The sequence below is a fragment of the Idiotropiscis lumnitzeri genome, chromosome 15 (genome assembly GCF_059441095.1).
Source record: "Idiotropiscis lumnitzeri isolate Australia: NSW breed Sydney's pygmy pipehorse chromosome 15, RoL_Ilum_1.0, whole genome shotgun sequence".
Taxonomy (NCBI): Eukaryota; Metazoa; Chordata; class Actinopteri; order Syngnathiformes; family Syngnathidae; genus Idiotropiscis; species Idiotropiscis lumnitzeri.
In genome coordinates, this window is record NC_142405.1 from 5,466,241 (window position 1) to 5,608,416 (window position 142,176).

General features: G+C 45.4%; 7 protein-coding genes and 1 long non-coding RNA gene across 9 annotated transcripts in view; 2 read left to right on the forward strand and 6 right to left on the reverse strand.

Moving 5' to 3' along the window:
• Positions 1-7,872: 7,872 nt before the first annotated feature.
• Positions 7,873-24,133, reverse strand: tbc1d16 (TBC1 domain family, member 16). Its single transcript, XM_088316592.1, has 13 exons — positions 23,940-24,133; positions 20,668-20,880; positions 20,000-20,162; positions 19,456-19,770; positions 16,222-16,398; positions 15,978-16,125; positions 15,674-15,838; positions 14,170-14,318; positions 12,406-12,540; positions 10,783-10,969; positions 10,523-10,702; positions 9,559-9,705; positions 7,873-8,692 (listed from the first exon to the last, which is right to left on the reverse strand). The coding sequence occupies exons 2-13, from the start codon at positions 20,846-20,848 to the stop codon at positions 8,429-8,431; spliced, it is 2,211 nt and encodes a 736-aa protein (XP_088172718.1). The 5' UTR covers positions 20,849-20,880; positions 23,940-24,133; the 3' UTR covers positions 7,873-8,428.
• A 347-nt stretch (positions 24,134-24,480) lies between these two features.
• On the forward strand, positions 24,481-27,279 carry LOC148322448 (galactocerebrosidase-like). The gene has a single exon (XM_088316594.1). The coding sequence runs from the start codon at positions 24,496-24,498 to the stop codon at positions 26,563-26,565; it is 2,070 nt and encodes a 689-aa protein (XP_088172720.1). The 5' UTR covers positions 24,481-24,495; the 3' UTR covers positions 26,566-27,279.
• On the reverse strand, positions 27,127-33,920 carry gaa (alpha glucosidase). Its single transcript, XM_088316579.1, has 19 exons — positions 33,321-33,920; positions 33,101-33,252; positions 32,351-32,516; positions 32,018-32,114; positions 31,820-31,939; positions 31,622-31,740; positions 31,120-31,251; positions 30,916-31,026; positions 30,727-30,840; positions 30,515-30,599; positions 30,235-30,352; positions 29,929-30,065; positions 29,672-29,823; positions 29,452-29,600; positions 28,989-29,130; positions 28,809-28,907; positions 28,056-28,220; positions 27,842-27,994; positions 27,127-27,771 (listed from the first exon to the last, which is right to left on the reverse strand). Exons 1-19 carry the CDS (start codon positions 33,792-33,794, stop codon positions 27,706-27,708), a joined length of 2,751 nt encoding a protein of 916 aa, XP_088172705.1. The 5' UTR covers positions 33,795-33,920; the 3' UTR covers positions 27,127-27,705.
• A 1,077-nt stretch (positions 33,921-34,997) lies between these two features.
• On the reverse strand, positions 34,998-47,758 carry ern1 (endoplasmic reticulum to nucleus signaling 1). Its single transcript, XM_088316578.1, has 22 exons — positions 47,528-47,758; positions 44,047-44,167; positions 41,983-42,016; positions 41,788-41,860; positions 41,592-41,664; positions 41,303-41,425; positions 40,683-40,784; positions 40,354-40,615; positions 40,161-40,239; positions 39,840-39,993; positions 39,646-39,761; positions 39,340-39,534; positions 38,736-39,000; positions 38,570-38,660; positions 38,302-38,491; positions 38,123-38,222; positions 37,829-38,028; positions 37,132-37,279; positions 36,915-37,042; positions 36,723-36,846; positions 35,949-36,016; positions 34,998-35,877 (listed from the first exon to the last, which is right to left on the reverse strand). Exons 1-22 carry the CDS (start codon positions 47,600-47,602, stop codon positions 35,443-35,445), a joined length of 3,156 nt encoding a protein of 1,051 aa, XP_088172704.1. The 5' UTR covers positions 47,603-47,758; the 3' UTR covers positions 34,998-35,442.
• An 84-nt stretch (positions 47,759-47,842) lies between these two features.
• On the forward strand, positions 47,843-48,681 carry LOC148322451 (uncharacterized). Its single transcript, XR_015846617.1, has 4 exons — positions 47,843-48,150; positions 48,234-48,328; positions 48,504-48,533; positions 48,602-48,681. It is a non-coding gene; the product is annotated as an uncharacterized LOC148322451 (long non-coding RNA).
• A 323-nt stretch (positions 48,682-49,004) lies between these two features.
• Positions 49,005-88,451, reverse strand: tex2 (testis expressed 2). Of its 2 annotated transcripts, none has more exons than XM_088316576.1 (14): positions 88,416-88,451; positions 62,747-63,207; positions 61,835-61,906; positions 57,668-59,336; positions 57,104-57,304; positions 56,203-56,548; positions 55,111-55,370; positions 54,793-54,936; positions 54,226-54,325; positions 53,609-53,729; positions 52,540-52,662; positions 52,108-52,317; positions 51,479-51,599; positions 49,005-50,564 (listed from the first exon to the last, which is right to left on the reverse strand). In XM_088316576.1, exons 4-14 carry the CDS (start codon positions 59,309-59,311, stop codon positions 50,415-50,417), a joined length of 3,420 nt encoding a protein of 1,139 aa, XP_088172702.1. In that variant the 5' UTR covers positions 59,312-59,336; positions 61,835-61,906; positions 62,747-63,207; positions 88,416-88,451; the 3' UTR covers positions 49,005-50,414. The 2 variants fall into 2 exon arrangements, with proteins under 2 accessions (XP_088172702.1, XP_088172703.1); XM_088316577.1 differs by lacking the exon at positions 88,416-88,451 and adding an exon at positions 71,353-71,402.
• A 2,389-nt stretch (positions 88,452-90,840) lies between these two features.
• axin2 (axin 2 (conductin, axil)) lies at positions 90,841-104,800 on the reverse strand. The gene is made up of 10 exons (XM_088316455.1): positions 103,992-104,800; positions 101,988-102,113; positions 99,231-99,333; positions 97,429-97,569; positions 96,848-97,338; positions 96,554-96,727; positions 96,229-96,453; positions 95,906-96,037; positions 95,223-95,390; positions 90,841-92,006 (listed from the first exon to the last, which is right to left on the reverse strand). Exons 1-10 carry the CDS (start codon positions 104,798-104,800, stop codon positions 91,880-91,882), a joined length of 2,496 nt encoding a protein of 831 aa, XP_088172581.1. The 3' UTR covers positions 90,841-91,879.
• Positions 104,797-142,176, reverse strand: part of cep112 (centrosomal protein 112) — an 88,586-nt gene continuing 51,206 nt past the window's right edge. Inside the window, exons 22-27 of the mRNA XM_088316460.1 lie at positions 136,393-136,455; positions 133,230-133,367; positions 120,253-120,342; positions 115,909-116,010; positions 115,015-115,079; positions 104,797-104,938 (exon numbers count right to left, since the gene is read on the reverse strand). Of these exons, the coding sequence (XP_088172586.1) occupies positions 104,902-104,938; positions 115,015-115,079; positions 115,909-116,010; positions 120,253-120,342; positions 133,230-133,367; positions 136,393-136,455 (495 nt within the window). The 3' untranslated portion in view covers positions 104,797-104,901. The remainder of the gene's footprint in view (positions 104,939-115,014; positions 115,080-115,908; positions 116,011-120,252; positions 120,343-133,229; positions 133,368-136,392; positions 136,456-142,176) is intronic.

The window sequence follows — 142,176 nt, forward strand, 5'->3', positions numbered from 1 at the left end:
AGTGGTTTCAATTATGAGCAACAAAGACCAAATTAGGCACCTGGCACTTCCAATATGGCCGCTTTGTCTGCGTCAAGTAGAGGATGTGGTTGACGTTCTGTATGACGCACCGGACAAAACATTAGGTACACCTGATGGAACTAATATTGCGCCTTCTGCACAGCGTCAGCTGGAAGGGCAAAATATGTAAATATTTCAAATTAAATTAACGGGGGGATTACGAAGTAATTCCGGTAAACAGGACGAAGTGGATGTAGATTGGATGTAGATGAAAAAAAAAAAAATAAAAAAACTTTCCCACAATATATTGAGAAAACAAAGGACAGAATTCAGACATTGCAGCTCGGCAGCAGGCCGCCATTGATCGGCACGCGGCCGCTTTGAGCGCCATCGACTACTTTGCGATCAATACTCGCTGATTACTGCTTGAACTAAGCAGCGAGCCTGAGTGATGTTCTTGGCAACAAAGATCTTCCAAATGCAAGCGGTTTGACTCGCTCCCCCTTTTTGCTCTCACAAGAGCCCGCCCAGGCTATAATGTACAAATGCATTAGCCCGGCGTGTAGATGGCCCCTCTAATGAGGGCTGGCAGTTTGCAGCTGCACGCTCGCACCCCCAGAGGCATTTGTCACTTATGTTGCTTTTCCACTGCACAGTAGCGGCTCCTTGGGGCGTACTGTTGTCCGCTTGGAAAACTAGTACCTGGGGAAAGTGGCCAATCCACGACGCAGTGAACGCATCAGTGGAAACGAGAAGGCAACAGTGGCGGGGAATGAGTCTTCTGTATTTACTTGTCAGCATGCGGCTGCGTAAATTATCCAAAGAGGACACTTAGGACGGATAGAAAACGGGCTGTTTTCAATAAATAAATAACAAATAATATTACAAATATAAAAATAAATATATTAAAAAATATAAAAATAAATATATATAAAAATATAAATATATATAAAATATATAAACAAATAGAAATAAATAAAAAAATAAATATATAAATAAATAAATACCAAAAAATATATCTAGTACATAACATCCATACAAACGCGGCTCACCTTTCCCACTTATGAGGACATTACAGTTGACAAAACATAAAATATTGCGACTGAAGAGGCGACCATCATGTCTTAGTGCACGTCTCAAAGCAAAAACATCATCCGGCCACGCAGCGCGAGTGAGCACTCAACCCTTTTTCTGCGTGTCCATATTTGGCACGCAGAGGCTCGGCAACCCTCACTGGAGGCCGAGGGGAAAAAAAGGCCGGCCTCTAATCCACTCAACCGCTCAGCAAAAACGTGCTGACTTTGCCCATTTTCCAATCGACTATACCCCCCCCACCCTTTCTTAATCCAGCCGGCAGCAGGTCTGGGGAAATAATCCTGGATTAGGAGGTCCTCCCCACAGCGCGGCCTTTACGTATGGGGGGCCCCCCGCCACAGCCGACCGACGGTGCCTGAGGCGGCGCGTTATTCATACGTTGAGAGAACACAAGGGCTCGTCCAAAAAGTGGCAAACGATGCGTGATTAGGCTTGAATTGCTTGTGAGCGCGTCTTGTCGCCCTGAGGGGAGCTGTGGAGGGACATAATGCTAAAGAGGGATAATACTCGGCGACCCGGCTGATATTACACGTGCTTTTTAGAGGCGCTCCTCCAGAGAAACACTTTGTTAGCGCGCGGCATACAGTACTCTAATTGGCGGAGCATTACTATTGTTTTCATCGGAATCTTCAAACGTGTGCGTGTGTGTTCCCACCTAAAAACAAAAACAATTGTTGGCGTCACTTCAAAATATACGCAACGTTTGAATTTGTGTTTTGCACGCACATGAAAGCACTAATCAATATGATCTCATGAATAATTTTACACGGCATGTATTTTTTAAGGAGTGCCTGGAATAGCTGATGAAATTCTACTCAACAACACAAAACATGACGTCACTACATTTAGAAAGCAGAATATTAAACATACTCTCGATTAAATTCAATGCGTCATATAACCACCAAACACAATTCGAAAAATATGGCGAAATTTAAGAATGAAATCACTTACAACTGGTTGTCAATAACCTGTACGAGTGTTTCAAAACGATACGATGGAAGACTTGATCACACACACACACACACGCATGTTTTTTTTACCTTGCTGGCCACGGGGGAGTCGCAGTTGCGTCAGAGCTCAATGTCCCAGAGTTGTGCGAAGGCCCAGCGGGGTGGAGTGGGGAGGTGGGGGGGGACTTTATGTGTCAACGCATCATTGGCGACATCACCGACGCTTGTCGTGGTGACTCACAACCTAAGAAAAATGGCTTTTGCAACAATATACACAACGACAAACACACGCACAAAATGCCGTGGAGCCATTGCAGCTCCACATTGTGCTCCTTTTTGTGTGCCTGCCCTGGCCACCAGGGGGCAGTGCATACAGACAGAGGCGTACAATGTTGACGGTCACAATTGACTAAGCTACAGCTGTGTTTAGTTTATTTTTTATTTATTTTTACAGAGGATAAAGAATATATGCCAAGGAGTATTTTTTTTATTCGGTCCATGTTTGAGTTCAAATCTCCATTACTTAAAGGGGTAGAGCACAACTAGCACTGCTAATTTTGGAATTTTGCATGGTTTGTTAGCATTAAGCTAGCTGACTTTCCTAAGCCAAAATAAGCAGGTTGTTTGCAATACACAACATGCAATTCTATTTATTTCATTTTCCCCCAAAATGTTAATTTATGCCAAATTGCTATCTTCCTCACCAGCAGGTGGCGTAGTATCGGTCTGATAAAATGGGATTGAACATCATTTAAAATCCCTTTGCTTGATAAAACTGCAATATTGTAATAAAGTGTAATAACACATTTCAGGTCGTTTGCAGTCATGACGTTACGGATGTATTGGTAAAGACTATATTCATTATATATATTTTTTTAATGTGACTTGCCATTAAGATACGATATTAAACACACAGAGACACGCTCAATGATGTTAGTGCTGCTTATGCGGCTGATTTCAAGTCATTAAAATGTACTTATAGTTAGTCATTATTGCTAATGGCAGCACCATTACAGACCACGTAAAGTGGAACCACTCCTTCGCCATTTACGTCAATTCATTCATTCATGTCGCGTCCTAATTAGATTTACAGCTAACTTTGAGCAAACTCAACAACTCGTAATTCACGCCGAAGGATAATTTGGACCGGAGTGAAACTCACTTTGTTGATGGAATGTGGGAGGAAGCGGGAGTACCTGGAGGAGCGAGCGAGCCGTGCTTTTATCTCCAGTAGACTTCGGACTGGAGAGCATCAAACAGCCGCAGCTCGGCTTCTCACCCGAACTAACAAATCGGAACATATTGCTCCAGTCCTTAAGGCTTCACGGTGGCTCCAGCTCAGCTGTAGAATAGATTTGAAAATGATGCTACCGGTCTACAAATCACTGAATGGCTGAACGTCCAGACTCACAAAGATGATGTCTTCCACACACACTTGCACATGCTCATTCGCTCACACGCACGCACGCACGCATGCACACACACGCATGTTCCCTCCCGTGCACAATACTGCAAAGTTAATGTGGCACATAACACCTGGAGATGTGTTGAGAGCTAAGACAACCCGTGGGCCTTGACACACACCCCCACACCCCCACACACACACACAGAAAAAACACACGTCTTCACACAGGACCCAACCCCCCCTTGCCTGGAGTTGAGATCCTGATTTCCATTTGCATGACTTGATGATGTAGCGCGTACGGGGATCCCAAAGCGTCTGCAAGCTATTGTCATGATAAAAGGCCAAGTCAATCTATTTGCGTCAGACGTCTATTTTACGGCTCACATTTTTTCTTTTCTGTGGATGCATGCGCCCGGCGTGTCTCCCGCCATACGTGATGATCACTTTGCATGGAGAGAGGTCTGCCGGCAAAAAAAAAAAAAAAAAAAAAGGACAAATGAGCTCGAGATTGGGGGGAGGAATTGATGTGACGGTTGCATGATGGCCTCAAGATCAATTTTGAAACAACATGGGACGGATTGATTTTTTATGCAGTCATATTATTATGATCACGTGCCCGTGTGGGATTAAAAAAGAATTTCCAGCTCATTTTAGCAAGTGAAAATAAAAAGGCCGCCTATATGATCATTCATTGGATTTTGAACGTGATACAATACAATTTTATTAAGTCAACAATTATATAATTTTTTCAATAAATATCCATAAATGTTTTTTCACCCCCGTTTTGGGGTTTTTAACATGGCAAAAAAATGTGGATCATTTAAAATGCTTATGAACCCTAGCAGCATTTTAGTGTGAATTAATTGTATCAAATCTAGTGCTGTGGTCTTTTCTTTGCATTTTAAAAACACAAGGCTGCAATGAGCATGCCAGGCCAGATGGTGGCGATGTCATGCACAAAACGCGCTTTTAACATGAAGCTTTTGTTTCCAGGTGATTTTACAGCTTAAAATTAGTCAGCTCCTGCATATTCATAGTTCAGAACCTGTGGATTTGCATTTTCCTATTTTAAGGGACCAATCAGAGTGTCGCCACGGGCCGCATGCCACCGGTTGCCCATCCCTGGATTAAATCTATTTGTACTACAAATGAAGCCCAAGTGGAGCATCAGACCTGCAATGCTTTAAAGGCCCATTACACCTCTGGAGGCTGCACAGAGAGAGAGAGAGAAGGAAGAAGATAAGCCCACCCCCCACCCGCCCCTCCTTTCACCCGCCTCTATAAAGAGCCCAGCCGGACATCCATCCTAATGGACCCGAGCTCATTCGCAGCCTGACCGGCTGCAGGTGGAGAAACCGAAGCGCGTAATTGCTCATTAGAGGTCGACAGGCCCGGGCTGTTGCGCACGCTGACCTCCTGACGGCAGAGGGAGGGAGGGAGAGCGTGACATTTGGTCGGTGGCGGCACGCAATTGAGAGAATTGAGGGTGGTGGGAGAGGCGGGGCATGGGGTGAGGCCACAATATTAGAAAGGATCAGCACAGCTTTTGGGTAGAAGATAAAGAATGACACGTTGGAAGTAGGATACGTTTAGACTTTTTTTTTTTTTTTTTTTAAATCAGTGTCAAAAACTCATTGAGGGACACAAAACTCCGGGTAAAATATGCTGTTGCATGTCGGAAAAAGGAAAGAAGAGGTCAAAAGCAATACTTGATTTCTCATGAGACTTTAAGCAAGTGCAGATGTGTTTCATGTCGCAGACTTTACGAGAGTGTTTTTGCTAATGCAAAGACGGCAAAAAAAAAAAACAAAAACAAAAAAAAAACCGGCGTCACAGATATGATGTCATAATAGGTGGCGTGTTCTTCATTTGCATCCATACTGTCATTTTGTCTTTATCTCATTCTGCCGCGCGTTAGTCCTCAGAGGGCCTATCAATCGTGGGGCTAATGGCTCGTAATTGCATGCAGACGGCTGCAAACATCACAAGCGGGGGGGGGGGATGGGGGGGGGGGACTGCACGGGTCTCAGCGTAACACAATAATGACACGTACAGTAGAAAATTGCTTAGGATAGATGAAGCCACCCCCAGGGCGACGTCGGGGTGCGGGTTCAACTCATTTTGCTCTCGGAAAGCTTTTTTGGGGCGACGCCATGCATGCATTAACGTCATTTCCACGTAGACGAGTTCAAGCGGAGAGAAAGAAAGAAAAAAAAAATGATTCTGAGATGCTCCTCTTCTAGTTTCAAATCATTCAATCGTACCTTGTTGGAGCATGTGATTGATTCTGCTTTTTGAGCGAACAAAATATGTAATAAAGATGTTTATATTTTGCATTTGGGACACATTCCCTGGTCATCCTACACAAATTGGTTCAATAAAAGTCCAGAGATGACTTGAAGGCAGAGTTTTATTTATTTGTTTTCGACGAAGACCAAGGAAAGGCTCATTGAATGACGAGTGATGTCATCCAACAACATGTTGTAGAGTGAAAGAGCAACTGTGTGCATTCAGTGACGACTTGTTTGGACTTCAGCCCGTTGCAATACAGCTCGGCTTTCAGAGACACGCACTCACGCCTAATTTGATGGAGCCATCAAACGCAGCGAGGCCAAATATTTCAAAGTGGATTTAAGATGCAGCACGTGAGAATTCCCCTCCGTATTTTGGATTGTATTTGTATGATTGTGCTACCGACATGAAACGACAATCCCTGAAGCGTCGGACAGATTAGGTAATAGATGGCTAATGATTAACGTTTCAACTTGATCGTTTTTTTTTTTTTTCCTCAAAATAAAAACGCTCTACTTAAACTAACGTGGAATAGCCCTAAAAAAAAAGGCAAATCAGGTAACTGAGAGGACACGGCAGTGACCTCAATTGTGAAGAAATGACGTGTTTTACTTCAAAGTCGGAATTTTCAAGAGATTCTGATGATTGAATGTGTTTTTTTTTTTGTTTTTTTTAAATCTTACACACCCCTGCAGGACGCTGGTGCCTCACGCCCCCCGTTTGAGGATCTCGGCTCTCAAGCTTTTGGTTTTCTTCAGCTCCATCTTCACGATGAATGCGGTAATTACAGAGTCGGAGCCAGGGGGGCTGTGGGTGGTGGTGGTAGTGGGAGGAGAGGGGGGGGCACGTGGGGGGGGCTTCTATGCTCCACTTATTACCAGATGTTTTAAAAGGTCACTCCAGTTTACACACACAGACAGAAAATAAAGTGCGGGCGAAGCAAACAAATATTTGAACGGAATGGGAGTAACCACGCCGACTGTCGCTTCAAGGTGAAAGTGAGGGGAAAGCTTCTTTTTTTTTTTTTTTTTGGCATAAATGACTGTTCATGATTTGACAAACTCCGCCGGCGACACGGCTGAGTGCACAACATGACTGACAATTTCTCGCTTGGCACATGATTTATTTTTGACCTCATAGCACCGTTTCCACCGAGCGGTATGGAGATTTCCATTGTCAGATAAAGATTTTTTTTTTTTTTTTTTAAGGGGAGGGGGGCAGACAGCATCAAAACATCAGCGTTGCTTTCATCAACAATGACAAATTTCAGTTATTGGCACATTTGCTTGTTGCTTGGATTGCTTGTTTATTGTTGCTGGCATTTCAGAACGGAATTTACATTTATTTTTTTTTGTCCATCTTTAAAACTGCATTTGGTCGAGCTACTCTCGACTTGACCCACGGAGGCAAATGTCTTGTTTAACACTGCGCAAAACCAAGCCAATATATATATATATATTTTTTTTTTTTCGGGCGTTGACCACAAATGTCACGTAATAAAGGGGTGAATGAAAATCACAAGGTTATTAAGCCATGGTATTTTTATTTTAATAGTTGAGGCTATTTTATGTTCTATTTTTTGAACATGGTACAATTTTGTCAAAATGACGTATTATTAACTTAAAAAAAATCTGAACGATTATTTTTGATTAATTAAATGTTAATAAAACCTTTTTTTTTTTAATTATCATGGCACAAAACACGACTGAAACGTGACTACGACAAACAAGCACCCCAAAATTAAAATGGCAGCCAAAAAAAACATTCAGATGGTCTCATGATATTATGATGAATTAAACTTTTCCAAAAGCCAAACCAACCGCTTGGTGGAAACGCACTTTGTGGCATCAACTGGACTAAACGGGGGTACTTGAACGCATCGTGACAGAACAAGAAAGTTCAGCAGACGCGTAGTAAACCCTTTCCTCTGCTTTTTGGATTTGTCCGTCAAAGATAGTCAGGCATAGTTGTGTGCACACATGCAAAGATATATAATATCGCTAAATGACATTTATCGTATGTGCAGCAAGTGGTGCGCATGTCCGCCTCACACTTTGAAGGTTCCTGGTGCAAATCAGAACTTCCTGTGATGAATTTGCATACCAACCAACCCATCCATCTATTTTCTTGGAGCGCTTGTTGCTTCAGATTTTTAGTCAACTCAAACTTTTGCCCAATGAAGCTCCAGCTCACTCTATTGAGCGCAAGTGGTACAGAAAACGGATGGATGAATTTGTATCAACCGAGAGAAAATGAAATCAACCCTAGAAGGCGGAAGAGGGGTTCGTGTTAAAAAATATTTCTCTTCTAATAAAGATATGCACATATAACCCAAGACAAACGCGTCTTTGTGAGTGCGCGAGCACGTTTAAAAGTTCACTTGCTCTGAATGAATTCCCAGTGTACAGTTTTGACCCGCATCGGTTAGAGTCTGCGGGAATCTTCGGCGGTTCGCCTCCGACCCCGCCGCAACCCCGCGCGACCCACATAAAGCCCGTGGAAGACTGCCAAGCCGGAGGCGCGCCGCAACATGAGGTCACGGCGGGCCGCCAGAATGGCCGCTGATTGTCCGCTGCGCTTCAAAAGGGGAAAGAGAGGCTTCGCTGACCTCGGGTGTCGCGTGACGCCGCGCCACATGAAAGGCTCGGGTGACAAACGTCCTCAGCGAGATGGTGACGGCTCCTCCTCAGGACTGTTTCCTGAAAGTGAAAATATCCCGGGATTTGGCGCCTCTCGAGGGCGAGGGCGTGCACGACGGGGCGGGCGAGGAGGGCAGCGGCGTGGACGTGCCCCCGTAAGGGCAGCTCTGCGAGTCCGGGTGCTCGCCTGAACACTCCACGGCGGGGATGTAGCGGCTATCCCACATGCCCGGCCCGCACAGTTTACACAGGTCATGGAGGCTGCAAGGAATTCTGGGTAGGAGGCGGAATTGGTAGAGGAGGCTGCGCGCCTGGAGGGATGAAAGGGGGCGGGAGGGGCAAGATCAACTCTGATAGTTTCGAAGCAGTGGATGCAAAACAGATTGTTGCGCATTTTCATAACACACGGCTTTTAATGTAATCAACGACCTTGAGGTGAAAAAAAAAAACCTTCAAGGTCATTCTGCTTGTCAGCTACGGAGAAGAAAAAAAAAAAAGTGATGCAAATGCGAGATAAACAAAAGCGGAACACGGAGCGCATGCTAATGCGATGGCTGCCGCATCCATAAACATGAGGATGCAGGCGGCGCCACACACGCTCATCATGAATGCTCGCTGCTCGCCTCGCCCAGCGAGCACCTCGCAGCCTGTGCGGGCATCTTGGGAAGCGCTGCAGAAATGCGCCACAATGCAACACTTCAGACAACAACGTTGAACAAATTGACCTTAAATGAGCGGCTTTAAAATCATCCAGAAGGCAAAGTGGCTTGGAATTAGGCGTACAGTGCTTTGGATGTTGCCATGGCAACGCCAGAGCACTGCTTTTCGTAGTATGTGAGCCGGGAAACCTCATGTTTCTGTTTTTTTCTAAGTTAAACCGATGATGTCAACGATTTTTTTTTTTTTTCCAATTCGCTGTCACTTCACGGCCTCGCAGACAGTCGGAATGTGTGAAACTTTCAAAACCGATTTACCACGTTTCCTAAATGTTGAAAATGATTATTTTCCCCACTGTGAATTAATATCAGGTCAGTTTTGTGACAGCTTGCAAGTCTTTCGTGGGAGCAAAATCGCCATTTCTACTTTTGCTTTGGCGAATCGGCAACGCAAACGAGCGAGGAGTGACGCATTGAGGCGATTAACGAAAGGAAAGGAAGGGCGGTGTGTGTTGCTTCACCTTGCGTAGCACCAGCTCTCCGTTCATGTGCATCGATAGGTTGCTGAAATGCAGCAGCATTTGGTCGGTGGCCAGCTGCTGATCCGTCACATCCTCACCGTACAGGACGATGATGGCCACACACAGGAACAAGTGGAAGTAATCCGTCTGCAAAAAAATTTAAAAAAAATAAATAAAATGGGGATTTTAGCTTTTCATTTCTGGAAAGACTTGCAGGTTCTCGGAGAGCCTCGTAAGTTGGTGTCATTGTGGCTCCGTTTTGAAGGAAGTCATCAGAAAAGTCTTGATTTTATGAAGAAAAAAAGTAAACAAGACCATACAGGATGCTTTTTTTTTTTTTTTTTAATTTAACGCTTGAGACCTGCGGCTGCAAAAAACACATCAGGCTATCAAATTGTTCTATTTAATGTCATTGTTTAGTGTTCATGTTACTTATTAATTTTACGAGATAAAAAAATTAGTGAGTCCTTTTTCCCACTTTGATGCAATTGTATAAATCATAAATTTAAAAAAAAAAGTATATTTTATAATAAAATCTTTAAAAAGTTGGCAATTTCAACAAAAATTTTGTTCAAAACTGTACTTAAAATTTTACTAAATAGTTTATCTAGCTAAGATGTCTTCTGTTTGTGCCAATATTCCAAATATTAATTGATTAAAAAAGTTTTGGTTTTTTTTGCCTTTTGAGTTAATTTTTCATTCATTCCAATTATAAAGATCAACTAAAATATGATTTTTTTTAATGGATTATAAATAGATATTAATTACCATCAATATGTAATAACATCATTATAACCCATGTATAATAATGACATTTGATGGGCATTCATCAGGAATATTATCCCGCAGTCTGCGGTCAAGCTTTGAAGTAGACAGCTTTGCGCTCTCGGCTCCCTCAAACAAATCACGGCGAAACACGATACGCCTACACTGGCGCGTTTCTCCAGAGACTTTTGACTGTGACCTGGTAGTGAGCCCAGCAGGCCTCCCACATGCGCAGAGCGTCCGTGTCGGGGAACTCGCGCTTAAAGCAGAGGAGGATCCAGCGATGGCAGAAGAGCAGCTGCAGGCCGTCCTCGCCCAGCGCCGTCAAGTGCTGGTGGAAGTCAGGCAGCATGAGGCGCAGCAGCTCCCGCAGGTACATCTGCGCACACGCGCACCTTCTTACAACGAGCTTCGAAAAAAAAAAAAGAGATGCACCTTCACAGATGGCTGAGACGCTACCAGCTGCCTCTCCATGTCGTCATCGCGCGGCGAGCTGATGAAGATGGTGTTCTCCATGAGGCCCACGAAGCACCAGAAGGTGTCGCTTTCGTCTTGGATCTCGGTCAGGAGCGGCGCCACCAGGTCCGACATGCCCTGGCAGTAGCCCATGTCGGGGTTGAACACGGCGTAGTTGAGCAGGATACGCCTAAGGGAACGTCCAAAATATTAACCAGTAACCAGCAACCTTTTCCGCCAGCGGCGGAATTTATTAATGGTCTCGTCAAAAGCAAACCCGTCAGGAAAAAAGAAAATTGCTCATCACAAAACGATTCACTCGTTTGACTTGGCGGGACGTTGACACATGCAAACCTGCTGCGTTTTGAACTTGTGATATAATTAAGGATGACATGGAGCGACGCCGCTCCCTTCCGATAGCTTTCCAACACGCCACGCCGACTGACTTTGACGTGCCTGTCGGCAACTTGGGTCAAATAATTCCAGATGATGCTGCGCGCATCTGGAGGGTCAGCAGGAGCGCCAGATTTAAACCACGTCGCTTTGTATTTCTTCATCTTCTACCCACGCTGAAAAAGACTGTGCGCATATTTTTATTTAATTTTATTTATTTTTACATTGGTACCAGTACTTGACTTACAGTCAGGCTACTTTTATTTTCATTTCAGAATGACAGCAAATTTTTAGTTTTTAAATTTATGATTTATTTTTAATTATGAATTTATTGAATTTATTTTTCCATGTATGAGCTTGGCGGTTTATGCAGGTGATAAAATGTGGATTCAAATATTTGCTGTAGCGTAAATAAATGAAAATGATCACCTGTGAGATATTTGTCTTTACGTTGCAACAACATTTGCCGCGTGAACAGCACATGCAAGCGTGACGACGTAAACATGACGACGTCTTTTATGGACATGTCCCTGACCACACTGCGGAGGAGCACCATCCCGCCCAGACGTACGGAACGTTCAAACATGTGGTTCATTGTAAAAAAAAAAACAACCCCCCCTCAAAAAAAAAACCCCACACAACAAGCTCTACTTTAAGTGGTTGCCATGCCAACGCCGATGGTAACTAGGGAGCTATTTAATAATCTTTCTTGCGTGTGCGCGCGCATGTGTTGTTTTTTTATTTTTTTTATGGATAGCACTTTAAAGTGTCTCTGGTAGCACTCATGCATAATTAAGTTGTCTCAAAAACAGAAAAGGAAAAGCCCTGAGGACATTTTTGTTCATGTCACAATATGAAAAGAGCGTCAAGAAAGGGAAACGCAAACCAGCCTCGGAGAGGACTGAGGGGCTGCAGCCTCTGCAGTGGTTTGGATGATTAAAAATGCAATGATAAGCTTGGCAGCTATTTTTTTTATTTTCGAATTCAAATGATGCAGTCGAAGGGCGGGGGTGGATTTTCTGCACCACAGATGAGCGAGACAACTGCAAAAATATCTGATCTGCCTTTTAAATCCTTTTTGCTCCTTTCCCTGTTTGGACATCCATTAGCTTTGAGCACACGCATGCTAAAGTGCTTTGCTTAGTCAAAGCCAATAAAAGCATGAAACTCATTTGTGGCTCCCGACGGGCTGACAGGGGGGGGGGGGGTTGGGGGGGGCAACCTCTCTCTCACCTCATCATCTCCACATTGGGGTTGTTGTCGCCTCTGAAGAACTGGTTGCTGCGGTCTGTCCTCACCACATCCTTGTCCACGGTGAACTGGACTTTCCTCCAGAAGTCACTGTGCTGCTCGGGGCTCATGGACAACCTGGCGGGGAGCGGGGGCGGCGGTGGGGGCAGACACAGTAACGTAAATTGGGAGATTTGCTTGGAAATACTTGATGGAAGAAAATTGAAGGCAAAGAGCGAGAACTAAGTTGCGGTGTCCACCGTAGAGCGCCTCTTTGTTGCGGCATGAAAAAGCGGCGATATGATTTGGTGTCGCTGTAATTTCACAACTCAAACATGTGAAAAACATCCTTGCAGAGCACAACAATTTGCACTGTGCTGTGGTTTATGTTGTGTACAAAGTGTACTCAAGCTCCTAACGAGCAAAAGGGATTTCATTAACGCTGTTTGTTTTGCATGAAGCCCCGCCAGGAATAATGAGCAGGCACCTGATGCAATGACATGCAACTCTCCGTTTGTGTCACCGGGCGCCTCCCTGCGACACCTTCCTCACTCGCTAACTCGGGCTCGCTTCACTCGAGTTTCATTGCTTAGTCGCAATGATTCAGCAAAATCTGCCAACGCTTACGTCGAGCGCATGAGGTGCACTGGAACAATCTAATGTTTGCGCAAAACAAATATATGACGAGCACGGGTTGTTTATCATCATGTGCATATTAATAATAATAATAATGTTATTAACATTTATTATACGTGTTCAATTTAGTAGTGTTCGTATCACAAGCCAAATTTACGTCTACAGAATTTCCTTTATTTTTTTAATTTATTTATTTATTTTTTTATGAACGTTCTTGGCAAATCTTATTTCATGTGTTTATTGTTCATTTAACGGGAATGCACTCAGCAAACATTTTGGAATCATTTGCATTTTGAGCACGAAAACGAATGACGTACAGCAAGTGAATGTCAAACATTGCTGACATACTTCAGCTAACCAGATTTCACCTCATTTTTTTTCCTCCTCTGGAGGCGAACAAGCCGACATTCTTCATTGCCACGTTCATCACCTTCTCGTGATTGACCGCTTCACTTGGCGTGAAGTCGCTGGAACAGCTGCGACGTTTCCGCGCTCGGCCGCTCAGCTTTCACGGGGAGAAAAAAGGAAGGGCGAAGCTGAGGAGCCGCGAGAGAGGCGACAGGACATGGATCCTTCGCCGCTAATGACCGACGAGGGGCCTTGTGGGTTGCGCTTGACAAACGGCCCTTTAAAACGGACTCCCCGTATGAGTCCGAACAAAAGGCCTTTAATTAAATTGATGGGACAACTCGACATGGTAATAGGCCACGCAGATCAAACCCGGCCAATTATCAGCCTCGTTACGGTCATGTGGAATGATGTGCACGCTCAGCCTGGGTGGAGTTGAGGTGCTTGTGTGTGTGTGTTCATGCATACCGCAGCTGTTTTTTTTTTAACTCTTACTGACAGCAGAATATGATCTGATAAGCGTTGACATGTTTTTTTCTCCAGAGACCTTTTATTTCGCACCCCCCCCTTCACACTTCCCTCATTGTTCCTATTGATTGCTCAGCGCCTGCGATGATAAGCCACAGCACATTCACATATGGTTTCGTGTTTGGCTGACTGAGCATTTGGCAGCAAATAACACGGCCATGTGACAGGGGAGACGCCGAGTCAAGTGCAGCGACGAACCAAAACAAAATTGCCCATCGTCACCCCCGTCGCCAAAAAACCACAACAACATTTCACCTCCTCTGCTGGATGTCGTGGTAGTGCGTCCGCTTCTGGAGCCGCCACGCCTCCCTCTCGTGCGAGGTCGAGTCATAGCTGTAGTAGTGCAAGAGGAAGGGCCACACCTCGCCACGGATGGTTGGGTCGATGCCCCCGAAGAAGATGGCCTGGTGCAGGGCAAACACAGCGAGCACAAAGAGCTGGTTGAAAAAGAGCGACGAGGGGGGCGGGAGGGCGGGGGGGGGGGGTTGTCATGTGCATGTGTCACGTATCGAAGCGTAACAGAAACGTGAACGGCTCGTGATTGGCACTTGCGCATCAAAGAATCACAAAAACAGGAAAAACTAATACCAAATCCCAACTATTAATAAAAAAAGAATAAATAAATCATTGGAACCTCCAAATTTGAATGCTCTAAAAAATGGTACAATTTGAAAAATGCCAAACATTTTTAGGAAGAAACTAAATTTAAGGTGTGTGTTGAATCCATTTGGCATAGTTTTACAATTGTAAAGCAATTAATGAATTAATTAATGGTTTAGTTAAGGTTAAAATGTCAATGGCCAGCGACAAACCTGCTTTGCCACTTCCATAAAGACTAAACCCAATTGAACTGTCATGATTTCGCGGTTAACCCAAAACTAGTTTGAGGCAGTGCAGAATGTTCAAATGTCCGCTGGCCCAGTGCTGCTCATAAAGGCTTCAGAATCGCGACTCTGGCTCAGATGGGTTAGGCTGCAGCTCACCAGCGACCCTAGTGGGGATAAGCGGTATCGCTAATGGATGGATGGAAAAAGTGATTTTCTGAAGGTTTCACTGCATCTGCCTCACAGTGTCGATCAAAACTGAGCGATACCGTCCGTCTTGATGAAGGCAAACTTTTCAAATAGAGCTCTTGTAATGGATCTCATTAGATGTGCAGGTATAACTAACGTAGTTTGTGTGTGCATTAAATTATTTACAAAGCACTAATTGTGAAACGTGTGCCTGAGCACAGACAAAAAAAAGTTTGTGTTCTCTTGTTTGCACAAAAGACAAAAAAAAAAAAAATCATCACGTAACCACAGCTGAGTCATTGCAGTAAATGCTAAACGTTCAAGTGAGTCAATCCCAGAGGTCTCAAATGACGCACGTCTCACTGGCCATGTGACACAAACCACACAGAGATGAGTTTTCAGTGCTGGCTGAAAGTCAAAAGTTACCGCCAAAACTTTACTGCGAATTTGACAATGATAAAAAATCCTGTAAATCAACTTGAAGTAATAATAGCGGCCAGCAGGGGGGGCCTGTGAGAGCGCAACACCACCACATTTATTGCACTCGTAACATTTCTCACATTTTGCTGTTTACAGTCAGATTGAGAAGGTTACGAGCGGGACAGGCTTCATGGTGGGGCTGCTTTGTGACTGACAAACCGCTAACATGGACGATGGGGGAGCCTTTCATCACAGCTCAAGGCCAAGTGCAGCTTTTATAGAACCATATTCCATAAAGTCAAAGACGCACACGCACGCAGGCCCACCTTGCGTAGCTTGTACTCCTCCTCCACCTGGCCGTCTTGATTGAGGTGTCGTAGCCAAGTGGCGACATCCAGCCTGCGGTAGAGCTTCTCCTCGGGGTGGCCCTCGGCCGACGGCAGCGACGATCTCTGGATGGAGAATTGCATGCAGGACTTCTCGTCCGACACCTGCCGCACAAACAGACGAGTAGAGATTGATCCCAAATACCAACACTCAACCCTAAACTGCAAAAAGAAGTTTTTCCCAAATCCTCTTTTCCATTGTGCATTTTATCTTTTCTTTGGTGAACTTTGTCAACTTTCCCACCTGGTCTTTGAGCTGCGTCTCCCTGCAGCACTTCCACTGCTGGAAAACTTCAGCCAGCTTGTCCAGGCCGGCGTGGTGAAAGTGGAGGATCTTGTACTGGCTCTCTCGACTGGCGATCACCAGCTGGCCGCTGGTGCACGCTTCGTCACTGCAGTGATGAAATACCAGTACCGTTTTGAAGGAGAGTGAAAAAAAGAAAAAAAAAAAAAAAAATCCACTTCACCTCACACGTTCCCCAACAGACCTGAAGAACAGACGCAGTGACCTCATGTGACCCAGGTCCACCCGGAAGACGCCGCACAGCTGCTCCAGCGCCAGCACCTTCTGCTGCTCCTCCCACCGAGCGCCCTGCGACTGGCCGTTGCTGTCCAGGCTGGAGGCGGAGCTCACCGAGTGGTGCATCAGCTCCTCGGACAGCTCCCTGGAAAGACCAAAAACGAAACTTTGGTCTCATGGAGTCGATATTCGGCCTTTTTAAAGGAGCTTGATGAATGACTTTCGTCCAGGTGTCCCGATACTTTTATCCACAAATCACAATGTCCGTCATTCAACGGCCATTCCCCAGTGGCAACCTTGTGGTTTCCAGCTTTGAAACTGGAGTACAACGTCTTTCTGTTGCGGTCAGAAACACACACACACACACACACGCACACGAGCACTAAAAAGGTGGGATGTCAAGGACAGAAAATCAAGAGACTCACTCTTGCATAAAGCACGAGCGGAAAAACGGGCCTAAATAGCCGAGTTGTGGAATTCTTAAGTCTTAGCAGCTGCTATTCCTCTTCTTTCCAACACCGCCGCTAACGAAGCATAGCTAACGACCATGATGCTCTCTCATACACGCCTCCTGACGTACGAGTGGTGAGAACCGGAGCAAAGCGCTGAAAGGCGTCCAAGCCGCTGATATTTGAAACGTCACCATTTATTGCAAAATTTCATTGTTTTCTTACTCGTCAATATTATTCTTGCATAACAAATTCACCGCCAGGTTTTAAACAATGTGCACAAATCCAAAACATGCTCAGAGTTTCGTTGGTTATAGCTGCGCAGATGTTCTCAGCTGACAAATATTTGCAGAGAGAAACGGCGCAAATAGCAGATATTCTGGCTTTTTTTTTCCAAAATGCACACAGAGGAGGAACTAAAGACTCGTGCGTCTCTGCTAAGAAAACATGTTTTTCTGCGAGGTGACAAGGTGATGTAAGCAGGTTGTTTTTTTAACCCCCCACCCCCTCCAGGCCACGAGCGAATGGAGCACTCCGAGCCCCGCGGGGACGACTTCAACGAACGGCCGCAGTGAGCAGAAGGATTAGCGCAAAGCTAAGTGGTCGGTAAATGAAGGGAAGATTAAAATCCCAGAAGCACAACGTGGACAACTCGGTAAACATTAAACAGGAAGGTGGTTTCTTAGAATTTAATCGATCCATTCATTTGATTTTTATTGAATTTAACAATGTCACTGTTGCGTGGAAACCCAAAGCCAAATAAAGTCTTTTTTTTCCCCCCACAAATTGGTGTGTTCCCTTTTAATCTTTTGAAAATAGCTTGAGAACAAATCGATTTCTCTTGATTGACTGAAAATTGAGTCTGCATGCATAGTAGACGATCAACTCATTTAGTGCCATTGACGGCTTAAGACGTCAAAGATTTTTTTTTTTTTTTTTACTTGGCTGGTAGTGAATGAGTTTTAACGAGGGAACAGTTAGCTTAGATATATTTGAGTACGTTCGTTTTGTTGAAATAAATTTCGGTATGAGTAAAATAAAACCGTTCCTGTCCATCATGATGTAAAATTTTGAAAAAAAGAAAAAAAATTGTTATACATGAAGGTAGAGCATCTGTGTCCTCAAAACTTTCCTGAGGCTTTTTTTTTTTTTTTTTTTTTTGTGATTACAATTTCATGGTGGGCCACATCAAATGTTCTCTCACCCTCTCCTGAAATAAGTCGCACGTTCCTAGGTTGAATAGTGCCGGTGTACCTAATGTAGTGTCTTTGGAACTAGCAACAAGTGAGCCTCAAGCGTCGCTTGCGGCCCGACTGGCAGCAACAGTCGTTACTTTGGTTACAAGTGTCGAGAAACTCCTCGAAAAGCTCCACTGTGGATTCTTCTCCTCGGTGTCCCTCCCAGCGCTCTCGTCTTCCTCCCTCCCGCTTTCATCCAATCTTGCTCTCCCAGAGGCAGCCCCTTTTCTCTTTGAATGATTCCAAGTGACATGTTTCCAGTTCCTGGCCCCCTTTAACGGTGTCAATTAAAGCGAGGGAGGGAGAAAGGGAAATTTGAGAGAGTTCCAGAGTTTTGGCCGGCTCCCTCTTTCGTCCTCTAATCCGGCGGGCTGACATTCAGCCCAGCACAACAACCCCAGGCGCGCTGGAAATCAAAGGGCTTCACGCAGACTCGAGGGAGGGAAGGAAAAGAGGGCGGGGGGGGGGAATATTTGAGAGGTGGGCAACACTTGATTGGGGGGTTGAGGGGGGGGGGGGCTGTGAGAATGGGCAAGTGGAGAGGAAAAGATGTAACATTTGAAAAACAAGGGTGGAACAAATATGGGAAGAGGAGAGATCCGGAGCGGAAGGAAAATGCGTGTACACTCATACACACACACACACACACACACACACACACACACAGGATGGACATGGAGCCGAAGAGAGAGAAAAAAGAGCAGCAGGAGAAGGCGAGGGAAGCACAGAGTAAATGCTAGAGACCGAGAGTGCTGCCAAGTCACACACTGGCTGCACTTAGAGCAAGCATGCTGGGAGCCGAGAGAGGTTAAAAAGGCTTCAGCAATGCACGAACACACGCACGCAGACTGTGGATGTGCTCATGAGGGCAAACCGCAAGTGTGTGAGGGGAAACATTCAATGACGATAATGACTCCCAAATAAACCCATCATGATCTGTAGGATTATGCCACCTTGTGACGTCGTGTACCTGCAGTTGCAGTGAAAAGACAGAGAAGTGAGCCGCCAACTGGACTCAGGTGGTATTGCACCCTGGGGGTTGGTTTGAATATTTTTTCTTATGGCTCCACTTTGTGGCAAGATGGAGTAACTGTAATTTAGCCATTGCAAATGTTTAATTTTTAGCGTACTGGCAAAAAAGTGTCAGAAGGCTTGATAACAAATAAAAAAACAAAAAAAACAATGTAAAGGCTACATTCGACTTTTCCTGGTGACTGTAGGGCTAGCGAAAGGGTACACCCAGAACTGGTCGCAATTCATTTACAAGGTACCAACCAAATCATACTTTTGGACAATTTAGAGCACAGGTGTCAAACTGTAGGCCCGGAGGCCAGAACCACCCCAGCATATCATTTAGTGGGGCCCGCGAAGGCACATCATGCACGACAAAATGTTTATTGCCAAAATACCAAAATTGCAAGTTGTCATCAATTTAAAAAAATATTGCGAGCATTTTTTCCTTTAATCATCTCCATGAAAAAAAAAATAATCTCTCAAGCACCTCAATTCACTGACCTGCTGTCATTGTCCAAGAAGACCGAGCCGCTGCTCTCACACAGCGCCTCGCTGACGGGGGACAAGCAGAACGGCGAGGAGAAGGTGTCCGAGTCGGAGCCCATGGTGCTGTCGCGGCTCACTTCATCCGACAGCTCGCAGGAGGCCTCGTCGCCCTCCTCGCCGGACGCCACCGGCTGTTTGTGCTGCGCCGAGCCGGGCTCCGTCCCGGCTTCTGTTGCTACCAAATTGTGGCTCTCTGCGGAGGAGCTGGCCGTGATGTTCCTCTCCTCGTCTTCTTCTTCCACTTGCGCGGCGGCGGGACGAGAATGCGGCCTGCAGGGGAGAAATTAAACAACACTGGTGTAACTTCCGGGACACTTGATTAGGTACACCATCTAACGTGAAACATGTTCCCTTGACGAATATAATAACGCCGCCGAGTTTCCTTTCTGGCAAATATTCAGTTCTTGAGCTTTTATAGCTTCTAACAGAGGTTTAGCTGCTCCCAAGGGTGCCGTTTTGTTTATCATCTCATGATTGCCAGGCAGCTGACGCTCCCCACCGTCTGCCTCTGCGGCGCGCGTTCCGTCGCACGGGCGAGCTCTCAGGCGTGATGTAGCGCAGCGCCTCTTCGTCCTGCCTCTGGATGCGCGAGTTGGGCACCCAGGTCAAAATGAGAGTGGTGCCCAGGCTCTCGTCCTTCTCCACGTGCACGCACAGGTAGCCTGTAGGAAGCGATGTCACATCAATAATGGTGAGGGGAGAGGAGGAAGTGCTAAAAAAAAAAAACATTAAAATTGAATAATGGAAAATTAATTTCAGGGTCAAATTGCTGCCATCATGAAACCTTCATTAAATCAAATTTGAATGCTCGTAACCTCACAAAGCAGTCAAAATACTTTAAGCACTGTAAGATTAAGACAATAAAAGTGTTGAAAAATACAAATATGAAAAGAATTAGGAATTAAGGAATTAGTTTAAAAAAAATGTTTCTAATAGGATCGATCAAAGTACATCTAAGTAAGCGACAGCATATGGAAGAAGCTAGCAGCATAATGGTTGACCTCAAGAAATGGTTTTCAGCCTCCTCACTTTTTTTGGTCTAGTGTGTATGTGTCCCCAAAACTTTTGCTCTCCAGATCAAATGTGCTTAGGGGCATTCAAAATGTTGCGCTTCCGATCTTTTCTTTATTCAAGCGCTTGATAACTCAAAGCGTGACGCAAACCGACCTGGGTGGTGCTCCGCCAGGCCCGGCAGCGGCTTGGCGGGGTGCACGCACACGTTATTTTTGGAGTAAATGATCTCGCCATCCAGGCCCGAGCGCAGCGCCGCGCCCGCCGCGCCGGGGTTAAAGGTCAAGAGGTCGGAGGCCTTGGACGAGGCGCGCCGCAGGAGCCGACCCAGAGACATCTCCTCAGGAAGCGGGACGCAGGGCCCATCCTCTGTGGAGTACAGGGAGCGAGGGGGTGGGACAAGAAAAAAAAAAATATTAAGTATCATTTTGATGACATTACTAAACGTCAGCTTCACCCTTCCTTGTTCTACTTGTTCCTTTCGCCTCGAGTGTCTAACTGTTGTCTCCACCTTTAGCAAACAATACAGACAAGTAACCGCGAGTGGTGTGACAATTCAAGCTCGTATCAGCAGCCCACAGATGTCACTTGGCTTGTGTCAGCAAGTGTGGGAAAACGGCTGACTCTTTTCACAAGCGAGCCGACTTGCGATCAACTGTCCTTCCTTCCACTCCAGCTCGATGTTCTTTCTCATGACTTTTCGCCCAAATGTTTTGCCTAGCTGTCAGCAGAACTTGCCAACATGTACTTGCTCCGTCCAAGGAATGTTCTCTTCGCCTCGCTCGCTCCGTATGTTGCTGAGTGAGCAAGCGCCGCCATATCTTATGCCAGTCTTGAGAGGGGAAGTGGCCTGGCAGAGAGGTTTAGGCGTGATTGCGGAGGGGGGAAGGAATGTTTGATTTGGGGCGGTTGTGAAGGCAACAAAATGAATCGGAATGAAAAAATTAATTAAAAAAAAAAATAAAAATGTGCATAGGGCCGTGCTGTTAATCAAAATTCAATTAAGATTATTACATTCAACAATTAGAAAATTGGCATAATTGTAAAAAAATTATATATATAGTATATATTATTATACATAAAATAAAAAATAGTGAAAATAGTATTCATTTCTAAGACTAAAGGGAGTGAGTATACTTGAGGTCAAAATGTGGCCATTCTATTGAAATTGTTTATTTAGATGTTGCAACAGTTCTTATGGCAATTTATAAGTGTATGGCAGCAACTAAACTCTTACAAAAAAATGTTTCATTATACAAGCAAGCAATACTGGAATTTATACATTCACCTTTTTTTTTTTTAATTCAGAGATAAAAAAAAATTTGATTTGTCTTAATATTGTTTTCATTTATACATTTGCTTTTGTTTTGTATGCCGACAAATAATCATTTGAATAATTGGGATTTCAATTTTTATTATTTCATTTTTTTTCTCCCCCATAATCAAGCAGCCCCTATATAGTGTTGCGCAGAAACATGTCAAGTAGCGCACCGGATTAAAGAAAATATATAAAAGCGGTGGCCTGTCAAACTGAATATTGTTTGAAATGATTTCTAACCTGCACAGATCACAAGACAAACTTGGAACCACCTCACTCATGACGCACTGCCGTATACGATGACACCCGGACAACGTCATGTCACTCAATCTGTCCGCTTGCCCACAAAGTCGAGCTTTTAGCAAAGATCGCCATTGTTTGACGCTGTACAATTACACGGCGGGAACGCGCCCCCTGAGGTTATGCAACTCGACTGGTATTTTTCTGGAAAAATAGCCTTTGTTCTAAATGCCTCAAAGCGTGTCAGCAAATCTGTCACGGAGAGTTTTACACATCCAAATGCACAATTGTGCCACAGGTCACATTTTTAGTCTGTAATTCATGATGAAAAAAATGATTCTACCAGAGCGGTTCCACTGTAACGTATAGTTTTAACATGAACGGAAATATACTCAATGCGAATGTTACGTCAACACAACACTGATAGTCCATCTGACGGGGACGCCGACTGCGACATATTCCTTCCTGCTCTATTATCTTGTGGTTATTTTTGGCCTACAGGGACATTGTGGTCCACTCTGGTCAGTTGGATGGACTGGCTGATGGTTGCCATGGTACAGTGCAACTCTCGTTTGAACACGAGGGATACTTTCTTACCCTGTAATGTAGTCTTCAAATCTGAATTTGACACAAAATGAAAAGGAGTGAAGACAAGGTCACAAAAAGGTTTCCAAGTTTCGCTTTGACGTGGATTTTAAAAAAAATAAATAAATAATGATCTTGGTTGACAAAGAAGCCAGAAAAACATGTTTTAGGTTACTGGGCTTTTTCATGACACCTGCCAGGTGACTCATCTGTGGCAGATGAGAAATTTCTGTTGGACAGGAAGTGTTTATCTTTTCCTAGCACGCTCATAACTCACAACACTCATATTTATTTTTTCCTTAATGAAATTAACCAATCTCCTTCCCATTTCTTGCTGACAAAGAAAGTACCCGATTGATTTTAAATTTCGTCCGGTTCCAGATGGCCAAAGTAGCAGAGGTCAACGGTCTAATCAGCACACCTTCATTGGTAATGCTGTCACACTGTTCAAACAATCCAAAAGATACAAATCAAGTACACTATTGATTTTAAAAGACATTCAATATAAAAGTCGATTAAGGTGTTGATTAAGATGACCAGGCTAACAGAGGTGCAAGACATTTAGGCAGGGGAGCAAAATTTGCGTCATCACACGCATGAACTAAAATCCACCTCAGGCCTTGCTTCATCAAGCCCTTTAGTAAAATTTGTCGCCTAATAAGCCCACGCCCCCAAAAATGGGCGAACGGCCGGGCTGAACCATTCCGCCCCCAGGACGGACTGCCCAGCACTCCTAAACAAATGTATTGTGACGTTTTCTACCGCGTACTTTCAGTATCTGTTCATGACTTATGTTATTTTATGTCAATTATTCATCCAAAGTTTTTTTTAGGGGGGCTTGAAAGGGCGGGGGGCACTACTGCAGCATGGCAGCACATAGTTGGAGCAGATCCTGCAGGACACTCGATGTGCTTTAAGTGCTTGCGTCAGCTGCAGGACGTGGGTGGAAAGTGAAATCAAGTGAGCGAGGCGTGTCGCCTCGTAATATTTATGGCGGGGTTGTGTTGGGTTGTGTTGGGGGGCTCCCGCATCCCAGCATCCGCCTGTCATGCCCACTACAGTCAGGCCCGCAGTTAACACACCACCCATCTCATTTCACCTGACTGGAAAAGCCTCGTTTGACATTTCTCAGCGTTCACAGACTCAGAGGTGAACTTTAAAGTTTTTTGCGTACAGCGGCAGAGGAGAGAGGGGAAAAAAGACTCATGGCGTGCACCTGTTTCAAAAATCCAAATGAAGAGAAGCCAAGCGGCATGTACAGGACAAGACCGCTGACACGGCTCACCTTCGGTCCCGCCGTTGGAGTCTACAGCCCATGGTGGACGTCCATGTCGGGCCACAGCGTTGTCCCGACGCCGTGTCACTCTGGGAATTTAGCTCGAGGTTACGGGTTACAAGTCTTGTTTGTTTGCCTCCCGGTGCGTTCAGTCTGTGACGCCATACATTTTTAGCGCGGCGCTCATGCTACCCGCTTTTACACGACAGCAGATATTGCACTTCCTAGTATTATTTTCAAAGTAAATACTCCATGCGCGGTAATGACATAGGACTGATGCGAACGCATCTGCTGTTTTAAGTTGAAAGGCACATTTCGTCACTTCCTACTTATTATATTGAGCTTGACTTTCTGACCAGACCAGACTCGTCTCCTAATTAAAAAAAAGTCATTGCTTCGGGCATCTATTTATTTTAATTTGGGTCATTTAATATTTTTTGTTTATGTATGTTTTTTTGAAGGTCTATTTGCAATAATTTTCAATTCGACATATTGCTTAAAAAAATCAGCGCTTCCGCAATGATGACGACAGATCACATGATACGGGTCAGGAAGTTATGACTTCATGAATCACAGCAAAACGGTCGGTCGTGCTATGGCGTGCAAAATACAGGTTTCCCTTGTAATATTTTCAAGTTTCTTTTTGGTTTCCTGCTTTTCACAGACCTATTTCCTGAACGACACGAAGGGATTAGGGAAAGTCTTTGATGGAATTGGAGGTTTGAGTGGTGGAGGGGCGACCACGCGTTTATTGGTCAATTATGCGGAGCCCTACCGAAGCCAGATCCTCGATTACCTTTTCAAGCCAAATTTCGGTGCCTCTTTGCACATTCTTAAGGTGGAGATAGGAGGAGACGCTCAAACTACTGATGGGACGGAGCCATCCCACATGCACTATGAGGATGATGAGAACTACTTCCGAGGATATGAATGGTGGCTGATGAAAGAGGCGAAAAAGAGGAACCCAAACATCACACTTATTGGCTTGCCTTGGGCCTTTCCTGGTTGGGTCGGCCATGGCAAGCAGTGGCCTTACGACTATCCAGACATCACTGCAGCCTACGTAGTGAAGTGGATTCTCGGCGCAAAGCAGTTCCACGAGCTCAACATCGACTACATTGGCATTTGGAACGAACGGAACTTTGACAGCACGTATATCAAGCTGTTGCGGTACACTTTGGACAAGAGTGGCTTGGAGAGTGTCCGGATCATAGCCAGTGACAACTTATGGGAGCCCATTACGCAGGCTCTCCTGCAGGATCCGGAACTCAGCGATGCCGTCGATGTGATAGGGGCCCACTACCCCGGCACCACTACTGTGATGGAGGCACTGAAGACCGGGAAGACGCTGTGGGCTTCTGAGGACTACAGCACATTCAACGATGATGTCGGAGGAGGCTGTTGGGCACGCATTCTCAACCAAAACTACATCAACGGGTTCATGACTGCTACCATTTGCTGGAATCTGGTTGCCAGCTACTATGAGGCGCTGCCATTTAGCAGAGACGGCCTTATGACAGCGGCCGAACCGTGGAGCGGCAACTATGTCGTGGAGTCGCCTATCTGGGTTACAGCTCACACCGCGCAGTTCACCAAGCCAGGATGGACCTACCTGAAGACTGTTGGACATTTGGCAAAAGGCGGAAGTTACGTGGCTTTGACTGACGGCAAAGGAAATCTGACAGTGATCATCGAAACGATGACCCATAAACATTCATTGTGCATAAGACCTCCGCTTCCTCCGTACTCGGTGACCTCACAAAACGCAACCTTTGAGCTAGAAGGCTCTTTTTCATCCGTCAAAGAGTTGCAACTATGGCGGTCGCAGTTCAACTTCAAAACGTCGAAGCCCACTTTTTTTCAGCGACTAAATCCTTTGAAGCTAAAGAACGGAAAATTCACCCTCAGTCTTTCTGAAGACGAGCTTTACACCGTAACCACAATGACGACCGGACAGAAAGGCAACTACCCAGAGCCACCGGCGTCCTCTCGCTTCCCGAAGGATTACAAGGACGACTTTAATGTCAGAGAAGCTCCCTTCTCAGAAGCTCCAAACTTCGCTGACCAGACTGGGGTTTTTGAATATTATACCAACGTGACAGATTCTGGTCCTCACGTATTCACTTTACGTCAGGTTCTGACTGTCCGACCCGTCACTTGGGTAGCAGATGCAGCCCAGACTATAAGCGTTATCGGTGACGAAACGTGGCAGGATGTGAATGTCGAATGTGACGTCTTTATGGAGCATGCAAAGACCGGGGGAGTTTTCATTGCAGCGAGGGTTGATCATGGAGGGATCACAATCCGTAGTGCCAAGGGAATTTTTTTCTGGGTCTTTGCGGATGGAACATACAAAGTCACCAATGACCTCGCTGCTCAAATGATTCTGGCTGAAGGACGGTCTGGTACACAAGCGGGCGAATGGCACACGTTGTCGCTGACCGTTAAGGGCCCGTTGGCGTCGGGAAAGCTGAACGGTTACCAATTGTGGAAGAACGCTGTGGTGCTGACACCAAAGAATGGCTGGGCTGCCATCGGGACGCACTCGTTTGAGCTGGCTCAGTTTGATAACTTTGCAGTAAAGGCAATGGAACCGGAAGCCCGAAGAAGCGAGCCTTACGTTGTGACCGTTTGACTCAATCGGATCAAAGACGCAACAATTAATCGATCATCAAAATAATGTCGATATTCGATTAATAGACTTTAACTTGAAAATTTTTCAGCCTTATCTCGTTTGTTTAATCAAAATACTATATTTGCAAACATCTGTTTTTACTTTGGAAAATAATATTTGAATGAATTTATTGTTGTGCATTTTCTACCCTGTTCACTTGAAATAGTTGAACAAGAGTTGGTCATCTTCGGGAGCTCAAAGTTTATTTGTTTAGTTTTTTTTTTAAAACCAACTATGCTTTTTACGAACCCCCGCAACGGGCGGGACAGCTCAAGATCAAGAATACTTAAGATTGCGTTATTACTCAATATATTGCAATAATGCAAAATTTAGCAATACTAATTGCATTATAACGCAATACGTTTTCCCATTTTTATTGTGTTATTTTGCAATAAAAATAATTATTGCAATGTTATTTGAGGAGGGAAAAGACTTCCAATTCCGGGTTGTATCTTTGATGTCCGTTCACATCGAATTAGAAGAATAAATGCAGGTGATGTGAAAATAAGTGTTTCCTTTAGAAATCCTTAATGAATTTGAATTTAAACATGAAATTTTTAACAATTTACCGTCAATTGTGCTGCACAATTAATATGGTAACTAGTGGTTGATGTTTGAATTCCTGGCAAAAGCGTTGAGTTCTGGTAACCATTAAAAGTCCACAGCTGCTTTCTATTATTTCTGTCTTTAAACTCTTGTGGTGACTCCCTAAATGGAATGTTTGCATGCACCATCTTCAAAAATTATGAGCAAATATGCGATTTATTTTTATTACATATCTTTGTTCCGCCTCACTTTCAAGTCCAACGTCCTATTTTTATACAAAGTTATAAAAATCAACATATATTGCAGAGCCAATCAAAACGTTAATGAGGAAATTGAGAAGGAAATAAAATGTCTTTTTCTAATTATGCAAATACTATACAATTTAGAATACCTTCTTCCTCTCTTAAAATTAAAAATACTTAAAAAAAATACATATTTACATAACATTTTATCCAGTGCAGCAGTGACAAAGTAGACAGCAAAGAAAGCTGCTCTAACAAAAAAAAAAATCATCTCTCCAGTGGCATCATGGGTAAAAAAAAAAAAAGCGTCGCATCAGAGTGCCCACTGAACTGTAAACTGCTTTGACATGGGCAAGGCCAAGCTGCTCACTTTTAAAACCTGTTGCAAGAGCCCAAAAGTTAGTCTTCACGAATGTCTGCATTCATATTTTCCATGTTCACTCACTCACCTTTGTCTCAGCGTTGTACGTAAAATCCTTCACTTTCTCCCCGTTGGCGACCACGTATCGGGGCGGCGACGGCACGCCCAACACTCGCATTATTTGCAATACGAGACCATCCAGGGCTCCATTTAGCCGCATGGGCTCGCTCACAACCTGGGACTGAAAATCAGGTCGCAAAGATTTATTTTCTGGACAATACAAGCTTGCAAGTTTGACCTACCTGCCCGGCAGTGAAGATGACCAAAGAATAAGTTCCTTTTTCAAAGGTATCGATGCTGTCGCCGTCATCCCAGAACAAGTCGCCATGGGCCGAGCCTGCCGCCGACAGCGCCACCGTCAGGAGGAAGGGATTTCTACGCGACACTGTTGTCGTTAAAGCTGGCTCCTTCAAGAGAAAACACAAATTATGTAGTCACTTCACCAAAAGGGCTACAGTCGCTCCTGCAGCCATTTTTGATATTCTTTTTGTCTCCATAAGGAAAAAAAGACAAATTAATTTGTACTGTACCTTTAAGAAATTCTCAAAGAAACATTTCACTGATGTTTAGTGGAAACAACCCCGATAAACCAGTTCAGCACACCACAACAATTTAGCACAGATAAAAGGCTTCAAAACAAATTCCACTGCATATTTTGACCACTCCCACTTTTCCTAATAATCTTCTTCAGACCTTCATCAAATTTCCACCTCGCTGTCAGAATATTTAAAAATAATAATTCTCTGAATCAGTATTTGTTGTTATACATCAATTGCTGTTTTCAGTGGTAATTTTGCATTAAGAGCAGTGCCACACCACAACCAGCAGATGGCGCTTTGGTAAAATTAACTGTTTTATTTGATTGGATCGCAAAGTCTCTCCAAAACTGTATTGACCCACCAAGAAAAAGATGCTGCGCTAGCAACGACACTATGGCACTTAATCCCCCCCAAAATTTAGTTTGCGTTGTGAAATGGTTAGAGTGGTCCACCAACCTGCTGGGGAACAATGTGCCCCTCCCTCACGTGGATGTTAATGGTGTCCAGAGGGGCAGACAGAAGCAGGTACTCGCCTCTGCTGTACGACGGCTCACCCTGACAACGAACGCATCATTTTGCTTTCTGTGATCACGCAAAAGCGAGTGCAATTGATGAATCAAAAGCCGCGCGGCTCACACTGTGCAGGTTGTACCAAGTCCCGGGAGGCAGGTAGGCAGTCACCTCCGCCGCACCCTCCTCCAAGACCGGGCTGATGAGGAGAGAACTCCCCCAGAGGAATTGTCGGTCTATGACCTGACAGTGAGGGTCAGTGGGAAACCTGAAATGACAAACGTAAGCAAGCGGTATAGGCTAACTTTTGTGCTCAAGGGCCGCGCATCTGATTTTTAAAAGCACAAAAAAGGGACAGGTGGGTTAATTGAATTTCGGTAAACAACTGACTATTTTGCCGCCAGTCTTTTTTTTTTGTGTGCGTGTGTGTGTGTGTGTGTGTATTTCAAATTTCTGTTTTGCCTTTCTCTGTCTTGTTTTGGTTGTTTTATAGCTTGGATAGTTTTAAGAGTCACAACAACGGAAACATAAATAAATAAATAAATATATAAAACATTATCAGAAACATGCGTGTGTTAGCATGACTTACTCCATGAAGAGAGGCCTGGCCACCGTGTCTCCAGAGGTGTGCGCGTGATGGAAGAGCGTGTAGAGAAACGGCAGAAGAGCGTAACGAAGATTCAGCGCGCTCCGCATGGCCGCCTGGGCCTTCTCTCCGAATACGAACGGCTCCTGCGGCTAATGAGGGCGACCGTTCGGACGCGGCGTGAGAACGCGTGCGTCAGTCTTGATGTGTGAGCGCATCTCACCGCATATGGCCGATCGTTATGGTTCCTCATGAACGGGTAGAAGGCCCCGAGCTGCATCCAGCGCACGCACAACTCCTCGGTGGTGTCGCCTCCGAAGCCACAGATGTCGGCGCCGGCCAGCGGCACCCCGAAGAGGCTCAACTTCAGCACGGCTGAGGGGGAAAATGAGCACAGTGGAACGCCACAAGAGTGCTACTATCTGGAGCGTCTCGAGAAGCAAGCCATGGTTCATCTCGATTTTTGCAAAGACTACTCACAAGGGATGGAGTACCCAAGTTGCTCCCAGTTGCTCCTCACATCTCCCGTCCACACGCCGGAGAAGCGTCCGATACTTGGAAAGGAAGAGCGAGACAGGACAAACGGCCTCTTGCCTTCTCGCGCTTTCGCCAGAGCACTGCCAACGACAATCGGATACTGTTGGACCGCAACACACATAGCTCATTTCCTTAAATCAGAGGACCTCCTTCGAAAAAAAGCCCGAAAAGACGGTGGCTTATCAAAACGATCGCGAGGGTGCAAGCGATGATATTGCGGCGCAACGCTTTGAGCTAATTTGAACCAACCTGTGTGTGGCAAAAGCTTCAGTCAGTCCGTACATGTTGTGCAGGTTGTAGTGAGTGGACAGATTTTGCTGAGCCGACATACAAAGCGTGAACGCGCTCAAGCGGCCTTCGACCACCCCTGTTTGGCACACACACACAAATATTTACCATAAACATGAGCAACACGTTAAAGTGCTTTAGATCATAGACAGTATTTTATATACTGTTTTGTAGAGATCTATATATTATATTGCTATAGCAAGTACATGACCATATAAGGGGAGGAGTGATGCAGACTTACTGGGAGTGTATGGCGGGTTGTCAAGCTCCGTGTCGGGACAACCTTCCAGTGAGCCTGAAACAAAACTGGCTGGCTCGTTCATGTCCTGCGTGGAATTCGAATGTGGTCAGCCAATCGCAAGGCAGATAGAGAAAAACAAGCATTCATAATCAGATTCGCACCTAAGAACAGTTTCAGTTTTTTTGTATGCGTTTGTGTGCGTATATTCTTACAATCCATAATCCATCCACTGGTACTTTCGAATAAAAATCCACAATACAGTCTTGCCACCACTGTCTGGTCTCCGGGTTGGTAAAGTCAGGGAAGGCCGTCGCACCAGGCCAAACCTGATGACACAAACAGGAAACGTGTTTATGTCACAGTTCTTCCCACGTGCTACATTCAAGACATTGAAATCTAACCTTGCCGATTAAGAGTTGACCGGTGGCATTTTTGATGAATACGTCTCGTTTGAGTCCATCATCGAAGGGGCGGTACGTTCCTGGAGGACTCGTTGTGCTGATGCCAGGATCCTGAAGAGGATCACAATCCACACATTTTAGGAAGTGTCATATCGCCACCTGCTGGGGATAAATGGTTACTACATGGTTGAAAATGTCACCCACCATGATGAGAACGTATTTCAAGCCTCTTTGGTGAAATTCCTCAACCATCTGCGGAAGGTCCCCGAATCGCAACGGGTCATTGGTGAAGATTCGGCCTTTATTTGCGTAATCCAGGTCATTCCACTGCACGTCCTTAACAACAACAACAAAAAAAGGCGCTAACCATTGCTTCATTAATTTCATTAGTGATACGTTTGATTTCTAAGACAACACCGTCAACATCTATAATTAAATTATTATTCATTTGGCTTTTTTGTGGAGACACAATTAAGTATAATCAAATTGTAATTATTAATTGTTGTCTTAGTTTCTGAAAAAAGAAAAACGGAAATAAAACCTTTTTTAATGGCAGCGATAAAACAGTACTTTTGAAAAATCATAATGCTTGAATATAAAACACTAATTAATTATTTAATTATTTATTAATCGCACCTGCTAAATTTGTCCAGTCGAAAAAAAACATGTGAAAGCAAAATGTAACATAACAACAACATGAACTTACCATGGGCAAGTTCGCATCGTGCATCCGCTGAGCCACCTGCCGGGTGATATTAGCGCTTTTATAGCCCCATCGACACAGGTGGAAGCCAAGTGACCAATAGGGAGGCATCATGGGATAACCTACCGAAGAATACCTTTCAATGTTCATCCTTTAAAACATTTATTTGCGGCCAGACGCTGCCGACTTGGCGTCGCGTACCGATAACTTGCAGGTATTGACGTATAACCGTCTGAGCGTCGGGACCAATGAAAATGTACAGGTCTAGGATTCCGCCGGTGGATAACCACGTGAGAGCCGGCAGGGGCTGCAAGATCACTTCTGGAAACACACACGCGGACACACATAGACATTAAGGAGTCGGTTTGAAAAGTAGCTCTTGTTGAACAAAGTCATCACCGATGGCATTGCTGTTGAGAAGGAACACCCCGTGTGCCAGTCCGTCCCCCTCTTGTACCACATAGAATGGGTGCGAGCCGTATAAATTTGCACCAGCCTGGAGAAAAGAGATTACGGTAAACTGTCAGGATTTTCAAGAGCAAAATGGATGGGAGAAAACAGAGATGCTTCAAACAAATATGAGCCACAATGAATTTAATTCCAATGTTGCCGTATACTGTCGAGGCACTCCATCACTGCACTGAGCACTTTCTATGATGATTATCTCTGGCAAGATCGTATCCAGATTTGTAACCATACTCTTTTGATAGGAAATGAGTCTAGCATACTCACATGAGGAGCCATGTCCCGGTTCCAGAGAGTCAGAGAGGTCCAGTTAAGGTCCAAACGGAGAGACGTGTAATGCTCCCCGAGGCCTGACACCAGCGAGGAGGCCAGAGTGGTGGAGAGCTGCAGGTACTGGTCGGCAAAAAGCAGAGGAGCCACCGTGCTATTCATGCTACATGCGGGAATGAGAAGTGCATTAGAATAATGATGATGAGCATAAAGAAGCGGGACCTGGTGGGGGAGGAAATTATGAACAGTTACAGGAATGGATTAAAAAAAAAAAAAGTAAATAAAAAACTAAATGATGTATTTTTTTTTATATCAGGTGATGTTAAATAAAACATACATGATTAATTTAACTGCATTGCTTTCAATTCTTGGTGAAAATATTATTATTTTTACTAATGCACCTTGCAAGCAGTTTGTACTAATTGCAGCATTGGTTCTTCTGAGAATGCCTTTCATGCAAAAGGAAAATTGGATATTGCGTTAAATCCTTGATTGAACCAAAAATCAATCAAAATGAATCGAAAATCAAATCAGGTCCTAGTGTATCAAATCGATTTGGGTAATTTGAATTGATACCTAGCCCTAGTTACAAATACTAGTAAGTGTCAGGAAAAAAAAAAATCGCAAAAAATAAATATGCAAGAACCTACAAGAACCGTTCAAATTTAATAGCGGTTAGTAAAAGTTGAGCCCATTTGAACCTCGTTTCTCACCCAAACAACATTTTGTGCGGCTTTCCATACTCACATGACCCTTCCATTGGATGTACGCCTCACAATGAATCCAAATGGGTTGGACTGGTACTCAATGCTGTACATCTTATCTTGGGGACTAATTTTGCCCTGAGGGGCTCCGCCTGGGAGTTCGACTTCATATCGCTCCGACCATCGATCCTTCAACTACACACAACGCAGATATTTAGTTAAAATGAAATTATTCAATTGTCATACGGCGGTTGGTTCCTCACAGTGAGGCGCAAGTAGCCTTCAGATTCTCGACTTTCTTCCAGGTGAAGAGTGGCCACATCGCGGGGCAGGTAAGAGGGCGAGGCGCGGGTCAAAGTGGCAGACTGACCTCGCAGGGTGGGCGTGAGGACGCCCATTTTGTAGCCCGGGTACGAATGAGGGTAGAAGCACCACGGAGCTTTTGACGAGTCGTTGAGAGGGGAGTAACAGCAAGCACGTGCTTCACACTCCCGCCGACTGAGCGGTCGGTCCCGGGCACAGTCGAAACGACTCTCCGGGGACAAGAGGCAGCGAGACGGTCGGACGTTTTTCACGACACTGTCCGCTGGTTCGAGTCTATCGCGGAGGGTGTCCTTGAGTGGCTCGCCATGTCCATCTCGTCTGTTGTCGAGAATGGGCATGTGACGAAAATCGGAGAATGTGTAAAATGAGAAAGACAGAACTGCGGCTACAGTTAGCTTGACCCAAAGAGCCATAGTGTTAGTGAAAGTTCGGAAATTAATAAAATTGCGCTGAGCATCGGCACATAACTACTGCGGTGACCAAAACAGACGAATGAAAGTGATTTAGGAGCCCGAAATGCTGGAATGTCCCATTTTAGTTTCATGTCCTTAAAGTCACAACACAAAACAACGACGGCAGGCGAGGTAGGTCAAAATAACATAATGGCGATACTCATTATTTCCTCACTGAGTTATGAATAAGAAAGTATTTGTGCCAAATATACTCAAAAGCTCGAACCTAATATTTTAATAATCAAAATTAAGAATCTGAAAGTATAAAAAGCGAAGCAGGGATTTATTTTAAACTATCGATAATCCTGGAATTTTTGTTGCATTAAAGTTGTGATCTAATTTTTAATTACATAATATTCGTTATAAAAAAATAGTACAAACGAATTGATATTTTGAGCACAAGTGATCCCAACCCATGTTTGTCATGCATTTTTTTCCACTTAGGAGTACCAGTATTAAATCTATTAAATCAGGTAAGAATATTAAAAATCATCATATAAACTATACATGACTGATTTAATCAATGCATTTTGTTCAGATGGATTCTCAAATTTGTTTCATCCGCCAATTTGGTGCGAAGAACTAAAACCTGCAAATTATCTGTGCAGTGTAGAGAAGATTTTACATTTACTCAAGGTCACAGACTTCAGGTAAAAAGGCAGACAACAGCCTGCAGAAGTTGCCAGGCAATCACATGGATAGACAATCCGCATACCATCACTGAGTTGGAACAGAACCAACACTGCCTCAAAGTGTCAGGCAAGAGAACCATGACACATCACAGCTGACTATCCAACAACTTCAAATTGTCTAAACTGAGAGCCAACAAAGTCAATTTCAGTAAAAAACAAAATAGAATTTAATGTGCAAGTTATGAACTTCACTTTGACACACATGTGGAACGTTCCGAAGCATGAGCGCTCTGCAGACTGACCTTCAAGTGTCACACTTGAATAGATAATCACATCATTCCCCCCCCAAAAATACCTGCAGTATTCCGATCCTGAAAACTTCAGAAGACAGTCCACTTGTAGTGCATCCGCACAACAGTCTTGATTGACGAAAGAGAAGCGCTAGCAGCATTAATGAGCAGATTTACAATAGTCAATTAGGACCATCTTGAGCCATGTAGCACAGTGACACCTTGTTTTCTTTTTTTAAAAAAAAAAGGCACATTTGCCACATAGATCAAGTCTATAAAAATATTCATACAGTATCTGGGCAGTGTACAAACTCACTACAAAATACAACATTGCACAATAAAACTACCCCACATGTTCAACAATAATCGCCAATAAGTCCCACAATATAAGGACATTATTGGGACAAATACTATTTTTGGACTTGATGTTTAAAAAATAAAATAAAAGAAAAACTCAGTTCAGCTACAACACAAAATCCAACAAGTTTTTTAGTCATCAAACTTGCGGATGGTTCCGTTGCATTTAACCCAGAAGGCACTTATTCAATGGAGGGTGCAGCAGCTGTTTTGGGCGAGCGGCTCCCAGGCACTGCAGGCCTGGTTCTCACCGGCACAAAACTCTGCGACGGGCCCACCACTCATTAAGGCGAAACTCTCCAATTCTGTGCGAGAGGCGGACGACGGCGTTCACGCAGCTCCGCCGTCTGACAAGCGGGACCCGTTTAACCTGAGATGAGATGTCGGCGCTTCCGAGGCAAGCGTGGGAAAGTGCAGCTCAGACGGCGACGCTTCGGCAGTCTCGGCTGGCGGCTCAGAAGAAGCGGCGGGCTCGTGTGGTCCAACGGGGCCGCGTCCCTCCTGCGCTTCCACTTGTGACGCATGTGTGGACTGGTGTGGTTGTGACATGTCTGTTGATGCGTTTTGGCTTTGTGGCGGGTGGTCCATTTTTGCCATTTTAGAATAGTAAGGCAAGAAAAACCTCTCTGTGGCGCAGGTCCGCATGGCCAGGTATGTGTGCATGAGCAAGTGGGGGAAACGGGACGTGAAGTAGCAAACAAAGTCGTCGGGGATGGAGCCCAGCGTCTCCTGGACCTCTGCGGGCAACTCCCGGTAATGATGCCTCTGTTCAAAGAACGCAAGTGACACGCTTTTCCAATGCTGCAGTCACAGAAACGTGGCGAGCGCACTCGTACCTTGTTCCTCATTGCACGGAGGAGGTCTCTGACTGAGCCGCCTTTGTAGGAACGGAACCTTCGCAGGTCTGTAAGCAGTGAGCATTGCGCGCTGTGTTTAAAACCATGACGGAACTTTAGCTGGGAAATTTCGCTAGCTTAATGCTAACGCACAATGACAAACATCATTGATTGCAATACAATAGAGCGCTTTAATAATGAAATTATTTATTATAAAGTACCGTATTTTCCGGATTATACGGTGCACCTGTATATAAGCCGCAGCAACTCTTAAAAAAATAAAAAATAAAAAAAATAAAACCATACAAGCTGCACCAGTCGACTAGCCACAATTTTCTATGTTAAAAAAATGTTGTTTACTGCATGTACAGAAAAACGTTAAAATTCATTTTATCGTATTATCTGAACTATAGAGCGCCCCCTACCGGTGAACGAAAAATCCACAGAAAAAAAAAGCCACACTGCTGTATGAGCCGCATGCTTCAAAATATTAATTTAACCAAATACAATTTTAATATTTTATTTTTCCTTTGTCAATTTTACATTTTGGGATTTCAAAACAAGTTTTTTTTTTCATCCCTGTTTTGAAATTTGGTCAATTTTTCCAAGATCCCCAAAAAGCTTTCAAGCTGATTCTTTTTGCCAAATGAGCCATCAAACGGCATGGACTCATTTGACATCTTTCAAAACCGACCTCACCCTTAGCAATCAACTGAAACAAATTGATCAAATCCTCCGGGAAGATAACGTTTGCATTCAAGACTTGTGTCCTACCCGTCTGCAGCGGCACTGTGATGTGCTCCCTCCAGTCACTCTTGACCACAGCCCGCCCTCCTCGCTCCAGCTGCCTCACAATCGCTCCCTCCGGCGGCTCCTTCTCTATTCTGTCGCTCACATCCTGCGAGCGACGGCAAGCATTTCAAGACTGAAAGCGACTTTTGAGTGTCATCAGCAAACAAGACAGACCTGGAAGAACTGCAGCTCCTTCTCCAGCCTCCAGAAGAACGGGTGTTTGAGAACACACTCGGCCGAGGGCCTCAGATGAGGCTCCGTGCTCAACATCTGCTCGATCAGGTCTCGGGCTACAATGTCGCCTGGTTCAAGCCGATGACACAAACGCGCAGGTGCTGACAAATCTCCGCAAAGACTTGCCGCAAATTTAACAGTTGGCTTTCGGCCTCACCGTGTTTGTCGGTCTGCAGATGGTCCAGGCTGTATGTTCCTAAAAGGATGTTGGCTTGCCTCTGCAGGGACTTGCCGAAAGGGTGGCGACCTTGAGACACCACGTAGTAGAACACGCATCCGGCAGAGAAGATATCGACGGCGCAGGTCTTAAACGAGAGGGGGCATTTTTTTTTTTAAAAAGTTGGAGCAAAAAAAAAAAAAGAAAAACAAGTCTTCACTCTCACACTTTTGTCAATTCATCGACGCAGGTGGCAAATTTCTTTCTTTCTTTATATTTATTTTATACAAACCACACAAGTGAATAAACGATTAATGAAATAAAACGAATATCCAGTGGCCAAATAAATACGATTAAAAATACGTGGTTGTAAAACTTGCTTTTCACGGAATGCGAAGAATGTGAACCATTTCCCGAACAAGTGGACAAAAAGAAACGACAAGATTTCTGTAGTTGCGGCAAGGCTATCCTCACGATACCAATTATTAGGAGACAAGGATGCCGATAACCGATATATGTGGAGCCAAAATTCAGTAAAAGGAAAAATACTGGTTTCAATAAATATCTTTTATTAAAAAAAATAAAAATGCAGAATATCCGCACTGCACCGTTTAACCCTATCGTGCGATCGACGTCATACATCATATCGACGATATACAGGCTCCGGCTATATCGCAACGCTCGACTTTGAACTCACCGGATTGTCTTTGCAGTCCTCGCTGAGAACCTCGGGAGCGATCCAGCCCTCCGTCCCCGGCACGCCGGACCTTCTGCTGAAACTGTGGCGGCCCACTGCTAATTTCTTGCAGAGGCCAAAGTCGGAGATCATGGCCCGGACCCGACCGTGGGCGTTGGGCATGGACACCAGGATGTTGTGGGGTTTCAGGTCCCGGTGAACTGCATGGAGAGGTCAAAGTTGAAGCGGGGGGGGGGGGGGGTTAACAGTGTAGTGTAGTCGCTAACGCAGTGCAACCATTTTCAAACTATTCACCAATGTTGAGCGAATGCAGATGAGCCAGTCCCGACATGGCCTGCTGCAGCAGCATAATCGGCTCCAGTCCGTGACGGTCAAAATCTTTCATCTCCACGTACTAGACAAACCCCAAAAAGAGAAATTCCTTCACACACCCTCATCCATAATCACTGATGTCTGAATGAACGATTGTGCACCTCTTGAAGCGAGGCAGCACACAGCTCGATGGCAATGTACTGGAACTGGCGGTCCCTCTCGGTGCAGAAGTATCGAATGACGTTCGGGTGCTCGTCCGACTCCCGCAGCAGCTGGACTTCCCGGTCTGCGAAGCTGAAGCACTCCGGGAGAATTCTTTTCACCGCCACTGGACGGTTGTCAAATTGACCCCTGGTGGAGGTTGGACAGATTAAATAGCCCAGGCCAACAACAAAACCAACAACATCCTCATGTTTAGTTGATACTTACTTGTAGACAATAGTACCCTCAGCACCATGACCCAACACTTGCTTAGGATGGAACATTATGTTGCCCACTCGGACCGTGTTGGATTCGTCCTCTAATGAGACACAAGACGCTCTTTTTATACAGTCACACAAACAATGAGACTTCATTAACGGCATCTTGACTTCACCTCCATCCTCGTGTTCATTGGCAGAGCTGCCCAGCTCGGAAACGGACAGATTGGAGTGGTTAGAGGCACGCGGGGTGACGTTTGGGCTGCTGTGGTCGGAGCATTCCGAGCGAGCGTGAGCCACTTCCAGGTAGTCGCTGTCCGGGACTAGAGGGAGCGACATGTCCGCAGCGGGGAAGGGCTGTTGCCTCTGCAGCAGCTCCAACCGTTCCTCCATCTGCCGTTGGAACTCTTGGTGTTGCAGCTGCTGCTGCTTGTGGACACTCTGCAACAAAACAGGACATAAAAAGCTCTAGGAGGAAAAAAAATAAATGCCAAGTCGTTGAACTGCAGCCTCTAATGTCAAACAGAGTCCATACTTCATCATTAAAAGAAAAAAACAACTTTACGAACAGTACAAACAATCATAGAAGAGACAATGATTCTATCTTGACATCTATTTTGGAGTTGTAAGGCTCCACTAGAGGGCGCACTTCTTCTGACAGGAATCTGGCATCCTGCTGGGGCATTTCTGTGCGACACAATCCGGACATAGCAGCTGTAGATTTAGAACAAACACGTTGTAGGTCTTTAAACGTCCACCAGATGGCGGTATTTCACTTGCCTTGGGGTACGTGATCACAAAGGCCACCCAGCCTGCCAGGAGGAAAGTGGAAAAGATGATGGTGGCCATGTCTTTCAGCATGGAGTCCACAGAGGCCTCCGGGCGCACAGAGCGACCACTGAGCCCGGGTTCTTGGATTGATATTTCAGGCATAGGAGAAGGCGGAATGTCGTCGATGACAACATTTTTCACGTTCTATAGAAGAAAGCAAGAAATAATTATGAAGACTTGAGGACCACAGCATTAGGTACAACAAAAATGCAATTGAAAAAAAGTGTGGGGACACACAAACACACACAAACACACCTCGTCAGATTTCTTGCTGCTCGTCGGTCGAATGACGTTGCCCTGGTTACGAGGAAAGCTATCAGGGAATCTTTCCAGGATCTTGTTGTGAGCTTCAGGAGGCGTCTCGTGATGACCTTAAAAGTGAGTCTCTGGTGTTTTTGAAACTGCAAACGCTACGCTCTTTGCCGAATATACAAAGACATCGATCGTACCGATGAGCAGCAGGTAGCTGCGCATGTAGTTGATGCGGTTGCGCTCGCGCAGCGCCGAGTTGAACTTGACGCTGGTGCTCGGCGTGATGACGCACTCTTCGTCCTCGTCCTGCCTGTCGGGACCTTCCAGCATGGGGAAGGTGCTTCCTCGAGGCTGCGCATGCAAACAAATATGTCAGGAATCCAGATTTTGAGGCTAAAGAGTGTTCTTCGATATTTTTTCATCACATTCATAAAAAGTGACGCTCGTGTACGCTTATAGACGTGTAATAAATGTTCACGTTTGAATACGCAGCCGTTAACAACACGAGAGTCACTCACCACTACTGTGACTCCATCATGCACCAGGGAGGGAGACGCATACAAGCTGGTGGAATATTTACCCACATACAAAGTGGCCCTGAAACGGTAAAACATAAGAAAAGAAAAAGATTTGACGCAGCTGGGGATGAAACAGCTGCACAACAGGATACAGGGAAGCGAGCAACATTCTGAAAATGAAAGCCATGCTTACATTAACTTATTGTCCGGCTTCTTTTCCTTGGGAAAGGGATACTTCCACTGAGTGATGCGGCCCACCTCCCCAGACATGAAGGTAAGATAGCGCAGCGTTTCCACGGCAACGTTTGTGTGGGCGACTTTGCGGAGGCCCTCACGCTGCCAGATGTACATGGCCACCACTGGCGAGTTGTAGTTTTGCACCCACTGGACGTCGCCCGATTCGCTGTCCACCGTCACCACCAGGCCGTCGCCGTTCGACACAAAATGGGCCATCTCTGCAAGGTCGGCCCATTAGCAGTCAGATCAAGTCACGGCACAGCCAACGCGGCCGGGTCGACTTACTATATTTGGTGTCGTCATCGGGAAGGGTGGAGGCGTAGTCCGAATACGTGGCGTTCCAGCGCAACTCTCGGCTTTTGGTGTCATACATGGTGATGGTGTATTCTTAAAAACAGGGGACGCAAATCATGAGGCTGTACTCGCTTTGAAAAGACAACAAAAGTGGCTTACGTAACATGGACAAAAGTCAGACATGGGATGCCGGAAAGTGCCCAGTTTCAATTTCAGGATGTCAATGCATAAAAGTGAGTCGAAAAATGAAACTTTTGAATAGGTGGTGTCAGGTGTCAAACTGGACACCAAAATATCAATAAGCCCTTTTTTTGCCTGTGATGTAACACCTTAAAGGGACTTTTAAAGCTGCATAAAAGTGAGTTTATTTCATTATTTTTTATTTATTTATTTTATTTTCTCAAGGGTTTTTTTTGTTTTTTTTGACAACACAATTTTTTTCCCACTTTGTGAGATTGTTTGTGAACCGGAAATGTTGCTTTACAAAAAAAAAAAAAAATAAATGAAACAAAATGTGAATCAACAATTGCATGAAACTTAATGACTATCAATGAAATTAGACGTCCGAAAAAACGTCAACTAGTTTCATTAGATCTGTTTGTTTTGTTCACCTGTGCGTCCCAGATACAGCAGAGATGAGGACGGGCACAGCATGTCGGCAAAGGACGACGTCAGCGTCTGCTGCTTCTCGCCAGTCAACAGGTCCACCACGTGCCACAGGTCCTGCTTCTTACCTGAGCACGCACACACACACACACACACACGCAATCATTAACCACCGTCACCAAGGATGGACATGATACTCGATTATTTCCTTACGTGGACTTCTCATCATCGTTCATTGATTGTACTTTTTAAAAGTCTGGGTTGGGACAAAAAGATTCTATCAATCAGCCTTACCCATGTAAAGGATCCCATCAGAACTGCGGCAGGGAGACGCTTGCACCAACTCAGGAATAGTGAATGGTAATTTCTGTTTTGAGAACAATGAATAAACATGAGCGCAGCGCAACGCTCTAATGATTTGATGACATCATACGAGAGAGAGAGGGAGAAGAGAGAGAACGCCGTTTGTGCTCAGGTCATTTCCTCTTACCGTGAGGCCTTCGTTGTTCTTTCCACCCAGGGAATACAGACTGCCATCATTGGGGTCGGGCAAAAAGGCCGGCCTGGAAGTTACGGTGAGAAAAAACAACAACAAAAAATGTGACATAATGAACAGCAGCTAACTTTAAAGATACATTGAAATGTTGCAAAATTATTTCAGCGCTGTTCATGTGCAACTACGTACTCTGCAACATGCGTGGGGACCTGAAGAACTGGATCTGTAAGGACAGAAAATGAGTCAGCTGAGCGCCAAGTTGCCATTCAAGAGAGACAAAAGCAGAAAGCAGCACAATGACCGCTAGTTGTAGAGCGAGAATATTCAACCACAACAAATTCAAATGAGCTCAAATGAATCTGGAATTTCTCGATAGAAATAAAAATAAAGCGTCATATAGAAACCTCATGAAAGAGTGGAACCTCCAAAATGTGCTGGAGACTATCCCCGCTGACTTGACTCCGCAAAAAGGCGGACGACACCTTGGACTGGTTGCCAGCCAATCGCGGGCGAGCGTTCCAAAGTAGGAACCTCCAAAGTTTGCCGCCTTAAATTCCATTTCAGCCACCACCCGAGGATTAACTGCCAGCGACGTTTGATTTGTCCTTCCTCTCCTTACACCGTTTGTGTTTCAGCACCAGTCGTCGCGTCGGGCGCAGTTGCTTCTGTTAAGCGTAGCGTTTTGGTTTGGGTCAACTGTCACCCATCTCCAAGGTTTGAGATGACTGTCATCCTCTAATTTTTGTAATTAAAAAAAAAACAAAAAACATTTTGCTCATTTCTAGAGTGAACAGAGCATGTGGACCAGATGGTGCTGATTCTTTAGCGGAGCCTGAAGGCGTCAACAAACGTGTGTGTGTGTGTGTGTGTGTGTGTGTTTGTGTGCGCGTGTGTGGGACGGTGTCAGATGACCTGAGGGTGGTCGAAAAACTGTTTGGTGAAACAAGTGTCACTATTCATGGACTGGAATTGCAGAGGGGGGGGTTAAAAGCAACAACGATTTCCAGCAAAGTCCCCTCCAACCGGTGCGACGGTGGGAGTGAGCCGATTCGTCATCGAGCGCCGCTGAGGATTTTTGCTTCCCGCCCGCTCGTGCGGATTTAACGTTAAACGCGACTTGTGCGCGTGAATCACTGGCGCAGCGCTTGTCAATGTATTCAAAAGATCCGCCAGAGAAAGCAAAACAGATGTGACGCTTGGGACGACGTGGAGTGGTGCTTACAATCTTGGTGCTTCATTTTTTAAAAACTACGAGAATTTGGGTGGATTAGATCGCGGGACAAATGACAACGGGAAATAAAAATTGTTAATGATAAAGTTGTTTTTCACCAATGAGTCACCCGTAAGCATTGTTGTGTTATATTGAAGCTAGTTTCATTAGCATGTCTATGGGATTTTGCATTGTGGCTTAGCATTAAGCTAACAGACTTTTGAAAGCCAAATTTTTAAATCAAATACACCATGCGTGTCTTAGTTTCATATTTATTTTTTTTAACACAAATTTCAACTAGGACTGGCTGAGGCCTTCAAGCTCACAACCCCCCCAAAAAAGTCATAAGTCAAAAGAATTCCGTTTATATGCGTCTCCGGCACCAATTCACAGCTGGACTTCTTGTCACACTTACGACAGTCATTAAACTATTTTTCCAATTGTGTGACAGTTATTATTATTAAAAGTGTGACGCCAACACTCATTAAGCGCACATTACCGTATTACGCTGGATTGTTACCACTCAGTCCTTTATTGTCACCTTTCACTAATAGCAATAATTAACTTAAGAAGCAGATTTTAAATACAGTTCCACAATATTTTGCGATGGCAACAAATCAAAGGTAAAAAAATTGCATTCAGTCTTAAGGAGTCCATGAATTTGACGGTGTCGGAGCACAACAACAACAACGACTACGACGACAACACGTCTATCTCCCGAGGTCTATCTTATCTATACCAAGTGCTGAGCGTGCTGGGCCTCCGCAAGAGCAGAACCGCGCCATGTGGGCCCACTTTGACCTTGACTGCGGCGCGGGCGTTATTTGCCCCTCTCTCGGGTTAATCATTACACACGTTTCACCGAGTCAACAGAAGATCTCGCAGCATTACTTAAGTGCAGACCAAACACACCCGCTGTAATCCTGGAAACTTTTTTTTTTTTTCCATCAACGCCAAAAAAGTCAATTTTTGGACATTCACGTGTTTTATCTCCGGTGAGCACAAACAAAGATTATCATTAGACTCCACAAACGACAACTTGCCTTCTTTCAGCGTCCATTTGATGGCCCCAGATTTTTTGCTCACAGCATGCAGGTTTCCGTCCAGGGTGGACACAAAAAGCAAGCTTTCAGGGAGCGAAACCGTGCTGGCGTTACAAAACACCTGAAAAGATGAAAGGAGGGGGGGGGGGAAGTAAAATCAGTTCGCCGATCATAAATAGCTTGGAACAAAGCACATTGTTAAGTGTAATTAACGGCGATAAAAGCGCCTCCAACAACGGGGACATCTTGAAGCCACATTCCCGGCGGTGCGAGTGAAACCAGAATCAGGCCAAGAGACTCCCCATCAAATATCTCAGCAGCTTATTTTATTTGATGAAGCTACGACTATGGATGGTACGATCAAAAAAATGACATCTCGGCCTTGGTGTTCGTTTGCTGGGGTGTGAAAGGAATCATTTGGAGTGATTTAGAGTAGAAAGATCACAAATATGACAATTTTCCCTGAGGTGTGGGCGTGGCCAGAGTGTGACAAGGGCTGGCTATGGCCACTGTGTAGCTCCGCCCCTGAGATTATGAAGCCGTCCGTTTGTGATTCACAAAAGCACAAAATCACAATATATGATATGAAAATTAGGGCAAGTTTTTTTTTTTTAATTTCAAAACTTTATTCACCCTTAACGTGACCTATAACTTTTATGTTCCATGCATTTTGTCATTTATTCCTCAATTATGTTTTAGGGCACTGAAAAAAAAAACTTGTGGGGATTGCCACAATCGCGTTCTGGATTTTTGGTTTTTGTTTGTTTTCTTGAATTTTCTAAAAATACATCACACCGTTTGCCTGAAGCCACTAGAATCACAAAGATGCAATGTGGCCTCCGCAGACAAAAGCAACATGTGACCAGGCATCCCACTCACGCGTCATCCAGATGACAACGTATTGTTAGCATAATTGCACCTGTCATTTTGGAATGCTCTCATAAAAAAACAAAAAGAAAACAACTAATTCAACCAACAAGAGTCCAGTTGTCATGATCCAATTGTCGTGGTCAACCCTAACCTGATGTTTAACGCAAACAACCACTTGCATAGAATGCAGATTACTCAACTATAATTGCTAAGACTCATCTTGGCATTTCATTTTTATTGCTATGAAAGATGCTTCTGTAATCTTACATCCTCGTCAAACATTTGAGTCAACATCGTGCACCTGCGACTGCTCCCACTGTGCGGGCAAATACGGACCTCACATTATTCTGTTTCCTCAATTTTTTTACGCAGTGCAGATAATATAAATCATCAAAGGACATCTGCTTTTAGTCATGATGCAAAAACTTTTTTTCTCTTCTGAATTTCTTGTGTAAGAGGATTTCATAAGATTGGAGAACTGGGCGGCTCCAGCGGCCAGGATTTTCAGTTTCCCCTCTGGAGCCGGGCCAGACTTTTAGCGCAAGCACTCTCGTCGGTGTTCTCAGCGGGGATGAAGTGTCGCCGCGTTGCACCAGCTGCATCGCCAAGCATCCTGAACCGAGGACAAAACCAAGTGCTCCATTTCAGACCTGCACACCAACACACTAATTGTCTGTTTCCCTCCGAGGCTGTGCAAAGATGAGAGCATCCCCAGGCTGTTTAGCTTCAAGTTCCCACCACACACCAACGCGAGGCAGATATTCAAGCTGCAAATATTTAACACAACTTTGGAGACACACATAAGTGATCGACTTATCCGCGTTTTCATGAAGTGCACCGCTTTGCACATTTTCGCCACATATTTGTTGAAGCACACGTTAAACATGGTGGCCTGCGTGTGTGTGTGTGTGTGTGTGTTTATCAAGAGCGTGGTGGTGTGTCAGCGGGTGTGGGTCACGTGTCGGACCCCCACACGGGCACGAACAGCCAATCTGCAGCTGTGATAAGATAGCACAAGACCACAACTTATTTGGGACCAAAAGCAGCCCGCGTTGGCGTGATGTGGATGGATAGAAGGCCACAGTGACCAGGAAGAGGCGACCAACAACGGAGCGCTATATTGATTATTTGAGCGTTGTGAAACAAAAATGGTGAAAAGTTGGTGCTGGGTCAAAGATCAAGGCAGAACGATAAAGCTACCGCTAGTTTAAATTTGTCCAATTTATTCATCTGCTTCGCTAAAGTCGCTTGTCGACTGAAGATGATTTAAGCTAACGCTGCATGGTGTGCACCAGGAGAATTATGCTAAGAAAAAAAAACAAAAATAGCATTTTCAGCTTTTTTCAAATGCCCTTCAAGGTTGTCATTTAACAAGAATTGAAAAAAAGTTTATGAGAGTCAAATGAACTACAACACAATTGTAATATTCATTTTTTTTTAAATATGAGATTTTTAAGATACAAGGTGAAGAAAATGGAAAAGTTTAGTCATGCCAGGTGTGCCCGAATTGAAAAATGTCACACTGGGGTTGTCATAGTGAGAAGTTTGGATTTCATTGATGAGCAGTAGCCTACTTTACCTCCAAACCAGTGGGGAAAGGCACCAGGCTACTTCCTGTTTGGTCGCTTAGCAACCAGCAGCAAATATGAGCAAGCTTGTGCCATGCTGCTGCCATCCGTACACCCTAACCCCATATTGGGCGCTGTGCAAACCAAAAAGTGGAAAAATGCCTTAACAGTTTCCTACGAACCTAAAATGCATGATTTTTAGAATATGTGAAGAAGCTTCTGGAGAAAACCTGCATGGCGAGAACAAGTTCATTCCACACAAATGGGGCCAGAGGCAAGATTCAAACCCGAGCGTTCTGGTGAGGCGGACATGCTATTCCAGCCGGCTGCACAACAGTAACATTAGTTTGACTTTAAATCAATATACTTTGTGAAATGCAAATTAACCAATAAATTCGCGAGAACAAGTGCTGCAACTAAAATTAAGTGGTGATCTGGTTTCGTGACTTCCTGTGGCAAAGTTTGATGGCCTCTAAAAACATGAAGTCATGTTGATACTTCCTCTGCTGTGATATAATCAAACACTACAGCATTAGACGACACTTTGGGCTTCTCTAGCAAGTTAGCAAGTTTTCTTTGCTTATTATACAGTGTCTCCATCATACACGATGTGCTTCCTGCGATCAAAATTCACATCACAGCTGGACTGGAGTTTATTGGGGCGAGTGGAGGATGCAAAACATGATTGAATCAACATGGACGATAACAAAAAAGGCACGCTGCTTTGATATACTATTACAACAATAACATGTTAGCATGAATAGTGTCAATCGACGTGTCATGTTTTCCCTACCAACAACACATGACCATAACTGTCACTCATGGATAAACAAATTAACTTCGACGTTATCAAATCCGCCATTCTACGTTTATTCGTCAGCTGCCAAGCTCATGTGCTGCAGGAAAAGAAGCTCACAATAGCACGCTGCTGTCAAGCTAATAACCAAGATTCACTTTGACCTAGAATTTTTTTCACTTCCAAGACAATCTTAGCAATGCTGCATCGAGACAATTTGTGAACTCAAACGTCAGCTAGTTCTTACCTGGAGTGGCAGAGCGACGTAGGAAAGCAAAATGCACCACACCAGGGCCCGGCTGCTCACCGTCCAGTCCATCATTTGTGGTCTAAAAACCGAAAGGAGACGACTGCTCTTTGACGTCCGTTCACTCCATACAAGACGTCATTTGGCTCCTTGCGCGATTGCTGTGAAATGTTTGATCAACAGTTAAAAACGGCATTGTGGCAGCGCTGTGGCCAAACGCGGCGAGTTAGCTTTTTTTTTTTTTTTTTTGCTTCCTGAAATGAAACCAGTGAGAGGGCGGTACTTCGGTGTGGACGTGCAACGGGAGTGGAGGAGGGGGAGGAGCACCAGCCAATAGGAGACGAGTACAGCCGCCGGAAAAGGTATAAACGACTTCCGGGTGAGCGTCCGGGATCATTGCGGTTGAGGCAAACCTTAGCTAAACATGCCTCCCTCGCTGGTTAGGCGGCATCTAAATGGAAGTGTGTGCTTGATGGCCGAAAATTACTTAATTAGCCTTTTATTTAGTCGCTTTAATCCAACATGATGCTTTTATTATGTTGGTTTTCGTAATTTGCTCAAGTGCTGTTTAGTCACGTTGCGTCAGCATGGCCACTAGGCCGCATCGATTGACAAATACTACGGTAAGGAATTTGCTTTACTCCGCACAAAAATCACAGAGGTGGTTGAATTTTACCCTAACGTGTTATTTAAATTTTTTGTCCAGGTGTGAAAGCTCAGTCTTGCTGAAATAGTCGTCACGTTGCAGCCACGTGGTGTAAGCACGTGGTGCAGCACATGGTGGAGGCCGTTCATGAGAACGTAAGTATGCGTTCATAATGAATTTAAAGTCGCTTTTTTTGTTCATGATGATTATCATCGCGTTAGACTTCTGATGTAAAATGAAGTCAACCAAAAATCTGATCGCGCACCGTGTACGTTTTATGCGAGGTTTGTGTACTATTTTGTGTACTAATATTTCTATCTTCTCATGCAGCCTTCAGTGACGTGTTGCATAAAGAAAAACGTAAGTGTAAATTGGGAAGATTGTTTTGAATATTTGCAAAAGTCTCATGCTTTGTTTCCTCCCTCCAGTCAGACATTTGGATCTGGATTCATTTGGCTTGGAAGAGCATTATCTATCGTCAAATAAAGCACATTTTGTCACCAACAAAGAGTCATTGTATGTCTTTTTTTGGGGGGGGGGGCATGAATAACACACTATACATAAAACCTGTTTTTTCCAGAGTTACTTGGTTCCTTTCCCAAGTTTCTCCTAGAAAGCATGACACAGTTATAGTGTAATTGTTGCACAAAAGATGGGCAGTGAGTGTTATTTTTTTACAATTACTTGGCAGTAAATTTCCTCAAAAACTGGAAATACTAGAATAACGAGAAATGCTTGACTGTAGACTAGGTGTCTTTTACGGGTCATTTCCCAACTCAGATTAGGTATAAGGAAAGAAGTCCATAACCTCCATTCATCAGCACTTTTTTTTTTTTTTAATTGATCCACAATGACCTGAACTATAACATTCGGACATCACTGAACACAACAGTAATGTTTCTTCACAGCGAAAATGAACATCAAAACTGGTGGAAACAATTTGTACAACAATAATGGCACATTTTTTTTTTTAAAGCATGGCCGCAACAAATGTTTTACGTGGAGGAATGTTTGCTTATAATAAAGGCACTTTCTGCCTCATACACGTAACCAACGCCCAACGGAAACAAAAGCGGCCTGTAAAGCAACTAAACCGCCAAATGATTTGTTGCTTCAGTCGCGCGCACTGTACAGGATAAACGGCAAAATAAGCACTCATTGGCTGGATGTCTTGCTGACCATCTTTCATCTCACAAATTGTGAAAGTGTTCCCTCACCATATCGATCAACCTTCATTTGGGTCGCTCCGAACAGAACTGCGGCTTCATCTCTCCACAATGTAAAGTTCTCTAACTTAAAAAGTGAAAAGCACACTTGTCACCCTCTAGAATTGTACCACACAAATGTCTTGACAATATTAAAACATTATGGCTAAAATCCAAAAAACAGCATGTTTTTGACCCCCCCCCCCCAAAAAAAAAAAACTCAAGTATTTATTCCCTGCAGATGACTGTCCGTCTGTGAAATGTACAAATTTGAAAGCAAAAGCACTCAAGACATTTGCCACTAATTACCCTTCTAGCCGAACTTAAAGAATGCTTTGGCAATAATAAATAAAAATAAAAAACATCACAGGCTTTTGAATGAAAAGTTGTTGCTAAGAAGCACATCCGTCATATATAACTCGTATAAATACATTCATCAGATTTCGGCAAAGGTTTTATCTGCTGTGTCAGCACATACTGTAAATTAAAATTTTAAAGTCCCTCCCGCGCATTAAATACGATTTCAGTTCAAAGCAGACAGCCTGGACTGTATCCGCACGCACGGGGTTTCAAACTCTTCCTCTCGCCATTGACCTGTTTGCATACACGTGCCAGGCGCAGGCTGCAAAGATGAACGCTAGAAATTTGTGTACTCATACACACACGCGGGGGTTATTTTTGTCATCATTCCCGCAAATGTTTGCTCACTCGGGTCGACAGGCTTTTCGCAATCCCTTGTAAAGGGAGCAAAAAATACAACGCTGTACAACTCAAATTTGGTGCAGCTGAACATCACAGGTTGATGGTTCAATTATTCAATCGAATGGCTATTTGGCAAAGCACCACCAATCGAGACTCAGCGGTGGGCAACTCCGGTCCTCCAGTTGCCCACCTCTGGTCTAGACATCCAATCTTTTGGAGTTGGCCACAAATGATGACAAAATGTCCATTCTGAGCCACACACACACACACACACTCACTCAGGTGCAATGTCGACATATTGCCATGGCGAAAAACAGCCAACCGGACGTCGTCTTCACATGTAGGAGACCTCAGACTCTTCAGATTCCGGGCCCCTCAAGGCATCGTTTGACTCGGTAATCAAGCTGGCATTTGAACGCGTGTCCATGGCGGAGTGCATGATGGGTAGCCACAAGTCATCCATGTTTGGCATGACGAAGATTTTCTGTCGGGAAGACAAAATATACCGTTGGGATCGTTGACTTGATATTATTACAAGCTGAATAAATAAGTGCTTGAAATTTTTTTCCTTGTTTTCTGAAATGGCTCAAATATTTCTTTCATGTCTGATGTTGTGATGTTATGCCTGCTTTGTAGTGTTGAGCTTTGTTGTGTTAAATGACGACCACAAAGGTCGCCAATTCCAGGGTACCTATTTGGAGTGTGATAGCCAATTGAGCTTGTGATTAATCGAAGCATGAGGTCAATTACAGCAAATTTGATCAAATAGAGCAGGCGTAGGCAAACTACGGCCCGGGGGCCACATGCGGCCCGCGAAACGTTTTAATCCGGCCCGCCGAACTTGAAAAAAATTAAATGAATAAACCTTGTTAATGTTTTCTTAATTAATACTGTGGTGTGTCAAAGACACATTTTTTTTTGTAATCCTTTTGTTCATTTTAATTTAAAATTAAATGTATTTTTTTTTTCTCCGATGAGGTGAGGTTACCGAAACGCTCCATCCATCTGCTCCTGGTCCGGCCCCCTCAGTCAAATTTTAGAACCCATTGTGGCCCGCCAATCAAAAAGTTTGCCCACCCCTGAAATAGCGTAATGACCCCGCCCACCGAAGTCCGCTAATGGTACGCGTGTGTACAACCCGACAGGGGCACTTTGCTGCAGTAGCGTGAAGGCGTGCCTCAAGGCAGCACTCCAAATGCCTCGGCTATTTATTACGCTGCTTTGAAGTGCGTGTTTGGGAAGCAGCCATCAATTAATAGCACTGTTGAAATTTACAACCTCCATTTGCACCTTGAAACATGAGCAACGTAACGTGCTCAAGGTTTCCAAGTTCATAAACGTCTCAGAATTGGCGACTTTATGAATTCACAACCATTCAAGTGGAATGTCACCGCGTACCTGAAACTCCTGGTCTAGTTTCTTCTCAATCCAGTCGGTCACGTGCACTAGAGTCACCTCCCTCTCTCCGAGTTTGGGCCGCGCTTTGAGCTCCAGGTGAGGTGGACTGCGGAAACCGTACCTGAGTGACCCAAAAGGAGACAAGACATGAATGGGGCATGTGACCCCCAACAAGGGGCTTTACAAACTGTCCAAATCAAACATTGTCTTGCAAACCGCATCCAGCAGAGGGTACAATTGCTGCATTCTTAAATGAGCACCTCTTCTGCCTAAAAACCCAACCCTCTATATTTTAGATATTCAAAGGTTGCCAGTTACGACTTTCTGGTGTGTTGATTCGCCCCCAATCACAAAACGCGTTCATCAACTTCGACGTAAGGCCAGCGAGACGGCTCACTGGAACCAACTTGTGATCTGATTGGCTATCGCAACTGTCTGTGTCTGAAGGCCTCGGACGAATAGTATTGTGAAATCTGCCTGGCAACACGAGCTAGCTGAATTCTGATTGGATAAAAACTCTCACTAAAAATACAACACTAGGATATAATATGACATCAATATGAAAAATATGATCATGATTTCTTGATTACCGCCCACCACTGCTAAAACCTCCTGGGACGTGTACTTACCATATCCTGTCTGTAGGAGGCGGTGGTACGTTGACGGCAAGAGTCCCCCGGCACTCCTGCACCTCCACAGTGAGCAGCAGCGGCGTGTTGGCGACCTCCTCCATCTTCTTCTTGATGAACTCGGTCTCTGTAGCCTTCTGGAAGTACTTTGACTTGGCGATCTTATCCACAAAGCGCATGATCTTGCTGGGCCTGTGGCCTCCCACGTAGCTGAGCGAGCATCCAGAAAGAAGCAGAGGGAGATGGAAGGCGAGCAGTGAGTCATGTTGATTATTTATTAATGACGCTGCCGCGAAGCCCCCGTAATGGAAAAGAGTGGGTGGGTGCTCCATTAAATCAGCAGCGAGACATCGGTAAATTGAAGGTTAGAACATTCCGTTTGGACATATTATTATGTATTTTCAAATGTCGCTTTGAGGGATGTTGACTCACCCTTCACCTCCAGGGAGAACAGCTTTGTCACTGAAAAGTTCCGGGGGATCCTCCTCATCTGAGGAACCAGCACTGGACGACTCTTCGTCGCTGTCCGCCAGGCAATAAGTCCGTGGCCTTGACCTGCGGCAGACACAAAAAAGGAATTGGGATCACGGCGATCCATCAACAAAACATCAAGCATGCATATTTTTTTTTTTTTAAAGAATTTCTCATTGCACAAATTGTTTCATGATGCGCATCGACGACAGACCAGCGATGGTTCACATCATATGGCATAGGGTTGTAACAATTTTGGATTTTAGTTATTTAATTTTTTAGTATTAGCTTTTTTTTTTGTTTCTTTGTTTTTATTAGATGGCTTATTCATGGAGTGCAAGTAGTAAAGTTAAATAAATTGAAATTCCTAAATGACAGAGTCTTTCTGTATGGTCGTACAGTAACAGTGAAATTTATTTAAAATCTCAAAAGCTCACACATGAAATTAATTGACAATGAGAAAAACAAGGGACATTTTCGCTAAAATTAATTAATCTTATAGTTTCTTTTCTAAGTCAAATGGAGTTTGAGTTACTTATAATTTTTTAAACCACTCCTTTTCATTTTATTTTACGATCATTTTTTTTTTCAATTTTCATCTCAGTTATTTTGTTCGTTTCCATTAACGATAATTACCTGGCCTTATCTCAGCATGCTTGGACAAGCTTTTCTGGTAACCTCACCTCATCGGAGAAAAATAATACATTTAATTTTAAATGAAAGTGAACAAAAGCATTGCAGAAATATATATATGTCTTTGAAAAAGCACAATATTTAAAAAATAAAACATTAACAAGGTTTATTTATTTAATTTTTTTCAAGTTCAGCGGGCCGGATTAAAACGTTTAACGGGCCGTAGTTTGCCCACGGCTGGTCCAGACAGATGGTTTCACATAAAAGGGAAGGAATCAGATGTGACAGCTATTATGACTCCAAACAGTAACATGTCTACTTGAATCCTTTGAGCGAGATTGCTCTGACAATGCTACAGAGCAAAAAAAAAAAAAAAAAATGAGAGCGAAGGGCTCACCACTCCTTGCCGTGCTCGCCGAGACCTTCGCCCTCCTTGCCCAGACGGGCGAGATTCATCTTGGTCTCCAGAGTCATGAGGAAGGAGCCCGTGTAGGAGACCTCCAGGTCAAACCACAAACCTGGATGGACACAGAGACAAATCAAAATCTTTGGACCCACTGTGGTTGTCATAGCGATTGAACGATTGTTGTTGGTGTCATGCCATTCCATCCCTCTGTTCTTCTGCCAGAAAGCGGTTTTATCCTGGAGTGGATGAAAAGGTCAGACCTCGGCCAGCAGCACTTCCTCGCTGGGTGAACTTCCTGTTTTGATCGGATTTGCATCCCCCTGCTGTTTGCTCCACATGTCCTAGTTTTCCAATTACAACGACTGTTGTGTGTACTCTCCCTTCAATCTGTACGATAAAGCTTAGTGGGGCAAACGGTGTTCAAGTTCAAGCCAGAATTGGGTTCCTTCAGCTCAGGGCCGGCCCTCGTCTTCTGGGGGCCCGAAGCAACGTTTCCCTTGTGGGTCCTCTAACTGATCCGCAGCACTAGCTAGCTAATTGACAGCAGTGCGGTCATTGAAGCCTGTCTCGGCGGCGAATGGACATTTTGGATGTGAGTCACTTCCCACCTTGGTGGTCCACGGAGGGTCCGGAGGCACCGAGAATCTTGGGAATGGAGAAGCCCATATCGAGTTCCGTCAATGTCAGCTCATTCATAACATATGGCAGCTGAAAAAAAAAAAAAAAAAACACACACAATAAGGTTACGCTTTAAATTTCAATTCAAGTGACTTCAAAGAGGCACCAGAGAGTTGGCAGACAATAACGACTCAGTTAATGTTCAAAGATCGCCCCCTGCACACCCGTGACCCGAGGTAAATTATTCGTTTCAGAGAATTGTGGGCGACGGGATTGGAACCATTCTCTCCGCATTTGTCTCACTCCCCATTGGACGAGCTAGGAGCTGTTAGAAAAGTGCAGTTGTTTGTTTACATTCAAATGTCAACTGTGACTGCGATATTAGACCTCCTGTATGCCAATTTGAAAGAAGCTCTTCTCTGATTGGTCACAAGGAAGTAAACAAGAAGAAAAGCCCAATCAGGATAGATTACACCAGATAATAAAAAAATCTGCGTTCAAATTTGACACATTGAACCGGGGCCAAAGGGGAGAAAACGAACTTGAGTACCACCCACCCGGATCTTACTGAGCTTCATTTGAATCTTTTTGGAGACAACATTGGCCCAGTACTTCTCTCCCAGGAAGTCCCAGAATATTCGTCCCAGAAATGCGTTGACCCATGCTTCTGGTTCAGCCGACTCGTCTGAGCTCTTGGACACCTGAGGGGCGCACATACACATTTGCGCACGCAAGATGACGGCAAAGCACTACTTTGGTCTAAATGATGCTCCACAACTCATTTCAACATGGCTCCTTGGCACCAAGATGCCAAAAGATGGCAGCTAAGCAACACTTTCATGCTTAGGAGGGAGCACACCTGGTGTGTTTCTTACCTTTTTGCTATTTTGCGGGCTTCTCTCAGGGCTGTGAGCAGGACTTTCATCGGCGAGCGGGCTTGCCGGCGCAGGCTGCTGGTTGACCAACTTGGCCATGTACAAGTTGTAGTCCAAGAGCATCTTCTGCTTGGAGGAACTCTCCCGGTGGCGAGGCTGAGGGTGGCACAGCTCGTCGGAGCTTCCTCGGCCGCTGCTGCCGTTGTCGGCCTCCTGGCCGCCGACGGACTGGTTGCTGTGGCTGTGGGGGGGCTGCAAGGCTAAAATAGAAAAGGTGCAAATTGGGGACATGATAAGAAGAAGAAAACAGGCTGGTGAAAAGCTGAACATTTTCATTTTACCGTGGCTTGAATTTTACATTCATGCCAACACTTTCAGGCTAATATTTTTGTCGCCTTATTCACCAACATTGGAGGGGGAAAAAAAAAAACACACAACCCTTCTACATCACTGCACGAAATAATATACATCACGTCCCTTGCAGAGAGAAAGAACATTAGCGCAAATATAACAACGTTGTAATTCTGCACTAATGCGAAGTGAACGAGACATTAAGACAATGCGATGAAGCAAATTCATGATCATTAAGACACTTTTGCTCAATTTACAGCATCGGGCCAAAATGGGAATCATCATCATCAGATCACGGGCCCATGTTTTGTGCCGGCTCAAATAACGGGTGGGCGTTTATTTACTCAACTGCGAGCAAGTCGCCACATTTAAATTGACCTGAGTGGCCGTTTACATGTTTTAGTGGCACACCGACACATTTTAAACCGCCTCAGCGCTTAACTATTTCACCTGACAAGGATTCACTTCGTCTGCGTGTGAACAATTAGAGAGCGAGAGAGAGAGAGAGAGAGAGAGAGAGAGAGAAAAAGAGATCGAGAGAATTTATTTAAAAACACACAGCTGGAGCGCCTCGTTGTCATGACTTGGAAAAAAAATACTTGCAAAATTTTTTAATCATTCAAATTTGGAAGGATTAACAACAACACCCATTCATGTACTGTAATGCTGCTGTATGTGTGTGTGTAGGTGTGTGGGGGTGTGTGTGTGTGTGTGTGTGTGTGTGTGTGCGCGCACACTGACCACTCTTGGGCAGACTGCCGCCTCGCCCGTCACACTTCATCTGAGACGCAAGCAGAAATCTCCGGAACCACTCCTCCTTTTCCCGCCCCGTCCTCCCAAACAGATAGATGGTCAGATCCCCTCCTGCGGGCGTCGGCTTCTTCTGCTCGTCCGCAGACGCTTCGGCTTTTTCGACCTTGTTGTCCACTTGCTCTGCTTTCTCACCCAGCGTCGTCGCCTTGTCCTCTTCGGCCTTCTCCCCTTGGACCTTGGACATGAAGTCATCCTGCTTGGCCAGTTCAATGCAAACGGGGTACTTCTTGTTCCAAACTCTTTTTCTCGCGAGGCTCTGCGGCATCAGGTAGATCTTTGGAGGAGGGGACATATTTAATAAAGGTACAATATTTCACTGAGGGGTGGCCTTAAAGGGAAGTCAACCCCCCCCAAAAAATTTTGGCAATAGAATATTCTACACATCTTCACTAGTCTAAACACGGCATTCTGATTAACTCATTCACTGCCAGCCGACTGATAAAAAAAAAAAAAAATGATCTTTGACATCTTTAGCCGTCAATGGCAGTAAATGAGTTAATATTGTGTTTGTGGAATATGAGTCATGCGGCAAAATCAAACTGTTTTTAGCCATTTCAGGGGGTGGCCATTTTTGGCAACTGAAAATCGCTCCGTTTCGACTAGTCTGCCTGTATAGAACATTCTCGTCAAGAAAATTTGGTGGCACCTTTGAGACTAACTGGTTTATTTGACTGTACACGACTGCTTTGTCAAGTAAAGAAAATTTGTGGGTTGACTTCACCTTTAAGCTAGCTCTAACAAAATCATGTTCTAAAAGATTTTTTTTAAGTGAAAAAAAAAACGTATCTGGGTCTATGTGAAAAGGGCCAACAAATTTTAGCTACGACACCTTGCTGTCAGTCAGGTCATAGATCTTCTGGCTGATGTAGGTGACATCGGGCTTAGGCTCGTTGTGAGAGGCACGGCGGGAGATGTTGCGGTTTGGTTTTGACAGTCGCAGGACGGAACCTTCCAGGCGTACGAACACCGAGTGCGTTAGGGTTGCGTGGTACATCTCTGGGTCGTAGCTGTGGATCTCGTTCATCCAGCCCTGAGATGTGGTGGGGATGCAAGAAAAAAAAAAAAAAAGGTTGAGATATAATCTTTACTGCTGCAGGTCTACCCGATTCTGGCAGGTTTGATATAGTTGACGACCAGAGCTGGGCATGGGTTGGGGGCTGACAATTTTTATGATGAAGGTCGAAGGGGCGAGACCGGAACGGCAGGGGGACTGACCGTCAGAAAAGTGTCAAGCGCCCAGCTCTGTTGACGACACGACTGCATGTGATGTTATGCTAATTAATTTGCTTCGTGGCCGCTTGGGAATGTCCAAGAGTGCAGAGCATGCTCTCCCTAGAGAACAGTGCCTAATAGCGCCCATCTGAAGGATTCAACCTTTTTTTTTTTGTCTCACCTTGAATATACCCGGTTCTTTGATATCAAGCTGGGTCGCATTCCAAGGATCTATCCTGCGTTTTTGCTTCCTCGTTCCCAAGCAGAATCGGCGTGGAGCTGACAGCCAAAGGACCACAATGGCCAAGGTCAAGCCGGCAAACATCCCTCGGACCACCGCGCAGACGTACGGTGGGAGTGGAAGGACCAAGTAGCAGTACAGCAACTGCGTCAGGCAGACCAGCCCAACCCAAGGCGCGGTCTCCACTTCCTCCTCTTCGTCTTCCTCAATATCCATCTCACTGCACGAGCCGGTGCTGCCAGTATGGAGCTCCCGCGATCCAGGACGCTCCCCGTCTGGAGTCTCCGTGTCGGTACACAAGTCAAAGTCTTCGCTGTAAAGCTCACAGAAATCCTCGTCGTCCTGACGGGCGACAAGGGAGCAGCGGCCGAGATTGAGCGACGGCGACCTGGCCAGGGTGGACGTGGAGGTGTGGCCGAGAGTCGGCGCTGGTGTCAGTGAGGGAAAGGAGAAGAACACGGAATCGGGTCCTCTCCCGGCGGGCGCTCGCTCGTCGTCTTCCCCCTCGGCTCCGTCCTCCTCCTTGATGCTGTAGTTGTAAGCTTCCGAGTGGCCGTTAACTGCCGAGATGCCGCTTAACTCCGACGCGCTCGATGACAGCAGTCTGGCTCGATGGGGGCCGCTTCCGACTCCGCCGGTGGCCGATTCCTCGCCCATGATCTTACTAAAAAGTTGCAGCGGGTCCGACATCACCTCGGAGAGACGCCGTCGCGTATCTTCTATTTTGGCTTCGACCTCTTGAACCTTGAAGAAGGACCTGCCGTCCGGCGACATGGTGGGAGACGAGGGGGCCGTTTTGGAGTCTCCGCCGACCTGACTGGCAATGGCGGGGGCGGAGGACAGGCGAGGCTGGGAGAACTGTTTGAAGAGCTGCATGTTGCGAGGAGGAGGCCGCTGGGACGGCTGGACTTGTGGCAGCTGCGGTGCGTGATGGAGAACTTGCTGAGCAGAACCGTCCTGGTGCTCGGACTTTGACGAGTCCGTGGAAAGGGACTTGACGAAAGATTTCATTAAGTGTCTGTGGCGGGCGTGCGACGGCGCCACCGAGGTCGTCGGCGGGACGGGTTCGCGAGCCTCGACGTCATTGGACAAGGACCGGACCAAGCTGAGGAAAGGTCTGGAGGAGGATAGCCCGGCGGACTTGCAGGGGGAGGAGGAGCTGGAGCTTGTGGCGGGAAGATTGGCTAAGGGACGCTCGTTTGGCCAGGACGAGCTGGTGGGAGGAGAGCAGTTGAGTTGAGGACTGCTGAAGGCGGGAATGATTGTCATGGCTGGAGAGGCGGCGTCTGTGCGAGGATTTACTCTCGTGGTCTCCGATTCAAAAAGCAGCTCCTCCTTTGAGCGGAAAAGCTCCAGACCTCCTGCAGCGTGGAGCTCAGGTTTGCCTCCGGCGTCTACTTCATACAGCTCGTCTTCCTCGTCGTCCTCCTCCTTGCCCAGAGCGGAAAAGTGGATGGTGATGGTGTCACGCGAGAGCGAGCGCTGAACCTGCAGCTTGGGTCCAGGCGTGTGCCGAGAGGGGGGCGTCTCGGCATGATGGCTACCTCCCCTGCTGCTGCTGCTGCTGCTGCTGCTGCTGCTCATCGCCACCCAGCGCGCGGCTCACAGCCTGGAGGGCAACAACACGCGTTCAATAAGATGAAATCACTCATTTGGTGGCAAAAAGTGAACTCTGAAGGAACTCGCCGGGATCGCATATGGAACCCTTGAATTTGACATTTTTATGTTTAGTGGTTTTATTTTGAAACGATTTCACATTTGTGTGTATTAGAGTGCTTTGGCGAAAAAGTCTGGTTCTGTTTTTCACATGTCCAAATGATACGTGAAACAAAAAGTATTGTGACTCGTGTGTACGGCGAACATCGCTGCTATCTGAAATCAATGCAATTCCCGCAAAAACACATTCAGCCTCCGCGCTACTCAAGCATATCAATGTGATTACAGAAACACGGCCTCCATCGAACGCAACACGGAACCGTCATCCATCATGCGCCGATTTCCACTCAACGAGGCCTCATGTCGACATTGTGCACGTTTGTTCTTATTTCAAATGAGACGGTCCCCTCTAGTACTATTAAACATGCGCACTCACACACACGCGGACGCTGTTTGCACTCTCTCTGGAGGCTGGCTTCAAATGACCGTTAATGGAAGGAGGCGGGACAATCCAGTTAACTTGCCGGATTGTCGTTGAAGGCCAAAACAAAGCGAGGGGCTCTGTGGATGGAAATGGATCGCATTCTCTTTTCTTTTTTTCTTATTTGGGTACATTTCACTTTAACGCAATGGGTGCACAACCCAGAGAAAATACAGAAGCAGGCAGTAAAATTATAAAGCAAAAGGAAGATTAGACGAAATATTGTAGAGTGGATTACTTTGAAAACGACCACATTCTCACGACCATTTGAACCGAAACCAAACCACTTGATCACTGTTTGCTAGCGACATGAATCACTTTCAGAATATGATTCATGAAAGAAAATCATGACAGCTCATGATAAACACACCCCAAAAAATATTTTTTTTATATATATATATTTTTTTTTATAAATCCTCGACCTCGTTAGGATCCACATGTCAAAGCATCAATGCATACCAGGAAGTAAATCACGCAGTTGCCATGCCAACAGCGATGAGCTTATTATTATTGTGCTCGGCTTTTATCCTCATGGCCTCCTTTTTTTTCTTTTAAACAAGAAAAGTTACATTTTGCTCTTTGTGACGGTCTTAACTGGAACATCATGAGGCTTTGCAGCATTACATTTCCACCGCTTCTGACGTCACAGTAAAATGTCCTCACAAGTTGCTTACAACCTGCACAACTCCAACGTCTGGATTTGAAGGCGTCAGTAATGTGTTTTAAATCCTTTAAGATGGCAAACAGAGGCAAATCAATGAGCAAAAAAAAAAATCACGCAGGGCAAATAAACGTCAAATGTCAGCATAACCCGACTTGAGCGTCTTCGTTTCCCAACGGCGCAAAGCCGATATTAGCAGCTCGTAGAACAGTCGTTCCGTTTAGTGTACGCCGTGCGAGGACGAGTGTTGAAATAACATCCCGCGCCTGATAAAAAAAACATTAGCATGAGCTGCACACAAATACACGCAATTTGTGATGAATATGCATGATGTATTGCGTAACGTGCTGTCAAAGCCTTGCGGGTGTTTCAAAGGAAACATCCGCCGACAAAGCTCTGATAGATATTTACATCTACAAGTGGACCCCTGCGGAAATCAGCATATAATTGATACGCTTTCTAAAAGCATTGAAAAAAATAAATTGTTGTTGTTAACCCAAAAATTCCTGAAAAAAAAGGGGGCTCCCCGGACAAAAAAAACAGCACCCCAAAATGTTTTGCTACTCACAGGCTAAGTCACTCACAGTAGTTGTGAAAGTCTTCTTCATTTATGACTGCCTGACTGTATTACACTGCTGCCCTGTGGCCAAGTTGTGCACAGCAGAAGGAGCCACAATGAATTCATTATCATTGCATTCCATTTTGTTAGCCGAGATATTTTTTTTTAAACATGCACCGTTTTATTTAAACAAAGTCCAATTAGTGTGTGTTTGTGATCCCAACAACAAATATCTACTTCCTCGCCCTCATCTTGCCAGCCAATTTTGGTTCCTGTTTGACAAGGAGTGGAAACAGCCGCTGTTATCGCTCTCTGTCGATTAGAACGCTCGCTAAAATGTATTTGCTGAGCTGTGCAAGTGTGAGCGCTTTGCGCTACGTCCGAATACCTTCAGCTGACCAGTGTCTACGCACACGCGCACGCACACGCTCATATTAGCGTCAGAAGCAATTAGCTGCGAGTGTGACACACGTGTAGATTTGTTACACTGACGCTCTAATGAGTTTTGTGTTGACTAGCATGATTGTAAAATTGCTAGTACGCGCGTGTGTGAAAAAGTAGACTACATTTTAGATGACCTAATATCAGGTCTAAGTTGTGGCGCAGCTGACCCGTTGCGATTTTGGTGGATTTGATGAAGGTACAGGCAGACCGATTGTGCGCTCTGCCGATATCTCTGTATTTCATTCACAAATGTGACAACATCATTCATGGAACCGTCAATCAAGTTGGGAGGAAGGTCCAAATTACCTTAAGACTTGACATTCAAACTCCTTCTGTGGATCATGTGGGCTTCACGTCCGTGTTGACGCCGACGCTCATCTTTTTCACACACAGAAAGAGACATGAGTTACATTTAGAAGCATTTTGGTAATTAAGGATGATTGCCTGGGTTTGACGGCAATATTTGAGATGGAAAGTAATAATGTGACTTTGATCATTTGTAGAAGGTGGAGATGTTTGACATACAACGGGGTTGGCGAAATTAGTCGTCGTATCCGAGCTGTCTTTTTTTTTTTTTTTTGAGTAACAATTCAGACATACAATATTACCAAATACATCTCCAATATTAACCCTTGTTAATTTACTTTCCTATATTAACGCTCTGGATATTTAATATTTGTATTTAGAATTTGGGACTTATGTGAGTAGTAATAATAATTTAAAAATATATACATATATATATATTGTTTTAATTCCAACATAGTAAAACTTTTTGCAATGAACTCTTCGTTTCCAGAGCTGTACATACACCGTCACCAGGATACATGCATGCACTGAGGCAAATTGGTGAGTGCAATCAACAATCTCAAACCTCAATTAAATCTCAGGAACTATTAGAAAGGCTACCTATTAATACTATATGTTACGTCATAGAAATCTAAAAAACTGGGGGGGTAAAAAAAAAAGGCTCCACGCCAATGCCTTCATTCTTATGTTGTACATCAATTGTGGTAAATGAGCTTTTAAAGGGCCAGCACTTCATTTTTTTTGCCGTGGTGGAGCATCATCATCATCACCACCGCTTTATTTATCACGGTTGCTAGGAGGATTTGTGCTGCAAATCTAATCGGGCCTACGACGACAGAGTAATCCGGTTCATTGTCAAATCAAACCGCTTCACGTTGAGCACATAAAGAGTGTAAATAATCTCAATCTCACCCAGGTTACTGCATCCTCATCACGGGGATGTCCAGGCCACAGTGTAGCATCTCCAAAGCAAGCTTTGGAAATCTGTGCAATCCGATCTGGTTCCGGACGTGATGAGGGACTGGACCCCCCCTTACCGGAACACACTCACACACAATGTTTGCGGGGGTTCCGAGCGGCTCAACCTGCTACACGGCACGTCTCTATGGCGCGATTACGCGGGTTGATCTGAGCTGGGCAGGGCGGGTTTTGTTTTGGTGAATGGAAGCTGATCAGCGCCACACCCCCTCGTCAACAACGGTGACTTCGCATTTCCGTACCCCCCTCCATTCAACCACCCCACCCTCCACGAGGTTTGGTCATGTTTGACGACTGCAGGAGGACGCGCGGCCGCTGCACGATGAGGAGGCGAGCTGCGTCATGGCGCCGCAGGAGCGAGCTTCCCCCTTTTCCTCAAATGCAGCCTCGTCTCCCTTTAACGTGGAAGACAAAGCAGAAACAAAAGAGAAAAAGAAATTGAAGGGGCAAAATGTCATTGAAGTAAAAAGTGAATTATTTGGCTTGAGAAGGGGAAAAGGGCGGAACATGACACCAAAAAGATTTTTTTATCACATTTAAACCAAGTGCAAACAATACTTTTGGTGTCAGTGCATCTATTGTGACATGCCGCCATCTAGCGGCCAAATTGAGCATGTCAGTATGAGCGTCACCGCTGTTAAAAAAAACCGTTGACGTCGTTCATGATATTTAGCATAAGCAACATTTTATATTTAATCAACCATTAAAATTTTACATTTTAGAATCAACATATAATCAATACTTCACTTTCATTGATTTAATATCGTATGGGAATCTTCTTTAATATTTAATTAATGATGAGAACATTTGATAAATGACTAAGGTAAAATGCATTCTATTCAGGATGTATCAACATTAATTTATTTCTTAAAATGTATGAATGATACATAGTACAACATATACATATATACTCATAAATGTAGAAGAGAATCATTGCTCATATGTCACAAACCCTCAGTTGGATTTTTACACTCAATATTCAGACATTGAAGTAAAAATAATGATGTTATTTAATAACGTGGCGGAATTGCAAATGACTAAAATATGAATATGCACATGCAAATTCAAATAAATATATACATGTAATAGCATCACTGAAGTTACTCAACATACCTTCAGGTGATCCTCACACCCTCAAAATTCCCACTCGACGCAAAAGAAATCTCACACATAAAAAAAAAATCCCACATTCACCCAAAAACAACACGCACACAAACAGCCTCTCATACTGACAAAAACACTTGAGCTCACCTGTAGTCTCATTCTCGTCATAAAAAAAAAACTCACACACTCGCCCCCTCCCCAAAAAAACACAATTGTCCCAAAAATCTCTCATGATGAACAATCTCACAAAAGAAGCTTTTTTTTGTCTGCACTGCTTCCAGTATTTATAAACTGTTGGATTTTCTTGGACCAATAAGATTTCATCTTCTCTTTGTTGCCATGCCAATCTAATCTGCCCAGTCGTGCTGGCCAAAGTAACTTCACCTTTAATTACTACGGTGTCGTTTCTTTAACCGATCCGATTACTAATTCATCCTCACGTTGTCAGAGTGCTGTCCTCTGATTGGTTGGCTACAACCAATTTTTAGCAACCAACACACATGAATGGCCACCATTTGGTTCATTCCTAGCGCATCAACATCAACGCAACATTTCAAACGACTGTCGCTATCCGACAGATCACGTTGCAATGAAAAATCGAAAGCGTACAAATGCTCTCAAAGGGTTCGGGTGCATGACGAGCTCCAGAAAGTTCTTTGCCTGACCTCCTTTCATGCCTCCATCCCTACGCCGCCTCGCCTCGTCTCGCCTCGCCTCTTTTTAATACAAATCAGCCTCTCAATGGCACGCACATGTTTGCGTGTTATTTGAACTCCGCCAGAGAACTTCAAACGGCGTTCAAAGTGAGTTTTTTTTTTTTTTCACCCCACACCGCCCTCCCTCCTGTCTGCGTCTCTTTTCGGGGGCACGCAGCCGTGCTCGCGAGCGCACCTGATCAGAAGGTCTAGAGATGGGGATTATGATATGCAAATGAGGCTTTGTTATCGGGCGCCAACATTCGCTGCAGACTTAGCATGAAAAGGTGATGCCCTCTCCTCACTTCACCCACCTAGGCTTTTTTTTTTTTTTAAAAGCATTATGTACCCCCAGTCTTGTACATTATGTACACATTTGAAGCCCCCCAAATCCACTTTTCAATTTACATCAAAACAAAATTGTGGGAAGCACACCATCCTGGATAGTTCAATTCATTGTTCGGACTGCCTTCAAACTAGCGCCCCCTTGTGGCATCTTGATGTCAAGGAAGTACAGGGGGGCCTTAAATTACAAATTGAATTATGCTCATATCTTAATGTAAATCATCCTTCCACACTGATATAAAAAGAGATGTGAATGTGTCCTCTTTGGCCTCCAGGGGGCGGTATAATGCAGTCATACATACGCAAACAAATAAGGGTTTCACAACTAAGAGCCACAAGAAGCTGCAGTAATTGTTTTTGGTTTTTTTTTTTTATGCAGAGGATAAAGAATAGGTGAATGTAAACCGGACCGGCGGTCCCCAACCGCCTCTGGAGTCTCCGTCCCCCCCAACCAGGCGTCCGCCCCTTTTCAATCCTCGCAAGCAATTAGAAGGAGATCCCCGTCTTTTGTCATCTATCCTCAGTAAGAAGAAAGCGAGAGAGGCGGGGTGAAAAAATAAAAAAAGAGGACGCGGAAGTGCCGCTGGAGGTGCGGCTCGGGTCTGAAGCGGCAATATTAGGACTCACATGGTTTGTTTGGAAAGGCTCCTCCAGGGGCCCAAGTGGGATTACGTTGCAGATTTCAAGTTCCCATGGAAGGGGCCTGCACCAGCCGGGGCTTTGGTGGGTTGGGGGCCATAGAAGAGCTCTTTATGAGTTTGGGCTCTGTCTCAATGGACACGGCCGACTCTCAGCATGCTAGCCCTCCATATTGGATGGACACAGAGAAGCTATTGAAGTTAGCCAGACATCGACCCCCAAGCCCCCCAACCTACCCATAAATCCTTTAGTTCTCACCCTCGTTCTTCTCTCTTTAAGGTTTGCCGGTGGAGAAAAAGAGGAAATGATACTCTAATTTCACACAACTGAAATTATCCTCGACTGTCCATTTTTTGTCAGTAAAACCAACATGACAAAGCCTGGGGATGCACGGACTTTCAATGTAACCGGGGGTGTTGGAAGGAATTGAGAATGTTAGCGACTACAGCCGCTACAATAAACAACAAGGGACTGCAAAAATAAAATTAAAAAAAAAAGAGGGAAAAAAATAATTAAACTAAACTAAGACAAGGTGGTGCATTTCCCGCATTTAAAAAAAGAATTTGTATTTATTTATTTTTTAATTGTAGCATATATTTTCCACATTTACTCTGATTTCACCCAGAATAAGAAAAAAACAGATTGAACACATCTTGTTCAAATCTTGAGATTATTCGAACAAAAAGGACACCGTGTACTTCTACAGAAGGAGGAAACGAAAATTGATCTTAAAAGATAATCATCTCATTAAATCATTACGGTACCACAAATGTATTTTGTAGTAACAGTGCAACATCAAAACAAGGGAACACTTGTCGGCAACCCATCTGCACTTTTCCGCCCCTCTGTGGTAACATTTGGTACTGCAGAGTATTTCAACAGAGCCGTCTCAAAATCAAATCAGATCAGACAACATTTTTTGTCACGGTTTGAGCCCAAATTAACTCCGGTTATTGTGTGTTTTTGTTTTGACAATTCCAATTCATTATAAGTCACTTTACGAAAGTACAACTTCATAAAATGCTACATTTTCTAAAGAGTAAACTACAAATGTTTTTGTTGCTTTTCATATACTTCTGGATATATTATTTTATTGATCTTTATTGCACTGTGCACACAAATACCTTCAAAATAATTCAAAGCCAAATTTAATAGACGCAAGAATCTGCACCATCACTCCACAGATGTCGCCCACCACAACGCAGCCCTCCTCCCTACCCCATGCACTTCAATGCCTCCCGTCTCCACCTTTCCCCCCCCTCATCACCTCATCCATCTTCGTCTACCGTCGCCCCCACCCCAGTCGTATCCCGTTGAGCAGTGCCGACACAATGCATAAATACATAAATCTACTGTCTGCGCATGGAACGTGGAATACGCGCGTGTGGGTGTGTGTGCGTGTGTGTGTGTGTTGTTGCGGCAGAGGTCGTGCTGACATAGGCGGCAACCTCGCATCAACCTCTTTCATGTGTCACCACAATACAGACGCACAACAAGGCACGCCCCCCCCCCCCCCAATCCCCAGAACTTGTCACCGGGCCTGAGTGGGAGGGGGGGGAGACAAAAGCTGCCAGTCAACCTGGCTGTGCTGGTGCCAGACGGGCTCTCACGCTCTGAAGCCGTGCCGCCGACCTGATGGCGGATGCGGCCCTGAGGTCAAAGGGCAAAGAGGCTGTTAAAGCGTCAGCTGACCTCCTTTGGTTACCCGGCACACGCATGTACACACACACACACACACACACACACCCACACACACCCCCACACACACGCACACTTGATTTAATGTTGTATAAATCTCAGGCAGGTCATGGCTTCCACTCGTCACGGCTTTCATTTATACTTCAAAGGCGAATGATGTTTTTTTTACACTTGTCCTCAAAGTTAACATGACCGTCGTGTTCCTCCACGGAGAGAGAAAACAAGATTTAAAAGCGGCTTTTAAGTGGAAACGGATAACATGGCGCGGTTGGGGCCGTTTGTGTTTGTGACCCGCGAGTCTGCAAAACACTTATTATATGTAACATATTATATGTTTGAAGAGGGGAAAAAAAGGCAGAGGCTAGAAATGATTGGAATCACTTACAGTGTCCTTTCATTGGTTCCATATTTACAAAACAGACTTTTATACAGCTGCAACATTTCACTTAAAAAAATGAGTTTGGAAAAAAATTACTATTTAGTTGTTTCCATGGCCTACTTCCACATCATCTTTTTAAAAAAGTAATTTTTTTTTTTAGGTTGAGTTTAAATGGGTTCAGGTCATTCTGAAAACAGTCACATCCCAGTTGATTGAGGGTGTGCACACTTACGCAACCATGTTTTTTATGACAAAAACCTAATTTCAATTTTTTTTCATGTCGACAGCTATAATAGAATCATGTATGACGTAAAATCTACACCAGACATTCTTTCTTATTCCACAAAATGTGGATCTATCAAGTCAACAGCCACAACCACACCTTGGATCCAAGGGACATTTTCATTTAGAACAAAATCTCAAAGCACGAAAACTTAATTTATAGAAATACAACTAAGGAAGTCAGTCTTTTTTATTTTTATTTTTTTTTTACACGTCGTCCCTTATACATTTTTTGTCATTAGTACTCGTGTGAGGTGCCTCAACTTTGTTGAAAATAATATTTTCTTCTGCTTATAACTCTATGTCACTGGCAAAGAGATGAACAAACATTTTTGTGGTAAATAAATAATTTTCAGACAAATGAAAAAAGTGAATTTCCTGCACTTGGGTTCACGGAAATGTGTAGGCACCTGAGATAGCCTCACTGCGCTTTTTTTTTTTTTTTTTTTTTAGTAACATTGCCACCTACTGGCCTATCAAGCACATAACAGCATTTTCCGCACATCCTTTCCACATTTAGCAGTTTCAAGTCACCGTCACAAGATCACGGCTTGTGAAAACCCACAAGGAAAACTTGGCACTTTTTATGACATCTGAGTTGCTGTCAAAAATGCTACAAATTAGAACAATAAAGAGAATTTAGCAAAAGATTAATTGCAACATCCACCTCACCTCCCTGAGACAAAGAAAAAAAAGGTGAGTGAGTGAGATGAGGGGCGGGGGCGGAAATCAACAGAGCTAAAAGAAGGAATTTTTATCCCGCTGCGTTAAATCGGCTGTGACGAGGAAAGATTCAAAGGATGAGGGGAAAAAAAACAAAAAAAAAACAACGCCCACACGCGCCCGCACAGCCGCTCCAAAAACAAATTAACATGGAAAATGCTCGGGCTCGTCTCCGCTGCTCTCTTCAAACCGTCATCAGGCCTCTAATGGGGGCCAAGTTCAAAGCCCCACTAGACTCTCGCCCGCCGCTTTGCCGGGATGGCGGAACAACACTTTGGTCTCCGGCGCCCTCCTGATGTTTGTTTATCCTTTGCATCAGTCTCCCCGTCAATGATGCCCCCCCCCCTCCCTTCCTATTTTTCTTGACTCCATCCGCCATCGACTCCATTCCCTTTGACTTTGTCTCCCCTCATGCGTCATCTTTGTTACTTCAGGCAGCTCTTCATCACGTCTCACTCTTTCAGATGTGACGTTGATCAATGTGCGGCGGGCGGGCCGTCCTCCCGCAGGTTGGCCTAACCTTGGATCTCCGTCAAAGCCTTGACGGGAGTACCCTCAAAAAACAAGCCTCTGTTCTCAGACAGATGGCCGCATAATGCTGAAACACGAACGCCCCTTTGTCGCCTCTCGCCTTGCCGGGACTCTAAACGTTTTACTTAATGTATTGCAGTTCGTCATTTTAGGCGATCTTCTTTTATGTGTCTTTTGCATAAGTGTGCACACCCTCAAACGTAAAATGCTTGATTATTTGAGTTGAGCTAATGTGATCTAAGTGGGGTTGGCATCAATTGCTCAGTTGATCCTTTATGTTGATGCCGTGCAGCACAGGAGGATGGAACGCTTTGCAATAATCTCTGAAACGCTACGCTGTGCTGATGTGATTCGAAATGCAAATTAATCACTGGTGCACGGAGTCAGCTGTAAAAGCCAAATTTCCAGGTTTTGGTCGCCATAGTGCCGCCAGTTTTGGACATAGATGCAATATTTAAATTCTCCTATATAATAAAACAGAATTCTAATTGCAATTTCATATTCATCTGTGGTAAGAAAGCAAAGTGTGGAGAGTCTCTGCTGCGGAGATACACATTCAGCAAGTGAGGATCGATTGCCAACAGGCTAACAAAAAATCCACACGCTGGGAATTAACAATTGGCTCATTCACATTGTTTGAAAAAGTTTAAGAGTTTTTAAACCCTGTGTTTATTTTATTTTATTTTTTTTTTCAAATATAGCAAAAGAAGAAGCTCGGCTAATTGGACTTAGCAGTTATCAACTCTTCCCTTTGTCATTTTTTTCTGCTGATAATAATATTGACTTGAAGGGCAACATAAACAAATCAAGGTCAAAGGTCAAACCTACAACCCCAGAACTACGAGGCAGCAGGCATGCTCACCACCAATCCGCCGTGCTACCTGCATTAAGATTCCGGACAACTTACATTTATTTGATTAATAGATTGCTATTTTCTGCGTCTCACTCAGGATTAAAGTCTTCCTCGTCTCGTCTCGTCTCTCCCTTTGCCCCTTTCTCTTTCCAAGATGGCACTTCCTCAAATGATTAACTCGGGCTATCTGCTCATTAAAAGGTCTTCAAAGCTTCGCATTGATGTAAAAGCATCCATTTGAATGTGTAATCGCCCACTGTGCCGCGCGGCTGCTGGGCTCAGCGTAATTTCCTGCGGATTTTTGGTGATAGGCGCCTCTCAAAGAGCTCACAACAAGCTCGCTCGGAAGAAAGGCGGCGGACTTCATCAAAAAAAAAAAATCCTCGGAAAAAGCGGGCCGGCGCATATTTGCGAAGGCTTTGTTTATATATGCTGACAAAAAGAATCGTAAGATTACATGGAAACTGGTCGGGCTGTCAGTGCGGCGGAGATGATAAGCGTTGTTTGAAGATCAAAGTTGCGACATCCCGTGATGAAAGTTTTTGTCTTGAAAGACGTTTGGAACGTCCGGAAATTGGTTGGCGTCTGTGAAGTCGCACCTTTTACTGACATTTCCCTGAATTTGAGAAGGAAGGTTGACGAGAAACGTCGTCAAACCGCGTCTGGAAGAGGAGCACGGGAAAAAAAAAAAAAAAAAATGAAGCAATGCATCAAATAGTTGCGGCACAACTTTTACATCTGGAATTCGTCATCGGAGGGAAATGTTTCAAGTGGAAATCGTCAACTTTATAAACGCGTATTTGAAAGCTTGTTATGATCCAAATAACGCTTCTCTCAAATCTGCGAGGGCGGGGGGGGGGGGGGCAAAGGGGTCGAATCCAACTTATTTATTGGCGTAATCCCATTTAAGATTTATTTTTTTTTTTTTGTCGTCTGCGTGCATAGCAGACGTGTCGACCGGACTATTGACTTCAGGCTAAACCCCTTCCTGATGGGCTTTTTTTTTTTTGAAAGACGCAGATGGAGACCGGGGGCTCTTGACCTCTGACCTGCGCCACTAAATCACATCAGTGGTTTGGCTGGAAGGGGCCGCGCGGGCTTTCACCAAGCAGATGGGCAGCTGTGCGCACGCACGCACGCACACACACACACACACACACGCACACAATGAGCTGTGCAGAATATTCCAGCAGCTTTTTAAAAATAATCACTTTTTAGATGGTACTTGGCATCAAATATTTGCAAACCACTGATCGACACGCATCGCAAAAACTGAAAGCGTCTGAGCTACCCATTTGTTGTCGGCACAGCAGGCACCTCGCATTCCTGGCATAGCCCGTCTCCGAAAGCATCGAGTGACTATCGCACAGCGTCCACATCTTGGTTGCCTGGAGACAAACAAACAAAGTCGTGGGGTCATGTGACCACAGGAGGGAAGCCCGCGAGGGGGGGGGGGGGCAATAGAGGACTAGCCATGTTTGTTTGGGATTCTTTGAATTTTTCAGAGCAGTGGTGCCAACATGGTCTCTGGTTTTTGCTCACGGTGGGCGAATGAAAGGGAAAGGGGTTCCCATTTTTTAATCACTAGCCGTAAACAAAACGTATGGCGGATTAAGGTTGGTTGAAATACAATTATCACCTTTAATTTGTCAATCAATGGATGGACTGCGTTACTTTTTGCGTTTTTTTAAATTTTTTTTATTATTTTAACTCATTTACTGCCATTGACGGCTTGAGACGTCAAAGATTTTTTTTTAACTCGGCTGGTAGTGAATGAGTTAATGATGAACCGTGCACACCTACCCCCACGCCGCAATTTAAAACAGTATCGTGTTTTAAGACTCCACATAACGTATATTGTAATCTATGACTTCTATTAAGAAATGCGTCACCACAAACAGGAAGCGTGTGGATATTTCGAGAGACCGCCTTGCCGCCTTCACTGACTTATGCCCGTGCCGCTTCTTAGTAAGCACATTGAAATTATAAGTAGAGTGAGGTATTGTTGCAAAAGAGTATACCGCACGTTCAGCGGATACACAAACGGGATGGCTTGGCGGCGTCTCGCTAAAAATGCAAAATCTGGAAAATGTATTTTTCGGTGTGTGTGACCGCTGCGACGAATCGGCGGCTGGCCGTTGTAGTTGGTAAATTCTGCACACACCTCGAAAGTCCAGTCGGGTTGGGTCGCATCCCGCTTCGGGCAAGGTCCTTTTAACCAGCCAAGTACAAAAAAATGGATTTTTGACGTCTTTAGCCGTCAATGGCAGTAAATGAGTCAAGTTCCCACATGAAGTTGCATAAATATGCTTGCATGATGCGGAAGAACCGGACTGGTTGATGACGTCACGTAATCATCCGTGTCCGGTTCCAGTATGTTGGAGAAAGTCTTCCCCGAAAAATGGACGGCGGGGGACGAGAAGTACATATTTTCAAGCCTTTTCACTTCCTGTAGGTGTAATGTGCAGGTGTCCCGACGCTTTTGTCGATAGAAATGTAATGTGGAACACATGGAGGCCACAATGAGATCATGAGAATGTCGAAGAAGCGCTCCAGACGTGATCCTCTGAACATGTTTGCGCTTCAAGGCAGCAGCCGGTCATGATGTAAAGCACAACATTTCCCTGCTGGAACACATTGGAAGACTTTTTTTTTTTCTTTTTTTTTTCTTCCCAGTGTCATTTGAAAAACACTGATAAACAACGCCAACGCGTGTTCCATGGTAACAAAACACGACCACGCAGTCTCATTTAAAAAAAAAATTTTTTTTGGGGGGGGGGGGGGGGGGGTGTATCTGCGACTTGAGGCCGTGAGCGCCTTTTGGCCAAACGGCCCCGTGCCCTTCTGTGATGTCATCAGCTGCCGTCACGCTGCCTGAGGTTTGGCCTTTGAAGGCGCATGTGATGGCGTTTGTTCCCTTTCATCCCGTCGGACGATCAAGGGCGCTTCCAAAGCAGTATGTTATTTGCGCGGTGATGTCATGGCCGCGGGGGACGCCGTGTCATGTCTGAGGCCCTGGGAAGCATCGAACACGCGGCTTAGCTGCGGTCCGGCCTCCACGACATAATGACTATTATGCCATTTACTGCTGAGTTTGGATTTTTTTTTTTTTTCTTCAAAGCGATGTGCTTGAGCCAAATGACATCTGCGCATGATGTGAAAAGCTTTGACAGGATGATAATATCCTTGATGTCACCGTTCAAGCTCTGTCTACGCGCCACTAAAATGCCCCCCCCCCGCCATTACTTTTGTATAGACATCATGTCAACACTGGGTTGTTTCAGGAAATATCCCCGTCCATACGAAAACACTTAAAACCACTCCAAATGATGCCAAGCCTGGATGGAAGTGAAACAACAAAAATGACAAGCTAACTCCGAATAGAACTCCAGTGGCTCTATTAGTGCGAATGTTCTGATGACTGGCCGTTAGTCCACTCGTTCATTTTCTATGTTGTTGGAATTCATCCGAGACGGGCGACGCACTTGATTGGTCTGCAGCCAATAAAAGGCCGTATGGGCACAAACCTGGGATTATTTTGGGATTATTAGAGTGTTAGGGTCAGGGAGTGATGGTAGGGGACGGAATTCGGGTGTTGAGATTCTGGTTGGGCTGAGGGTTACATAAAGTGATTTTTGTTTTTTTTTCACTTTTATTTTAAAGCGACCGCTTCGTTTCAAAACAACTTACAAGTCCTTATAAAAGCAGGTGTGGTTGGAAGCCGCCATATTTTCACGCGTCTAAATGATGACGGATCACGTACGGACAGAATGCCGCCCCGGTTATTCCCCGTTGACCCGTAATCAGACTGACAAAATAAATATAGATTTCAAAATATCGCATATTGTGCCATTAAAGTCTGCATGGCTATCGCGTGTGTGTGTGTGTGTGTGTGTGTGTGTGTGTGTGTGTGCGCTCTCCCTTCCTAAGGTTGGGACCTCACCTGCACATACTGACTCAAGGTGTTCCGTATTCTCTGCCAAGTGCGGCTGCTATGCACAAACACGCACGGCGCAGGTGCGGCCAACAATGGAAGCTTTTGTGCTGGCTTGGCACGCTGCTGGACCAGCCGGGCTCATATCGAGGAGCACGATCTGGACGAGCAGAGACCGCCGGTCTCCGAGAGGGTCGCAAACGCGTGGTGTCGTGTCACCGTTGCCTCAGTGCGACGATCCTGAATCGGACATTAGTCCACGTGGATTAACTCATTCACTACCATTGACGGCTAAAGACGTCAAAGATCCATTTTATATATTTTTTTTACTCGGCTGGCAGTGAATGAGTTAACTCATTGACTACCATTGACGGCTAAAGACGTCAAAGATTAATTTTTCTTTTTTTTTTTTTTACTCGGCTGGCAGTGAATGAGTTAACTCATTGACTACCATTGACGGCTAAAGATGGCAAAGATTTTTATTTTTTTTTACTCGGCTGGCAGTGATTAATATAAAACTCTCAACTCCATCTTGATGAGTCACATGACGTTGACACCACGTCACATGCCCGTAAAAATTGACATTTTGGAGATCGCCGACCTGCTAAGGAAACCAATCCGGTCTCGTAAATTAGTTTTAGTACCCCTCTTTGTTTTTGAGTCATACATTTGGCATTTCCTCCTTTTTTTTTTTGAACGCGCGTGTGTTCAGGAAATGTGGCCAAAAAAGCAATCCGTTTCATGTCTTTTATCTTTCAACGGATGAAGCACGTGGCTCATTTTGAACGTCCTGCTCCACGTGACGGTAAACAATGCTGTTTTTGATCACGAGGCGGACCGATGTTAAGTACGAGTGAAACATTGCAGAGTGCATTTTGGACATTTTGTGCCCAACAGTAACCAAAAATCCTGCTTGACAATCCCAAAAATTGTTTTCAGTATTTTACTTTGACAAACTGACCCAGGATTGCGGACGAACTAAAAGTGGTTGCTTTAAATCACGTCGCCACTTGGAAAATTATAAAGTAAATTAAAAAAAACAAAAAAGTTTTTTTTTGTTGTTTTTTTTAACCATGTGGCTATATCCAAAGACGACAACAAAGAAAACGACAAGTAGCATTTCGGTCCATGGGGGATTATCCTCAGGTGCGAGTACACAACTTCCTCCCTTGAAAAAGTAAGCCATTGTTGTTCCGTTTCAAATCCTGCAGGATCAAAAAAGCATAACTAGGTTGCGTACGGCGGCGGGGAGGGGGTTGGATGGAGGATGAAGAGGATATGTTTACACTCTTGCCGGCGAGAACCGAGGCCGCATATTTCAGTGTAAACCACACCGAAGCGTGTTGAAAGTTTGCATGAGGCCGCTCCAGAAGGGATGGGGCCGAGGTTCGCGGCACGAGATGTAACACGTCTCAATAAGTTCAATGTTGGCTGACTGCGCCATCAACTGTCGCATCAGTTTGAAACTTAACGCAAGTCGCGACTTGATGGGCAAAATGCTTAATTGACGTCATTTTACCGAGATTTCTTTCTTTATTACGAAATTAAAGTGCTGTGAACCAACAGCTCATCTGTCCTCTTCTTTTTCCCAGCTGTAGGCCTCACTTGCTGTCCTTTCGGGCATCAGCCGAGATGACTTTTCTGCTCTTTCACGTGCACATCCGCCTTGCCTCTAACGACAGGATGCAAACTTCCGTCAAGCCTTAAGAATTTGTCGATTTTTAAGTTGCGGCCAAGCCCTCCAGTACGGCTCAAGTCTCACATTTCCGCCACCAGGAATGGGCAAAGATGAGACGAGAGGTAGATTCACAACAAAGGCTTTGGTGTGTGTGTGTGTGTGTTGTTAATCCAAGCCTGCCAAATAGCTGAGGGGTAAACGACATTCCCCGTTTGTTTCCCTTTTTGCAGCATTCCCGCCTCCTCTTTTGACGTACGCTGCGAGGAAAGGTGAGAGAGGAGACGGAGGCAGGAAGTAACAGGTTGCTTCATGCCAAGTTGATCAAGAAGTAATCACCTTCATTCCAGCACACATACACACACACACACACACACACACACACACACACACACACACACGCACACCCCGACGCAGAGGGTCCACGTTCAAGCCACTCAGTTCTGGAAGCAGTGAAGCAAGAGCAACGCTCGATTTCGGAGCACACGAGGGTGAAGATGACTATGATGATGATGATGATGAAGCCACACACACACACACACGCACACACGCACACATGAGCATGCATGCAGAAGCTTAGTGCCAAGCGCTCAGGGCTGAGGAAGCTAAGAATATACAAAATAAAAGCAGAGCATGACAGCTGGAAAAAAAAAGTGTGCTCAGGTGTTGTTCCACACTAGGGATTCTGAAGTTTCTTGAAGAAAAAAAAAATGATAAAAGTGTAAAGTAACTCTGCGCCTCAGCAAGCCTCCACTGAATTTCGTCGTAAGCGACACACACTATGAAACCAGCGGGTGGTACAATACGTAACCAGAATTATGATTATTACGCATTCAAATTTTGTTTTTAATCGCTCGTCAAAATAGTTGGGGTTTTGAAAAATTGCTCCTTGTCTCAGAAATTTTTATTAAAGTCCATGTAAAGTGGAACGTAAAATTATACATTTGACAAACCACAACGACAAGTTTTGTAGTCAATATGGCCAAATTTGAATGGTTAAAAAAATAAATAAATAAAATTAAATTAAATAAAATTAAATACAATTAAATAAAACTAAATAAAATAAAATAAAATAAAATAAAATTAAATTAAATTAAATTAAATAAGGCTTTCAAATCAAAAAAGAAATATCTCCTGTCAGGCCAATCTGGGTTTTTTCTATGCCGTGACAATGAAGGCACTCAAAAGCGACATTGCCAGTCCAAAGTCCTGGATGTCATGTCACACCTTTTTCACCCTTCTAGCGCTTTCTTTGTTGTCGACTGAGGTCAGAGCTACTTGTTGAGCCCCAAGTGAAAAAAAAACGAGTGTGGGAGGAAAAAAAAAAAAAAAAACGCTCGCCAGTCCCCCAATCAGTGACACACATACAGCACGATTCATCAACATTGGTGCATCTCCGTTCAACTACTTTTGCAAGAGTCAAACTAAAACTACATAATTGAAAAGTTAAAACTGGAGTCTCAAAGTTAAAGCAAAAACAACTCGTACAGATTCAAGCCATCCACTGCCAGATGCAGTCAAGCGGCCCCACAGAATAACTGAGCTTCGACCATACGTCACAGCATTGTTGGTGCCCTTTGCGAAAAGAAAGACAAAGCCACAAAGGAACTCAAATAACGACAAAAAGTTATGAGACGAGAATTTGCCAAGCACGCAAGTTGACACAACACAAGATAATCCATTTTTTGTGGAACCCTCGTAAGCAGTGAAGCCAACAAATCGAAACCAAAGCTGAGAGATCCATTTCAATACAAAGTGTTGTTGTGTCTCGCCATCTCTCGTAATCCACAACGACGCGGCCCAGCAAGTTCGGCTCGCTAACATGCCAGCATTCCGTCGTCAAGGTGTGACAATGAGGCATGTTCAGCTACGCCATTCAAATAACCGGCGATAAATAAGACGCAAGTCGGATTTTATTATCATTTTTCACATCTGGGAGCCAAGATGAGTGAAAAAAAGCCATTATTTCAATTTAGAAGTAGAAATGGTCATGTTATGTACACACACACACACACGACTAAATATTACTACTACTAAATAATTAATAATAAACGTTTTTTGGGGCATGATTTACGTGAAACCAACCCATATTCAACTGCTAATTACTAAGAAATTGAGTAAAGTTTTTTTTGTGATGAAAGAAGAAAGTCTAATCTGTCATTTGGTCGTACATAATCCTAAAACACAGTAATCTGTGGGTCGTGAAAGATGAGACGGAATGCTCTAAACGGGCTGGCACTCAACAGGTTTGCTTTTTCTTTTTTTTTTTTTCCTTTTTATATATTTTTTTTTAAATGGCTGCAATTGGGTACAAACACACGCTCTTTTCCATCGACCCATCTGGAGATTAGGCAAGCTTTGTTAACGTGATGTCAAACAAACTTCAAAACAAGCCCCATCTTAATCCTCTGCTCTCTTTCATAGCCTGACACACACACACACACACACACACATACTTTTCTGTATTACTGTCACCTCTTAGCAGTCAGAGAAGTCTTCAGGAGCACTGGCGAAGTTTTCTTCGCACACAGTCTGAACCCCAACACACCCACTAAATACGGTTTGGAATTCCCACACGGACATATTAAACAACCTCCGCTTGTCTGTACATTACCAATAAGGCCGGGCTTCAGATTATAGGAGGAAAAAGTGAATAAATGAAGAGGAAAAACATCATCCATCACAACACACCCACACACTGCACGGTACAATTAAGCAAATCAAAATAACAACATGCCCTGTGATGTGTGCATAAAAATGCTGAGCAGGCCCAGTTGATCTCAGTTTTGGACGGAGAACAGACGGAGAACGGGGGAAAGATCTAAAAACGGAGCGAGGGTTCATTGTCGGGGCACAGACAGCAGCTTCAGACATGCAGATGCGCTTTTAAGAGTAAGCAAACTGTGATTAAAATGACATCTGCATTTGGATCACAGCAAAAGACAACGTTCAATTTGGTCCACCGCTTTGGTCAACGGCTCACGTATGGGACGCACCACTTCGGTTTCGCCATTGTTCAGTGTCGGACCAAAGTGATCCATGCCGCAGCTGTCATTTTACAGATAAAAGATTGGTCGACAGATCAACGAGACAAAATTCAGTTCAGTTTCTTACATTTCCCCCCCCCCCCACGCCCAAATGGGTTAAACCTAAGACTCAAAGTAAGCGCATCACACTTTGTGAGGAAAAATTATCATTTTGTGTCTCATCAGTAAAGCAAAAAATATATAAAAAATAAACTCAACCGCTGAGACGGTTCCAAAAATCTACACTTGGCTGGACGTCACGTATCGCGCGCAGTCGGATGACAGAATCTCCGTGCTAGTTACGCGGCCGTGGCTAGCTAGCAACTAGCTTTCACCAAAATTGTTACTACTGCTCTCGGCTCATATAACCAAACCTGTCAAACCGGTTCGTGCGCTCCCCGTGCATGCTCTGCTAACTAGCATAACTACTGGTTGATGTTGTGATGGTTTAAACACAAACTAGCTAAAATTGTGTTCATGCCACTCGGTGCGAAATGCGTCTTTGTAACAAGGCAAGCTTTAGCTCTGTTTGAAAATACACAAACAAATAAATTCTAACTCTGCTCTTGCGGTTAGACGCTCCAATTTAGCAGGAACGCAAGTGAAAGAAGCTACGGAACTGAACTAAATAATTGGGATAAACTTCTTTTAGAGACCCATGTGAAACCAAAAAAAAAAAAACTAAGAACGGACACTAATAGCTAGCATGCAGTTTCAGTATAGCGCTCTCAAGAAGGGAAACGGATTAAAGCGCTAACCTTCCAATTGTTAAACGGTCACATTATCTCATGATTTGACGCCACGCTCAACTGACAACTGGTGTAAAAAACACGCGTTTTAAAATTGTGATCTGGTCAGATGAGTCATTCTTTTGCTGCATTCTTGACATTTTGGTAGCGGCTTACCGCTAGAGAACATTACAGACTAACGGTTGACGCCGTCACTGAGAAGATTCCTCTGATTCTGCAGACACGGTCCACTTGCCGTCCTAATCCGTGTTTTGTACGCACCGAGCAGCGCAATTTTGTCTCGTGGTCGAAAGTTGTAAAGGCCAGCGAAGTGATCCATACAAAGGGTTGAACCACACTCGGCTTTTGTTGACTCATTGACCGAGATTCGTCATTACGATGTGGGGACCGTATTTGTTGACTGTGTCCTTTGTATGACACTCGGGGCGTAACGCTACAAGGTATTGATACTCGGATTTTTCGATACAGAGAATTTGGTTCAGTACAGAGTCGAACGCAATTTTGAATTGTTAATTTATGATAAAAAAAAATAAGAAAGAAAGATAGTATCCGTTTAAAAAAAATGAAAAATAAAATTTGAATTTATATATTTCGGAGAACATCGTCTATCTATGCTAACATATGTCATAATTACACTTAATAAATATAAATAACATTCCCGCAACAAAAAATAGCTATCAAGTGTAAAACAGTAGCTAGGGTACTAACTGTGTTAGCTGTCTCGTGAGATTCTACAGCTACTGCGCAAGCTAGCTACATTGTCTATCCATGCTAACATATGTCATAATTACACTTAATAAATATAAATAACATTCCCGCAACAAAAAATAGCTATCAAGTGTAAAACAGTAGCTAGGGTGCTAACTGTGTTAGCCGTCTTGTGAGATTCTACAGCTACTGCGCAAGCTAGCTGCATTGTCACAAACCGATAGTGAGTAAACCTGTGTCAGGCCACACGAGTTTTTTTTTTTTTTTTTTTAACCACTGTCGACATTTTTGACCCCTGACACCCGGCGTCCTTCTTGTCAGCTTGAGACTGCGGCTTTGACAGCCTAAAATAACTTGTGTTGTGCGTCTGGGAACCACCGTCTCGCATTCGGTACGTCACGATGCGCATCTGTCTTTCCATTTACATACGTACAATACAAGCGCCAGTCTGAGAGGGGGAAATACGGCGAGGTCTGGACCTAAGGGACTTCATAACAGGCCATGACTTCATCTGTGGGAGATTTTGGCAGAACAATTAAGTGGAATGCACTCGTGTTGCTCTTCCTCGGATAGAAGCAATCTTTCATTCAAGGGCCAACATCTTGCTGAGATGTCTTCTATTGGCTCCTTAATTTGAGTTGCTGTTTTTACTTGATTTGCTAATTAAAGCAGAGTGTGTCGTTAAGGGGGGGGGGTCAGTCGACCTTAGTGACGTGTCCCTGACATGATTGATTGTGACTGTCAAGCCTCTCAGTGTCGGGCCCCGCATAAAGGATTACACAAGCTCGCGCTAACCTTGGCTGGCTTTGTGCGCCCGGGGGTCCCCGCATCAAAGACCCGGCGGGGGATTTTAGCATTTTTAATCTGGTGCAGGATGCTGGATGACTTTCATCACGACGACACGGAGAGCGCGGATAGGGAGGCGATAAGCACAACAAGCATGAAGGAACAAAAAAAAAAAAGGGGGGGAGATTTTTGGGGGTACACCTGTTTCTCTTTTGTTGCTCAATTGGGTGACTGGTGCAACACAAATCACAATCACAATGATAGACACATTTTTAAATTATTACCGTGGTAACTAACCCAACTTGTTTAACACTCGGTTGATTTTTTTTATCAAATTTACCAAAAGGCTCCAAGTTATTTGTCTTGCCCAGTTCAGTTTACTGTAAAACCACTATTAAAAAAATAATAATAAATAAATAATACACACACATACATTACTACTACAGGAACGGATTAATGTCATTTCCATTGATTCCAATGATGAAAGTTGAATTGAGATAAGCGATTTGCGTTTCTGATACAGCTCGCTCAACAATAAAAATCTCCAGACCCCAAAACAAATGTGTTAAAACATGCTAACGTCTTCAGCGCAAACTCAGCGGGAAGTCCCGACTAAATACGTGCGTTTTCCCTCGGGTGCGACGGAAGCTGTGCGAAAACGGCAACCAGCGCATTTAGTGCTCATCGCAGCCGCTCGGTTGGCAACTTCTAAAAGACAAACCATCTGCTGGCAAATTTTCACGAGGCCGAAAGATGCCACAAAAATATTTCAAAATAAATGTGACCACACACACACACACACACACACACACACACACACACACACCCCCACACCCCTACACACAATTTGGAGGCCTTTGATGGCGCTCCTCAAAGCAGCGACAGGGGTGTGACAGGAGCATCTCTCCACGCTTCCCCGGCCCCCCCGTCGCATCCAAGGCGACCTCGCAGTGAGGAGCCGGGTGGTGACCACTGGATACTTTTTATTTGATCAGCTGATAGGAACACATTGGACCCTTCTAACGCGCCTTTGAAAACAGCAACGAAAGATACGGACGTTGCGGGACGTGCTTCCACGGAAAGAATCCCCGATGTGCACAAGACATGAAGGCCGGGGTGTGTGTGTGTGTGTGTTGCATATGCGTGTTGAATGAGAACAAACACGCAAGGAAAGAGAGAGGTAGCCCTCAGCAGTAAGCAGCCTGTTGGACATTCCATTTTGTTTTTCGTTCTAATGAATCGAAGGTCACGGGTGGTTCAGCAGGTGCAGGCGTTGCCTTGCTCAAGGGAATCGCAAGAGTAGTTTGGAAGTGGACCAGCTATCTCTTGCCATTCTTTTTTTTTTTTTTTTTTTATTAACTATGAACCTCCGATTGCAAAGCCGAAATCCTCGCAGAGCAGCTTCTGACGATCCCAAGGAGACGGCAACAAAAGACTAAAAAAAAAAAACAAGCAGGTGAGCTATGTCTGCCATCTAGTGGGGAATGGTGTTATTACGACTTAAAACTACAGTTGACCTTTGTGAACTTTTTGCATGTTTTCACATTCATTTGTCATTTCTTTCAATATTTCTTAACAAGTAAAAAATCCTCCCTTAATAATTTATTTATTTATTTACATTTTAATAAATTAATCAAGGGGCCACTCAGAGAGTCTCCAATCGCGCTCACCAGATTTTGCGTCTTCGAGTATCAGAAATTAATTTTTTTTTTGGGGGGGAGGGTGGCAGGAAGCAGAAGATCCACCCAACCACTGGGAGCCTAACAAATGTGAAACTTGACCTTTGACCTCAAAACCGAAAAGCGCTAACCACTACGCCATCGTGGCGCGCGACATTATTTCCACAGCCAAAACAATTTCGGAATTTCACCGTTGCATTCGACCCCCCCCTTGGAGTCTAATTGATTAATAAACAACTGTGAGTGCCGCAGCCTTCGCCGGCCACGTCGCTAACGTGAAATGAACGCGGCGATAATGTGGCGGGTGGTGCGCTAAGATGAACTTTAGCTTTGTGGAGCTAAAGTGGCCAAATGACTGCAGCGTCTACAGCTGCGGTTCAAAGCCTATCAGCGTTTGAATCTTAACAAGAAAGAGAAGTGGGGGGGGGCCCGGCGCGTGCACGGGGAGCCAGGGCCACAACCCGGCGGCTTAGATCTTCACCCTCACGTACACACACGAAGGAAAACACGCTAGCCGACATCAAAAACACAAACATTAAAGGCCACGCAGACAATCGCATCAAGACCCACTGCGAGAGCCATGAGAGTGCTGACACACACACACACACACACACACACACACAAAAGCAAAGAAAACAAATGAGAGCAACACACACATGGACACAACATGGGTCCCCGTGTCCCCGCGCGGCCAGCTGTGGGAGGTCACGCAGACGTGACAGTTGTGCTATCAGGCCAACATTAAGGCCCGCCGCTTTAAACACACCCGTTTGAAGTCACACCAAAGTCAGACCCCGGGATCTCTCATCTCCCGTCTCCCTTTTAACACCACAGTACCGACATTTCATTCGCCCCCCCCCTCCCCCTTTTCATGCTCCCGCCTTTGAATTCAGCCTTTTTAAAAGACTAATTTGAACTTCTTCAAGGCTGGAAAAACAGGCAAAGGCGCGTCATTAAGATTCTTCCGCCTGGCGCGCTTTCCTTTTGCTGGCGTTCAAAAAGGTCCACCAAAGTAACGCTGGGCCTCTGATGTGCGGCGGTTGATAAACACGCCGCCGCGCCGCCGTAAGTGGCCGACATAAGGAGGCCGTTTAAACGGCCGACTTTGTGCATCCTAATGCGGAACAATGATCACAGCGCTCGTTTGAATCGAGTTGATGTCTGCAGAATGGAATGTGAAAGCGAGTCGCCGGCCGTTGTCGGGACGAAGCATCGAGGCGAAACAACAAAAGGTCGTGATTCAATGACAATTCCGGCTAATTTTTTGCACCGTAACAACCAACCACATTTCAACCCTGTGATTACGAGTTCAATTCGTAGGAATTATGGCGGAAATGTCACTTTTTAATTAATTGCATTGCTCGTCCCGCTCAAGCGTGTTAATTACACAAGCAAGTCAATCTTTTTTTTTTGGCTCCCTTTTTCGTAATATGTGCCATGACCGGACGCCACACTGGGGATGATTTACATAGGTTTTGCCGCCGTTGACGTGATCAGTTAGGCTTGCTGAAGATTCAGAGCCACTTTAAATCTCTCGCTCTCTCGCTCTCGCTCTCGCTCTCTCTCTCTCTCTCTCTCTCTCTCTCTCTCGCTCTCTCGCTCTCTCTCTCTCTCTCTCGCTCTCTCTCGCTCTCTCTCGCTCTCTCTCGCTCTCTCTCACTCTCTCGCTCTCTCGCTCTCTCTCTCGCTCTCTCTCTCGCTCTCAGAAAAAGTAAAAGAACAAAGCGGCTAGTCTGCCATGCCATTCTATGAATAATCTGTTTGAAGAAAAGATTGCGGGAGTTCCCGTAAACAGACGGCGGATGGAGCACATGTGATGTTGTTGCAAAAACACATTAACATCATCGTCAACATGCTAAGCAGGCTTTACTGACAGGATGAACGCTGAACTGCGGTTGGCAAAATCCATGGCGAGGATCCTGGTCTGTTTGGTTTTGGGGTTGGAACAACTAACATGTTTTGGTGTGTGAAGACCCCCTCCACTACCCCCTGACTGCCACACACACACATTTTCCCCTTGCATCCTCGCATGTTGCTGACCCGGGCTAATGTTTCTGTTTACTCCACTCAGTGTTTCACACATCAAACGTGGGTTTGTTTACTTCGACTCTGACCGCCCGGTCTGCCGGCCGGGGACGAGCAGAAGCAAGCCCCCCGCCTCACCCCAACACACTCCCCCCATTACGCATCAGACTTTTTTTTTTTCTTTTCATCTGGATCACAGCCTCCCTCACTTCTACTTTTTCTAAGACCTTGCACTGCCTTGCTTTGGAAAAACTAGCAAATGTTGTTCGGCACTTTTGTATACTGGCCCGTTGCTGGCGAGCTTCACTTCTTGTCTGCACTTGTGAAGTCAGCAAAAGAGAAAAGTACAATTTATTCGATTCTAAACAGTTATATATATATATATATATATATATATATATATAGTGTACCGAATAAATTGGATGTTGAGTGTACATAAGCAAAGATGGGTAAGTAATGTACGTTTTCTTTTTTTTTGCAGGATTCCGTTTGGGGTGCACATGCATATAAATGAGTCTCTTCCCCCAAAAAGGCTATAAGGAGTTGTGCGGTGTTTTTTTTTTTTTCTTTCCATGGAGTCAAGGCAGGTTTCGTGTTCTCCAGCTTCCACTGTGGTGAATGCACAGAGCCCACAGGCATCATGCTAATATCCTCCCACTCACTCACAACCAATGGAGGGGCTGCGGAGAAACCCGATCCTAGACGTCGAAGATCTCGTACAACAAAACAAAAACCGGCATTTGGCTGCAAGAAATATATCCGCGAATTAACATCGTCACGTCAAAAGTTTCTCCTCATGACTTTAGCGATAATGAGGATGGTGCGCTCGACCTGCTGAGAGCCACGCTGGGCTCTGTCGTGTTGGGTTTCACTCCGGGGTGGGGGCGTGCACGAGAGCATCCGTGTTGTTTAATAATCAGTGGGATGTTTGGATTCGAGATGCAGGTCAGTGCGAAGACAAGCCATCATCTCTGCATGCCCAAACAAGAACCACATGTTCCAGCGGTGCTGGTTCTCTTCACAGGCCGCTGCGGAAGAGAACAACCCCTCGCCGTGGGAAAGAACGTGGAAGCGCGCAAGATCCAAAGACACATGCGGTTAGCCATAAAACTTCACATGCACTCCCCCCCTCGTCATCCCGAAGCACAGACTGCCATCGCCTGCAACCACCGACTCACACGTCGAGCCACAAGGAGCCGTGGAAACAATAGCAGAGGAGGAAGCGACATGGGGCAACAATCGGACATGTCTGGCGAGCAAAAACAAAGGCGCCGTGGGGGGGCGGAGGGCGGGGGGTCGTTATGTAGGCTGCCGGTGGGACAGTGGCGACAGTCGGCGCGAAGGTGGCTGCAGGCCGTCATCCTGCCGCGGGCCTACAACAAAGCCTATCCTGTGAGTGAGCTGAAACTCGAGTCAAACGTAAACACCGAGACGAGGACAATGGCGCCCGCTTTGTACAAAACGATGCTTTTCCTCCAGCTGCAGGGGAGGATGCTCAGCGGATTCCCCCCCGACGGCAAACCTTGGCGTGTTTGCCGGCCTCTCAGCGTGGCAGCGACCGACACGGCTTTGTGACCTGGCAGATTGGATTTCAAGCCCTCGATGCCTTTGGACCAGTCCGCCCATCATCCAAATTTAAACCAGGCCTGGTAGCCTCCAAGCTAGCCAATTTCTTTAGCATCGTTTTGAAGGGCGAGTTTATGTTCAAGTGCAATATGGTTGCATTGCGACCAAAATGTTTAAGTGCGGCCAGACGGAGTCCAGACTCAAACTCTCAGCACGGTTAAGTGGACCATCACAAAAAAATTACAGTTGGCGACTCTTTGCTGCACACCAGGCAATTGAGCGACGGTTAGATTTTGAGTCTCGAAATGTACTCTATTACTGTTTCATTGAACCGCAAAAACATGGTGTGATTGTCAAGGCCACAAAGCGAAGAAACAGGTGAGACTAAAGGAGAGAGAATTTGGTTTTGGCCACAATGGGGAACATTTGAGACAGAAAGTTTTTTTTGGGAGGGGGGCGTTCCTTCAAATTTTGAACTGTACAGAACTGTGAAATCCAAAATGACCGCATTGCTCCAAAGCGCCATTCATCTCCTCTAATGGTATCTTTTTATGACTTCCCGTTCCTTTAATGGTCATCAAAGTGAGGTCTTTCGCCCAGAAGCCTGTTCATTCGTTTGACGGATGGCGTCTGTCTAGGAGCCTGACGGCAGGTCACATGACTGCTCACGTGGTCGCACGGCTACCGCAGCGGCGCCTGGCCAGGTTCCAGATGAGGCCCCCCTTTTGGGTAGACCGCAGTCTCCCACGGCTGTCTGGGATGATGCCCGTGTGGAACGGCTGACCCGCGTCGTAAATGAGGCGCTTCCAGACCGGCCGGCAATTGGGGCTCTTGAATGTTTGGAGTGCTTTTTGAGGCTGATGGCGAGCTGCGTTTTCCCGAGGCTGGAGGCGCCACTGGTCCAAAATCGCAACTGCATTTTTGGCTTATCGTTCACGTCAGAGTTCGACTTCACACAATAGACCGCGTCACAATGACGTCGTACACCGTACTTCCGTGTGGCAGCAGTCGGAGCCATCGTCATCGTTTGAATTCAGATCAGCGGTGGTCACTCGCTTTTCTGCCAGTCGGAAGTCACCTGGCGCCAATTGTGTCCAAACATTTTGACAAGCTCTAAATCCCATTTTTTTGAAAAAGGACAATCGCACGCTGACGTCAAGGCCTTGATTCGTCCAATCAGACCACTTGTGCGTGAGCCTGCTCTCACTTCCTGTTTAGGTTGCTGCCTCACTGATGTTCATTCACAGCTGGAGCCTTTGATCCAAGACGGCAGGTAGCGGATGTTGCAAAGAAAAAAAACAATAGCATGCGGGGACCTGTGCCGGCAGGATGGCACGGCGTCATACCAACGCTCCAAAGACAGACGTGTCAGCTTTGCGAGAATGTAAGCAAAGCGGAAAACAATGCAAAAGCTCCAGAAGGATCTCTTGCTTTGCTTGTGGGGAACCAAATTGAAATGAGAGGATGAAATTACTTCATTCAGGCATCCATCTCAAATCATTCAGCCAGCAAAAAAAAGCTATTGACCAATTCTACTGTAAAAAAAATTAAGCATGACGGTACCAATAAATATGACCTTGGTTCATCCATTAATTTTCCAAGATGGAAGCTGTGGAATGCCTGATTACACTGAACGGCAAATATCGTAAAGAAGACCTTGGACTCTGTGCCAACCGACAGTCACTTTAACCAAAAAAAAATAAAAAATCGCCCCCCAATAGCGCAAAAGGTGTGCCACGCAAAAGCTAGCAAGGACCATGAACACCTTTCAAGATCAGACCACACCCACGACTGGTCACCAATCAGTCGCTCTTGTGAGACTTTGCCAACTCAGTGCAATTTATTTTTGCACTATAAGCAGGTAATCAACTGTCAAATAAATAAGACGAACAATTGGCGGTTCATCGAAACACCATTTGAATTGGAAAATTGCTTCTGATTTTTAAAGACGCGACTGCCTCGAACCAAAACCAAAATCATCCCACTTAGGAATACTTGAGATACGTATTAAATCAGCTTTTATCTGCGACATTGAGAATATCTGGAAATAAATGCCACATTTAAGAACTGTCAATTCATGTTTTTCAAATGACAACAAAAAACCTATTGTCGTACCTTCTTCAATTTAGCCATCTCACAAACACATAAATGAATCAAGCATACACAAACATCATTGAAGAAAAACTGCGTAAGAAATATTTCTTACCGGCTGCCAACATGGCCTCTGTCTTTGTCTGAACGAGCAAACCTTGAAAAAAATTTCCACCATTTTAAATATGCCTCACTGGTCCGTCACGAAATGAGTCCTAACAGAAACATGCGGCAGAAGAAAGGTTCCCCCCAATGAAATCTTTAAAGTTAAAATTAACCAAAAACTTCTACGTTTGAAATGGCTGATTGTGAATAGCGTTGATCCAAGGACAAACGTCAGCAACGCTAGCGCTAGCAAAGATTCACATGCTGACTGCCACTCACACACTTTTAGATGCACATTTTTACCTTTTGAAGTTTGAAATCAGCAAAGCAAGGCCCATAAAAAAATCTTCCACAGACACACTCTGAAATTTTGTTGCAAGTCTTCAGAAAAGAGCGGAAGCGGTTTTGGTGCTGCCGAAAATAGCAGCCGTGCCCAAAACACACCAACACGAGACACGCTCACAAATATAAGCAGAAGAGAACGAGAGTCTCCTAAATGGACACGGGCGCCTTGACTTGAGAGATTCGTTTGTCCCGTGAGCGAGCTCTTAACCCAAGTTACATCATTGAAATCAATCGAAATGCCATTCATGCGTTCATCGGAGCTGTCGTTTATCTCAATTCCATTTCGTTCGCCGTTAGCATCTACGGCGTGTTCATTGGGAGTGTTTGCCTTCAAAACACCTTCAAATGTCCACTAAATCGGAACACTTGACTGTGGAGCTCTTAAAAAAAAAACAAAAAAAAAACAAACAAACAAGAGTCCATCTAAAATAGGCTTGGGCACAAAAGAGCGGTTGACAAGGTCCTCCTGGCTGCCGAGCGGTGCTGAGCGAGCGCTTCTGAAGAGTCCAACGGGTGGCCTTCAAGTGTATGCGCTGACCTTTGCTGATGAAAGCGCCCCCCCCCCCAACCCCCTCCCAAATGCTATTTGAACAATATCACGATGGCCTTTCAATATGAAAGCCGCCCGTGCTCTTAAAGTCGTGGCTACTTGAAAAAGGTGCTGCGCATGCCAAACACTTGAGAGCTGTTACATATCGACGCTGAATTATGGAGGATGGCGTCGCAGCCGCTGTGATCTTGGCTTGCGCTTAAGAGCAAAAAAAACGATTCAAGGCAATGAGCGTCTTTCAGTACAATTTAAAGGAGGAAAAGCGATGACAATCAATGACGTTGCGTTCGGGAACAGACTATTTGTAAATAAAATAGTCTGTTTTGTGAAAAAGTGGTGAACGAACACGTTAGCCACCAAGCTAGCTTGACGAGCTACATTTACGACTATGACGCGACTTAGCTCATAGATTTAGAAATAGCACCGCTCAAGGCTTTAAGATCTTTGAAAAAGGCTTTGAAAAGATGCGAAACTCAAACTGCAATTTGTACGACAAAAAGTTGACATTGCTCATTTCCTTATGGAGCCAACAGAATATTTTACGGCGATTTCTCAAAATGACGACTTGTTGGGAAAATGCAACTCTCTTATCCTAACTCACAGCTCACCTGCCGTTGTCTCGTGCTCATCCTCACTTAGCGTGGCAAGAAAGTGGGCGGAGCTCCACAAAAAGAAAATCGTTTCGGAAGGTCTAAACTCTTATCCCTGACATTTTTAAGTCTTGCCCATGGCACAATTTGGCAACATGTGGCTCGTTTTTTTTCCCACGTAACTCAGTGTAAAATGTCAAAAGCACATTGTTCCCTCGTAAAAGACAACTTTGAAATCCTCTTCCTGTTGTCAGCGACTCCCACGTGGCGCTTAGCTATATTTGTCCACACCCGGATGCGAGTGGGCGTGCATTTTGATCCGGCGCTAAAAATAAGATGGAAAAATTCCCTATTTACGTGTTTGCTAGCGACTACATCACGGCGCCGTTTTTAAGCGGGCTATTTCTGAAATTCAAATTACATATTTGCAAGCCGCTGTAATTACACGTCTTCTGCCCAATGGATGCGGCGTGCCCGAGCGCCGAGACAGGAAGTCGGTATTAACCTAGTAACGCCTTGTTTGTTGACTGGGCGACGCCATGTTGGTTCGTCTCGTTCAATGTCGACGAGTTTGTGTGTGTGTGTGTGTGGGGGGGGGATAATGAATTGCCACAGGAGGCCAAACGGTTTAGCGTGTAAATAGCATGTTTTGCCTAACAAGTCTCATTACCGCGCACTTGAAGATACGCGCTTGGCTCGCACTTAAAAACACAGCCGGGCTCTGGCGGCCAAATTAATGCAATGTGCTTTAATTTCCAACAGGGAGTAAATTAAGAGCAGATAATGGATGCAAATCTGACAGAGATTTCTCCAGCGAGGATCCGGCGAGTTGCGCTCACCGCAGCAGGGTGGATGCAGATTGAAGTTACACACACACACACACACATTCCAATTAAATCAAGTTCCATCCATACGTAAACTCCCCACCGCAAGAAAACCAGAGGAAGCCATTTGCTCATTTGAAAAATAGAACATTTTAATAAAGGCTACATCTCTTCATAATTACAATAATTAAAGTACCGAGCTCTATGGAACGCATAATTTACAGTTTTAAGTGGAGCCGAGGAAGCCATGTAAAATATTATAAAACAGAAAAAGGATGATGAAACAAGATACGGATTAAAAAAAAAAAAAAAAAAAGCGTAAAAATATCTTTAGTTAACATATTTTCTTAGGCCCCTTGTGAAAATCAAGGGAGTAACGCGACCCCTTAAAACGGGGTCAAACACGGCAAGAATCCATGTAGGCACAGCTGCTGTACTCGATACAAACACGTCATCGTCGTCGTCGACATGCAGCTCGGAGTTGCACACAAAATCAACTCGGTCAGACGCGCGCACACGCAATTAAGCACATTTGGGGAGCAAGTTGTAGAGCTTCTGTTGGTCAAAATTCTTCAGGATGTAAACATGTCTTTTTTTGAGGGGGGGGGGCAGTTGAGGGCTCTTGGAGGAAACGAAGGCTATTTGTGCAACGCCTGCGCCACTCAAACAAAGGCACTGCGACGAGACTGATCAAGGCGAGTCCCAGAGAGGAGAATTCAATGTTGAAAGTGACTATTGGGAGAAAAATGAAAAAAAAAAGGGGGGGGGCACAAATAGCACTGCAGTAGTAAATCTAGGATGGTCCCCCCCATGAAACACCAGAGGTATTCGTGAAAAGTGTGCAGCCTAAAAAAAAGAAAAAAAAAATGAAGAATTTCCTTATATAAGTGATGAGTAGTTTTCGGTTTTCCCGCCCATGACCAAGCAGCATGTCCATGAAGTGTCAGGTTGAGGGGCTGGGATATTTTCAATAAATAGCAATAGACATCTTCACACTACAATATGAGCGGAGCGGCACGGTGAAGGGAGTGGGGGGGCGGAACGGTCCAGTCCGGTCGGGTTTAGGTCCGCTTGCTTGACGAGTGGTCATTCACCTTCAGAGTCTGTTTCCGGAGAGCTTTCGAGTCCACTCGAGACAACTCGCTCGCTCGTCCTTCATCCCGTCTCAGTCCATCCTCTCCACCTTGCCCAGGATTTTGCCCTCGTAGGTGGGCAGCAAGGAGCCGTCATCCGACACTTCCTCAAACACGGCGCCGCACTCAAACTCGTCGCTGGCCTTCTTGAAATAGTACCTGCGGCAAACGCAAGACGGGAGATGACGTTAGGACTGCAGGTAGTCTGAAGAGGATGACGGCAACGGTGATGTCGCTGCTGATGTGCAGGTGAGCTCATGTGATCACATGACGCCACGCTAACAAGCTACCGCAACTTCAATTCGTCCTTTTTTTTTGGTCAATATTGATGCTAACGCTTTAGCATGTTAGCATGTGGCGCTAACACTGACTCCATGTCTAATGCTACTGCTTTCGGAACTATTTGCGTCGGCAGAGTGGAATCACAGATTAAATAAACAAAAGTGATCATTTGTTGTTAATAAAAGCAACATCACACGAGAAGGAACATCATTCAGTCATGTGATGACGTATCCTCACGCTGCGGCGCAAATTAGTCGCTAACCCCAAAGTGTCACGTTGGTACCAAGGAGCCTCAATATTTTTTTTTTACTCAGCATTGTTATTTGAGCCAAAAGACAAAACAAATCTGCTCCATGCTTGTTTTAATCCTCCGCTACTTTTTTTTTTTTTTTGCTAGCGTTTACAGAGCTGTGGAGGAACACGGAGGATGCCAACAAACTTTTCCGAGAGGAGGCGAGGGCAGGGCTGGTTCATGTGTGCCATGACTTCACCGGGCCGTTAATGATGCAACCCAGCACCATCCTCATTTTTGAGGAAGAGAAAGCAGCAGGGGCGAGTTACTAACTGGGGGGAATGTGGGGAGATGGGGGGGGGGCTCACTAAGAATGCACCCATTAACTATGTAATGGAAAAATGCCTTGATTTGCACCATGTGTGTGTGTGTGTGTGTGTGTGTGGGTTCAACTGGAATGTTTGCGCGCATTTTGTTTTTTAACGAGAATACGTAATTCTTATAAAAGTATAGTCTTGAGGAAAACATGTTAGAGGAAGGTGTGTGTGTGTGGGGGGGGTGTTTTGCGGGTGGGAGTCGGGCTCTATGTCGGCCAATGAGCACGCGGGTGGCCATTAATGAAAAGCAGCAACGTGGGAACATACAGGAGGCGTCGGACGTGTTGAGTACACAAGACGAATGATAATTACGAGCATCAGCCTGACACCGTCATGAATAAACCCAATAATGTCTTTCGACTCGAGAGAAATCATCAAAAGGTCCTTTTAGCCGGGGCACAGCCTGAATTTCCACTGGAACATGTTTTATGTGGCTATATCTACCCCCTCCCTTTTCTCTTTTCCCTCCCCTCGCTCTCTCTCTGCTCGCACTGACATCTGGCACCAATATCGTCTGGCAGGGTGCAGCATTACTGTTCTTTGTTGAACCGCTGCCATGCTGAAGAAATGACCCAAGTCCACACATTCTCTGGCTGCTATTAAAGCGCCTGCATGCCGCTCTGCTCTCTTTCGTCGCGCCCCCCCCCAACCCCCACCCCCCTCAAACAAAGTGGATGGTATGACACAGGAAGTAGAAAGCCTGGGGCAAAGGAAGAAGAGCGGAAGGAGTTGTTGGACGGCGTACGTAACGCACGTGGAACTTGTTGCTTTACTTTTCAGTTTCGCTCCAATTATGAACATGCTTCGTCATGTTGCGCTAACAAGTGTTGCAAAATTTGCCTTCAGACACACAAAGTCACACCTTACTCAGCTAACGTGAGTAGATCTGCCGCCGTAATTAAAAAAAAAAAATATATATATATTTTTTTTACATTCTAAACATCCAATGCAAGCACAAATGTGCACACACACACACATCACAACCGAAAGGGGAGGAGGTCTATCGTGAGGGGGAGGAATGCCCCCCCCCCCCCCCCCCCCCCGCCAGCCCAATAGCGTCAGTGAAGCATTTGCATGCTGGCCATTTGTGAGAGTCTTTGTTGGTTGAAATGAAAGCGGCCGGGGCTTCAAAGCCGCGTATTAAGTGTGCCTTAGCATGGAAATCAATACCAGATGGGACCCAAATCGCTGCAGTTCGAGCTCTCCCACTAACCCCCCCCCCCCAACACCATCCGCCCTCCTTCTCGTTCTTCTCATTTCGCCTCCCAAAACGCACGCAAACACACGCGCCTGAGTCTGAACTCAATTGATAACACAAACTCTCCTCAACACAGATCGCATCCAAATCTTTGTGGCAAAATACGATCATCGCCGCACTCGATGCTCGTAGATGACAAAAGAATGATGTCATCCATACTCGCGTTTTTATTCACTGAGGAACTGGCAAAAAGCTTCAAGAATTCTTCGACTTTGACTAACTAATCTGGCAATGTCAACAAATGTTTTGAAATGGCCGCCTAAAATCGTAACGAGACACGTCGTTTAGAGGCGACAAAATTATTCCATTAATCGACAATATCAAATCGATGATCAAATTCATCAATTGTAGCAATAATTTCAAATTATGAAAGCAAACGGATAATCTTTGGAGAACTATTTTTGCAAAAACAAATTACCAAACCAACAACTGAATCTGTTTCAAAATGTTTGGCGATTTGACTGTTTTCTCATTTTTACTTACTAAATAATTGGTCGCTATAATAATAAAAGGGGAAAAACGTTTCTGTATCTTACTTCAATGCAAAATCAACTTTGATCTGAAAATTCAATTCATCGATGGATTCATTCTGAAAATATTCAAAACATTAACGAGTATATTCTTTTACAAATATTAATCATCTACTTTTTATTTCTGTACTTTGTGTGAATATTTGGTTGTCTGTGTGTGCCCTGCGATTGGCTGGCAACCAATTGAGAGTGTTCCCCGCCCACTGCCCAAAGACAGCTGGAGTCAGCAACTGCTTGTACAAAGAGAATAAGCAAACACATTTCTTGTTATTTTCTTGCCACATATCAAAGTGCAAACGTTGAAATGACGTGGCGAAGAAGTGGTTGACGTTACCCAAATTGTTCGGGCATGCCTGGAACTGTCGGCTTGGAAGTGTCAACACGTCGCCAGACCGCTAATGATCTCGCCGCCACAATGCTGACAAAGCTCTACACATGCGTGGAAATAATTCCCTCACTGCAACTTTTCAGAATGTTTGTATGTGATAAATGCCAGCGTACTTCCGGGTGGTAAAAACGCAACCGACGAGCGCTGAAACCTCAACTGAAAAGGACTGCCGACAAAATCCTGATGCGTTTTTAGCCGAGGATGGAAAAATGGCGCCAAGTGCTCGTGATGCCATCGGAGATGCGACGTCATAGTTGAAGCGCTCTCTTTGAATTTTTTTTTTAATGTCACAAAAAGCAGTTTCACACCTGTAGCTGCCCCTCTTGCGCAACTGCTCCTTGAAGTGGCCGAGGGTGAGACTGTGACTCTTCATGTTCCTCCGGTAGGGAATCTCCTCCCCACAGAAAAAGTACGTCACCACCGTCTCGCCGCTGCATAGCCCGTGGCTTGTTAAACTCTTGCGACACTCCGCAGTGCTGCAAGTCATGGAGAGAGAAAGGAGGGAGGGAGAGGGGGGGATTCGTGAGATGACAGTGGAAGAAACAAACTCCGTCGTAACAAAATAGTTGGCTCAAAAAAAAAAAAAAAAGGACTGGCTGTCACTGTGTGGCACAGTCGTGCCCATCATCTCTGTTGCGTGTGCGAAGAAAAAGAGATGGTGGTGAAGCAGGGGGTCTCCAGTGTTATCCATTCCCCTTCAGCTCGGTCCAAAGCTTTGTAGGCCCACTTCAGAGGAGCCGTCTCTTTGCTAAGCTCTGCTCGGCCACGTCGGGCCAACTGGCGGCTCACTGAAGGATGGCCAGTAAAAATGATCCGCGCCAATGAGTGCCATGTCTCGGTCAGGCGGTGCCTTCAGACGGCACGTTAGCTCCACATGGACGTTTGTGGACATGCGGCTTCAAATCAAGGGAGGTGTGTGTGTGTTTTACTTTTCTTTTCTTCTGAGTGAGCGCATGCATGTTTAATTGTGGCCGATGATGAGGCAACTTACTTGTCTGATTGGGGACAGAGGCTGGTGGTGGCGGTGGGGGGGTTAGGATTGGCAGGTGACATAGGGGCGGACCCCCCACTCTGCACAGGCACAAGGTGGCTCTTGTCACGTTGGAGACTAGACAGCGAATGCCTGCAGAGAGCATCATCATCGTCATCATCATCATCGTCATCATCATCGTCGTCATCATCGTCGTCATCATCGTCATCGTCATCATCATCATCGTCATCGTCATCATCGTCATCATCATCATCATCATCATCGTCATCATCGTCGTCATCATCATCAATCACGCAACGACAGTCTTGGAAAGTGTTTCGCACCTTTGCTTGGCGCTCTTGGTGGTCGTGGAGACCTCCTCCAGTCGGCGGCAGGCCTCCTCCAGCTGGGCCAACGTGTTGGGAGGGGGCAGGGGGGGCATGGCGGGGTCCTGGATGAACGGCTGCGACGGTTGGTGGCTGCGAAGGTGAGCGCAGTTGCCGCCGCCGCCCCACGTGTGGGTCTGCGTCGAGGAGCCACCAAAAGATTTTTTGGTGCTTTGGGTGCTGCTGCGAATGAATAGTCCAACAAAATAAATAAATAAATCCATAAAATACAATAAAAATGGATCAATTGACAGACATAAAACTGGCATGCGTAAAAGCTCACCTCGACTTGTGCCTGCCCTGTCGCTTGCTTTCGAGGATCCACTGCCAGACGTTCTGAGCGGGATCGGCCGTGTCGCCGGGCAGCTGGAGCGGCCCGCACTCCTCGGCGCACCTCTCGGCCACGCCCTCCTCAAGCCCCGAGCGACACGCGCGCCGGGACAGAGAGCTGGAACGCCTGTGAGCAAAGCAAGTTGCAAGTCAGAGATCATGTGTGGAACAAATCGAATCAACGGCATGATGAGGAAGCTGACAAACGACGACTGCGAGGATGAACCAAATTTTCTTGTCAACTGACCCCATGCCGGCGTCCGTGGAGACGGCGCCGCACATCTCTCGGCCCAGGCTGCGGCTGCGCTGGTAAGGCTGGCAGGGCGGACATTCGCCACTCGCGGAGCACAGCGTGCGCACACGCAAGGCCGCCTCCCTCTCAAACTGCTCCTTTGTCTTGGGACTGGCGTGATGGTGAATGTAGTGGTGGTGGACGTGCTTTGTGCTCTGCCTGCTCACGAGGGTCCCGCCGGGGCCCAGCGTCAGCGTGAAGGCTCCCTGGTCGGCCTTGAGACCGAAGCCCGCCCGTGGGAAGAGCCGGTGGTCGGGCGAGCTGGAGCGCGGCGAGTGCCAGATGACGGTGGGCGACTGGCAACCGGGAGTCTTCAGGACGCGCGAGAGGTGCTCGTCCAAGATGGCCTGCGGGTCCTCCTCGGACGAGCCGGGGAGGAGGCTCAGCGGGTGCGGGGCCATCTGCTGAGCACTTCCCGCGATCTCCGTGTCCTCTCTTTCTTCCTCCTGGTGGCAAACACAAATTCTCTTTAGCAGACTTAAAAAAAAAAATAAATGCACGATGGTATAGGTGACTCCGGCGAGAAGAAAACAAACCTCCTGAATCTGCTGCAGCCTCACCTCCAGAGAGCTGAGGGTGTCCTGTTCCCTCTTCAGGCTCTCCAGGCGCGAGATGAGCTGAGCTGCAAACTTTGCCGGCTCCACTGGGACGCCTTCCTTGGGGGGGCAGCGGGTGCGCTGCGGACAGAAGCAAAACCCGTTAGATGGGTCGCCGTCAGGCCGGAAGGTGATGTCCTAAAAAGGTGTTGTTGCAAAGGAGGGAGGGGGGTGGGGGGGGGGCAATCCTTACTAGGGCTCTTTAAAGCCATCTTACTTCAAAGTGTCCCGCCCCCGTCAAAAATCAAAAACGCAGTGAGAGGAAGCAGGACGTGTGCGATGCCGGTGTGTGCGTGCATGTTGGTGGGGCGAGAGGCGGGAAGCAGTCGCTTTACATTTAGAAATAAAAAGGCATGGAAGGGGGAGGGGGGGGAACGCCGGGGAGGAAGGATGAGGGATTAAAAACAGGTCGAGATGCAAAGATGAGCGCAGGAGGGCAGAGAAAAGGAACGTGAAGAGAGCAAAGGAGGCACATAAAAAGGTGCCACAAAAAAGGATGGAAGATCAGAAAGGTTGAGATAATGTATCCCCCCCCCCTCCCCCTCCCCTGTCACACGCTGGGCAGCTTTGAGCTACTAACGTGACAGAATACACACACACCCGCACTCACACACACACACGTGCGCTCATATTAAGTTATTTGCATTTTTTGCACTGAGGCTTTCTTGATTTTTTTTTTTTGTTGTTTTCTCCCGTCCCTTTGTAGTTGAGATGAAGGGGAGGCAAGAGGAAAAAAAAAGTCAGCAAAAGAAGCGTTCCGATGGAGCCCGAGGCTGCTTGCGGCACCCGGGGAATGGCAGCCATCGCCAAAAATCAGACGGGGAAACAACAACAAGGCGGGAAAAAAAAAAAGAAGTGAAAATGAAGCAACGCACCAGAGAGGGAGACCGCTTGCCAGGGCCAATCTGCAAATCTTATTCCCCAAAAATTGGTGCGTGTCAAAAACGGTGACGAAATTTGAGGTTACGCCGAGTTTATTTTCACAAGATGCTTTTCACACTTCTTCCCCCCCCCAAAAAAACCTCAAGTTAGCTTCCATTAAGAGCCTTAAGCGAGCGACTCCCCTTTGACCCACTGAAAGCTCACATGACGCGCTCAAACTCTTCCCTTAGATCCCTCACCTCCGAGGGAGGGAGGGGGGGGGGAAGCTCGTAGAGAAAAGGGGGCCAGCTCTGTTGGAAGTTGTCACTTTTCTGCGCGCGTGCGCCATTCATCTTCGGATCAAAGTGCCGCGTGCGCGGCAACGCGTCTTGAGTGTCTTTGTGGGTTTTTTTTCTGTTGGGCTCATTTTAGAGCCCTCGGGATAAAACGGCACAAGATCTTCCCCTCATCTCTTCGCAAGCTGCGTTCTCCATATTTGCATCACTGGTTTTTGGTGGGGGGGGGGGGAACCCCGGCGTGTTGTGAGCACCGTGGCGATAAACAGCTTTGAGGCCTCCTGCTCTCCTGCAGACTTCAAGGAACCCTAATGGGGGTGGAGGTGACACCAAAGGTAGCGAGAGGGCTCGTGTGTGTGTGTGTGGAAGGGAGGCGAGGTCTTTGACGTTCCTCCTCAGATCTTTGCCGGTGTTGTTGGGATTGCCGCTCGCAACTATTCATAGAAGCAAGCGACCCGAAACAGAGGGGGGGTATGGAAATGACACGGCGCCACCAGGTTGAGCAAGTGTGCCATGCGCCATGTGTAGAGTTTGCGTACGTGCGCGTCTGTCGGGGTGTGTGTGTGTGTGTGTTAATCTACTTACAGGAAAAGCAGGCAGAGACACTTGGCTGTTCATGCGCACGTTGCGCTGCATCTCCCTCTGAAGCAGCTTCTTGGAGCTCAGTTTGTACGGAGGGATGCCATCTCTGGAAAGCCGTCAAACAAGAGCGGCAGAATAATTAGTCATTGTCAGACAAAATTCAAAGATCAAAACCAGCCATCGAGGAAGATGCCGTTGCGCATCTTTCCGGCTGAATAGGAGATTTGAAAAGAAATAAAGAAAAAAGTTACGCGGGCGGGGAATGCAAAGCAGTTTCCTGTTTTGGAACGGAGTGAGTTCAGCTCAATTAGCCGGGGTGTCAATTTGAACCCTGACTTGGCTTATGTTTCCATTTTAGCGCCGCGCCGCCTGCGCCATCGCTCTTAATAAGGTGACATCGTCGCACGGCAACACAGTTTAACCCGCCACTGAACTCAGCAAAGAGGAAAAAAAAACGGCGGAGTATGATGCGGGAAAATGAGCAACTCGGAATCCTCGCTCCGGTTTGTGTTCGTGATCAGCACGACACCCTTTCGCGCGGGGTTGTCAAAACTCATTTCTGCGGCAATGTGCCGGCTTTCCGCGAGAAGGACGTTAAAAAAAGGAATGTTTCAATTAAAAAAAAATACATAAAAATCATTGTGTGACGACAAGTCAAAAGTTTTTTTTTTTGTAAAAAGGATAAATATTTTTGCAACATTTATCACACACGATAAATTCAAATTGGAATTTAGATTTGAGCAAGGATCATGCAAGTTGAAACACACGATTTGGTTTTGTGGGCCACATAAAGGATGTGGCGGGCCCAGATGTGGCCCCCGGGCCTTGAGTTTGACACCACTGCTTAGTTAGATACACTTTACATGAACAATGAGCGCTTTGCTCTGCCGCAACCAGCAAAAGCGTTAAGTCAGGCGAGTCAGTGTCGACTCGTTTACGGGACGACTCCAACGATGCAAAACGGGATTCTTATCCATTTCATGATTTTTTTTTTTTTATTTAAAGGAATACAGTCTGCAATTTGAGGGTTATTAGTAGCCACGTTTTTTTTTCTTCTTCTTCGCTTAGAGCTGCTTAACTAGCATTCACTTTATCTGGCGTTGCTTTTTGTTCCCCGTCTCCGTCATATCGATCAACGTTTTCGGATCTATACAAAACTGGCACCGAAAACGAGACGGAGGCGAAGGTGCTCGACGACGACGCACCACTTGGCAGATCTTTCGCTCGATAAGACGCTCGTTTCCAGCTCGGACTCGAGTACCGTTTTCCTTTCACAAGCCAAGCGCACTTGATGGCCTTCTCTTGACGCTTTTGCTTGTTCAAGGAGCGTTTGCACAAACACGCCCGCTAAACGCGCATCTACGGGGCCGCCCGGCATCAAACGGCCTTCGCCGGCGCTTCAGACGGCCTCGCACTTGACAGAGTGCGAGTAACGGGCTCTTTTCTGGCTTTGCTGGTGACCGAGCCTAAGCGAGCAGCACTTTTCTACTTTTGCTTTGAAATGCCACAGTCATGCGCATAAAGCGCCGGCGCCCCCCCCCCTCCCCTACCCCAACGACGCCGCTCCCCTCCCCGCCCTCCCCAATCTTCATTTGCCAAGCGCTGCCTCTGATCTCCGCACATCAAAAGGCTGGTTTGTAAGATAAGGTAATGTTTGAAGTCTGCGCGCAGCTGCATTCCCCAGCGTCCAAGCAAATCCATAAATAAGATATAAGCAAAAATTCCCCCTCCGCCGCTCTTTCGCTTCCCACCCAACTGCGTCCTCTCCTGCTGTCCCCCCCCCCCCCTCTTCCCCCACCACCACCAACGCTTCTTTTCTATTCACTTCTTTATCGGTGCACGTGATTCACATGTTTGCCGGCCCATTAAACCGACATTCTGATCAGGAACGGGAACAAATGAGATGATGAGGAGGCGGGCGAGTCGCAGTACAGACAAACAGAAAATAGGTTACGGCGTCTTTGAAGCCGAGCGTCTCCATCTTGACGCCACTCGATCGCGGCTAATCACAATTATTTACACGTTCTTTCGAAAAGTGGCCAAAGTTCATGCGGCGCTCGTGGCGGCCTTGGACGATTGACAGCGACGTGACCCGACGACGCCACGTTGCCTCTGGGATACGTCATTCGGTCGAGGAGGAACGAGGATGTCAGCACGCTCGCGCGAGGTACACTTTGGACAACCGACATTTTCGGCGGCGGCTTGTTGAGCACGACCTACATAAGTTCGTTTCAAGACTCACTTGTCCCTCAACACATATTGCAAAGTGTTGAAAAGGGCGCCAGTTACTTATTTGCGCATATGACAGTTAACTTTTTAGTGGCTTTTGACAACCAAACTACGGATTTCGCCTTCATGGCCTTGAAGTAAAAAAAAGCCAAAGCAAAAGATGACACGTCCTAAAATTTGATTTTCATTAACTGATTTTCATTGTTGCCGTGACAATAAAGTTGCATTGTTTTTAATATTGTTTGCCCAGTGAGAGTTTGAAGAGAGACTAAAACCACAGATGTGAGACTCACAACACGTGACAAAAAGTTTTGAGGTCGGCCGAAAAGTCACTGCAAGGATAAGCGCGGAAAGAGGAATTCAGAAAAAAAAAAGAATAAAAAAATCCAACTTTTGATGAATCCAACGCTAATTTGGTCAAGCTACACTTTATATTAGTTGATCATTCGTAAAAATAACAGACCCACATGCGGATCCAATTTTGAGCCCCAAATCTCCCCCCCCCCTCCCCCAGCCCCTTTTCCAACTTACACGCTGCCGTCGGTAACAGACATGTTGTCGTCCGTCAAAGCGTCGCTGGACACCTCGCTGTCATTGGTGCTGCTGACTGGCGCGAACGTGCCCATGTGGCACACGAGGTCTCCTCCCTTGGACGACCTGAAAGTGGCAACCAACAAACATGTGGGTGAGCGATTGCGCAACGCAAAGCTGACCAAGCAACGTTATGGAAATCTCACAGCTGGACCCCCCCCCCCCCCCTCTCCCAAGTGAGGACCCCGAGGCTGCATCTTCCACATGTTTTGCGTGATGTAAGCTAACCCTCTAAAAGGCTACTTAGCAACCTGAAATTCAAATTCAACCGCACTGGGAAAACACCTCCCCCCGACCCCCCACCCCCCTTTTTTTTCTTTTGATGCCCCATTTCTTCCATCTTGAGAGGCCAGCAGCTTCCCTCTTTCCACTTCCTTCGTTCGCACTCACTCTTTCCTCAGCGTTGATGTCCCGCTGTGCATGCATCCGTGCCACGGTACAAGGGGAGGAGCTCAAGGGGGAGTGGCCAGGGAGGAAAAAAAAAAAAAAAAAAGTGTGCATTGCGAGCAGGAGGGGTGGGCTAGCATGACTAACACTGTATTGGGCCCCCGGCTCCAAGCTTGACCTTCAGAGGGGCTCGCAAAGAGTCAGGTATTTAACACAGCTGGCCTTGCATTCTTCCCTCCTCATTTATCCTTTCTCCTCCCTCGCTTTATTTCAAGAGGTGCACTAAGCCCCCCCACCCGCCCCCCCTTTTTCAGCTTCTTTTCCCCCCTCACTTTCGCTCCAAAAGCACCCCTGACTTCTCCAAAGGAAGAAAAAGGATAAAAGTGGAGAAAGGCGGAGGGAATCAAGAGGAGAGTTGACGCAAACACGAAAGAGGGAAGAAGAAGAAAGGGCTGGCGGCGGGTTGGGGGGGGGGGGGGGGTGCGGGGAAGTGCGGGGAAGTGGCTTATTCTCAACTGTAGCTGCTGCCATTTGGGTTTGTTTTGGTTTTTTATGTTTTCAAAGAGTCAGATGAGAAGATGTAAAGAGACGGGGAGAAGGGAGAAATGGCTTCCACATGTTTTGAATCTGGATGACAACGGGAGAGAGGGGGGGGGGGGCTGAAAAAGCATCAGACGATTTGAGTTAAACACCCCCCCTCCCACTCCAAAAAAAAAAAAAAAGGTCAGGAATTATCTCCAAAGACGAACCCGCTAGATGACTTGTCAAGTCGTAAACTTTGTAGGCCACTTGACCAAAAGCGACTCACCGACAGATTATCTCGTTTATGAGCCCGTAAACGCGTTTGCGGGCACGTCCGTTTCGCACATGTGACAAAGGCCACGAGTAAGATGCATGACGACATTATCATCATCATCATCATCATCATCATCAACAATTCTGCTGCCAAAACGCGTCAAGGTCAGACTGGCGGCAGAGCGAGCGTAGCGTTGCGGTCATCAGCAAACCAAGCCAGCCGTGCCTGGACTGTGAACTTTTCCAGTGGAAGACGACACTCTCCTCCAACCTCAAAGTTCCGCGGAACAATTTCAAAGCGCCGGAAATCCGGGCGAGTGCCAGTAAAAGGCTGCTGATGCTGCTCAGGATGGTGACAGGACAAAAACCAGCAATGGAAAAAGCTTCAGTGTCAAAATGTAAAGTCTGGCCACTTCAAGCTAAATACAAAGCAACAAGAATTTGGAACATTCAATGACCCAAAAAAAAAAAAAAAAAAATTTTAAAATGAAATTTGAGCAAAGCAACTATTTTTGTTGGGGTCCTCTACTCAGGGAACCAACTTTCTCTGATTGGCTGACAAGCTTCACTTCAAAATATCAAAAAGGAGAAATTAGCATGATGTTTCAAACAAAGACAAAAAAACGGACAAAATATTAGCAATAAAATAGGTCAAGCCGATTGTCATGTTTTGTTTTTTTTTCTCGAAAATTCCACAAAGATGGCGGCCACTTGTCATGTTGCTACTCTGAGTCAAATCCGAAAGTGAGTCAAAAGTCTTACCTGTAGCCCCTCTCCATGACCTCGAGGCCCCTCACGGACACCGTAGCCCTCGGCGCCTTCACCAGCAGACCTCCGACGGGCGCTTTGCTTTTGAAATCAAAATTCCACTCTTCTTCTTCGTTGAGCGTGGGCAGATATCCGCACATGACTTGCAGCTCGTTCAGGCCGTTGGGGTTGATGTGATTGGGGTTCTCGCCGCCGCTCCTCACGAACTTGAAGAAAACGTCAGAGGACAGGAACATCTGGTAGGCGTTCTCCTCCATGTTGGTCTGGATCTCCGTCTGCGCCTGGTCGAACATGGCAGAGTCGATGTGCTGCTTCTTGACGTTATCCCGGATGAAGGTCTTGGTGGCCGGCTTGAGCTGCTTGGCCACGACGCCGTTGTTTTCGATGTAGCGCTTGTAAATGGCTTTAGCCACTCGTAGCGTTTTGCTATCCTTCAAGTCCATTTGCCTGAAGCCGTTGCAGGCGAACCAAAAGTCCAAGGTGTCGGCGCACTTCTCCGCCTCCAGGAATGTCCGAAACAGGAGAGCGCCGTCCTGGTCCCCGAGGAGAGAATGCAGAGATTTGGTCCAGCGGGACAGCGGTGAATCTGGCGAGGCGCTCCCCTCGGGCTCTCCGAGACCATCCTCGTTCCTCCTGGCCGAGGAGCCCAACGGGCTGAGCGAGACGGATTTGCTGGGCTCCGGTTTCATCATGGCGCGTTTGCCGGGGTAGCAGGGCGCCTCGCCCTCCTCCCCAGGCACCGGGGGTCGAGGAGCATCTTCTCGGAAACTGCTGGCGATTTGGTCCACGAGCAGCCAGCTCATGGCTCTTGAATGCAGCGGGAGAAGACGCCTTGCGAGTGAGTGCGTGCGTGCGTGTTGTTCCGCCTTTTGAGCTTCGCCTGTAATCTCCTCGCTCTCTTATGTCAGCAGGGAGCTTCACTCAGGCAGCCTGTCTTCACTCTAGAACACAAAGTATTGATCTAATCAAAACCTGATCTGCCTCAACCTCAAAGGAAAATCCCATACAAAAAAATCTTCATAACTTTTACAGAAAAAGCATACCTTAGATGCATATGCAAATTCCAACGTGCATCTAGTTTTATCTCAGTTTCATATGCTGGATGTACATCTGGCACCAGATGTAAAACATAATTGCACAAGACTACAGGTGTGCGAACACTGACCGATCAAACGATGAAAACGTCTTCTAAGCTAACCTGAACAGCCCATTTGGGGTCCATTCAACGACCGGCTACACAAATCCAGACAAGGTTTGTGGATCCACCGCAACATGTGCTTCATGTCTTCGTTCCGAACCACAACCGAGTACCTGCGAGACCAATTGTGGGACCAACTGCGCCCCACTCGAGGAAAATCGCCACCAAGAAATAGTTTGTTTTAAATAAGTTTTCTGCACACCGGCGTTCTAAATTATGCGTTTCTTCACTACTTTTACATCAACCACTCACAACTATTTACAAGCTTTGATGTGGTTTTGGAGAGAGACTTTCTAAGCTCGAAAAAATGTGTTTAATAAAAAAAACAATCGTAAGTAGTCCTCGAAAATGAATTAACTTCCAAAATACGAAGCGCTATCAGTAAGAAAGTCGAAATAATTGGTTGAGCGTTTCCTTTGGAGTTGAAAAATGTTCTTAAAAAAGAAAAAAAAAAAAAAGAAAGCGCTCCCCCTCCCAACTGGCTTGGACCGCAACTTCAAAGGCGAGTCAACGGCACATCAAAGTGAACTCCGTTGAGCAGCAAAAAAGAGGCGCGCACAAACTTACCATCGACCCCGACGAGTTCGCTAACAAAACTCGCTGGCGTGTTTTTTTCCTGGCAGGGGAAAGTCACAATTGTATCCAAGGAAGGTTTATAATCCACGGTGGGGAGGCGCCCCGCTCCTCCGGCTTGCTCGGTCGCCACGTTCGGCTCCGTCCGTCGATCCTTCCGTCCGCGCTTCGGCGGAGACCCAAATGCAACTGGCGAGCGCGAGAACGAAAAGAGAGCTGAAAAACAGCGCTTTCCTCCCTCCTCCTCCTGCTCGCAGTCTCCTCCTCCTCCTCCTCCTCCCTCCTGCTCCTTTCAGGCTGCCATGGCGCAACTGTGGCTCTCCTCTTCTCCTCAAGGCGACTCCCCCCCCCCCCCCTCACTTCAAAGTAAGTGCCGACCGGCGGGTCCTGGAAGCTACATAACAACCCGACGCCAGCTGCGTCGTCTGACGTCGCCCAAAAAGAAAAAAAAACTCCAACAAACTAGCGCAAATGTGTCGTGTGGAGTCCTCGCGTCAACGCGGGCTCCCACAACGGGAACACAGAGTATCTCGTTTGGACGACGCACCCTTTTTTGTAGCCACGACTGTTGGGTGTGCGTGGCCAGGACCTTATCAAAGGCGAGCAATCTAGCGCCAAGTCCCTCGAGGCTTTGGCGCGTCACAAGTAACTGATCCGCCGCCCCAATAGCATTATCGCTGCAATCCCTCTGTTGCTACATCAACTTTAAAAGGGATTTTTTTTTTACCCCCCCCCCCCCCCTTCTCCCTCGCTCTTTTTCTCTGCATACTTTGCAAGATTAACCCGTTGGAAGCCTCGGGGATGCACAACGCATGCACAGGCGTGCAACAAAACGACTCGCTCTAATATGATTTTTAAAAAGCATAACACAGTGCCTATTAGAATCCCTCCACCCTGTTTGTTTGTGCAGTAAATCCACGCAGGGTAAAAAGTTTATATATAGCGCTGTATTAAAAAAAAAAGAACCTTCTGCAGACTTGCAAAAGATCACTCAACAGCGCCCGTCAGTGGCGACACGCACAGAAGCTGAGACAAGTGCCCCCGCAGGATAGCATGTAATTTGAGCAGAAAAACCTCAGATCCGGCTGAGATTGCATGAAAAAAAGCCATCATAATGAGTGTTTAGCCCGATCAAACGCCGCGTTCATAGACGTCACTTGACTTGTTGAGCTAACAGAGTGATCAGTGAGTGTGTCATCAAGTTTCATTATGAAACTCTGTGCTGCAAAACAGCATCTGGTGTGTCGATAGAAATGATCCAATTCCCCAGAAAAAATGATTGGGTTGTTTCCACAAATGATGTAACTTTGTTCAACGATCCATGCTAGCGACGTATAGCGGCAGGCAGAACAACAAATGTACAATTACCTTTTGCCATTCATACAACGGAAGCAATTGTGAACGATTTCACGAAATGAATAAAAAAAGTTTCTACTGCATAACCTATTGTGGCGTTTTTGTTTGCTGGAGTGCCAGCGTCAATAAAGGTTGGGGAACATTGATAAAGAGGGAGTATCTCAAGAGATGACTCAAAAGGTCAGTCGCAATTCAGAGGCCGCTTTGGTGCGCTCACTACCTCCGCCCAAGTTCAAACGGAAACCTCAACACACACGACTTCAATCGAGCGGCCTTTTATGCCGCACTTATACTAAACCAAGTTGTACATTTAAAAGTAATCATCAGCGTCACACGCCGCGGATGTACACGTCCAAGAATGCTCGGCCTTCATCGCAGTTAATACAGAGGAAGGAGCACTTCAGCAGACGACTTGAAAGGTCAATCGCCATTCAGGAGCCACTTTGTCGGTTCAATTGCCACTTGGAGGCACACAAATACCTGACGCTTCACATGGAGCACGGGACGCACACGTTAGCTTTGGCTAAAAATGCTTCGGATCGGCCACACCGGCTCACGTCTCAATATTTGTTGCCATAAAACGTACAATGTGAGACAGACGTCGCTGTTTATTTAGCTACAGATGGCTAATGCGGCGTGTACTTGATGCACCGTAACTGTTCGGGGGGGGGGGGTGATGAAACAACCAGGCAAGCCCAATCACAACTTAGTGCTTACATCAGCCAAGACGCACAACGTAGCAGATGCAACGTACGGAGCTAGGCTACATTGCTGAACCCTCCGCAAAAGTGCATCAGCTGACCTCTGACAGAAAACCCACCAGGGTGGAGAGCGTCACCATGCCAATGGCGCGGACCCCCTGCCGGTACCAGGGGGCCAGTTGGGCTCTCACGTCCCTTCCTTGTCAACCCCCTACATGGCTCACGGGAGGTCCCCTTTGAGGTCGGCTCGTCCGGAGGAGTCGACCCCGGATCTGCCACTGAGCCGGTCGGGTCCGGAGGGGTGTGGGGGTTGGGGGCGTCCTTGCCTCCTGGCTCCTCAAAAAAAGACCTTTAAAAGTGGGCTCGCAGGGAAGAGGTTACGGGGGTGTAACCATTGCTCAGTTGGGGAATATTTTATTACCGGGACAGGTCAGACTCAGCTCCACTACAAAGAGCGCTATAAATAGAGAGTGCACATAAATCAAACGTCTGATTAATTCCGCTTCTTTTATTTGCGTGTATAGAAGAGACAGCTTCTTCTGACACTGATGTCCCAAAGTCATGAAAACGCATCCTTTTCAACAACTTCAACAGAGTTTTTTTTTATGGCGGTCGTAACTGCTACTGGCCACCTCAGTTGCTGCCATAAACACTGGAGGGTGCGCGCACGTCTACCGGCGCGATCCTGGCCGGAGCTCGCAGTCCTGTGATCACTAACGGCTCTCAATTACAGTATTGTGTGCCGTTCCTCTCGGCTCGGGGGTTAAACTCTTCTGCAAGACCCCTTTGAAGTATTCATCCCTTTATCTGGAGCCGGAGCCAAGAATTTGGGAGGGGGGAGGACAATGGAAAACGAAACCAAGAAGGAAGCTTAGCGCAATTATCAAGCAGAGGCCATGAGGAGGAAGTCAGCTCACGCCGACCCGGCACGGAAAAGCCAGACGATAAAAGCGGGGCGATCCGAGCGAGTCCGTGTAGCACAGGGGGGTGGAGATGGAGGCTGGCAGAGGGTTTTTGTTTCAAGTTTGTTTGGTGTGTGCACACCCCGGGCCACAAGCGACATGCAAAGTCCAGACCGGAAGGACCCAAAGTTGTTTTACCATTCCTGTTGCCGCATGGAAACGATTTCTTTGTCGACCAATTTGAAACCTCTTTGATAAGTTCGAGTTCCGAGAAGCCGTTTTCATAGATTTTACGTGGGACTGTGCAGGATGTGGTTTGAAGTCACCCAATTTTCTGGCTTTGGAGGCAGAGACTGACATCAACAAATCTGATTATCTAAATGCAAGTTGAAAGTTCTGTCAGATAGTTTTAAAGCGCTACCGTTATGCCACTACGAACGCCTTTGGACGGTCTCCTCCACCCTTTAGGTCATGATTCTGTACTCGAGATCGGTCTTGGGTCTTGAGACTGGTGTTGGTCTTTGTTTTAGAGGACAGGGTCTTCGTCAAATGTCTATTCAGACCTTGACCTTCTTGGGCTCCATCCGGTCTTGCTCTTGACTCAGTCTTCCATGGCTCGAAGTGTTCTTGACTGGAAAGAAGCCTTAAGTGTGGAAGTCGAGGATGTGAGTGTCGGATGCGACGGAAAGAGGGGAAGTGGTGTTGTCAGCAGACACCAAAGCCATGCTGGGAACTGAGGAAGACAATTAAGAGTGAAGTTAAGACCGACTTTGAAGTAGGGCATGGTGCATAATACCCTTAAAAAGTTAAGGGATGACAACAATCCGCCAGTCTGTTATTATGGTAAGGGGGCGGGGTGGGGGTGGGGGAGTTGTTTAGAACCAGGATTTGAAAAGGGTTCAGTTTGAGGGGAATAAAGTTGCATCATTTGAGGCGCCAATTGAGCCCAGAACGGCGTGTGTTTCTTGTGTCGAAATAGATAAAAGTCGGCGTGGGAGTCGTCGCCCACCTGTGCGGTTTGATGACGGGATGAGTGTGCGGAAGACGGACGTGGGAAAGCGATGTGTCACGGGCATCTATTGGGAGTGGGCTGGCGAGGAAGAATGAGACATGAAAGGTGGCAAAGGAAGGCACAGAAGAAATGCAAAATGGGAGAAAGGGAGGGCGAGGAGGAGGAGGAGGAGGAGGGGGGGTTGTTGAAGGTTATTTATGCCCCTCCCTTGTTTTAATCCCATTTTGTGCTTGACTTTTAAGTCTAGCAATGTATAGAAACAATGTCGGATGCACTGTCTAATCCCGTTTGGGCCTTGAAGCCGGCTCCACTCTGACAGTAATGACTTTCATTTCCTCTTCTTCGAGCAATGCAGCCGGCACGCCGGCACGCACTTCACAGGCCGGACGCCACTTTGTTCCGCTAGGCTTGACAGGATGGCCGTCCATTCTCCCAAATCAGCCTTAACCCCCCCTCAAACCCTGTACTCACTCACTCACTCGCTCACTCATCCTTAATCCATCACTTGAACCCTCCGGCTTCCTCCGGCCCGCCTCCGGTGAAGCTGATTAACTCACGTGCTCCTTCACCAGACGCCACTTTTGATGTCTTACACCCACAAACAGCAAATGATTTTTTTTTCACTTCCAGAAGCAAAGAAATGCGACTTTCGGTGAGATGGAGTCAAAATATGGATTATGTATCCAGAGTCTTTTTATTTATCATCAATGGCCCAATGCAAATTTTAACAATTTATTTGTGTTATTCGTTCAACCATTTTCTTCATCATTTGAGAGTAGACCTCAGACTGCTCGCCTGTCAATCACGTGATTGGCAACCCCGGGTAACTCATTCACTCCCATTGACGGGTAAATACGTCAAAAAGTCAATTCATTTTACCGATGCTGGCAGGGAATGAGTGTTAAAAACTTTCAAATACTGAATATTATCTCTCACTGAAACTTGTTGAAATGGTTCACAGAATCAAGGTCCTAATAAAATAGAAGGTGTACTATAATCCGCTGGAACTACGTTCGAAACTGAAACTAAAAGTTGAATTTTCTCTTTTTAAAACGCATCAACATGCCTGATCAAACTTTTTTTGGTTGATTCTGTGACGACAGTCTCCACAACCGTGGTGTCATCGGTAGCAATCCCGCAACAAAATCGATGACTGCATCTTTTCACGCCATTTGCACAAACTATTTTTATTGCGCATTCTTGAGCGTGAATCAGCAGGATTTTAAAAGATGTGCAGTTCGGCCGCAGGCGTTTGGGATTTTGCTTTCATTTCGTGGCGTCCACGTGATTCTCGAGTGGAACGACCCCGCATGACGGTCATTGTTTCATGAAATCTCATTTATTCGGAGCACACAGCAGAAATGATTTTTAAGTGAGTTTGCGCAATTTTAATTTTTCACATTTTTTTTTTTTTTTTTTGGAGAACGAGCCTTACAACTCCTCGTGCTAATAATAAAATGAAAGTGACTTTTCTTCTCCACTTTGGCCTCTCAGCTGAAAATGAAGTCAGAGAGCACATTGTGAGCACAATTACTCAGACACAACCTGCTGTGCCTTCGCGGCTGAGGCTATATAGCCTCCAAACCCGCCTTCAAAGCGCACAGCTGCGGATCCTTTTCACTGCTGGAGTGACAGGGCGGGGAGAAAAAAAAAAAAAAAGAGAAAGAATGGCATGCCATAAATACCATCGCGACAAAGAATCATATGAGACGGCGGGGAAAACAAAAGGAGTTTGATGGGAGACAGTAAAATAGCGCAAGTGAAAATTGTCAGCGCGGCGTGCGCGGTGCTAAACAGGTTTATTTATGCAAGTGGGCAAAAGCGGGCGTCCTCAGGTGTGACGGCTGTAAAAAGCGCGTTAATGATGTCAATCAGGTGCCGGTGTCGAGTGGCGCAAAAAAAAAAAGTCAGCTCAGCCCTGACCTTGAGCCACCTCCTTTTTTTGTTTACAGCCTTACTTATCTCGGCCTCTTGTCCTAAAACAACCTGTCGCAGGAACAGAAGAACACTGATAAAAAAAAAAAATAAAAATAAAAAAAAAGCTTTGAAGGTGAAAATGCATTACTCGAATAATCTTCATTTTGCTGTCATAAAGCAATTTTTTTTTTTAAACTCGCCCTATAAAACACTAAGACAAGTCACTCGAGTGTCAACCTTGAGGGTCACACTACTGTAAAACAAATCATATATAAACCTCGACGACCGTCCGGCCCTGTGATGTGAAGATAAGCGGATCGCTTTCATCCTTTAATGGGGGGGGGGCCGCCCCGTCCACCCAAACGACAAGCAGGGCTTCTTATTTACGCACGCGCAATTACAGAGCTGATTTTGGCAGGAGACAATCAATTAGCTGTCATCGTAAGAAGCCGGAGCTAAAAGCCGCGTTGGGTGTGACCGCTTAAAAAAACGCAGACGGACTCATTAGGGAGGAATCGGCGGCCGTCAGGAATGATAGCGACACTCATTCCGTCCCATCACAAACAATAGAGCTCGTTGTGCTGCGTTTCGTAACAGCGCAAAGTACCTGCATAGGAAATGCAAAGTTTATTTGGGAGAAGCCCTTCGTTTCTGTTCAAATATTTTTATTTTTTTTTTAAAGGCGATGTCAGTATATTGCTCAACAGATAATTGTTGCATTTAAAAAGAGCGTACTTTTTTCGGTATACTGTGTTTATCCACCGTGGAGGCGTCTATTTGTAGGAATGCGTGAGCACGGGTGGAGTCAGTTGATCAGTTGACAGATTTGTTGGGACTATGCGGCGGATACGTTTATTTGAAGGAGGCGTCAAATGTTTATTTATTTTTTATTCGAATTAATTCTCTATGGGTGGAACTAATCCGGTGGGTGTCAGTGAAGTTTGTGGCAGACAAGTGTACGCTTTCAAGCAATGTACTGAGGTGTTTGATTGGGATGAGGGGAGGCCTTTACAGTATTTGTAAGGATGGAACTAGTCATGTGTGGTTATTTGATTGAGTCGGGGCATTTATTTCTGCCTTTAGTTGTACAAACGCCCGAGTCACAAACCAAGTTCTCTGTGATTAATCGCTGCCAGCATAGGTAAAATGAATGGACTATTTGACGTATATATCCGTCAATGGGAGCGAATGAGTTAATTTTGGCACGGCGACAATTTGAACTTGAACTATTTGTAGGAATCGGCTCTCCCGTTTTGACTCTGCTGCTTACCTGCAAGCCAGGCACTTGCTACCAAATAAGGTTCCTTGCCTGATACGCGCAAGCGACCACGGCTTCTTGTAAAACGCTCGAAAATGTGGAGGGTCACGTTCAGGTCACGCTAAAGAAAAAGGCCTTAACGTTTACATTCCTCTTTCTCAGATGACATTCTTTCTTTTTCTTTGCTCTCATCACTCACTCCGCACAGGCAGCAGAATGAAGAAGGCCGTCACATAAATAAAGGTGGGTGTCAAGTTGCATTTGGAGACAGGAGAGAAGGTCTCTCGCACACGCACATGTGGTGTAGGTGAAGAAAAAAACAAGGCCATTATGTTCTTTGAAAAATCCGTTTTACAAGACAGAAAGTATGGACGGAATGTATGCGAGGCGAAGCAAACTTGGCTACCATGTCACACCAGATACCAGCATCAGCAAGTTCAACGCTAAGCATCAATACGCTTGCAAAAACAAGTCGCTAAGAAAATTTCAAAAAATTAAAAAAAAAAACATGAAAATGAAGCAATGTCTTTTATTAATAAAAATGGTCCACATAAATGATACATTCCTACAAAATATGTTTCATAATATTAATGATAATATACAAGTATTCACCTAATGGACACTTTAAGTAAACCTTCACATGCTTAAAAATACAAATAATGATGGAATTGAATTTAAAAAAAATAAAAAAATATTTTTATAAAAAAAATAACTCACATTTTTTCTGATGTTTGACACAATTGTATGTAAAAAAATAATATTTTGTATAACAGATTATATAACAATTTTTTTTTTCTAAATTGTAGTTTGCAGTAGGAGCAAATATCTAGGTGCTCTCATTCGAAAGATCGTAGAAAAAAAACAAAAATAAAAAAATAATAATTTTTTTCTTTTTCCCTTAAGTGATTTGAAAAAATTATTTTTTGTGACTAATGGTTCAATCAGATAAGAATGTTGAGTCACGTGTAAGCAAGCAAAATAGCGTTAGCCGAATAGATTAATCAATTTGAACTCTATGTCACAACCTCGATAAAAACAAAAGGCAACCTTGCTTGCTGAAAGTTGAAAGTTTTCTTCATCTGTGTGGCGATTTTCAATTATTCAAGTCATGCTGATCCGCAAAGGATAAATTGAGTCCACTTGACTCAGTATGCTAAATTCGATGTGTTTTTTTCTTGTCTAAAAATGACGTTAGCTTAGTAGCAATTATGCTATTAAGCTAACACTAGGCTACCTGAACTTTTTGTTTTCAATAATAAGGTAAGCTCAATTAAAAAAAAAAGTCCCAACTTTAAGCTCAGATGCACGCAAAGTACATTTCCTAACTTTTTGATAAAGCTTTTGAATTGAATTATACAGGTGGCGCTAAATATTGAGGCCGTTCTTTGCGTCGCGTCAAAAGCGACAAAGCCAACGCGAGGACGGATGTAAAATCAAGTGCGTGCTGCGGGAAACGATCGAATGCTCACATCTGATTGGTGCTCTCCGTGTTTGATGGACGGGCCGTCCCGCGCTTGAGGCTACCTGGACGGAAAGAGCGGCAAAAATCAACATCATCGCAACGTCACCGTGGAGACGATTTGCTTTGAATCTGACTGATGTCTCCTTTGAGAGTCTCAACATCAGACTCACTTTTTAGCAAGCGACGAGGAGGAGGAGGAGGAGCTTACGAGTCCTGAGTCCCGTTTGCGTAAAAGACAAATTGTACTTGTGCTTTGATGGATGGGAGGCGAATCAAAGGACGCTGTCGACGAGTATCCCCAAATAATCAACAGCATCTGCACGGCCGCAATTGTCAACAAGAGTCGAAAGGACGACTGTGATGAAAGCTCGTCTGGCCTCCAAAAGTATCGGGACGGCAAGATCATTCATCCTGACTTTCTTTTTTTATTATTTTTTTTTTTTTGGGGGGTGGGGGGCCTCCTCAAGACATGAGACATGACTGGTAGGGGGCGCTAGTGAGACCATTTTGTTTCCATCTCGAATACCGTTTGCATCACACTTGAAAAGTGTGACTTGTGTCCCGACAAAATAATGAATCAAAATTAATATTCTGGTTGCTGAACCTCCAAATGACACTTTTTCAGGCAAACTACTAACCTCTTGTTGTGACATGCATCCAGGCCTTCCTGTAGGAAGTCGGCTCTCCTCTGAAGGAAATTGACCTGCAACATGAATACAGAGTTATCAACCTTCGGGAAAAAAGTTTAGGAGGCTTTGGATGAGTTGTGCTTTTCGCTGGAGACGAGGTGGTTTTAAGCAGGCTCGGTGGATGAAAGGCTCGGTTGTTGAGTCCGGAGGGGGGTCAGGACAGAAGGGGTCGGGGTCATGAGATTAGGGTCCAGGGAGGGGCGGGGGGGGGGCAGGCAAGATTAGGAAGGCAGGTTAGCCGAGGTGAGGACGCTACATGCTGCCGGCCTTTTGTTTGGCCGCAAAGCGAGGCCGAGGGTTTATTTATCAAGTGTCTGGCTAAAGTGAAAATAAACCCCAGATACGTTTACACGCCGGCACGTCGACCCTGGCAGCGCACCAGCGCACCCCCTAAAGAATCTGTATTGTTCCTACTGGAGCTCAGGGGAACATTCCTTTCTGAGATGAGCGCGGGTGTGTGTGGGGGTGTGTGCGTGTGCGTGTGTGTGTGTGTGTGTGTGTTGGGGGACATCAGGAAAGATCTAGCATTACATTTGGCAATCCACAATGCAAAACCGCAGATGCGGTCCAAGGCCGTCAGACTCTTCTATGTCACTGAAATGACTTGAAATCTCAATATTTGGCAGAAAAAAAAATCTGCAAAGCGATTAATCGGCCAATTACAACAACAAAGACGATCGTTGTTCTAGGCTGAAACACTTCCGTCCTTTTTGCTTCACTTTACAACAGAAAGCAATTAATCACAATTGCTTGGTGATTTTTTTTTTTCTTTTGTGTCCACATGCCACAACCTAAAGAATGAAGTGCTGCATCGATGAGTGAAAATACTCGTAAAGTGGCCACCTGAGCTTTGAGTGAGGCGATGGTGTCCTCCAGTTCCTGTCGGAGCTCGGCGGGGATCAAACCTTTCATCTTCTTCTCGCACTCCTGACGCACTGCCGTGACCTGAGCATGCAAATGAAAACACATTTCAGTTCCAATTTAACTTTTCAGGCCAGGTAGCGCTGTACCTGCAACAGATGTGAGGTCTGCGTGCACAGCTTTTTGTGGCGCAGGCAGCAACACACACACACACACACACACACACCAGGCATTCCCACTCTATTCATAGCTCACAGTGCTTCCTCGCTAGTCAGAGCGCCTTCACATCACCACAGGGGGTCTTGGCGAGGCCGGCACAGCACCCCCTACTGGCTGCTCAGAGATTTCCATAACAGAACGTATCAATGCGGCGACGACGGCGGCGGCGGCGGCGGAGGCTCTCTGGCGAGTTTGCCCGCTAACATCTCCGCCGAGGGAGGAACTGGAGGAAGTCTGTCTGGGGCTAAATTACACGCCGGGCCAAACCAGAGTCTGATTATAGAAGCTGAGAACGGCGTTCAAACCGACAAACACACATGAATGGAAAGCTCGCCGGGGTTCGCATATACAGGCTTGGAGCTATAAAAGTATCTGCGGCGTGAATTTAGTTGCCGAGTCAGGATTTTTTTGGGGGGTTGTTTTTTTTTGCAATTGCTGATGAATGACATGAACGGAGCGACTGCCATGGCGAATTCCTGGGGAGGGCAAATCGGCAATACTTCTACCTCTTTTACCTGACACCGGTGCCACGGAATATTTTTGTGCAAAGAATTCGCAATGCAAGTGCGTAGCAAAAGGGATATTTTTATTTAAATTTTTTAAAATTTTTTTTTTAATAGTAGCACCGCGACAGTGAAATCATATGCTAGGCTAACGAGGATGTTAGCGGTAGCTCAGTAGCTTGGACTTTTTGCGCACCTTACGTCAAACAAACATGACGGTAAACTGATGACTTTATTTCCTTGACATTTTTATTGGATTTTTAAATTTTTATGACAAGATTGATTTTTTTTTTCATTGTTAAGTCGTACTTCCCCTCACATTGCCAAATTTAGACGCGGCTATGTCTCCGATGTGTCACGCGCTCCTTCCTCGCGTGGTAATTAACGATAAGCGCCACCTCGCAGGGTCAAATTTAAACCGTATTCCGAGAAACTCAACACATTCGAGTTACTGTCACGGGGGATGACGTCACCTCCCAACTTGCCGTCTGCGTGCAAGCGTGGCTTGTCCTGGAGTTCACGCGGTTGCTCATCTGCCACTCAATAATGAGAAGCGCCGCCGTGCACAAAAGAAATCAAGACAAGTGTGCCATGTTGGGTGCCATCCTATAATTAATGCAATTGCTTCTCTTGACAGCACAACACTCCGCGCAATCCAAACAAGCAAACATTTGGCGTATTTTTTATTTTTTTTTCGTTTGCCTCGTCTTGCAACCAAATTGAAAAGCCGCTTTTGAAACGGGAAACGAGCTGTTTGGATGTTTCGTATGCAAAGCTGGACTTGAAGTTGCTGCGAAAGGAAGAAAAAAATGAAGGAACAGAATTACTTTGATTTTCTAAGACTGATTTTTTTTTTTGGGTGTGAGCAGTATGCACAAAATTCCACTAAAATGTTTATTTTTAGCATTCATCACAGTTAACTTTCTAAACCCAATACACAAAAGAATGTTGGCACGAGTAATGTCGCATTTAGCTTTAAGCTCAGCTCACCAACTCCGGTCCTTGAGGGCCCCCCTTAACCAGCCTGTTTTAAATGTTTCCCCCCTCCGAAGCAAACGATTCCAAAAAAATCAGCTCATCGGCAAGCTCTGCAGAAGCCCGATAACGATCCTGATCATTTCGACCAGGTGTGTTGGAGGAGGGAAACATTTCAAACAACCCAGGGCGGAGAGGCCCTCGAGGGACTGAAACGGTAGCGATGGGTAAACGAAGCTTTAAATCTGCTTCATGAACCAGTTGTAGTATTTTTGGAATCCTGTAGGGGGCACTCTCTGTTCAACATTGAGCTGAACGCACACTGAATTGCCATTTTTTTTTAAACCCTATATTTCAACTAACATGGCCATCAAGAGGAGTCAAAAATACAACTGGTTCATCAAGCAAATTTTGAAGCTTCATTTTTCTCGTCACTACTAAGCGGCGCTCATGTCAAATCGACACCAACTTCATTACTTTTGGAGCGAACCAAAACAAGACGCCGTCCCGTGAAGGAATTCCAACCCCTTTTTCAAACGTTGCCATCGCGATCGTTTGGAAGACGGCTCTGACGAGCGCCAGTCAATAACCCCCCCCCAAGGATCCGCCCACTCAGTCATCGTGAAATTACAACATTTCATCTAAATATAGTCCTCAGATGGTGGTGCCCCGCCGCTACTGTCACGCGCTGTGTTTTTTTTTTTTTTTTTTCTTTTTTTTGACAGCTGCCAGCAGAAAGGAACAAGCCCGCAACACTTTCAACACTCGAGTGAAGTTTGTCACGTCGTCGGGAAGGTTGATGTATGCTAATGAAGGTGCGTGTAAGTCGTTGCCAGGAAGACATTTTTGCGGCGCTGGTGACAAAAAAACCTTGTCAGGAACAAGGCGGTACATCAAAAATGACGCCACTCACAAAAGTTTGCACCTCGGCGTGCTATGAGTCACTAGCGTGAGTTCATCGAGAAATGATTTGAAAGATGCCTCGCTGAAGAAAGAGCCAAAAAAAAAAAAAAAAAAAAAAAGGTTGGGAAAGATTAAAAGGTGGCTTCCGATTTGGCTGAGGCTGTGGGAACTAACGCGGCCTTTCATAAACTTTATTGAGGCAAGGCAATCATTTTACATGTGAAAAGTCTCACGCCGCAGATGTGACAGCCGTCACAAACCTTCAAACAACGGCTTGTTGAACACGCACACGGAGCAGCAACACATACAAAGAGCGCTTTGGGAACGAAACAAAAAATAACAAATAAAATCGCCAACATTTATAAATTTTTTTTTTTTTTTTTTACACCGCTTCATTTTCTTTTCATCAAGTTTCGATATTTTCATGACTTCATTCGGAACGGTACAATTTGACAATCTGTGAACGCAAACCGCCTCTCAGTCGATAAGATTGAATGAAGCCTTGTGTTGCTTCGCATGCGGCGGAGAAACAAAAGCACGACCCTCGCGAACCGCGTTCGTCGATTCATCGTGGAGACATCGATTTTTATTTATTTTCTTTTCATCAATTTCGACAACTTCACTCTCATTGGAGAGTACCTAATATTTTTTTTGTAAATTTAACAGATTGTTGCTCTGACCCCAAACATAAAGATAAAAATAAATAAATAAATAATCTCAACACACAAACATTTTACCAGCGATCATCACTCGAGTCATCCAGAAATTTCGCATGATCACAATTAATCCGCCTAAAACAAAAACACAAAAAGAAGGAAACGAGACGCATGTTTGAGGACGGAATGTGGGCGCTGGCCTCTTCATTTGACCTCGCACGTCACAAACATGTCAAAAAGTGTCGAGCGGTCTTATTGTTTCGCGCGTCCTCGAAACCTGCACACAAAAAAATCCCTTTCGTCACCGTCGCCGTAAAATCCCACCGATGCGAACGCTGCGACGAGATCAAAAGAGCAGCGTGGGTGCTCATCATTCTTTCCAAAATGTAGCGCCCGCGCGACTGGCGGCTCCTAAAAAGCGCCGACCCCGTCGGGCCAGATTTATGACGGCCGGACAAGTGAGGTGTGTGAAGTGTGTACAAGGGTCAGTGCACACATCAGAGAATCAACGCCTTTGGTGTACATGGCGGCCTACAAAGGCCGGCCTCCTGCGCCAGGAGAGTCATTAGTGCTTTCTTCTCAGTGTGTGTCAAGGTCAAAACGCGGCCTGATTACAGGCCGTTCTCAAGAGCCACGGGGAGTGTGTGTGTGTGTGTGTGTGAGCGCGAGGCTTCCCTCTGAACACAGGCGGCGGTGGCATTCCTGGCCCTCGGCGCTGCCTCTTGAAGCCGAATGTTTAAGAATTTGGGAAATGCGCGTGGGGGCGCATCTTGGGCTGGGAAATGACGGTGGAGTCGTGGCGGGAGAGAGGGAGAGGGGGTGGGGGTGGGGGGGTTGTCGGGTATTGGTGCGGAAAGCAAGAATGTGGCATTCCTTCCGTGTGAAAGCGTCTGTGGTGTCTGGTAAGGACAGCCACGGCGGGGGCGTGAAATAAAAGCGTGAAGATGCGGCAGACGGCGTCGGGCGGCGAGTGACGCAACGTTAAGCCGGGAGGGGGGCTGGTGGGGTGGGGGGGGGGGGGGGGCGGCGGCCTCGCATCATGAAAGGCAGACAACGAAGCGTCTGATTACCTTCTCGTCATTCTCCATCTCTTTGCTGAGGAGCGTCTTCTCGGAGTTGCGCAGCCGCCACTGTAGACTTTCCACCTTCTCCTGCAGAGCCTGAGGGAAGGCAGAAGACAGTCAGCGCCGTCGGCAGGCTGACGGAACATCGGCTCGAGACGTGTGTTTGTGTGTGTGAAGCTGACGTAGGATGAGGCTATACTGGAGCATGAACGACGAACAGGCCGAATACGAATGAGGCTGCTGACCAAGAGAAGGACAAAAATGGTTGGACAATTCACATTGAGCACAATTCCGTTTTAAGGTCCAAACCGAGCGCGCCGGTACGAACCGGACATATGTTTGATGACAGGGTATGCAAAATACCGTATACAGATTGTGGTTTATAATAATACTGAACTATATTTATAAATCCAGATCATCCTGGGGCTAGAAAGCGAAGCGCAGAGAGTCTCAGAAGAATGCAGCCAATGAATGGGGAATTCAATCCCTGCCAACAGCCTCTCCAAATAGCTGCGCTTGTCTTTTTTTGTGGGCCGCCGCTTCCTCATTGACAGTTGTCTTATATTTTTTGTGGTTCAATTAAAAAAAAAAAAAGAGTAATTAATGATGATAATAATAGTAATAACACCCGATACGAGATGGCACTCGTCCCGTTCTCACGGTCGAGCGAGATGGGCGTGTATTGGAGAGTCTGTTCTCGTGAGAACGCCGTTTGGTTGCAATCAGAGGAGACCCCGCCCGAGACCAAAACAAGCCCCCCCCCGCTCCCCCTGGACAAAAGTATCGATAAAGAAATTGCGATATCTACATCTTCATCGCAGCTGGATGAGCTTCCAAACAGCAAAGTTGCAACTGTCCTGCATTTAAGAGACTAATTGTCAAATTCCCGTCCAAGAAAGGCCGAAACAAAGAAAGTGATCAAACCCGATCGCTGGCTACGTGTTGACAGTTAATAATTATGTCAGAACAGTAATTACGGCACAGCTGACCTCATTAAGCACTTTTTAAAGACCAGGGCAGAGACTTTCTCACACGGGATTAAGCCAACTTTCCCGAGAGGCGCTGCGAAGGGATTGTTAGATATATTTCTATTTGAGAGCGGGGCATCATCTCGTATGGGTTCCAAGCGCTAAGTTGATTACATTTCCCAACCGGGCGGCGGCTTCAATCAGTTTGGCGCTTCAAGATCCCGCCAAGAAATGAAGAGAAAAGTCATTTGTGTGTGAATGGAAAGAATGGTGCAGTTTGTGCATGAAACACAGAACCAGATGTTTGGAGCGCACATGTGGACACTTCATCTTTGATTATTCGGCATGAAAAGCAGAGAGTGAAAGGTGCACATGTGCAGTACACACGCACACACGTAGCAACAAGTGTGTGAGGGGCGGCCATTTAGAGGGGGGGGGGGGCGGATCCGCGCCTTCAATAACGTCGGTTCCGCCGGAGTTGCGCGAGCCGGCCGAGGGTGAGTTTATTTCTTGCGCGTCCCGAGGCCAAGGTGAGAAGCTCGAGCAGCAAGCGCTCAAGTGGCCTCGCTGACATAAATCACACGCCAACGCGCGTTTTGGCTTTCGGGCCTGTCTTCAAAGTAGCGGCAAAGTGAAACCGAAGCCTCGAGAGGCGAGGGTTGACTTCCAAGTTGTTCTGATTTCAAAAACGCTTTAGCTCAGCATGTCTTTTCTGTGGAGCATTTTAACGTCGCTGTTCTACAAGTACTGTAAAGATCTTACGGTCGAGAAAGAGTTACTGCGGCCGCTAAAGTCACGCCACGGTTTTTAATTAAATTTTTTTTTTTTTTTATTATTTATCATTTGGCCACATTTGGTTTTGAGACAAACAGTTCTTCAAATAAAATGCAAATATCTTCAAATGAAAAGTTAAATACAAGTGAATGGTCCCGAGGCAGTGATTCTTTTGCAGACCACTAGAGGGAGCTGGCATAATAATAACTAAACAGAAGTAAAACAAAGCCAAAATTGGACGTTTCTGTGCACATTTGCAGTCGAAAAAATCCGATCTGTATTGGATTGATATTTTAAGATTTATTTTAATTTTGATTTTTTGCTCACTTTGGACTGAGCAGCCATTCCTTGTTCTGGTGCTATCGTTACAGTTTTAGCCTTTGCCATCGCTTCAAAAAAATAAAAAATAAATAAAAAACAACAAAAAATAAATAAATAAAAAATTAAAAAAAATAAATAAAAATAAATAAATAAAATAAATAATAATAAAAAAATCACAATTCTTATTCTTGCCGCATATATTATTCCACAATTTGAAGTTGCTGCTCCATCGTGTGCAATGTTTGGGGCGTTGGACTTTGGTTCCGCTGTGCTTGTTTAAAGAGGAAAAGCAAAAACATTTGTTGTGAGTCATACTTTGTCAAAGTCTGAGTCAAACTTCACATGACATTTTATGCTTCCACGCGCCATCTTTTGATCATTCGGAAAACCATAAAAAAAAACACACACACACACACCACACTGTGTCGGCTGTGTCCGTCGTCCAAGCAGCAGAGAGCAAAGAAGAAATTGTGGGGATTCATTTCCAGATCAACTGACTTCATTTAAAAAAAAAAAAAAAAAGAGCTGCTGTTCGCCGTCTTGATCCGATTAATCAGTCTACTTTGCAGACGGTGGCGATCCCGCCCCATCGCTGCCCACATCGCTACAAGCGTTGCTGCTGCGTTTCATCATTTCATTTTGTTTATCGTCAAGCGAAAAGTCTGCGAAAACAAGCCAGCCCATCGACACGCTCGCTTCGTACGTGTGAGGAAGAGCTCGGCCGTACGCGACTGGCACATTGCCTTCAATTCAAACGACATTTTTCCAGAAAAAGAATACGAGGAGAAATGACAATCCGTTCTCCATTGTCTGACCTGGATAAATAAAAGTTCATGAAATAATCGGCATGGCCTAGAACAGTAGTTCTCATCTCGCATTGTTCCAAAGTTGCGACAATATTTTAGTTGGCTTAAATCTAGCCTCGAAAGCGTTGAAAATGAGTTTGATGTGTGCCGCCAAAAGTATTTTGAGGCCGCACACGGAAGTCACATTTCTTCTCCCTTTTTTTTTAAATATATTCCACATGGCAACTTGGTTCCAAAACAACAACAAGTATTTCCTTTCAACATTAGGGGGCGCCACCACTGACTGACAGACTTTAATCACAGATGCGTCAAATTTTGACAAGATCGGCTCATCGGGGTCAACGTAAAGTCGTCGTCATGGCGATCGACAGAATCGTGGCGCCGCAATGGCCACGCCCTCTGTCGAAAAGTCACAATAGTCATTTGTAAATTAGAATCAACATCTTGACATTAAAATACAAACGGGAACATGACTTGTCACCACTAGGTGGCGCTTTTTGCATCACAAGATTTTGTCACGTAGACGTCTCAGGCTGTCACGCTTGACATACGTGTGAAGTTTGGGATTTTTGGTGCTGGTACAGGAGAGCGATATGATTCTATCATATCGTATTTTGAGAACTCCAAATTTTTTTTTTTCTTTTTCCAGTTATCGTCCCATTTCTTGAGATGGCACAGCCCAAGTTCTCTCCTGGAAATGCGCAAAAATGGGCGCAGATAATAAAAATAAAATAAAATAAACAAATAAATAAATAAATATCCTTTCAAAATTTTTTGACAACTTTAAAATGTCAAATTTTGCACCAGGCCCAATGTGTGTGCGAATTTTGCTGAGTTTTTGTGCATATTCAGGCCCTCCAAAAATGTGATTCATTCAAAAAAAAAATAAATAAATAAAAAAAATTCAACATGCTGCGCTTTTTTAAAATTAAAAAAAAATATATTTTTTATTTTTTTACTAGCGACCCACTTCTGGACCTCGACCCAACAGTTGAGAACCACCCGCCAAGAGAGTGCCTTGTAGTTCTGGCTCACTCTCCCGCTCCCTGAGAAAGCAGCTTCGGCAGCAAGGACTGAGGAAGGCTTACCTAACCAGCGAGAGTTCCAAAAGCTTTTTTTTTTAACATCACTTGAGACATATTGTTCTCAAAACCAAAACTGAACAAGTGACGGCTTGCATCTTGAAAAAAAATAAAATAAAATTGTTAATTGGGACACTCACATGTCAAGGGACGACTTGAAAGATGATGAAGAAGTATGGAATGGAAAGAATGGCACTTCAAAGTCAGCCGCGTTCGTCGGAAAGATATTCACCTCGCGGGCACCTTAAGAATGTTCAAACGTTACGTGAATAATTGTCTTTACAGTTCATAAATGTTCTACGACGACAATCATTTGAAATATTTTCATTGGGAAACCGTCCCGTGACATCAGCGTTCCGAAAACGTGTCTCACGCCGGCCATATTTAAAAAAAAAAAAAAAAAAAGTTAACAACCAGGTGCAGCGGAGGAAAACTCCCCCGTTTCGCCAGTTTCCCAACCTTCGCATGGCAGTTGCGTTGGCGGTGTTGCAGCGCTATCGTTACGCAAAGCCTTTTTTCCGCCGAGCTTCAAACCGCTAACGCTCGTGCGGCACATCAAACGGCGGCGGCTTTAGGGCGTCGTTTTCCGTGTCACGTCAAGTCAAATGTGACTGACAGCTTGTAAACACTGACGGCGCCCGAAGAGATTTTTTTTTTTTAGCGAGCTTGTTGCCAAGGAAGATTTTTTATTTATTCATTTATTTATTTGAAATCAAACGCTTACGAGAGGATTCCACCCAATGAGGCTGGGTGACGATAATTTTTTTTTTTTGGGGGGTGGGGATTGTAACGCAGCACATGCGAACCCATCGAGCCATTGTTCAAACTAAAACAAAAGACGGTGTTGGCTTTCAGGTGTGGCTTGCCATCTTAAATAATGTGACAAGGTGACTTGACAGCTTGTAAACATTGGCGGCGTCTAACGAGATCAGCATGGATGCCGCCGAAGAAGCATTATTTATTTTTTATTTTTTTTAAATGGGAATTTGGGGGGAAAGAGGTAAGAACAGAAATGACGACTTTTGACAGCCATGATCTGTATAGTTTAATTTTTAAGCCATTTTTAGGATTGTTAAGGCAAAAAAAAAAACCAAAATAATTGCCTGAAATTACAAAACTGATTTTTACTGCCTGCTATCCTGCCATTATTGTTTGACGCTAACTGTAGCTGTGTCCAAATGCGTTGAAAGGCTCCGTTCTCCGAAGGACCCTTCGCAGGTTTCGTCCTTTGCAGGTCCTCCGTGGACCGCATAAACTCGTGGAAGGGACCAAGTGTTGACGTGTCGAAGAAGAGCGGACAAAAATATTGGTTGCTGAAGCGTGCTGTGAAGCAGCCGTCGCTCAGGGCCCGTTTCCACGGAAACAAAAGCCAGATTTAAAGGCCGCGTGAATTTGGGGCGCGGGAAAATATTGTCATGTGGCTTTCAAATTCGGACTTTGGAGGATAAATTCGTCACGAGGTTTCTGGCAAGATCAGCGGTGCGCTTCTGTTTTTCAACGGAATAAATCAACCTGGGAGGAAAATAAGCGGGGATTCTATCCGGCGGGACCTTAAACTTGACATCGATCTCTGCTGCGCCGGAAGAAGGCAGGCAGGCGAGACGGGACGACAGCAACCACCCCCCCCCCGCCAAAAGCCGCATCGTTACAATAAAACCGTTTCTGATTCCGGCAACTGTAACACAGCATTTTTTGCAAGTCTTCTGGGAAGCGAGACTTTGGTGGTGTCATGTTTTGTCTCTTTCATGTGGCTTCTGTATTTATGCTCTTCAAAAACATCTCTGAGGGTTGAAGTCATTACAATAATAGGGACTAATCGGGAGTCCAAATCGCTCCCCTGATGAATCATACAAAGACGGCGGAAATGTTTCGCCGCAACGGCAAGACAGACGTGATAGATAGTCATGATGTACACGGCAAAAACACACACATGTCATATTAAGTCCAATAAATGTCACATAAAAAGATCAGAAGAAAAGACTGGCGATATTGCCAAACGTGCTGTCTGTTTCCATAGCAGCCTTTCTTAAAAAATAAAAAAAAAAATGGGCCCAAATGTACTTTTTGGAGCGTTTCTGATTATCAGAGTTAAAAAAAAATGTATAATGCATTTTTTCATTTTTTTTTTTAGTAAATCATGCATCAAATTATTTCACACTTGCATGATAGTCAAGAATGTTCAAATGCTTCTTAAAACGTGGCCTACGTGAGTGTCGGTGTGTGTAGGATTGTGGTTAAGTGCGTCCAGATGCTCCAAGCGATACGGCCTTTATCAGCCAGGCAGGCTAGGAACTTTGAGAAACAGCCCGCGAAGAAGCAGGAGGATCTGATTTCATTCGAGAAAACTGGAGAGAGAGAGAGGGAAAGAGAGAGAGAGAGAGAGAGAGAGAGAGAGAGAGAGAGAGAGAGAGAGAGAGAGAGAGAGAGAGAGAGAGAGAGAGAGAGAGAGAGAGACAGAAGAGAGAGAGAGAGAGAGAGAGAGAGAGAGAGAGAGAGAGAGAGAGAGAGAGAGAGATGGAGAGAGAAACTAACTTAGCTTAGCATCACTTGCTCCAAAGCACGTCAAACACGACTCCCGTGGTCAAAACCAAACGTTTTCCAATCCATTTTTTGGATTGAAAAAAAGTCACGATAACGACCACTAAAAAAAGTGCAGTGGTCCATATGGTAGAAATGAGATTGCACCCTAAAACAAACACACACACACACACACACACACACACACAAGGTGAGACGAGATTGTGACATCTCCCTCTCTCCCACTCCTTGACTTTCATTCCAAACTTTGGAGGATTAGCCTGACATATGCGCACACGCACACACACAAAGCGCTCACAGCCATGCGAGCAGGTACGGGCACGCGTGAATATTAACCGAAGAAACGTCCCCAAAACGTATGATAAACGTGCGCGGGTGTGATCTCGGGCGTTTTGTACACAAGCGCGCGCGACGCCTTGAGATGTCGGCCTTTCCTGGGTGGTCTCCTCGGCGCGCAGATAAGGCGAGCGAGTCTCCCTCGGGTGAAGTAAAAGCAACAGAGGGCAGCGGGAGAAGAAGGGGGGGGGGCGTCTTGGAGGTAAAGAAAAATGCCAGGGGCCTCTTTAAACTTGGCTGTTTTGTTAGGAGCCGCTTCAAGTGCGGCGGGGGCCTTTTCTATTTGCAGCGCGCTGTCAGAAGTTTCTCCCAAAGTCTGGATTAAAGGGATCCTCTAATGACACTGAGGCTGCAGCGAGGAGGAAAAAAAGTGCACCGCCTCCAGCCATGCACACACACACTCTCTAGGCTAGGTGCACACACGCAAAAAAAAAAAAGTCAGCATATGGACGGCGCACACACATGCAGACGTTAGTCGATGTGTGCGTGAGGGTCTACTGATCTTCTTGTAAATAATAAAGGAGGCGCTAACCTCAAGGAGAGATGGACGGCAAGAGAGACGAGTACAGGCTCTCTTTTAACTGCACTTTTATCAAAAGGACCGAGGGAAAGGTAAAGAAGTGAGGAGGAGGTGGAGAGGTCTCCCTCCTTGAGGTGTTGCAGGAGAGAAACTTCTCGTCTGCGTGCGCCTCGCTGGAGATCATCGATCGGCATGGCCTGTCAATATTTGGGCGGATGTATCGGCGGAAAACCTCGAGAGCAAAAAAAAAAAAAAGGCATTTAGAACACCCCCCCCACCGTTCGTCCACTGGAGTCTATCGCGAGGCCACTGATGAAAACAGTCCAGTAATGAAGACACGTGACAAAGTGAGCGATGCCCACAAGGGGAACGTACTGTTCTCTGTCTCTCAGCTGCTGTGAGCAACAGTAGAAAGAGAATCGGAAACAAGGCTGAAATATGCACCATATGCTTGCGTCTGTGTGTGTGGGTGTTTGCTGCTACGTTCTTGTCTCAAGTTTATCAAGTAGTGGAGCTGCATGGATGCTAAGCAAGTTGAGCGAAAGCACTGCAGGCAAAAAAAAAAAAAAAGACTTGGTAATACTTTAAAAAGTTGATCTGAAAAAACTAAAATCGCAGTGCAATGTTCATATATATATATATATATATATTTTTTTTTTTTTTTGCTTGGAAGCAAAAATCAAACGTCAGACTTTTACTGTTGTCGTGCTTATCGCCTGAAGCCTCATTTTCAGTGTACGTTTGATACTTTTCAACTTTCTGAGGTGAAAAAATTTGCAGCGCGCGATTGGTGCAAAACTCAAGTGGCCAATCAGAACGCTTCCTCTGTTCACATGATTTCAAGATGGCGGCACTCAGATTGAATCTGTTCAAACGATGTAACTTCTTTTGATTTCAATCACCAGCAGGCACTGATGGCCAAAAAAAAAAAAAAAAAAAAGCAATGACACACTTTTTAGAAAACGGTGACTCATCAAGCACGGACGACGAAGGCGTCTACGCTTTAATGAGCAATTTCCCTTTGTTGTCTGCGCTGTCGCATGCTCTCGATGAGTTGTGCCACTTCCCACGTCCCCGCGTAGCATTCAGGAATGTTATCTTTTCCCGCTCCTGCTTCCACCCACTCTGTGTGATATGCGGATCAAACGAGGCCAGGAAGACCTCACTCACGGCCGGAAGAGCCGGCAATCCTCCGACACCGGGCCGACGAGCCGCATGGCAATGTTGACGAAGGCCAATGCTAACAGAGGCAGAATGAAAGCCGGGCAAAGCTTTTTTGCTTAGAAAAAAAAAAAAAAAAAAAAAAAATCACCTTAAGAATAACCTTAAATAAAAATCAGGAAAAAATTCTGGCTTGGAACGCGGCTCATTTTTCACGATCTGGCTCCGGTACAGATTTGAAAAAAGTTTTTTTTTTTTTTAAGAAGGAAAGATGTGAATTCAAGAATCTGGGACCTGCTGTGTCTTATGACCAAATATGGTCAACTTGATACTTTTCCTCTCACCTCACTCTGAGGGAGGCATGCAGCATTGCGTCACCTCAAGATTGAATTGAAATTTGACCAAAAAAAAAAAAAAAAGTATAGTTATTACATTGTAATTACACATTTTTAGATGATGACCAAGCATATACTTGGTTGTTTTTTACACCCTTGAAAGCGGGGCGGGTGGTCAAGCACTCGAGAGACTCAACTATTTGTATACAAGCCATTAAAAAAGTCGGGTTTTCGTAATAAGTCAACACCGAGTCACCGTTATCTTGGTCAGCATCTTTTTCACAGAGAATCCCATTCGGCTGAATGTTTGGTTGGGAACACTCACACGCACTCTCTGTCTACTTTTGTAAGTTTCCAGAGCACCTGTTCTTGATCCACTGCTGCCATTTCTTCCCACAGGCAAAGTCATCCATCCTTTCAACTCCTTCAACAAACTAACGCATATATAACACCACCGCAACGACACACGAGCTGCAGCTGCCACCGCCAGCCCACTCGGATTGTTTGTTTGCGCGCGCGGGGAAGCCTTCATTACCGCTAACCGCGACACGGCGCAGCGGCTAAATACTGTGACGTGAGCCGCACGCGCCATCGAGTCATCTTCAAACGGCACGACGACGGTCAGCGTCGCATTATGGAAAAGCAGTCACTTCACCCGGAAGGATGTCGAAGCAACACTTTGTCTTTGACAAGCACGGCAGGAATGGATCCTGGATCAAAAAACAAAAAAGAGGTGTGCGCTAACACAATAAAGCGGGAATACACGTGGGCGCCTTCCGGGGAATGCTATTGAACGGCGCCACGGACAAGGGCACTAACTCAAAGCTGTGTTTGCTCGAAGAGCTTGAGGGACAGACACAGTGAGTGGATGGAGAAGGCCCACCTAAGACAAAACTTCAGTGAGAGTGCGTGTGTGTGTGTGTGTGTGCGGCAGGCTGGAGAGAGACGGGAAGCGCTGCTGCGGGGAGCGAGAACAGTGGCGCTGATCAAAGCCCGAGCGGGTGACACCATGGGCGGAGTGCCATTGTTTATTCACCAGCCACCTTCTCCCTTTTGGCAAGATGAGGGGAGCATGTGCGCCTCTGCACGTGTGTGCGTGCGCGTGTGCGTGTGGGAACAGAGTTTGAAGAGTTCGGTGATGCAGCCTCGGAAAGACGGTTGTGTGCCTGCGTGTGTGATAAAACAGACAAGGAGTGTGTGCATGCGTTTGTGTGTGTGTGCGTGTGTGGGGGTGTGTGTCCTCACCTTCCACTTGGCAAGGGTAATGTGAGTTGGAGTTGTGTCACATTTGGCAGATGTGCAGCACAGCAAATCTCACAGTGTGTATGCGCTCACGCCCACGCTAATAAGCTTGGGAATCGATTTTTGAAAATACCTAAAAGCCGCAATAAAACCACCGGACGACAATGTCTTAAACTCAGGATGGCGATACGACGCTTGTAAAAATGCTGCGATACGACGACGCTGATACTACGTGACCGGCCTGCTGTGCGGAGATATTGAGTTTTTAGAGTCCCGTGGCGAGTCGGTTGATCCTGCCACTATTTCAGTCCAAAGATTTGAGACATGCAAAAGTCGGCATATGCGTGCGGACTCGTGGCTCGTTAAAAAAAATAAATAAAAAAATGTATCAGTTTCCAATTAAATGACTTTTTACAGAATAGATTTATCATATTTTCCAGACTATAAGCCACAACTTTTTTTCCCTAGATTTTGAACCGTGCGGCTTATACAGCGGTGCGGTTTTTCTGTGGATTTTTCTTTCACCAGTAGGGGGCGTTCTATAGTTCAGAAAATACGCTAAATAAATCTCGATTTTTTTTTTCTTCTCTTGGGTCGGTTCGGTTTAAATTAACAAAATTGTTGCCGTGTTAAAAGGCACTGTTTTAACAATCTGTTTATGTAGCTTTATGTGCGTTCATTGTACAAAATCGTTCTGAACATGCAGTCAACTTTTTAAAAAAAAATTTCAACATAAAAAAACGGCAGCTTACAGTCTGGAGCGGCTTGTACGTCATTTTTGCGTGTTTTTAAAAAAAAATTTTTTTAAAGAGTTGCTGCAGCTTATATACAGGTGCGTCTTATAGTCTGGAAAATACAATAAGTGAAACGTATGGCAGGAAAACCCCGCAGTTGAAAGATAAGTTGTTACTGAAAAACGTGTTTCATTGGCGACGTGAGCACAGACTGACTTAGACTTTTAAAAAAAAATGTCGTTAAGCCGTATTTCGAGCCGCCCGAGAGATGTTTCGGTCCACCAACGTTGGTCAACGGCAGCCGTATTACGAGCGGTGTCCCAATTTCTGACTGAACAAAGATAATCATGCTCATTATTTCAAATTGAAGGGTGTGTAGTTTGGGTATTTTTTGCTCATACATGTGCAAACTCCTCCACCTAAATGTCACATACGAGTACAAACCTTATAATGAGCATAGTTTAGTGTTGCTCGAAAAAGCGTGGCATTCAAAGGCCACCGTTTACGAAATGCAGCCGAGCCCGCAGACGCGGCTAAATTTAAACATGGCATTACAGTGTAATAACAACGCAACGACTTTATTGGGATTAACCCAATTCCAATGACGCGATTTCCCTCCCGTGCCATTGTCGGGCGCCACGTCATCGCAATGTTAGCAAGCGACACGCAAGTTGTTTACAACTCGCGCGGTATGAAATATGAACAAGGTAAGTGCACGCTGAAATGTTTATAGATTGTAAACGGAACACGAACAAAAAGCCGCGAGACACTTTTATGGGTCACCGAAGAAAAGGCCGCAACTCATCTGTTCCTCGGTCGTAAATCAACATTGGTGAGCCTTTGATGCTCTGAAGCGAAAAACATTTACAAACTCGTCTATAAAAATAATCCAGGGGGAATTGAATATGGAGGAATGCTACATTTTTTTTGTTTAGTTTTAAAATGTATAAGTTAACGGTAAGAAAGCGGCAACGCATTTCAGTGGGGTCAATTTCATTCTTTCATTTGTCTGCCAACAAACGATGAACATTGTTGATTCGCAGCATGTGAATGCTATCGCTAGCTAGCCAAATGTTGAGCTAGCCAACTACCTGCTAGTGGCGTGAGAATCGCTTAACGGCGTATTTTTAACACCACCATGTCGACTTTTAACATTCGGGACACTTCCATCGCAGCTGTTCTTCGCGTTTAATCCTTCCCCGAGAAAGATGGAATGAAATAGCTTGAATTGTAGCCAGCGGTTTAGTTCCCGGTATTTTGCCTCAACCGCCGCCATTCAGCAATTATTTTTTCCCCCCTTTAGTCGGAGAAACAAAAAAAGCAAAATGTCCGGTGGTGTCGAAAGAGACGAGACGTGCCGTGATATTTCTTTGAAATTGTTTTTGCAAGATTTTTGGCACCCGCCCACGAAAGCTGCTACAACCGTTTAGCGTAAGTTCCCACGAAGATAACCACAGACCGTTGACGGAGGCAAAATGATTGCAATGATTCCTGCCCAATCAAATTGCTTGCTTGGAACTAACGGTTGTATCGCGTTCCACGAAACGTGTCCAACTTTGGCGTTCGCACGGCCAGATCAATTTGAATTCGGCACAATAGAAAGTCAATGTTTTTTTTTTTTTTTTTTTTTTTTTCAGGACCAGAAAGGAGATCTCCAAATCTCTCAAGGGAAAGTCCAACAGACCTGCCCCTCTTTTCCTATATGAGGCAGCGGCAACCACAGACAGACAAGGCTTGTGTTTGGGAACATGTCCCTTCTCCCAGACACAACAAGTCTTTATTTAGCGAGCCACACCCAATCAACTGCCGCCTTCCTTCGGGCTCAAGCAGACAAAAAGAAGCGCAAAAAGAACAACGAGACTAATTATTCGGCGGGAGCAATCAAGTCAAAGGGATTCCCCCGAGCTTCGTTTGGATGTCATTATCGCAGAAAAATTTGTTTTGAACGACAAAATCGAGCCACACGAATGGCGCGGACAGCTTTTTATGGCTCGAGTCGACATGAAGCAAACGAGACATGGATGGAGGCTTGTAAATAAAAATGAGAGGGAACATGACGGACAAGCTGACTCGGCGATTTTTCGTGTTTTAAACAATATGGAAGACGAATGTGTCCCAAAATACGAGATGGACGAAGCTTCATCGTCGTTTCTCTGTCGCACTGACCTTGTTGGCCTGCTCGGCCTGCTGGGTAATATTTCTCTTGTCTTGCGCCCATCGGTGGTCGGCCTCCTCTCGTTGCCTCTTCGTCTCCTGCTGCAGAGCGACGGCTTCGTCTTTTGAGTGTTGCAGCTCGGCAATTATCTACGCGACAGACGCAACAGGAACTCTTGATTTGACGAATATTTTTCAGTACTTTGACATAAATGTTGGCACCGTCCCATGAAAAGCACGGATGTTCAAATTTTGTGGGTCACGAATGTTTTGCAGCACAGATTTATTTTTATTTTTTTTGTCAACAGCCCTGTCCATTTTTTTTTTTAAGCAGCGCTTAAATGATCATTTTTTTTACATAAATAATGAGGACGCTGGAATGCAGGGGCGATGCAGTTTGCCAATAAAACCTTGTTTTTAGTTTCATGGATTCAGTGCCCTTTAAGACCTGTTGAGAAAGTAATTCAAAAAACTCAACTTGACTTTTGCGCAGCATTCAAGCATAAACAATCCGTATAAGTGCCAGATTTAAGTCAAACAAATGAAATAAATCGCTTCAACGTCAATTATCTCACGAGCCAAGAGAAAAAAAAAAGAAGGGGGCGGGGCTTACGATATCCAATTGGGAATTATCACAAGGGGCGAGTTCAGTGACAATATCGCAGCCCCCATTTTGTGAGCAACGTCGAACCCTTCTCGAGCAAAATGCGTCTTAATCTAAGTACAAAACGAAAATACATTCCGCATGTGCAGTGGATTTAGATGAATGGCCACCTTCAATCATGGCTTTCCCACAGCGGAATAAAAAAAAAAAAAAAGGAAGGAGAAGGAAGGGAAAAAATGGATGAGAAAGGGGGAAAAACACAACTTCCTTTTTGAAGCGCTGAGCCACTTTGTGTTGGTGAACTTGCGGTGCGCGCCAAGATGAAAAGGGACGGCCTTGGCTTTCAAAAAAATCTCCCAGTCAAAAATTAACATTCTATTTAAGCCACCGTCAGGGAAAGGCAAGATGAGAGAGAGCAAAGCCAAGCAGACGGAGGAGGTATGGAGAAGATTGGGAGGGGATGCCGTACTGGTGCTGCTGCTGCTCCTCGCTTTGGGCCAGACAGATAATTGTTTACTGTGTGCAAACTCGGGAGGGAGGATCAGCCCTGCTGGAATTTGCAGTGTGTGGGAGAGCGGCAAAAAAAAAAAAAATGGAGGGTGATTAGGTTTTTTTTTTTTTGTCAAAGGGATCACCACATGAGCCCTCCAAATGGCACATTATTATGGTAATACATCACTTTGAGATGTAATAATTACTTTGCAATATGGATTCCTTTCAGCTCTGGGGTAGCTTCGAAAGGCAGATGTCTTCTTAGTGAAAGCTTTTTTAATTTTTTTTTTTATTATAACTCAGATAATCTACTAAACTTGTGTTTTTGTTCCGATTTTCAGAAAGATTTTTTTTTCGCAAGGTAAGCACCTCTCCTTTGCCCAGATTATCCATTCATCCATCTCAATGTTGTGAAAAAAAATCCATGTCGATATAAACTTGAGCTTTCTCGGGCTGTCAAGGTAAACCGCAACTATAAGAACCCAAATTGAAATCGAGCCAATTACGAACCAGAAAAAAGTCAAAGTAACAAAAATGGAGAGAAAAGTATGTAATGTGCTGCACAATATGATTTATTTTACACATTTAATTTACAAATAATTTACCATTATTCTTGTTTTATTTTTTGTTAAATAAAGTTTGTGTGAGGGTGAAAGGCTAAAAAAAAAAAACCACAGCCTAAAAAAAAAAAATAAATAAATAAAAAAAGCTCAAATCACAGAAAAGGTCGTAAGGTCATAAAACCAGGAGGAGCAAAAAGACCAAAGACGGCCCGTCCCTTAAATGTTTGTCAAGTACTTCCCATTGAAAGCGGAAAGGGAGCAAACGCAACAAGTGGAGTAATAAAGCCTAATTTGTTTCTTCGTGCCTGCGAGGTCGCATGCGAGCAACATTCGCATCGCTTCAAGAAATTAACGAGTCCTATTTGCATACTCAACCTGAACTTTAACCTCGTTCTACGAGAGCGCGCTAGCGACTCGTACGCTCCTCAGTTGCCGTGCGCCTCCCGTGGCCAATCCCCTCCTCCTTCCCGCGGTCAGGGATAAAAGTAATGATCTCCCACCAGTATCGCAGCGACGACCCGTCGGAGCCTCATCATTAAGAAAAAGCCGAGGAGAACCGCGGTTCACAGGTCACCCACTAGCAGCGCGATGCAGCGCAGGAGAGCCACTAATTAGCGCCCGCTTGCCGATGCGAGACAAAAAGTCGAGTGGTACCGCGCGATTGGCCGTGGGTGTGCGCGCTAGCGTAAACGTGCCCTTAACGGAGCTCCCGCGGGATAATGTATGGCCGTGGTATGTTTTTAATTGGGCTATTAAGCATGCGGCGGCGCACGGGAGCGATGCCCCCTGTCAGACAAGGAGCGGTTAATAACCGGGGGGCAGCCTTTGTGGTTCAAAGGTCTCTTGTTTACATTTGACTAGGCTGCCCCCCCCACCGAGGAGCGCCGCAAACACGTTCGGCGTTTACCTTCGTAAAACGCCGCTTCCCGAGCCTGGGACAAATAGTCGCCATTAATCAAACACATATGCGGTTGTTTGGACAAAAACACCCACTTCCCGGCGGGTCAGCGTTTCCACAACAACATTTTTTTTTTTGTGATAAACAAATCACACTCAAGAGGAGTGTGAGAATATTTTAAACATTGGCCAGAAACTGAGATGATCGCAACATAAGAATATCAACTTCATTGCCAGTCACAAGAAGGAGTCATGCCAAATCGCCTGAAACAAAACTCCGCATTTCCTGGCATCTAGGTCATTTCAGTGCAGTCACAATTAATGCCGGCCTCTTTCCAGTAATGTGGCCGCTGGCGTCTCCAAAATGAGACGACCAATGGATTGCCATTTCCACTAACACTTCCAATTCCATCACTTCCAATTTCATTATTTGCTATTGGTGCTCTTCCAAATATTGCGAGTGTGAATGCTTGTTTGTCTGTGATCGGCTGGCGACCAGCGCAAGGTGTTCACCGCCTCTCACCCCAAGTCAGCAAGCGAGTCAAATAAAAAATAAGGACGTGAGATGGACGGTTTTTACAAGCACTTTTCAAATGCTGTTTTGTGTCAACGTGATTACCTGTGCGGAGCGAGCAAGCGTCTGACTGTACTCCTTTTCAATGTGCTTCAACCGGCTGTTGGTCTGTAGAGAGAGAGAGAGAGAGGGGGACAATTGTAAGCAACTGACAGCGCCTCACATTTTCAATCATAAATCCAATTTCCATCTCTCACGAGTAAAATACAAAAATTCATTTCTAAATGATAATTTCATTTATTAACTCATTGTCAGCACAGGTAAAATGAAAGTACTGTTTGACTTCGATACACGTCAATGGCAGTGAATGAGTCGAGGGGAATAAAATCCAAACAATTTGTGTCAATACGAAAAAAATAAATAAATCGTGAATTAACCGTGATTAACCCGTTTTTTGAAAGCTGAGTTTTACTGCGAGCAACCTGCCCTGATACAGACAGATTGGACGAATCAAAAATCAATTAAATAGTACGTGTCAGACAAAATGATGTCAGCTACATTATCATCATCCCAACATCCAAAACAGATAAGGAAAAATGATTGGAATGCATCCGTCCGGAAAGGTTTACAATTGCGGAGGCTTTGGGATCCATGCAGCAAACCACGGTAAATTCCATTACGCACAAATAAATATAAGTGGGAAATGTAGTCAACCTTTCCTGGAACCAAAAAATACGACGACGACTCATTTCGGAAATCACAAAGGAACATCCGAAGAACTGCAGGCCTCCCTTGCCTCAATCAAAATCCGTGTTGATGACTCAAGCATAAAGACAATGGGAAGAAAATGGAATGCACTCCGGGGCGAAAACCACATCGAACAAAAACTAACACAAAGATTCCCTCTCGCATTTGACAAACAAAAACACATCTTGATGATCCCCGAGGGATCACTCTGCGGACTGATGAGACGAGTTGAATTCAAAACACAGCAGAGGATGAAAGGAACATGTGAGGATGTGGGGCTGCTTGACTACTTCAGGACCTGGTTGGCTTGCGGTGAAAAAAGGAACAGTGAATTCTGCGGAATGACATTAAAAGGAAAGTTCATGCACGAAACGCCAAAATAACAATTCTTTTTTTTTTCACCCTGGGACAACAAAGGTCCAGATTTTTTTACTTGAACAATTTTTCAGATAGTAATTGCATTTTATCATTTCGAGGGCAAACTTTATATATATATATATATTTATATATGTCTTTGAAAAATCACAGAATTAAGAAAACAAAAAATTAACAAGGTTTATTCATTTAATTTTTTTTAAATTCGGCGGGCCGGATTTAAACGTTCAACGGGCCACATGTGGCCCCCGGGCCGTAGTTTGCCCACACCTGCTCAAAAAGGGTAGATGGCATGCTGAAGCTCTCTATGTGAGATATTAAGAATGATCCATAACATTTAAGTATGATAAAAAAAATAAAAAAATTAAAAAAAAGGACACACACCATCCATACAATGGTTGCGACCTTGTGTGCCCCGCCCCCTCCCGATAGAAGAGGCCTGCAGCTTCTTGGCACCGGGCCACGTGGTAGTGACTGTGCATGCTGCACATTGGACGTCATTTCTATTTGATCTCAAGCCAACAATGCATCACTTAACAACAAGGTTGAGGAGGGGGGTGTGTGTGTGTGGGGGGGGGGGATTAAAACCAAGCTGCCAATTAGCTACGGGGAACAAACAGACGATCAACCCAAAGGGGGGGGAGACAACATTCAAGTGAAGACAAACGGAGGCTGTTGTCAGGAGTTCATGGAACGCCGCTCCCCTCTTTGTTTTCTGTTGTTTTGCTAATGGGAAACCGGCCGGCCGGGAGGCGAAGATTGCGAGAGTGGAAGACGCCGTCAGCTTGCAGCGCCGCCACACTTTCGGAAGAGAAGGAGCAGTGAAGTGGAGGGAGATAATGAGTTGCGATGGCGGCTCATTTGCCAGGTGGAGGAGGTTCATAACGAGTACGGTAATTCTGTCTGCGTGATGAGCCACTTGGGAAGAACACAAACAGCGGACACGCCATTCGAAATTGCATCATGCTGAATGTTCTCACGATTAACTTGATTCTAAAACCATCTTAAATCAATTTAGAGAGCTAAGGTGGGGCCAGATCATTTCACGATTTAAAGACAAATGAAAGAATCTTAAAATAAACTCTAAAATAAAGAGCGAGCCAGTGACGGAATTGGAATTACATGCTCCCTGCTACGAGCTCCAGTCAAGGAAGCGAGCAGCAGCGTTTTGGACCAACTGGAAATGCTTGATGGAGGACTGACTGACTCCAAAAGTTCAAGTTAAAGTGTAATTAAAAAAAAAAAAAAACATCCAAAACATCCAAAAGGCACTTGGTTGGGTTTCAAGACATGGAGCCCATCGCAGATGACAAACCCGGGAATGGTCACCAGCTAATCGCATACGGACAAACAACCAATCACATTTTTTGAGTCTAGAATGGAAGGAATGATTTTTCAGGAGGGAGGAAACGTGTCGCTGCAATCAACACCTCAGCATCTGACACCAAACCAACCCACCGGATTTGAACCTTTGGTCTATTCAGTTGACCCCCAACACTGCGGCGGTCGTTGCGGTCGTGCCAACTCGCTACGTCACAAACGGCCTCACTGCTAAACAACCAACTTCGGCCTTCCAGTGTTTAGATCTCAACACAGATCTATTTCCCCGCTTCCTTCCCAACTTGATCCTCTTGCCCTGACAGCCGGCGACAGACTGACACCTCCCTTTAGAAACGTCGCGTATGTCATTAAACGCACCGCCGGCTAAAATCAACAAAGCCAACCTTTGGACTCCAAACACTTCCTGACAAACACGCAGCGGACACACCTGTCACCACGGTAACACAGAGCCATCACCAAGGATACGGGCCCGCCTGTCTTCCTGTGGCAGGACTCGGAGTGGCGGCGTTCGTCCCTTGGGGGGGGGGGGCCCCGTTGGAGCTGATGAGAGAGGGGCGGACAAAGAAGGAGAGACGGAGGCGTATAGGAGAGGGGGGGGGCTTGGAAGGGGGAGGGGCTTCATGAAAGCGTCTTGCGGTTGACACGTTTGTTGTCTTTGACACTGCAGCAGCTATTATTAGATGTTCTTTTTTTTTATTTTTTTCATTTTCATATTGTCTCTTAATCGCTTTGTTGACAGTTCGTCTGAACATTATACCTGTTCTAAAGAAGTTCCCGCGAGGATTTTAAAATTAAAAACCAGGCTGATTCCGTTCACCGAACCGACATGGATTGCTCTACTCACTGCTCCTTCGTCCTTCCTGTGCGGTCAAGACTGTCCTCGTGTGGTGCGAGATGTGGAGACAATTTTGAAATAGAGTGCATTCGGAAAGTATTCGCAGCGTTTTCACTTTTTCCACGTTTTCTTATGTTACAGCCTCATACCACAATTGAACACATTCATTTTTTCTCCCCCCTCAAAATTCGACACACAACACCGCGAAAACACTACTGAAAAGAAAAAAAAATGAGGAATCACACGTACAAACGGACAACCATCTCCGCAGCGGTCCATCAATCAGGCCGGTTTAGGTAGAGTGGCACTCGGCCGTCGGACTGTTTGCCAAAAGGCACCTGAAGGACTCTCAGACCATGAGGAGGAAAATCCTTTGGTCTGACGAGACAAAGATGGAACTCATCGTGAGTTTCCGTGGTAGGAACTGGGAAACTAGTCAGCATTGAAGGAAAGATGAATGCAGCGACGAAAACTGGCTCCAGAGTGCTCAGGACCTAAAGCACGGGTGTCAAACTCGAGGCCCGGGGGCCAGATCTGGCCCGCGACCTCATTTTATGTGGCCCGTGAAGGGCAAATCATGCGCGTCAACTTCCTGTTTCTAGCATATTTTTTTTTCTCACAAAAATCAATTTGACACCCCTGACCGAAATAAAGGTTCACCTTCCAACGGGACAACAAGCCTCCATTTTGACATTTTTTGGTCATTTTGTTGTCAGGCGCAAAACAGGCAGCAGAAATGTAAGCTCAATCTCAAACGTCAGAATTTCCAGTCAAATTGTAATGAGTAATGGTAAGAAACTGTATACTAGTAATATTCATAAGGTATTACATTTTTGGACGTACCTTGCCCAACACCGGTAACCCAAAAAAAAACCCAACAGTGCTCACTACTAACAAATTCTCTTTACTGAGAGCCACTCGAGGGAATTTTGCAGGAAGAATTACACAACATCATGCATTATACAAGTACAGCACGAGCCCAGTGTGCGGACGGCAACCGATAAAGACGGATAACAGAATGTAACATGCAAGGAAAACAACCTCGTGGAGAGGGAGCTGGATCCAGTGCTAAATTGAAAGCCAAACCATTTGGACCGTACGCGTCCGTGCATGCCTTCAAAGCGGCTACCTGTGCCTCGCCGAAGGCGTTTTCGTTGCACTGAAGGCGCTTGGAGGCTGCGTTGGGCTCTTCAATCGCCTCGTCATCCGCTTTGAAGACACTCGGAAGATGAGAGTGCGGATCTGAAAGCCGGCCATGCGGCGCTCACCAAAACCTAATTAATAATCGGCGATGGGAAGCAGGCCCAACACACACACACACACACACACACACTCTCGACAACCACGAAAAGCCCGCGGAACTGTTCTAGAAATAGCTCACCAGTGATTGGACATAGTGATTTTCTAGGGGGTGCTCCTTTGAAAATGACAATAGTAGCAGAGATGTGAAACGATTGTCGCCGATTGATAATTATCGGTTAACGATTGAGAGAATTCATGAACACGATCAGTCTTGTCATGAATGAGAAGATAATTGGACCCAATTTATTATTTTAGAAGTGCGTACGCCCAAAAAGTACTTTGTAGCTTTTGCTTCCAAAAAAGGTTAGCGACCCCTGATCCAGACAATCGACTAAAATCATGTTTCAAGGCCACAACTAATCTGATCTGGGCGGGAAATTTGCCCAAGGTGCGAGCTCCGTCACTGCAGATTTTTACCACCGAAGGAGGAAGAAACCCCACGCGTGAATACGTCTTAACGCCGCCATCGCACCATAAATACTTCGGGCCTTTTCAAGTCAGTGGGAAAGAATTTTCAAGATCTGTCGAGCGCAGTCTGCAACCCCGCACAGGATATTGCATCCATATGGCATTTTTTTTTCTTCCCTTGGCCCCTCCTCCGACATGTTTCCAATCATCTTGCATTGCTGAGGAGCACTTGCGGTTTTCAGCATTGTCCTACAGCTGAACTTGGTGAGGAATATGAAAGGCTGACAAGAGGATGAAGTCAGCGGACGCCAGGCGAGGACACGTGAGGGGTGGTCCTCAGGTAATCAGCTCGAGGCCAAAGGGGCGTAGGCAGCAAATTAGCCGCCTGTTAACGCTGATTTGTTGGGCTCGCGCGGAAAATGAATTCTATGTAGCCTTCAGTTCCAGTGACAGCGGCGTTCGAAACGACGACGTCTCTCGTCAAAGAGTTCAATGTGGCAGTGCGGGAGAGCTGGGGGGGATGGTATTTGCTCGTTTGTCTGTAATCATCGCCGTCTCGCTGCGTCGCCCGCGGAACCATTTGCGAGCGAGGGAGCTTCTGCCGGAATGACAAGAGACCTTTTACAGCCATCGCTGCCTGTCAGTTGACGTTCTCGTCATCCCCGACTGCGTCAGCGCTACACGCCACGGACGCAGTGCGTACACGTAGACACGAACACCGACGGCAAGATCAACATCATACCGGAAGAATTCGATGCTAACGATCACATCTTTGAATACCACCAGTCAGCGCAACTTGCGTTGGGTTTTGGAGACAGAACTTCAGTAGAGGAGCAGCCTCCATGTATCGTTCCAAAAGGAGCCACGACATCCCATATTGG

Excerpts from the sequence above, each read along its gene's own strand:
- LOC148322448 (XM_088316594.1), top strand. The coding sequence starts at position 24,496 with ATGAATCACAGCAAAACGGTCGGTCGTGCTATGGCGTGCAAAATACAG.
- tbc1d16 (XM_088316592.1), bottom strand. The coding sequence starts at position 20,848 with ATGTCTCTGGGTCGGCTCCTGCGGCGCGCCTCGTCCAAGGCCTCCGAC. Across the intron at positions 14,319-15,673 it reads AGGAGTACAAGCTACGCAAG|GCCATCTTCTTCGGGGGCAT; the intron begins GTGGGCCTGCGT and ends GCCCTGCACCAG. Across the intron at positions 8,693-9,558 it reads GAGAGCTGGTGCTACGCAAG|GCGCGCAGCCTCCTCTACCA; the intron begins GTGAAGCAACAC and ends TCATCCCTCCAG.
- axin2 (XM_088316455.1), bottom strand. The coding sequence starts at position 104,800 with ATGAGCTGGCTGCTCGTGGACCAAATCGCCAGCAGTTTCCGAGAAGAT. Across the intron at positions 96,038-96,228 it reads ACCAAGAGCGCCAAGCAAAG|GCATTCGCTGTCTAGTCTCC; the intron begins GTGCGAAACACT and ends TGCTCTCTGCAG. Across the intron at positions 95,391-95,905 it reads CTCTGTCCCCAATCAGACAA|CACTGCGGAGTGTCGCAAGA; the intron begins GTAAGTTGCCTC and ends CATGACTTGCAG.
- tex2 (XM_088316576.1), bottom strand. The coding sequence starts at position 59,311 with ATGAGCAGCAGCAGCAGCAGCAGCAGCAGCAGCAGGGGAGGTAGCCAT. Across the intron at positions 56,549-57,103 it reads ATGACCTGACTGACAGCAAG|ATCTACCTGATGCCGCAGAG; the intron begins GTGTCGTAGCTA and ends CCTCCTCCAAAG. Across the intron at positions 51,600-52,107 it reads CCTCCTACAGACAGGATATG|GTACGGTTTCCGCAGTCCAC; the intron begins GTAAGTACACGT and ends TGGGTCACTCAG.
- gaa (XM_088316579.1), bottom strand. The coding sequence starts at position 33,794 with ATGGCTCTTTGGGTCAAGCTAACTGTAGCCGCAGTTCTGTCTTTCTCA. Across the intron at positions 33,253-33,320 it reads AAGGCTACTTGCGCCTCACT|TTGAAGGATCGATGGTCGGA; the intron begins GTGAGGAACCAA and ends CGTTGTGTGTAG. Across the intron at positions 30,841-30,915 it reads GTCAACTCTTAATCGGCAAG|GTTTGGCCTGGTGCGACGGC; the intron begins GTTAGATTTCAA and ends TTGTGTCATCAG.
- ern1 (XM_088316578.1), bottom strand. The coding sequence starts at position 47,602 with ATGATGGACTGGACGGTGAGCAGCCGGGCCCTGGTGTGGTGCATTTTG. Across the intron at positions 38,492-38,569 it reads GAGGGTACTATTGTCTACAA|GGGTCAATTTGACAACCGTC; the intron begins GTAAGTATCAAC and ends AACCTCCACCAG. Across the intron at positions 37,280-37,828 it reads AGGACTGCAAAGACAATCCG|ACCTGCGCCGTCGATATCTT; the intron begins GTGAGTTCAAAG and ends CTCTCGTTTAAG.